Source organism: Stomoxys calcitrans, chromosome 5 (genome assembly GCF_963082655.1).
Source record: "Stomoxys calcitrans chromosome 5, idStoCalc2.1, whole genome shotgun sequence".
Lineage (NCBI taxonomy): Eukaryota > Metazoa > Arthropoda > Insecta > Diptera > Muscidae > Stomoxys > Stomoxys calcitrans.
In genome coordinates this window covers 85393440-85537618 of record NC_081556.1, presented here as the reverse complement: position 1 = coordinate 85537618, position 144179 = coordinate 85393440, and the positions used below count along the sequence as shown (strand labels likewise).

The 144179-nt window shown below is 40.3% G+C and overlaps 3 protein-coding genes across 7 annotated transcripts; 2 read left to right on the top strand and 1 right to left on the bottom strand.

Annotated features, from left to right (window-relative positions):
• The first annotated feature begins 59463 nt into the window (after positions 1 to 59463).
• LOC106087465 (large ribosomal subunit protein bL34m) lies at positions 59464 to 59898 on the top strand. The gene is made up of 2 exons (XM_013252515.2): positions 59464 to 59573; positions 59631 to 59898. The coding sequence occupies exons 1-2, from the start codon at positions 59551 to 59553 to the stop codon at positions 59839 to 59841; spliced, it is 234 nt and encodes a 77-aa protein (XP_013107969.1). The 5' UTR covers positions 59464 to 59550; the 3' UTR covers positions 59842 to 59898.
• Positions 59882 to 76321, bottom strand: LOC106087472 (polynucleotide 5'-hydroxyl-kinase NOL9). The gene is made up of 4 exons (XM_013252524.2): positions 74897 to 76321; positions 63216 to 65385; positions 63009 to 63157; positions 59882 to 60239 (listed from the first exon to the last, which is right to left on the bottom strand). Exons 1-4 carry the CDS (start codon positions 76221 to 76223, stop codon positions 59977 to 59979), a joined length of 3909 nt encoding a protein of 1302 aa, XP_013107978.2. The 5' UTR covers positions 76224 to 76321; the 3' UTR covers positions 59882 to 59976.
• Positions 76322 to 80606: 4285 nt separating this feature from the next.
• Positions 80607 to 120797, top strand: LOC106087470 (ras-like GTP-binding protein Rho1). 5 transcript variants are annotated; one of them, XM_013252519.2, is made up of 6 exons: positions 80634 to 80697; positions 80801 to 80927; positions 86480 to 86640; positions 114052 to 114201; positions 119661 to 119741; positions 119805 to 120797. In XM_013252519.2, the coding sequence occupies exons 3-6, from the start codon at positions 86485 to 86487 to the stop codon at positions 119994 to 119996; spliced, it is 579 nt and encodes a 192-aa protein (XP_013107973.1). In that variant the 5' UTR covers positions 80634 to 80697; positions 80801 to 80927; positions 86480 to 86484; the 3' UTR covers positions 119997 to 120797. The 5 variants fall into 5 exon arrangements, with proteins under 5 accessions (XP_013107975.1, XP_013107973.1, XP_013107971.1 ...); XM_013252521.2 differs by lacking the exon at positions 80801 to 80927 and having other exon boundaries at positions 80607 to 80697; XM_013252517.2 differs by lacking the exon at positions 80634 to 80697 and having other exon boundaries at positions 80704 to 80927.
• Positions 120798 to 144179: the final 23382 nt, after the last annotated feature.

Here is a 144179-nt window from a genome sequence, read left to right as displayed (position 1 = left end):
TGCCATGACATAAATATAAGGGAGAAAGTGGTACAGGTCACTCCACAATGGGACATTTTATCGCCACTTCTATGGGTGACCACCATAAATAACCTATAATGGATGCTGGCTGAGGAGCTATTTGAACCCATCTGCTAAGCAGACGATGTTATAATACTTCTAAGAGGTAAGAATCCGAATCAGCTATGCAGAAGGGCACATACTGGATTGAAAATGACATACAACTGGACCAGACTTAAGGGTGTCAATGTTAAACCAGAGAAGAAATCTGACTGTTCTCGGGGAAAAAGAATTTAGGTAAATTTAACGCACCACGTTTCTCAAAAGAACAATTTCGATATCTGACGTGATCAAATACTAAGGAGTGATCTTAGAGAAAAGATAGCTGAATTGGAAGTGTCACATTCAGGAGCGTACCGAGAAGGCTTACTGATGTTGAGCACTATGAAATGTTTGCATGAAATGGGGCATGAATCCGAGCATAGTCCACGGGCTCTACATGAGAGTGATTAGACCAATACTATCTTACATCTCAGTAGATTGGTGAACTGCGATAAGCATAATACAAGAGGTTCAGAGAAGATGTTGCCTTGGCATAGACGGAACGATGAGGATCACGCCCCCTGGGGCATTGGAGAATATTCTAGATATCCGACCAATAGACATACATATTAATTGTGAGGCATCCACTGCGGCTAAAAGACCTGTCGCGGTATAATCACGGCGGCGATAGGAAACCTGGAAGGAATGGAATAGGTTTTCGATCGCTTTCCTGAGGTAACACTCGAGGTCGCGTGCGAAGCACTGATGCCAGCGGTACAGTCTTGGATTAACGAAACTCTGGAATTGCCATCTTGAAGTTCATGCTACAAAGATAGATCAAAGCTAGAAGTGTATATGGAGAATTCAGGAAAGATCAATTTCCGGCTGGCTGACCACAATACGGTCCTTCAGGCGAAGATCCGGGGGATCACGGAAAACGTGATTTGGTGTGGTGCTAATGTGAGGACGTCGAGGATGAGCATCGTTATGGGCAGTAAACTGGTCATGGAGGCCACCGTAGCGCAGAGGTTAGCATGTCCACCTCTGACGCTGAACGCCTGGATTCGAATCCTGGCGAGACCATCAGAAAAAAATTTCAGCGGCAACATTTGTTAGATACTCTGCCATGTAAAAACTTCTTTTCAAAGAGGTGTCGCACTATGGCAGGCCGTTCGGACTCGGCTTTAAAAAGGAGGCCCCTTATCATTTAGATTAAACTTGAATCGGACTGCACTCTTTGATATGAGAAAAGGATCACTTTAGTGGAATGTTCATGGGCAAACTGAGCAAAGTAGCAAACTGACCATCAGGGCAATAGCAAACAAGCATCACGAACAGACTTGGAGAATAAGAAGGAGATTAACGCCTTCTCTGAGGATGACAAGATTCGCATCGTTTGGGTGCTGGGCCACAGCCAAGTAAGGGCAAATGAAAGATTTGACGATTTGGCAGTGAAGGCCAGAGAAATGCCGTCAATAAATTTGGTTAACCCGAAGAGCGTGGGCGACGAATGCTCTGTAAAATTATGTAACAGCGAAACGATCGGTGGGATGTCGAAAATCCTATGGGAACGTCCGAATCGTGAGAAGACGAAGCTATTACTGAAAGAAAGTAGGAAGAAGGTCAGATAGTTTTCGGTATCATAACGGGACACATAAGACCGCGAGCTCACTTATGCAAAATAGGTGCGTCAAGTGATAGCATGTGTGGGAAAGATGATCAGACGTGACTAACAGACTCCGGCACTTAAGTGGGGACCCAATACCAGACATGAGCGGACGTAGGGGCTCTGTATTGGAAAGAATGAGGGACTTTGTTAATAGCACGGGATTTCTGACTTAGATCTACTTTTTCGATGTTATTTTTTGTAACCAGAGCACTTAAAAAGCCGATTACTGGCTTGAGAGTATATCCAATGGATGTTGCGCATTGTGGCATGAGGCGCATTTATATCCGAACCTCTTTTTAACCTAACCTATAGCTAGAGTTCACATTCTTGGATTTTTGCTGTAAAGGGTTTTAGCCCAAAGTTTACTCTAAAATGGGAAATTACCAATATCTTGATTTCTTTAATACTTAGGAAGGTCTATTTTATATTTCTGGGGACGGTTTGAGCCCACTATTTCCCAGTTGGCCACAATGAGCCATTTACTCTGAAAAATGAGGCATCATAATTACCTAATTTTGCAGTAATTGGCTAATATCTTGGTTTCTTTAATACTTAGGGCTCCAAATTGGATAGAATCTAAAAGAGCATGGAGCATGTTATATTTTATGTAAAGCGAATTAGCCCACTATTTCCACAGTTGGTCATTAACTCTGAAAAATGAGGCATCATAAGGAAACATTAGCAAATTTTACCAACAATGCCCAATATCTTGGTTTCTTTAATACTTAAGGCTCCAAACTGGATAGATTCAGAAAGAGCATGGTACATGATTTTAAATTTGAAATATAGGTGGCGCTCTATCGCGAATTTAGTATTATAATATATTTTCACATACATCATATCGGAGATGGTAGAAGCAGGGTCGCTGTGGTAGCTGAGTGGATAGCGAGCTCGGATTACCAGTGAGGGGTTGAGGTTCAATTCCTACCACAGATATTGGTCTGTCCCTACCGTGGTATCACAATGGACAAAATTGTCTAAGAGAATCTTATTTCAAACTGCCACTATAACCTATGAAGAGAATAGGGGGTTTAACCCCCCTTCTCCTGCAGGTCGCCGCCTAGTTTCAATGTGTTGTGAGCTGTAACAGTCCCAAAAACCCCCAATTTAAAAAATGAAACTTCAGTAATCCTCTTCCGTTCTATTCCCCTTACTTGATTAAAGGATGAATAACGTCCGATCCCAATCGATGAAACATTTCTCTCGCCAAATACGGGCATTGGCAGAGAAGAGATGCAATGTCTTCTTCCTCTCCACATGCCAAGCCCAAAGCTTCGCAATCTATATATAGGTGCGCCTGCAATGTCATATTTTCCGAACAGTTGCTTCGTTTTTCATCGACGTTACGACAACCCTGTCGTTCCACTGTGTAACGGCGCGTCTCTCGCCCATGTCTCCGTACTCATATCGAGTTGTCACACGATACTCATATTGGATATCAAGTCTCTGTTCCAAAGGCCTGCGCAAGACCATTCATTTCTGCTCTCAAGACACACTAACAATCATAGAGTATTTTAAGAACTGAACTCTTCGTTTAAAAACACAACATTGTATGAGACAATAGAGAATTGAGTAAAACTGATAAACAGGACACCAAGTAACAAGATGAATGAATGCATAAAATGAGCCCATCAGCAAAAAGAGAGAATGATTCGGATTTCAGTGAGTGCACGCAGTACAATGCATACAGTGTGCCGTCTGCTTCCGTAAAACGAATTTTGTACCAGCGCAGGGGTCGTGGGTTCGATTCCCACCAGAATCCTTGGTCTGTCGCTACTATGGTATCACAATGGATTTAAAATTGTCTAAGTGAGTCTGTAAAGGACTGCGACTCTTACCTAACCTAACCTTACCTACTCAACAACAACTTGTTCGTTTTGACGCTATCTTCAGTGTCTCGCTCTTCAGCAGTCTTGAAATACAACATCATGTGGGTTCAGTGTTCACGAGTTCAGCAAAAAATGTGCATTTCTCATAAATGCGCATTTCCTTCCATTTCGACGTAACAGTGAGTTGCATGACCAGATCCGCCTATATTTTTATATAGCTGCCATATAGGCCTATTTTCGGAATAAAGGCATTTAACGCACAAAATCCTCATTTCTTACCCAGTATTTTCGGAATTTGGAATACTCATACCAGTTACAGTCAATATCAGAACTTACGCACTACACAGAAAACGAATACACAGAAACGACAGGAAGTGAAATACACTGCCCCTGATACGACATTTCAGTCTCTTTTACCCAACGTAAAAACGTACAGGAAATTAGATTAGATTTGATGACTGAAAGCCGATTTCTGTAGAATCTATGAAGACGCCAATTAGGACTCATATGAATTAGCGGATATGAACACTCGCAAGTAGTTGGGCTTTTTAAAGCGATCTGTCAAGTTCAACGGTTTCGCAGAGGACTAAAATTGAGTCTGGTTGTCACTAAAACCTAACCTTATCTATTGGCTTCCCGTTTCTTTCGAATATCCTTAAACACTAAGGCCTTATGCCCACTAAGCCTCTTGTTGGCATGACAAAATGGACACCAGTGACCGACCTCACCTACGTACATACATGCATGCCTTCAGTATGGCGTCGACGACATATACGCACTCTGAGCATGCTGCCCGTAGCCGCACCATATCACACATTGCACTATAATTTATAATTCTTTTCTAATCGAAATAAACTGCATCTATGCGGTAGTTACGTGGTGATGGTGGTGCTGTTGCTACGTGATGAGCGTACAAATGAAGTCAGCATATGCAACATCAACAACAGCTATGTTAGGAACATGAAACACAAAACAACAATGCAACAGGCCAAAAAAAAATAAGAGATAAAAAATCAAAGAGGAAGTCTAAACTACAGTGGGACGAAATGGGGCAATATATAAAAAAATAGACCACCTTAAACAAACTATCAACAGATGTGGTGCGTGTCGTAGATCAATGAGATGCTAGTTGCCTGTTTGAATAAATGACTAAGTGCTGCAAGACACCAAAAACACCAAATCCCCGAATGGCCAAGTTTACAAAGAGCACAGTGACTTCTTTAGTTAATGACAGTCTAAGTCCGTTACAGACTCATTAAGACAATTTGTAGTTCATTATGATGCAACATTAGCGACATACCAAAGGCTTTAGTGGAAATCGAACTCCTTGACATTAGAAACAAAGTGCTTTGAGAACAATGATTGGGTTATGTGAGGTTTTAATGACAGTCTGCCATTAGATGCACTTAGACGTGATGGAAAAAGTCTTCTACTCCCTACCGTTGAACCAGCCTGATCGTCTTATAAAGCCCAACAACTAATTCAGGCAAGTTCTAAGAGAAATGAGAACCTAAAGTGGAACTCCTTCTGCCTTCCAGTGCGTACACAAACACACAGCAGATGTTCTATAGCCTCCTTTCCCTCGAAATCCTCATAGCTTTAGCAGAAGTCATTACTTGCAATTGAGATGAGCGCGTGAGTGATTTTGAACTCACGAGAAAAAATTATAATAGTGAGTGTCTCGTGAGTGTCTCGAGAGTATGCGTTGAGTCGTAAGTGTCTCGTGAGTCGTGAATGTCTCGTGAGTCGTGATTGTCTCGAGAGTGTGCCTTGAGTCGTGAGTGTCTCGTGAGTCGAGAGTGTCTCATGAGTCGTGAGCATAATTTCACTTACTCACGCTCACGCACAAAGAATTTTATTTCAATCCAGATCAGGCACGACGACGTGATTGGATTTGGATTTTACTCACGAATACGTAACTTACGCTTGACACGACAACTCACATACACACCTCTTACATGCAACCTACGGTCTATCCGATCGTATTGTGACTGAGACGACTGTTCTAGTCAGCGACAGAAAAGCGGTAGACCTCTTCAAGTTTAGACTGGGCCCCATAATTTGGAGTGTTCACAACCCTCACATTGTGACCATCAGTCAATGTTGGTGATATACCTAATTTTCAAATTAGGCCGAAGAGGCCTCCTTTTCGGATCATAGATATATCTACTTCAATCTGTCTTTGTCCACGGACCAATTATCCACCATACAGAAATCCTTGGAGGAGGACAGAGCGAAAATGGTTAGCTATGCAGGTTTGAAAAGCGGTCGGTTTCTCTCTACTATTACGGATATCCTTCAAGGCGCGCTGAGGAATGGAAACAAAGTGGGTGTTGTTCGCAAGAAGTATGAGATATGGCGAGTTTAGGGGACCAGTACTTGATGAAGTGGAGCTGCCGCTCTCTCGAGATGCTAAATAGCTGGGCGTTATTCTTGAAAAGAAATTGAACCGGAGAAGAAATATTGAGGAGAGAGTCAAACAGGGACTGAATCCGCTCTACTCATTGCGTAACTCGATGAGCAGGAGTTGGGGACCCAAAGTATGGTACGCTGAATTTACACTTTTGTGGTTCGGCTGATCCTCGCCTACGGGTACCTGGTGTGGCACCGGGCTCTCTAGAAGGTGTGTCTTCGCGGTGTGATGGAGAAAGTACTGGATATTGCGGCGTTGCAGGCATCGGGGGTGAGAAGAAGTGCTCAGAGAGCAGCGCTGAATCCGATATTCGATCTGAATCCTTCGCACTTGCACGTGGAGTGCGCGGCTTTGAAGATTGCCCTAACACTAAGGGAGTCAGGGACATAGCACTCTATGGATTTCGTTTCTTCAGCGGTAGGCCGCTAGCATGAGATGATTACGGTAGAATCTTCCTTCAATGGAGACATGGAGGTTGTCTTCCCGCGGAAGGAGCTTTTGTCTCACCAATCATGGGTCCCTCTGTCTACACGTAGAGACCAAGCAAGATGAGGGCACCGGGCCAAGGGTTTTTGTTGAAATTTTAGGAATTGGGGAGTCACATAGGATGTGTGCGGTGTCTTTCAGGCATAAGTTTTTGCGATCTTTAGGGCCTTGGATGTGATCCTGATACAGTCCGTCTCAGACTGGCGGCGCTGAAGGACCTGTCTTCGGGTCACGTGATGTAGAGGGATGTCGGGAGATGCAAGGCTAGTCTCGGACGTTTAGGGCTGCTGTCAGATTGTGCTGGGTTTCGGGCCATCAAGATGTGACTGCAGGGTTGCCTGCAGAGAGAACGTGGACGCCATTGTTCTGGAGCTGGGAACACGTTGATGGATGTCCTTACCAACAACTGCAGTAACAAGTTGCTGACATGGGGTTGGACTCGGTAACATGTGGATTTCTGCAGGGTCTGTGGGGGGCTGTCTTGTCGTTGAGACCTCTTTCGGTTTTGTAGTTTTTATTAATATTTTTCTAATAGCTCTCGTCTTTCTCTCTCTTCTCTTTTATATCATATTTTTCTAGAACGAATACAATGAACCAAAGGTCTCCGAGTGACACAGTTGGCAACTGCCAGGCTTCGGAGCCGAGATAGGCGAGTTCTCTTGTCAGGAATGTGCCAAGCCTATTCACACCTGCATCTCGTATAATCTTCTCCAGCAGTATACTAAAGAGATCACACAATAGGGTGTTTCCCTGTGTGAAACCTTCTTTGTTATTGATTTTTAACTGACGAGCGAGAATCAGCAAGCGTCATCCTCCAAAGTTCTATCAGATTTGCAGGGATACAAAACTCAGATGTTGTTTGAAATACCATTGAACGAATAAAGCCTGTTGAACGCGGCTTTTTAGTCAACGGGTGTTTCCAGGATCTGGCGCAGTGTGAATATCTGGTCCAAGGTGGATTTACCAGGTCAAAAGCTACACTGATAAGGCCCAATTATTTCGTTGACTTTAGACTTTAATCTTTCACACAGTACGCTCATAGTATCATGTATACGATGGGGATGAGACTTATTCCTCTATAGTTGGCACATACTTTCTTCTCCCCTTTCTTGTGTATGGGACATAGTATGCTGGGGTTCCAATCATCAGGTATGCGTTATTCCAGACAAATTGCGTAGACGAGCTAATGCATATGCTTTATCAGCGTGTCGCCTTCTGTCTTAAACAATTCAGCTGACAACCCATCGGCTCCTGTTGCTTTATTGTTTTTCAGCCGGGTTACTGCTACGTGGACCTCGTTTTGACTAGAAGGTACACATTCTATAACTTCTTCAGGGGTTGGTTCAGCAGTATACATATGGCTACGATAATCGCATACCACCAGCTGGAAAAAGTGTTCTTTCCAAATCCTCAGCAGACTTTCTGTATCAATTACCAGCTTTGCTTTTTTGTCTCAGGATATTGCAGCAGGATATCCCTGTTCCAAAGCCATAGGTGTTGATGTTTAATTCTTTGGTAGAATTTTCGGACTTAATCTGGCTTCTAAACACCTCAATTCGCTCATAATCACGTCTTTCCATTTCCTTCTTCTTCTTGCGGAAAAGACGTTTTTTTTTTCTCTCCATACCATTGAGTTTAAAACCTGTAATTCGTAGTCCATGCCTGCATTCACCCATAGTTCCGTGATCGCCCGAATCTTCGCCTGCAGGACCGTATTATGGTCAGGCAGTCTAAAACAGATCTCAGTCTCTGGGTTTTCAATGTAAACCCCCCAGGCCCACTCTGTCCTTTAGCTTTGAGCCATCAGTGTAACATGATCTTCCAGATGGCAATACTAGGGTTCCGTCAATCCAAGACTGTGCCGATGGCAGCAGTGCCTCGCACTCGATTTCAAGGTTCTTCTCAGGTATCCGATCGGAAACCTCTTCCCTTCATTTCAGGTTTCCTATCGTCGTCTAGATTATACCGCGATGTATGAGCTGCTACCATCCTCAATCTATTATCCCATCGCCTTAAGTGGCTGCCTCACACTTAATCTGTATGTCAATGGGTCGGATATCTAGAATAGTCTCCAGTGCCCTAGTGGGCGTGGTCCTCATTGCTCCGCCTATGCCAAGACAACATGTTCTCTGAACCTGTTGTTTGGTCCTTATGTTGCACTTTTTCTCCATAGCATTCCACCAAACTACTGAGGCGTAAGTAAATATTGGTCTATTCACGCTCCTGTAGAGCCATTGGACTATCCTAGAATTCAGGCCCCATTTCGAGTCTACGGCCCGTCTACATAGCGCCCAACAACTGTGAGCGTACTGAGAGTACGCTCCTGAATGTGATAAATCCAATTCAGTTTCTTGTCCAAGATCACACCTAAGTATTTGACCTTATTCTTATTCCGTCTTATTGAGGAAGCGTGGTGCGTTAAATTGGCCCACCTTCGTCTTCCTTGTGAACAGGCATATTGCAGTCTTCTCTGGGTTAACATTAAGACCTCAGGGTCTAGCCCAGTCATATGCCATATGAAATACCCTTTCGGCCCTTCTGCATAGCTGGTTCGGATCCATACCCCTTAGAAGTATTATAACATCATCTGCGTAGCAGAGAGGTACAAATCCCTCCTCAGTCAGCATCCGTAATAGGTCATTTATGGTGGTCACCCATAGGAGTGGCGATAAAAATGCCCCCCTTTGACGGTATCAATACATCAATACAAACGGAGCGTAAAGATGTCCCCTCTAAACTCGCAGCTCATCATTTCTATGGGTGGACCCTCTACAGAGTTCCACACATGTTCAAAAATCCGATCGTTATCCAGAACCTCCACTTGGGACCGATGATTTGGTGGAGTCCTACCGGATGCACAGCCGATATTGATGACTGCATAAGTCAGCTCATCTTTGTTGTGCTTCCTTGCCACTCTGGCGTAAGAGGGCGGCTCCTTACCATTCTCAGCGACCATCTTCCCCTTCCGTGATGGCTGTGGCCTCCTTTTGTAAGTCACAGTTTTCCATGAAGACTCAGGGGCCGTGCGCACTTTCTTCGTTCCTGTTCCAACTTTGTCTACCTCCGCAGGACACTGTCTGGAGTCTCCATTGCGGGATGGCTGGCTTGGTTTTCCCAGAGTACTTGAAAGCGGGGAGCTCTTTTTCTTCTTCAGTATTTTAGCAGTGTTATGTATAAGTACAACATTAAATGCCAAATCCTCCTGCCATTAGAAGGACCTTAAGTATCACCGAAGCGGCTTTACAATGATGGAGATTTATCGGTGGAAAACGGACCATAGTTAGGGTTCAATCTGGCTGATAAGATGATGGGAATATTCATTGAAACGAGACCATTTTTCCTTCTACCAACCCACTGTTCTTAGTTATCGGCAAAATGCTCAACTCAAAAAATCACAAAAAACGTCTTAAACCTATAAATCGTTTAAATGACGATGATAGCAAAAACAGAGTCATGCTTAGAATGAGTCATAAAAGCGTCAACAACAAACACCAAGCATGCAAACAAACAAAATAAACCCGAACCGCACTGGAGTCTCTTGGAGATCAATGTTTGCCAGTTATGGATGTGGATTTCTCCAACCAAACACCAAGACCAGTTAACCGACTACCGCAGCCATTGACTTTGTGCAAGCCCAAAAGAGGAGACCAAGTCGCGTGAGCCCATAACATGCGGGTTACCATAATGGGATGGGGGAACTGGTGGCAATGATTAAAGTCATTGTTAGGAGTGCATTTTTTTTTTTTTTGTTTTGCTTGCTTCGATTGCAAGTTTTCCTTTGCCATTTTTATGTGGTTTTGCCCAAAATGATTTAAGACAAGACAATTTTGAAGCTTAGAGTTTAAGGTTAAAGTTCCAAGATTTTCAATTTGTAAGGAAATGTTCGTGAGATTGCAGGCTTAAACTTTATTCCTTGCTTAGTTTTTGGTGTGATATAATAGTTGTTAATTTTCTTCAACATTTCCTTCTATGCCTCCTCAAATTTGTCGATCAAATGCATGCATGCATGCAGTTATGGACCACCCACTCCTTTTTTGGGTCTTTAACGCTTAATTGATGATTATCACTGGAGGGTGGTGAGTGTGATTAATTTGTTCAAGATAGCACTGCAGCAGTTCCCATTATTTTAAGCCCAATAAAAAGAAACAAAAAAGACTTTCCTTGATTCGTAGACAAAACCCACGCATGATACCCTCCGTATGAGTAAATATCTATAATTTGGATCGATTTTTTTAACTCACAAAGTAATTTTGTGTGTAACACCAACTTTGTTGACTGCCAGTTTTTGAAACCAATCGACTGATTGTTGATTTATTTACAAGATTAGAGATTTTTACGAAATTAGGTGGAAAAAATGCCGGTCTAATTTGTCACTGTTTTGAAAATGGGAGGGTCATTTAAGAAAACGTGACCCTTTTTTACCAAAAAAAAAATAGCTTAAATTGTAAGCATAAGCTTCAAGCGGTCTTCGAAATTTCATGCTGATATTAAGGTGAACTTCTTTGGTACAAATGCATTTTTCACGTAGTGGCTTTATGTTCCATGACTAATTTATTGATTTCTAATGAGGTAACGAGTTGAGAGAAATTAAATACTAATTTCCCCAAAGAAGCAATGAAATTTCCATAAAGTTTAACACAATACTTTGAATTTTGGGATAGCTGCTGATTTACGAAATATATGCCAAGTGATTTAAGACATGAATAAATTTATTGACTGTTTATTGAAAGGGCGGTTCAAAATGAAACTAACTTTTCGGCGCTACGAAATAACCTCCAATGAAATGGTCGAAAAAAACACCAGTAAGGAAAGGCAAAAGTCGGCCGACTATAAAAAACTCTACACCAGCTAGTGCATGCAGTACCTTTTATATGTAGAACTTATCTCGAAATCTAGTCAGACTTTAATTTGGATACCAATTGAAATAGCAATTTTGGGGATTATTTCATTAGGAGTTATTTCGCAAGTATTAGTATATGGTACATTCAAGAGTCAAAGAACCTGTTGACAATATCTAGTGGAGAAACACTAGAACTACTCGTGGTTGCACATTTCCCGGGCATCTCTACAACGAACAACTTTGCACCGAAAGAATTTGTCGCTGATATGAGTTCGGTTGTTGTTGAATTAGTGTGTTCTGTTTTATCATTCGTCTGCTTGGTTCTATTGAATATTCAGATCCAGAAACTCTCCGTCTAAGGCATGGTGCGTCCAAAAGGATCTGGGTCTGAGTCGAGTAGGTCTGGCTGGGTAGTTAAACAGGTGTCATGTGTCGTCACAATCAGAACACACTTCCTGCACGTAAGCATCAATCCATGCTCTATAGGAGTTAAGGCGGCTGCATCTGACGGATCGTAATTGTGTCAGAACTACTCTGGTTTGCCGGAGGATTTCAATTTCTTCAGGTGCAGTGAAAAGCGGTTGTTCAGTAAGAACCACATTCACCCGGTAGCTATTCATCGCACCTGCTACCGTATGTGCATGAATGTTGTCTAGACCCGCTTGATATTCCGCTTGATCTAGAGGATCTTTCTTATGTAGAGGTTCTCTCGAAGAGCGGCATTCTGACAGATCTGAATATTATAACACAACACAGACCAGCCAATTACTTTGTATATGGTCAACAAGATTTCTTTGTCAGCACTTGTTTCTACTTTTGCAAATTGCTGTGGCATGTGGGGAGAATGTGAAAGAGCTGTAATGTGACATAACTACATGCTGTCCAAGCAATACCTTTTGGGCTGTTATCGCAGAAACCATCCAAATCATCATCTTGTGAATAGATATCCACCTCCCAGAAGCCTTAAGGTAGATCTACACGATCTAGAGCGTGAAATTCAGCGCTACAAGAGAGAACCTCTAGATCAAGCGGCATATCAAGCGGGTCTAAACAACATTCATGCAGACACGGTACCAGATGCGGTAATTGGCTACCGGGTGAATGTAGTCCTTGGAGAACGACCACCACCCATTGCACCCGAAGAAATCGACCTCCACCAGCAAACCAGAGTGGTTCTGGCTCAATTACGTTCCGGCAGATGCAGCCGCCTTAATTCCCGACGTGCCGACGTGCAAGATGTATGTCCCGATTGTAACCAGGGACCGCACGATACACGTCACCTGTTTAACTGCCCGGCCAGACCCACTCGACTCAGACCCAGATCCCTGTGGACGCACCCCATCTTAGTCGCGGAGTTCCTGGGTCTTGACACTCAACAGAATCAAGCAGACGAAAGATAGAACACAATAAACTGCTACAACAACAACAACAACCAAGTATTTTGGGACACTTGATGGTCGGAATTGTTACTCCATCGACTTTCACATTTAGTTCGTTACGTTACACCTCACGCGTATTTGTAGTGAACAATGTGTCTGAAGATTGGTGGCAGATATCTTCAAATCTCTTGTAGCGAAATGGGCGGCAAGATCATTAAGAAGTTTAACCTATCGCAGATGCCAACAATGAGTGGGGGCCTAATGTCATGATCGTACAATCGTCCGCATATGATACGATCGCAATGCCGTCTGGAAAGGGTGGAGCAGAGGATAGGAGAAGATTGAACAGTGCCGGAGATATCACCCTACCTTGGGTAACTTCCTGTTTCGTCTTTTTGTCTCCAAATTCCACAAATGACTGGCGACCACACAGATAATTCGTGACCCAGCGTTTAAGGCCTGGCTGGGGAGACGTGTTGGCTATGTCCTAAAATAGTTTGGTATGACTGACCGTGTCGATTACTTTCAATAGACCAAGTGCCACCCACGAGTGCGGTGATGGCATGCAAAGCAATTGTAGTGCTGTGGATTCTTCGAAATCCATTTTAATCCTCGGTGAATGGATTCTCCAATAAGGCTGGGGAGGAGTACTCCCTCAAGCGTATTGGCTACTGGTGAGAGAAGGTAGATCGGTCTGTACGACTCCCCCAAACCCGGGTCCTTTCCAGGCTTCAGTAGCGGGATCCCTCTGCCCATCTTTGTAACGACTCACACATCAGACCCTATCCTTCCTTGACCATAGCTACCTTTAAATCCGACTATGCTTAGGGCTTGGGGGTTGCTCTTGTCGGGAAGAATAAGCCTCGGTCGATTACAGAAATGGACGCTAGAAGGCATCTTCCTTTTCCTGTTCCTGTGGCATCACAATAGATTAAAAACTCTAAGTGAGTCTCATTGCAGACTGCCACTTAAACCTAACCTAACCTACTGGTTTTATTATAAATTTTAATTGCCAAATCAGGCTGTTGTGTCAGCATTTCCAATGTAATTTTCCAAATTTTGCTAATCAAAATTCAATATGTAAGTCATATAAACATGAATGTTTATGAAAATACCACATTCATAGACAGGCATATACGAGTATGCCCTACAAACACTTTTCAAACATTTGGAAGAGTGTTCGTCCCAGCGATGAAAAAAACAATCTTCTGGAAGATATTTAAGCAATTGTTCTTCCGTATGGGAGGCCACCGTAGCGCAGAGGTTAGCATGTCCACCTATGACGCTGAACGCCTGGGTTCGAATCCTGGTGAAACCATCAGAAAAAAAATTTCAACGGCGGTTTTACCCTCCTAATGCTGGCAACATTTGTGAGGTACTATGCCATGTAAAACTTCTCTCCAAAAAGGTGTCGCACTGCGGCACGCCGTTCGGACTCGGCTATAAAAAGGAGGCCCCTTATCATTGAGCTTAAAACTTGAATCGGACTGCACTCATTGATAGGTGAGAAGTTTGCCCCTGTTCCTTAATGGAATGTTCATGGGCAAAATTTGCATTTTTGTTCTTCCGTATGGGTCGCGAAACACCCTTTTACGGTATCATTAGGCATTCCAATGGCTGTGCGGATGTTTTCGCAACTCTTCGCGACGATTATCTTACAACTCAAAGCGATTTGAGTCATGAAACACTCTTTGTGGACTATCATTGGAGAATCCATTGCATGTGCGGAGGTTTTATCAACTCTTCGCAACGAATCTCTTACAACCCATTGCGTTATAATCGTCCGTATCAGTCATGAAACACACTTCTGGGCTATCATTGAAGAATCCATTGCGTGTGCGGAAGTTTTATCAAACGAATTCTCCCTTGGTTTATATGACGATTGGTACTTAGTATACCGAATAGTTTTTTCGTAGTTGTTTTCAGATCTTCCAAGCGAATAACGCACAACTCTTTCCAAACAATATTGAATAAATATTCCAAAACACTTATTTGTTACTCGTCCAGGCGACTAATATGCAACTCTTCTAGAAGAGTGTTTTATAAATCTTCCACAACACTAATTTGTTACTCATCCACACTATGCTTGCGCAATTCTAAGATCTTCCAAGACTCCTCTGACTTACTCTTAAGCAACTCATATGGAAGATTCGCGAAACACTCTTCCAGAAGAGTCGTCTTGAGGACACCACTCCTCGTAACTAGGGAATTGTCTTCGTTAACGAGCTCGTCCGGGATCATAACCTTCACCTAGAAGATACGTGGAAGATTGTGGTGGCGATCAAAAATGTTTGCAGGGTGTTCATACATGTGTATGTATGTGTTAATATAAATCATAACTTTTTATTTTGTTTAAAATATGCACATATTTAAAACTTATACGCAGCGCTCCAGCAGCAGTAGCGGCATCATTATCACCACTCTCCTCCTCCCCTCTTTCCGCCTTCCGCTTTCCCATTGCCACAAAATACATAAAATATTCGTATCTATTCTCATTATTTTCGCAAATATTTTCTAAATTTTACACCTCAATGATTGCCGAAAAAAACAGACCCTCCTTAACGCAAAAGGAATGCACTGCTGCTAGTCGATGCGTTGCGTTACGAGTCCAAGCCGCAACCATACCAGCGGGAAAGGAGGAAGTTTTGCATAACAATGTCATAAATTTTGTTTATATAAATTTTACGATCTGAACACAAAATGTTCGTTGTTGCCTCTGTTTATGGCACATTTTTTTTTAGGGGTAGGACCATTTCTGCGTAAATAGAGACGTTTTCGGCGTTCAGCGTTTGTTCATGCCTGCTGTAGATAATGATGTACCATACATTGCACACTCGTAAAAACCAAAACAGAATCGTAGGCGGAATTGTTGATGGCACATCCGAATGAAATTTCCATTTGGAATTGTAAACTTGGTGAATACATGCATATTTCGTTTAAAAGTGACAAATTTATATTTGATTTGGAAACATCATTAAAAATGATACAAATGGTATGTTAAAAATCATTTGAACTTTTTATGTATTTTTCGTACATGGCCTATAAGTCAACATATAAATCGATCAATTACTCATTTCTTAACAATGAATGAAATGAATGTGTGATTTATTTATAACGAAATAGTTTTAAAAAAGCAAACCATTTGGGGTGTGTTCCCAGACTCTCTTTCGCTTTTCCCTTAAAAACAATTTGCTAATATGACGTAAATAAAATTCCAAAATTTTTTCCATGTGGAGTGTTTGTGGCTGGTTTTTATTCATTTTATACATGAAATTCTGACAATTCATTTGCGTGATGGGGTAAGTTAGGTTAGTTTGAAGAGAGGTAGGCCATTTCCGCCACACGCCACTATGGACATACAACTAAACCAGTAATCGGCTTGTTGTGCGCTCCTGATGCTAAAAAAGTAACCTCGAAGGAAAAGGAATCTAGGTCTATACACTAACCAGTAGAAATGTACTTTAGATACCCAACACCTCGGTGAAAGTGCATAATTTATGGACCCACAGCAGCTACATCGAAATACGATCCGATTTGGACCAAATTCGGCACGGACATTGAATGGTCTAATAAGTACAAGTCATTGTTCAAATGTGTAGAACAAAATATTAATCTTTTTGGTAGCCATATCCAAATATAGACCTATCTGAACCATATATGACACGGATGTCGAAAAGCCTAACATAAGTCACTGTAACAAGTTTCAGCGAAATCGTATTATGAATGCGCCTTTTATGGGGCCAAGACTTTAAATGGAGAGATGGGTGTATATGGCACTGATCTGGGCCAAATTAAACAAGTAAAAAGGCGTTAAGTTCGGCCGGGACGATCTTTGGATACCCACCACCTCGGGTATATATGTTCATCAAAATCCGATGAAAATTGCATACTTTATGTCCCATAGCAGTTATATCGAAATATGTTCCGATTTGGACCAAATACTAATAAGTACAAGTCATTGATCAATTGTGGATAACAAAATATTGGTCTTTATAGTAGCTATATCTAAAAATAAACCGATCTTAACCATATTCGACGCAAATGTCGAAAAGCCTAACATAAGTCACTGTGTCAAATTTCAGTGAAATCGGATTATTAATGTTTTAGGGGGCGAGATATTGGTCTACATGGCAGCTATATTCAAATATGGACCGATTTGGGCCAAGGTGCAGAAAAATGTCGAAAAGCCTAACACAACGCACTGTCCCAAATCTCGGCGAAATCGGACAATAAATGCCCCTTTTATGGCCCCAAAACCTAAAACCAAGAGATCGGTCTATATGGCAGCTATATTCAAACCTGGACCGATCTGGGCCTAATTGAAGAAGGACGTCGAAGAGCCTAAAGTAACTCACTGTTTCAAATTTCGGCAAAATCGGACAATAAATGCTCCTTTTATGGCCATAAAACCTAAAACCGAGAGATCGGTCTATATGGCAGCTATATCCAAATCTGGACTGATCTGGGCCAAATTGACGAAGAATGTCGAAGCGCCTAACACAACTCACTGTCCTAAATTTTGGCGGCATCGGACACTAAATGCGCCTTTTATAGCCCATAAGCTTTAAATCGAGAGATCGGTCTATATGGCAGCTATATCCAAATCTGGACCGATCTAGGCCAAATTGACGAAGGATGTCGAAGGGCCTAACACAACTAACTATCCCAAATTTCAGCAAATACGGATAATAAATGTGATTTAAATGGGCCTAAGACCCTCAATCGGAGGATCGGCAGCTATATCCAAACCTGAACCGATCTCGACCAAATTGAAGAAGGATGTCGAAGGGCCTAACACAACTCACTGTCCCAATTTTCAACAAAATCGGATAGTAAATGTGGCTTTTATGGACCTAAGACCTTGAATGGGCTGATCGGTCTATATGGGGGCTATATCAAGATATAGTCCGATATAGCCCATCTTTGAACTATGGACAAAAAAAGAATCTGTGGAAAGTTTCAGCTCAATATCTCTATTTTTAAAGACTGAAGCGTGATTTCAACAGACAGACGGACGGACATGGCTAGATCGTCTTAGATTTTCACGACGATAGGGTCGGAAATAGATATTTCGATGTGTTGCAAACGGAATAATGAATATACCCCCATCTTCGGTAAAGGGTATAAAAAGTAACTTCGAAACAAAAAGAAACGATGTATATATTCTAAAATATAACTTCCAAAAATGTAATTAAGGAATTCCGTGCTATTAACAACCACGCCCCAAGCCGAATCATGCCTGGTATTATCCGCAAAGATCTTCACACTCGACGTCCTCGCGTTAGCACCAAACCACCTCACGCATTCCGTGATCGCCCGGATCTCTGCCTGCAGGATCGTGTTATGGTCAGACAGTCGAAAACAGATCTCAGTCCTGGTTTTCGACTGGCTGAGCAACCTTTCAATGTGTGCAAATTGCAGCATACATATTTTTCGGGGTGCCGTCCGTTGATTCATCTGTTTTTACGCTACTGGAGGGCATTCTATGCTCAAAAGAACTTGGGCGAGCAATAGTAAGATGGGTCCAAAAACCTTTGCTAATGTCGCTAGAGAGGCCATCGTAACGCAGAGGTTAGCATGTCCGCCCATGACGCTGAACGCCTGGGTTTGAATCCGGGCGAGACCATCAGTAAAAATGTTCAACGGTGGTTTTCCCCACCTAATGCTGGCAACATTTGTGAGGTACTATGCCATGTAAAACTTCTCTCCAAAGAGGTGTCGCACTGCGGCACGCCGTTCTGACTCAGCTATAAAAAGGAGGCCACTTATCATTGACCTTAAACTTGAATCGGACTGCACTCATTGATATGTGAGAAGTTTGCTCCTGTTCCTTAGTGGTTAGTCTCAATATTTGCGCAAAATTTCATCAGAATCGGATCAGTTTTATATATAGCTACCATATATATCTTTTATCGGATATGGCCTTTTAAGGCTGTAGAAGGCACAATTTTGGTCTGATCCTAGCAAAATTTTGCACAAAGTGTTTACTTTGACGTCCCAATGTGTGTGGAAAATTTCATTGATATCGGTCAGGATTTTGAGATAGCTCTTTTAAAGCTGTAGGGCCCACAATTTTGATCCGATCTTTACCAATTTAGCATGAGATGTTTCGTTCAATGTCTTAATAGGTGTACAAAATTTCATCGAAATCGGTTCAGACTTAGATATAGCTCCCATATATAACTTTCATCCGATTTGACCTATTAAGGCTGTAGAAGGCACAATTTTGGTCCGATCTTTACCGAAGTTGGCACGAAGTGGTTTTTGTGACGTCCCAATGTGTGTGCAAAATTTCATCAGAATCGGATCAGATTTATATATAGCTCCCATATATATCTTTCATCCGATATGGTCTTTTAAGGCTGTAGAAGGCACAATTTTGGTCCGATCTTTACCAAATTTGGCACGAAGTGCTTTTTATGACGTTCCAATATGTGTGCAAAATTTCATCAGAATCGGATCAGATCTATATAAAGCTCCCTTTTTATACCCTCTACCATAGGATGGGGGTATACTAATTTCGTCATTCTGTTTGTAACTACTCGAAATATTCGTCTGAGACCCCATAAAGTATATATATTCTTGATCGTCGTGACATTTTATGCCGATCTAGCCATGTCCGTCCGTCCGTCTGTCTCTCTGTCGAAAGCACGCTAACTTTCGAAGGAGTAAAGCTAGCCGCTTGAAACTTTGCACAAATACATTTTTATATATATATAATACCAACTGACCTACACTAAGGTCGGTTGGTATTATAAATAGGCCAAATCGGTTCATGTTTTGATATAGCTACCATATAAACCGATCTTGGGTCTTGATTTCTTGAGCCTCAAGAGGGCGCAATTCTTATCCGATTGGAATGAAATTTTGCACGAAGTGTTTTGTTATGATTCCCAAGAACTGTGCTAAATTAGGTTCAAATCGGTCTATAACCTAATATAGCAGTCATATAAACCGATCTTGGGTCTTGACTTCTTCAGCCTCTAGAGGGCGCAATTCTTATCCGATTTGAATGAATTTTTGCATGAGGTGTTTTGTTATGATTTTCAACAACTGTGCCAAGTACAGGTGAAATTGATGCATATCCCGATATAGCTGTCATATAAACCGATCTGGGGTCTTGACTTCTTGAGCCTTTAGAGGGCGCAATTCTTATCCGATTTGAATGAAATTTTGCATGAGGTGTTTTGTTATGATTTTCAACAACTGTGCCAAGTACGAGTATGAACTCGATGCATATCCTGATATATTGTAGCTGTCATATAAACCGATCTGGGGTCTTGACTTCTTGAACCTTTAGAGGACGCAATTATTATCCGATTTGCCTGAAATTACACGTACAACGGATTCTCTCATGACCATCAACATACGTGTTTATTATGGTATGAATCGGTCTATAGCCTGATACAGCTTCCATATAAATCGATCTCTTTATTTTACTTCTTGAGCCCCTAAAGGACGCAATTCTTATTCGAATTGGCTGACATTTTTCACAGGTCTCCAGCATATAATTTAATTGTGGTCCAAGCCGGACCATATCTTGATATCGCTCTAATGGCAGAGCACATTTTTTCTTTTATCCTCTTATTTGGCTAAGAAGGGTTGTTTTTGCCTAAGAAGAGATGCCGGGAAAAAAACTCGACAAAAGGGATCCATGGTGGAGGGTATATAAGATCCGGCCCGGCCGAACTTAGCACGCTTTTACTTGTTTTTGTATAGGGCTTATGTTAAATTCGACAATGCCAAACTTCTAAAACACCTTCTCTATAATAATAATCTACAAATCTTCAAAATGCACGGCTTTCCTTTCTTCCCCAATGTTAAAGATTAGGTTTTCCATAATCTTGGTAATCTAATGAAAACATCGTAACTAACTACTTTCAAACATAAACATTGCACTACATAAACTTCCGGTGAAGTGCTTGTCAAACTTAGGAAATGTTCCATTTAAAATTATGAGAAGAAAAAAAACAAATAGACAAATGTGTTTATGTACAAAACAAATAAGTAAAACTGCTGCACCATAGAGAGGCAGAGAGAGAGAGAGAGAGAGAGAGTGACAATATGTACAAATCTAGAGCTCACATCCAGAATGTTTGATTGCATTATCTGGAACCAAACCAAAAACAAACAAAAAATAACCTTAAGACCTTAACTAAACGAATTTAGTATACTCTGGAAATATTATTAAATAGGTATTACGCAACTATAAAAACATACAGATGTGTATTGTGTTCAGGAGATACATTGTTAAGCTATGGGCTTACATATTTGAAATTTAATTAAATTTTCGATTTCAATTTCAAATAGAACACACACACTCACACACATTTATGCAGCACACACATATTTTAATAAACAAATAAATTTATTCTCTTGGTTGAAATATGCACTGTTCATGCCATAGACAAATATGCCTTGCCATTGTTAGAATGTAATTGATCGCATTTGAGTGCATCGAGCTAAAATAATCATTTTGTTTTGTTGTTTTTTCAATTGTAAAAACAGACATTTGTGGAAGTCAGAGGATTTTAGTCGGTCATGATTAAATCGACCTTATCTGTGGGATTGTCAATGCCGGTTTTGTATTTCGATGGGAAAAAAATATTCATTGAATGCATTGCAATGGAAAAACAGAGGTATAAAAAAACTATATTATTTTCATAGAGATTTCAGTAAAACAAGTAAAAAGGCGTTAGGTTCGGCCGGGCCGAACTTTGGATACCCACCACCTCGGGTATATATGTAAACCACCTTTCGCCAAAATCCGGTAAAAAATGCATACCTTATGCCCCATAACAGCTATATTGAAATATGTTCCGATTTGGACCAAATACTAATAAATACAAGTCATTGTTCAATTGTGTATAACAAAATATTGGTCTTTTTAGTAGCTATTGGGTTGCCCAAAAAGTAATTGCGGATTTTTCATATACTCGGCGTTGACAAATTTTTTCACAGCTTGTGACTCTGTAATTGCATTCTTTCTTCTGTCAGTTATCAGCTATTACTTTTAGCTTGCTTTAAAAAAAAAGTGTAAAAAAAGTATATTTGATTAAAGTTCATTCTAAGTTTTATTAAAAATGCATTTACTTTATTTTAAAAAAATCCGCAATTACTTTTTGGGCAACCCAATATATCCAAAAATACACCGATCTGAAGCATATATGACACGGATGTCGAAAAGCCTAACATCAGTCACTGTGTCATATTTCAGTGAAATCGGATTATAAATGTGCCTTTTATGGGGCCAAGACTTTAAATCGAGATATCGGTCTACATGACAGCTATATCCAAATCTGATCCGATTTGGGCCAAGTTTCAGAAAAATGTTGAAGGGCCTAACACAACTCGCTGTCCTAAATTTTGGCGAAATCGCATTATAAATGCGTCTTTTATGGGCCCAAAACCTTAAATCGAGAGTACGGTCTATATGGCAGATATACCCAAATCTGGACCGATCTGGGCCAAATTGAAGAAGGATGTCGAAAGGAATAACACAACTCACTGTGCTAAATTTCGGCAAAATCGGATAATAAATGCGCGTTTTATGGCCCCAAAACCTTAAATCGTGAGATCAGTGTATATGGCAGATATACCCAAATCTGGACCGATTTGAGCCAAATTGAAGAAGAATGTCGAAAGGCTTAACACAACTCACTGTCCCAAATTTTGGGAAAATAGGACAATAAATGGGCCTTTTATGGGCCCAAGACCTTAAATCGAGAGATCGGTCTATATGACAGCTATATCCAAATCTGAACCGATGTAGGCCAAATTAAAGAAAAATGTCGAAGATCCTAACACAACTCACTGTCCCAAATTTCGGCAAAATCGGATAATAAATGTGGCTTTTATGGGCCTAAGACCCTACGGAGGCCACCGTAGCGCAGATGTTAGCATGTCCGCCTATGATGATGAACGCCTGGGTTCGAATCCTGGCGAGACCATCAGAAAAAATTTTCAGCGGTGGTTTTCTCCTCCTAATGCTGGTAACATTTGTGAGGTACTATGCCATGTAAAACTTCTCTCCAAAGAGGTGTCGCACTGCGGCACGCCGTTCGGACTCGGCCATAAAAAGTAGGCCCCTTATCATTGAGCTTAAACATGAATCGGACTGTACTCATTGATATGTGAGAAGTTTGCCGCTGTTCCTTAGTGGAATGTTCATGGGCAAAATTTGCAATTTGCAAGTCCCTAAATCGGCGGATCGGTCTATTTGGCAGTTATATCCAAATCTCGATCGATATGAACCTAATTGAAGAAGGACGTCGAAGGGCCTAACACAACCCACTGTCCCAAATTTCACCAAAATCGAATAATAAATGTGGCTTTTATGGGCCTAAGACCCTAAATCGGCGGATCGGTCTATATGGGGGTTATATCAAAATATAGTCCGATATAGCCCATCTTCGAACTTAAAAGGGAATCTGTGCAAAATTTCAGACTGTGGACAGTATCCAATGTAGCGAGACAGAGTCGGACCAGGCACGAAGAGAGCGCGACCCCTGAGTCTTCATGGAGGACTTCGCAAAGAAAGCCACAGCCATCTCGGGAAGAAGGTCTTTGAAAGAGGTAAGGAGCCGTACTCTTATTCCAAAGTGGCCAGGAAGCACAACAGAGAGGAGCTGTCGCATCCGGTAGGATTCCACCAGATTAGTAATAGGGCGAACATGCAGTTTGCTCGTAGAGATAAAAATTCAAATTTTAATCACTTCTACAGAAGCTGGAAAAATATCAGGTATCCAGAAGAGCAGAATACTGCGAAACAACTGAAAAAGAGCTCCCGACTTTCAATGTACTCTGGGAAGATCAAGGCAGCCCTCCCTCAATAGAGACTCTAGACAATATTCTACCTTGGGAGAAAGTGTCGGAGGAAGCGTGCCCCTGAGTCTTCATGGATGACTATAACTTCCCAAAAGAAGCCACAGCGATCTCGGAAGGGAAAGAAGGTAAGGAGCTCTACCCCAAAGTGGCCAGGAAGCACAACAGGGATGAGCTTTCACATCCGGTAGGATTCCACCAGATAATCAGTCCCAAGTGGAGTTTCTGGTTTACGAACGGATTAGGGAACATGTGTTGAACTCTGAAGAAGGGCTACCCATACAAATTATGAGCTGCGAGTGTAGAGGGGACGTCTTGATATTTTGCTTTGCTTCAGTAAAATGTATTGATGCCGTAAAAAAGTTCGCTGAAAGTTTCCAGATGGGCATCCCCCAGCTCAAGGCCTTCATCAAGGATGGGGTAGCAAAATTCAAGACAGGAAGCTTGATGAAAGTCTTAAGCAAGCAAAACCAAGGTTTGGTCGCAGAGAAATAGGAGGTCTTCCATAGGTAGAAGAAGGAGGAATGGAACTCCCCTTTTTGTATGCCTAGACCAAGTCCATGACAAGTTTTGTTTCAGGAAGCCTAGGATACGCAAAAGTAACCATATTGAGACATCAATCAGTGCAATGACAGGAGGCTCAATACTGCCAAACGAAAATGGGGTCGGCGACGATATCATCAATATAAGGAAAAATCATAATATTTAAGCATCAGGCAATGCAAGGACAGGAGACTAAATACAGCCCTACGAATAGGGAGTCGACGATGAGACTATAAACTACATTCCCAACGACTATGATAAGAAAAGATCCAAATATTGTAACATCTGGCAGTGGTGTGACAGGAAACTCAATGCAGCCGAACGAATAGAGAGCTCGCGATAAAACCATCACCGTCTTTCTCAAGATTCGGAAGACTAGGATAGACGAAGATCCTGATATTGAAACACCAGGCAGTGCAGTGACAGGGAACTCAACACAGCCTAACGAACAGTGATTCCCGATTCCCAAGAAGCCGATTTACTCAAGATTCGGAACACTACGATGCGCCAAGATCCAAATGTAGACAAAGATCCTAATAGACGACAGAATCTTCCTTAGCCCAGAGGCCTCAGATATAGCCTCCACGGAGCTGCAGAATTCTACCCAGGATTTGTTTTGCGCCTTTCTCAGCTCACCCTTATATTTTCTTAGCTCAGGCCTATAGATGTCCCACTTGAGTGGTGCTCTTGTGGCTTTTGCTCTGTTGAAGAGTTTTTTGCAGTCCTTGCTTAGACCAACCAGCTCTGTTTTGACTTGGCACTAGGACATGCTGACACAAGAGAGTAATTCAGATCCTTCGTGATCCGCTTGACCATTATGTCTATATCCCGTGCAGTTGCCACTTCCTTTTCTGGTCTAGAAGAAATAGACGAAATTTATCCCAATTCGCCTTTCTTCTGTTTAGCCGAGGGACCACTTCTCCAAGGCTGAAACTAATATAATGATGGTCAGAGAAGCTTTGGTCATCCAACACTTCCCAGTCGGATATTCGTGCCCTTATATCTTCCGATACAAAAGGTAATATCTAGTACTTCTTGCCTATTCCTGGTAATAAAGGTCGGTTTATCCCCTCTATTAAAAATCGCCAGATTGCAACTTATAACATATTCGATAAGCAGCTCATCACTTTCTTTGACATTCGAACTTCCCCATATCTGGTGATGTGCATTAGCATCACTTCCTACAATGAGGCTCTTCTTCCCTACACAAGCGGCGTCAACCAGCAACTTAAGGTTTGAAGGCGGCATCTCTGAATCGTGTGCCATATATAGGGAAGCCAGCCAGTAATGAGACATATTTATTTCAAGACTGGCTACTACTAAATCTTCAGTGCTTAGTGACGAAGGTTAGGTTAGGTAAGAGTGGCAGTCCTTTACAGACTCACGTAGACAATTTTAAGTCCATTGTGATACCACAGATCGACAGACCAAGTCTTTTGGTGGGAATCAAACACACGATCTTTGCACTGGTAATCCAAGCACGCTACCAACTCGCCTACCAAGGTGCCCTAGGGGGAGCTTAGTGACGAAAGAAGAAAAACACTTAGACTACTCTTTGCAAGAATACAGGCTCTGTGTCTCCCATTCCCTGTACCCTTGAGTAGTTTAAATCTCGGAATTCTTAGCCCACGAACCATTCCTCCAAACACTCATGGTTCCTCGATGAAAACCACGTCAAATCCCCCTGCCATCAAGAGGACCTTTAGTGACGCCAAAGTGGCCTTACAATGATGGAGATTTATCTGTAGAAACCGGTCCATAGTCAGAATTCAGAACTGCCACCACTGTTGTGATAGCCTCGTCTTCTGATTCCACCAGGAGTCATCCTCACAAGATTCGCTAGATCTTGTCATGATAAGCTTCCGTACGCATCCAGGGGCAGGTGAAAAAGCTGTGTAACCACTCTTCCTCAGGACTCTGGACACTTGGGGTGTACAATTCGTCCTTAGATATTTCACTAGCTACTGCTGTCAGCTCTAACCACTCCAAATTTAAAAGACATATATCTGTCCGTTCTCACACGGCATATTAACGACGTATCGTATATGCGTATAAAACGTATCGTATATGCGTATACGACGTATCGTATATGCGTATACGACGTATCGTATATGCGTATACGACGTATCGTATATGCGTACGGCATTTACGATACGTTTTACTAATTTTTTCGATATCCTCCTAGTGTGCGACGTATCGTTTGATTCACCCCTAAAATATCTCGCATGCGAAATCAGGAAATTTTTGTAATTTGTTTATAATTTGTAGGTGCAAGGTCGAAATTAAAATCTTTATAACTTTTTTGTTCATTTTATGACATAAAAACATATAAAGCCGTACACTAGCAGATTAACATAAATCAAATATGTTTCTCACAGAATTTATTGCTCCATTTTTTCTACTTTAGCACAAATTCTAAAAACTTAAGATTGTGAGCAAGAGTGCGCAGTAGTTTAAAAAGTATAGGCCATTCTTCATTGTATGTTTCCCTCAGTCTTTGGAACTCATTATAGGATCTCTACATCAATATATCACGGCCCAAAATGTGGCAAATATTTCACATTTGAAAATGACCCTTAAACGAATAAAATGTGCGAGATTTCCATCTCCAAATGAGTCGTTGGGCCATTTAAAGCATTCACCAAAAGGGGTGTTCTGGAAAATGCTTTGGTGTTTATTCTGTTGTTGGCCATAAAATTTAATATAACCAAATTTGTAATCTCTGGGCCATAAACCATTACCACGCGCTTCCCATGGCCTTTTACATGCGCTGAGGTGGAAGTAATGAATGAACATAAAGTAGACACAGGCACAAAATCATGCAACACCCAAACATTTAAGCGCACCCACCACCGCAGTCGCCGGAGGCTTTTTGCACAGAGCAAACAAAAATCTGAGCAGTGATAATACCAGAAAATGCGACACCATCGTGTAGCACTGATGTGTGAGAGGTGCAAGGGGCGCGCCATCAAAGGAACAAAATTATCGAGAAATTGCCGCAACACAAAGAGCGAAATAAGGAACAGGATACATGAAAGAGGGAAAGAGCTTAAGACAGACGAAACGACTGGCCGACCGACCGACCGACAGACCGACACATAAGTACATGTATAACCCGTGAACGAAAGAAGGCAAATAAGCCTCCAACAGTGCGCCAACGACCATCATTGTCATCATCGCATTGGCCATTAGGCCACCATCATCATTGCCATCACATTGATGAAATCTCAAACACTCCACCAGTACGCACGATAGACCCAAGAGAGAAAGGATCCACAGCAGCAAAGACCGGCATATATTTCTTCATATAGGCAATAAAAAAGGACTGAATGAGAATTTTAAATAAAATCGCCATAATTGTCATGGTGGCTGGTTGGACTCCACTGGTCTGATATAGCCGCCTGCCTGCCCTGCACTCGAAATGCTACTGCTGCCTGCTGGGATTGTCCCTCAGCTCCTTCTTGTTGTTGCTATTATTGCTGCTGAGACAATGTCAGTAATAATAAGCAAACAACAGAAACCAATTAAGATTTTAAATGCGTTCTGGTCCAAACATTGTCGTATAGTCAGCGAGTGTGTGGATTGCCCTGTTCTCGCCACCACCATAGCGAATCAAACATCACATAAGCGGCGAACAAGCGACAATAAATGGCTAGACCAAAGGATAGAAAGACAGCTAAACAGAAGGACGGCCATATGATATTGCCATAGGTGTAGATGAATGGATGGATGCATGTGAAAGCCATTGAAGACCGACAGACCGACTGGACGTACCATGCGACAGCTACTATTGCGGATTTTAAAAGGGCATTCACAAAAATCCATTACTGGAAAAACCAAGTCTAGAAGCAAAGATTGTACTGGAGAGTACGTACATGCACTCACTGACTATGACCATCAGTCAAAGCCTCAGCCATACAGCAGAGATTTATTGGTTTCTGTTGTAAAAGCAGTATAAAAAAAAACAAGTAAAAGCGCTCTAAGTTCGGCCAGGCCGAATCATTTATACCCTCCACCCTGGATCGCATTTATCAAGTTCATTGCCCGATATCTCTTTTTAGGCAAACAAAGGCTAAGGGATAAGAATTGCTTGCTATTGGAACTATATCAGGTTTTAGACCGATTTGAGCCATATTTGGAAGTAATGCAAATTTGCCATCAAACATTCCACAAGAAACATGGGCAAACTTCTCATATATCAATGAGTTCTGTTCGATTCAAATTTAAGCTCAATGATAAGAGACCTCCTTTTTATAGCCGAGTCCGAACGGCGTGCTGCCATACCAAATGGTACAGTACCCCACAAATATCACGAGCATTAGGAGGGGAAAACCACCGCTTATAATTTTTTTCTGATGTTCTCGCCAGGATTCGAACCCAGGCTTTCAGCGTCATAGGCGTATATGCTAACCTCTGCGGCGACCTCGATATATAGCTCCTAGCTTTACTCCTTCGAAAGTTAGCGTGCTCTCGACTAACAGACAGACGGATAGACCGAGAGACCGACCAACAGATGGACATGGCAAAATCGACTCAGAATGTCAATACGATCCTGAATATATACGCCTTGTTGGGTCTCAAATCAATATTTCGAGATGTTACAAACGTAATGACGAAATAAGTAAACAGCCATCCTATGGTGGAGGGTGTAACAACCATAGTTGCAGCCAGGATACGTATCAAGCCAACCATATGAACAATATCCCTTTAACAATTTCCGAGCTATTCATGCGTCTATTGTGGCCAGTCCAAAGTGCACACAGTGGAAGAAACCCACAAAAAAAATTTTGTGAGTACACTGTGTGAGTTAGGAAGGTGGCATTTCTCATGCCAAAATCTTGTCCTCCTTGCAAGTCACTGCCATACGCCACGATAATAGTATTCATATTTCGGGTTCAAGGGTTTTTAAGGAGTACAACTTACCAAAAGCAACTCAGTTATTTTCTGGTCAACCCTGCATGCACAGATAAGTTTCTGACTAGGTTAGGTTGAAAAGAGGGTGCAGATATTAATCTGCCCTATGCCACTGTAGACATACACCTAAGCCAGTAAATGGCTTAATGTGCGCTCTAAAAACTAAAAAGTAACCTCAAAAAGAAGATCTAAGCCAGGAATTCCGTGCTACTTAAAAAATCGTTAATTGTTTTCCATGCCACGCTCCTAAGTTAGTTCATGTCTGGTATTGTGTACCCGGAAATGGAAATGACATAGGAAATGCACCAACTTCTCATACTCTTCCCCACATGCTATCACTTGCCGCACCGATTTTGCATAAGTGAGCTCGTAGTCCTATTTGTCCTGTTATGACCCCAAAAAGCTATACTGACCTCCTTCTTACTTCCTTTCAGTAACAGCTTCGTACTCTCACGGTCGGGATCTCCCCATAAGATTTTCGCCGTCCTACCCACTGTTTTCGCTGTTCCACAGCGTTACAGCCCAAGCCCTTAAATCGGACTGCGTCGATCCGAAAGGCTTCGGGTTAACCAAGTTTATAGGTGGCAGTTTTCTAGCCTTCACTGCCAAATCGTCTGTCCTTTCATTCCCCCTTACTCCGTTATGGCCCAGCACCCAAACGATGCGGATTTTGCCATTCCCAGAGCAGAAGTTAATCTCCTTCTAACGCTGCAAGACTTCTCGAGATCTTACCGTCCCTTATGGCAATTTTACTGTCCGTAAAGATATTAACACTCGATGTCCTCGCGTTTGCACACTGCTCCACGCATTCCATGATGGTCCGGTCCACTCTGTCCTCTAGCTTTGATCCATCCATGTAACATGATCTTCCAGATGGCAATACTAGGGTTCCGTCAATCCAAGACTGTGCCGATGGCATCAGTGCCTCGCACTCGACCTCAAGATTCATCTCAGGTATCCGACCGGAAACCTCTTCCCTTCCTTCCAGGTTTCCTATCGTTGTCTCGATTATACCGCGATGGTATGAGCTGCTCCCATCCTCAATCCATTCTCCCATTGCCTTAAATCTCATAGCCGCGGTGGCTGCTTCACACTTAATCTGTATGTCAATGGGTCGGAAATCTAGAATAGTTTCAAGTGCCCTTGTGAGAGTGGTCCTCGTCGCTCCGCCTATGCCAAGACAACATGTTCTCTGAACCTGTTTTACGGTCCTCAATGCAACTTTTCTACATAGCAGTCCACCAAACTACTGAGGCGTAATCACGCTCCTGTAGAGCCTCGGATTCAGGCCCATTTCGATCATACGGCCCAACATCTGTGAGCCTTCTCAGTACGCTCCTGCATGTGACACTTCCAATTCAGTTTCCTGTCCAAGATCACACCTTGGTATTTGACCTTGTCAAATATCGAAATCGTCTTATTGAGTAAACGTGGTGCGTTAAATTGGCACACCTTCGTCTTCCTCGTGAACAGGCATATTTCAGTCTTCTCTGAGTTAACATTGAGACCTCTGGGTCTAGCACAGTAATATGCCATAAACAAGACCCTTTTCGCCCTTCTGCATAGCTGGTTCGGATCCTTACCCGTTAGAAGTATTGTTAGTACAATACCATATAGATCGGATCCGTTGCCCTATTTCGCTGAAACTGTGACTTGTATATGAGTTATCGGGACCTGAATCAAATATGATACAAACCAGCCCCCATTTGCATATTAATATGGAATGGATGAGGAGTTATTATAAAAGGGGATGTTTAATTTATTCATGGTGGTGGGTATCCAAAGTTTGGCATGGTTGAACTTAACACGTTTTTACTTGTATAAGTTGGGTTTTTTTTCATTTTTATAGTTGATTAGGACTTATTTTTTTGGGGATTATTGGCCATATCCTAGTAATCATTAGATTACTACTAAATTTCCCATTAACATTCCATTAAGGAACAGGGGATACTTCTCTCATATCAGTGAGTTCAATCAGTTTAACGTTAAAGCTCAATGATAAGGGACCTTTATTTTTTTATGCCGAGTTCGAACGGTGCGCCGCATAGCAACACCACTTGGTAGGGTAGTTTTAACATAACAGAACACGTCCCATAAGAAACCAGCATTAGTTCACGCCTGGATTTGAACCCAGACATTCAGCGTCATAGGCGGACATACTAATCCTGCGCCAAAAATAATCAGAAAATGTCTTTTCTCCACGTGGCCTTCTCTCCCATTGTCTATTTCGTAATACTATTAAAGTTTCCCTCAAAAAGCTGGGGGGAAAAAATGGTATATTAAAAATACCGCCTACAATTCACAAACACAGAGAGTTCTCGAATGGATACTGAAAACAAAGTTTCAATGTTGCCAAAAACAAAAAAACAAAAAAAAAGAACAACATTAACACAAGTTGCCACAGTTGTTCAGAAGGAAGTGAAAGATGGCAATGTTTTAAAAGTGAACACAGTGCCACAAACCATGAGTTGAAAAAAATTATCATCAAATTACCATCATGCCGGCAAACCTTGTCGGCATAGCCATAGAGTAGAGTTTGGTTCGGTGTGCTCGGTGAGTGAATCGTTGTTTTGGGTTTTGCATCAGACATAGACTATGGCACAGGAACTCCCATGTACAGAGAGATGCCATCTAATGCCATGACTGGTTGAGGGTAGACGAATGAATGAATGGATGGATAGATAGATAGATGAAGAACTGACTGGCTGCTGTTTAGCATGTTGTCATTTGGATTGTTGGGAACATTGTTCTTCCCTGCCTAACAGCCAAAACAAGGGCAAGTTTGCACGGTGCTAGGAAAGCAGTGCAAAAGAGCCAAAAGTAGCAAACCACTCTTATCACTTTGGAAACATGGTTAGGGGACACAATATGGAATATACGCTAGCATATACGACCTCCCCAACTTACGCACTGGCTATCACGTGCACCCACTTACAACGCATACACACACACAAGCCCGGAAGCCAGACATTAAGTTATGCAGGTATATAAAAAATATGCGTCCTTTTTCGGAAAGGCTTTCAAAGTTTAAGAATGTTATGTTTAAAAAGAGATGACTGTAATGTCGGAAACCTTAAATTCATGAAGGAAATTCTTAGAAATATTGCAAAAAGAAAACGAAAAACAAGCAGCCCATTTCAGGAATACCAAGAATATGTGTGGGTGTTAAATTGGATTGTTTTTTTTATATATTTTTACTTTCACAAACCTAAAATGAAATAAAGTTTGATTCCATTGATTACGTTTCTAACTCAACGAAGGCAATCCATGCGCCATTCGATTAAAAATAAATAAAAATGTTCAAGTTCAGTCGAGCCGCATCTTGGATGGTATATCCACCATGGATTGCATTTGTCAAGTTCTTTCACTGTATAGGCAGAAACATAAAAGCAATATTGGGGGGGGTAAAAACGGGAAATCGGTTTATATACACAGAAAAAAATAAAAATTGGTTTCAACCACGAAATTAATTGAAGCATTTATTTTTATACCCTCCACCATAGGATGGGGGTATACTAATTTCGTCATTCTGTTTGTAACACCTCGAAATAGGCGTCTAAGACCCCATAAAGTATATATATTATTGATCGTCATGTCATTTTAAGTCGATCTAGCTATGTCCGTCCGTCTTTCTGTCGAAACCACGCTAACTTTCGAAGGAGTAAAGCTAGCCGCTTGAAATTTTCCACAAATACTTTTTTTAGTGTAGGTTGTAAATGGGCCAAATCGATCAATGTTTTGTTATAGCTGCCATATAAACCTATCTGGGGTCTTGACTTATTGAGCCAATAGAGCGCCCAATTTTCATCTGTCTGTTAACAAATTACAAATCAGATCTGTTAACAAATTACTAAGTGATTGAGTATTATCGGACAAAACCATATATCTGAACCAATTTCTATGAAATTTAAAGGCAATACCGGGAGTTATATTTGAATACTTTGTTCCAATTTTCGTGTGAGTCGGTTTGAACCGATTCTAATGGAAGTAACCAATTTCGAAATTTCGTGAGAATCGGTTTACAAATGATCAAATTATTGCAATTATAGTCCAAATCGGACGAACATGTATATGGGAGCTATGTCTAAATCTGGGCCGTTTTCTATGAAAGTAACCAATAATGTCGAGACTTATATGAGAATTACTTGCGCGAAATGTTGTGAGAATCGGTTTACAAATGACGATATTATTGCAATTTTAGTCCAAATCGGACGAATAAATAAATATGAACCGATTTCTATGAAAGTAACCAATAATGTCGAGACTTATAATATTGGGTTGCCCAAAAAGTAATTGCGGATTTTTCATATAGTCGGCGTTGACAAATTTTTTCACAGCTTGTGACTCTGTAATTGCATTCTTTCTTCTGTCAGTTATCAGCTGTTACTTTTAGCTTGCTTTAGAAAAAAAAGTGCAAAAAAAAAGTATATTTGATTAAAGTTCATTCTAAGTTTTATTGAAAATGCATTTACTTTCTTTTAAAAAATCCGCAATTACTTTTTGGGCAACACAATATATATGAGAGCTATATCTAAATCTGAACCAATTTCCATGAATTACGCCAGTAATATTCAGAGTCAAGAGAAAGTCCTTCCTAGCAAATTTCGAGAGAATCGGTTAAAAAATGACTATTTTATTGCAATATGACTGAAAATCGGACGAACATATATATGGGAGCTATATCTAAATCTGAACCAATTTTGACCAAGCTCTATGTGTATTGTGGTAGTCATCGAGGAAAGCGTTGTGCAATATTTTGGCAAGATTGGTCAATAAATGTGTTTGCAGTGGCTCTAGGAGTCAAAATCGGGCGATGTATATATATGAGAGCTATATCTAAATCTGAACCGATTTCCATGAAATTCACCAGTAAAATCGAGAGTCATAAAAAAATCATTCCTGCTAAGATTCAAGAGAATCGGTTAACAAATGACCATTTTATTGCATTATTACTGAAAATCGAACGATACATGGGAGCTGCATCCAGATCAGAATAGATTTTTTCCAATTTCAATAGGCTTCGTCTCTAGGCCGAAAAACATGCCTGTTCCAAATTTGAAGACGATCGGATGAAAACTGCGACCTGTACTTTGTACACAAATTAACATGGACAGACGGACAGACTGACAAACAGACAGACAGACGGACATAGCTAAATCAAATCAGAAAGTGATTCTGAGTCGATCGGTATACTTATCAATGGGTCTATCTGTCTACCCTTTGGGTGTTACAAACAAATTCACTAAGTTATAATACCCTGTACCACAGTAGCGATGTAAGGTATAAAAATTTCATGTTCAATAAAAGTGATTGCTTTTGTAAAGTTCTTTGCCCGGTATCTCTTTATAAGTAAACAAGGTAGAATGGATAAAAATTGCTATTGCCTATAAACCGATTCAAACCATATTTGCTGCAGAACTCCTTGTGCAAATTTTCAGCCAAAACGGATTAGATTGGCACCCTCTGGACGCTCAAGAAGTAAAATCAGGAGATGGGTTTATACGAGAGCTATATTAACATGTGGACCGATTCAGTCCATATTTAGCAAGTATGTTAGGGGTTATATTGTAGAAACAATTACCGTGCAAAGCTTCAGCCAAATATGTTAAGAAATACGCCCTTTAAAGGTTTAAGAAGTAAAATCGGGATATTGGTTTTTATGGGAGGTATGTCAGGTATATTTAAAGTCTGCCACGTATATTTAAAGTCATAGAAAAAGTCATTGTGCAAAATTGCAACCAAAGTCAGACGGTAAAGGCTGAAGAAGTCAAATCGGAAGATCGATATGGACCATACTTCGCACAGATGTTGGAAGTCATAACAAAACGCAACGTGTAATATTTCAGCCAAATCATCCATTATCGGTTTATATGGCAGCTATAACCAAACATGAACCGATTTGGCCCATTTACAATCCCTATGTTTGCCGTCCGTCCATCCGTCTGTCGAAATCACGATAGCGGTCGAACGTGTAAAGCTAGCCGCTTGAAATTTTGCACAGATACTTCTTACTGATGTAGGTCGATTGAGATTGCAATGGGGTTATATCGGTTCAGATTTGGATATAGCCCCCATATAAACCGAACCCCGAATTTGACTTCTTGAGCCCCTGGAAGCTGCAATTTTTTCCGATTTAGCTGAAATTTTGCATGTGGTTATGTTATGACTCCTAACAACTGTGCCAAGTACGTTCTAAATCGGTCTATAACCTGATATAGCTCCCATATAAACCGATCTTCCGATTTGACATCTTGAGCCCCTGGAAGTCGCAATTTTTGCTTGATGTGGCTGAAATTTTGCATGTAGTGTTCTATTATGACTCCTAATTACTGTGTTAAGTACAGTACAAATAGGTATTTAACCTGATATAGCTCCCATATAAACCGATCTCCCGATTTGACGCATGTTCTTGGCTTTTTGTTCTTGCTTTTTCACATATTTATTTGTTTGAACCGTTCGGAATTTTTGTTCAGACAGTCATATGGAATTCGGAACGAATTCTGAATTCTGTGTGGGATTTTGGTTTTTTGTGAATTTTTTTTACCGGTAAAAATTTTTAACAACAGTTCGGGAGGAATTCTGAACTCGTTGTGGATGTTTTTGTCTTTTTTTGTGATTGCTTCTTTGCATTTTTTTTTGGTGAACCATTGGATGCTACCTTAGAACAGAGGTTAGCATGCAACTTAGCGTCTATGCAACTGAGTGCATGGGTTAGAATCCTGGCGAGAACATCACAAAACATTTTTCAGTCGTGGTTATTCCATGCTGGTGACATTTGTGAGAAACTATGCCATGTAAAAACGTCTCTCGTTCGAACGTGCAACAGCAAAGTGGTCTACCGAAAGTGTTCTGGGTATAAATCCGTGCAAGACAGAAGTAGTTCTTTTCAGTGGAGAGAATGCTCCATCTACAGAAAGCACAAAATACCTAGGTGTTTTGCTGGACAGGAAACTGAACTTCAAATCCAACATTTTGGAAAGGGCAAGAAAGGCCACAGGCAAGAGAGCCATTGGCAAAAGTTGGGTATTTAGACCGCGTGTCATGCATTGGGTATATACTGCAGTTGTCAGACCTATTATTCTGTATGGTGTTGTGGTCTGGTGGATGGCGCCTCAAAAATCCACCTACTGCTCAATACTTAACCGGATCCAAAGGATGGCTTGTTTTGTACATCACAGGCGCACTGATGATGACAGCATCTGTGCACTGAATTTAATGCTTCATCTTATGCCTCTGGACATTGTGGCTACCCAAATTGCTGCAACCACTGCCGTGAGGTTAAGGGAGCTTCCTCATTGGTCATGTGGCGGCTACGGACACTGTGTCATCCTTGATACAATATCCGATGTTCCAGGCAGTGTAGATTACACGATGCCTAAGCAGCTTTTTGATAAAAATTACTGTACCACTATTCCTGATAGAACCGATTGGAACTACGATATCCCTGGTAACAGAAGTTACATAGACTTCTATACGCATGGTTCCAAACTAAACGACCAGGTGGGCTTTGGGGTGTACTCTAAAGATCTAGATCTGGTCATATCGAAGAGGTTACCCGACCACTGCAGTGTGTATCAAGCGGAGATCCTTGCAATTAAGGAAGTGGCTAAGATATAATGACATTACGACGATTGGCATAAATATCTTCTCAGACAGCCATTAAATCCCTGGAGAACGTATTTGTGAACACTAAAGCCGTTCTCGACTGTCGCAGATCTCTCAACGAGATGGCTTAACAGTTCAAAATTCACCTGTTCTGGGTGCCGAGCCACAGAGATATCCTAAAGCAGACGAGCTTGCGAGACTAGGAACTACCCTACACATTCCAGGGATACTGGAATCTGTGGGTATGCCTCTAGCGATATGTAAGCTAAGTTTTCAGGACCAGGTCCGAAGGGCAACGAATGATGGAGGGTCACAAGAGGAGGCCAAAACTATGTGGCCTTATCTAGACATGAAGAGGTCTACTGCTTTGCTGTTATTGACTAGAACATATGTTTTAATCATTGTGTCCGTCATGACAGGTCACTGTCTAATCGGAAAACATTCTGACAGACAGAAGGTTGCCAGCAAGAAGAGACTATAAAACACCTTCTGTGTGTGTGTCCCGCACTAGCAGTTAGAAGGAGTTCTACTTTAGGTTCTCATTTCTTTGAGAACCTGTCTGATTTAGCGGATGTGAACATTCGCAAGTTACTGGGCTTTTTAAAGCGATCTGGATGGTCCAACAGTAGGAACTAGAAGGCATCTTTCTTCTTCTGTTCCTGTGGTATCACAATGGACTTAAACCTAATACTGTCACACAGATTCATAATGCTGGCTACGGGTATGACTTTGAAGAGTTCTCTAAAATGAAGAAAACAGATTAAAACCAATGCAATCCAATCTACTCTATAGAATTCCCGTTAAACCTACCCCTACATTAGATACTAATATAACTGGCCTACAGACTAACTCAGAGTAAGATGTAGACATTTGAATTTGATTTCACCTTATCTCTACGAATGAGAAACGGTTGCAAAAACTTTCAAACTATAGCTATAGTTCTTGTATGTAGAATTAGTGTTCATTTACTATTGGGTTGCCCAAAAAGTAATTGCGGATTTTTTAAAAGAAAGTAAATGCATTTTTAATAAACCTTAGAATGAACTTTAATCAAATATACTTTTTTACACTTTTTTCTAAAGCTAGCTAAAAGTAACAGCTGATAACTGACAGAAGAAAGAATGCAATTACAAAGTCACAAACTGTGAAAAAATTTGTCAACGCCGACCATATGAGAAATCCGCAATTACTTTTTGGGCAACCCAATAAATACTTTCGACGTCCTATCATTGTATAAGCCAGTTCACATGTGTACGATATATGGTAACAATCTTTCTTATTGAACTTTTACACATTTGGAAAACTTTGGCCCTTCATCGATGAGGCAGAGCAACACTAAATTAAACCTAACATATGGAGCTGTCTGGATTATATGTTGTGCTTAGTAATAATGATTCTCAATCCATATGTAATCCACCACATAGGAAACATCATTTGGAAATATAAGATCCCATAATGGCACACTATCATATTCAGCATAAGTGACACACAACTACAATAGTTGAAGAGTGTGTTGTATTTATTTGAATGTCATTTCATGTGTATATAAAACCACACATGCAAAGGCCCCACAAATAGACACACATACCATGTACACAAATGAATGTTGGTATTAACAGAGATTATTATGCATTTATATGCGAACATGAATTAACACTTAGAAAAACAGATGTATTTGTCACAACTACAGCCCAAAGGCCTGTATAAACCTTTGCGAGACTGACTTATAGGATTCTAGGGGCTCAAGAGGTCGTCTTCGGCGATAAGTTCATATGGAACTGTGCCTATTTATTGGCCTATCGAAACCATAACCGGTATGGGAGGTTATAAACCTAGTTCACATACAAAATTTCAGCTAAATCGACCCAAAAATCAAGTCGGTGAGGGTATTGAAGGACATATATCATATATAATAAGTTTCTGCACCTGGCATTGTCAAATTGGCCTCAAATTGCTTCATAAAAGTTGTTCAATGCACAGATAAATCACAAATGCCAGTGGTGAGCAACGCACAAATTGGAACTCTGAGCTCCGATTTGTAAGGTGTTCATCTTTATTATGAGAAGCTCAGCTTAGTGGAATGTTTTGTCTACGGAGTAGCTGCAATTGCAGTCGCGGACAATCAGCGATATCTTAATTGAATACTGAGGTTCTATGATACTCCATATGACAAGGCGAGTTATTGGAGAAGGGCAACGAATTTTTTAAAGATTACCGAACGTTTTTCTGTTTTGCTGAGAATCCAAACTGTTTTCCATTCATCCCAAGATTGTGTGTTTACAAACGCCTTACCACAATGCACAACAGACTATCTATATAAGAGTGGATCAACCTTTTGATCGACAAAGCACTTATCAAAATAGGAATCTATGGCGAGTTCTAAGAAACTTCGCCCAAGAAGCCATGGCTCTAAAATAAAAAAATCAAGCTTTCGGTTTTTAACAACAAAGTCCGTTCGGTAGGTATTTTATATGAGAGTTATATTCGAATTTGAAACGATTTTGATGAAATTTAGAGGGGCTTTAAGACAATTTGATAACAAATGCGATCTCCGCACTGATGATGGGATACGAGAAATGGGTTCAGGACTAATCTAAGGTGGACAGAGTAGATACTCTTCACTTAAAGATATTAGAAACTGGATTTTAGACTCCCGTCTTTTAATGGAACCAATCTGCAGCTGTCGAAGGAGGCGAAATTCCTAGGCCTGTTCCTCGATTCGAAACTGTCCTGGAACAAAAATTCGGAGGAAACAGTCGGAAGACACGGTGCACCTTCTACTCCTGCAAAGGGTTATTTGGTATGAAATGTGGAAGACGTGGTTGGGATACTACGAAACACTCGAAATTGGTATGATACTGAGGCAGTCGGAAACGGGTGCCGTCTTTCACGCACTCTATACTCATGATTTATGTAGGTAGCGTTTTAGGCATCAATACTACCGTAAGAAAATGTATCGCATAGAAACACAAGAACCTCTGTCCTAACGCCGACCAAAAAAGAAAGAAAGAGTTGCGGGCTTTTGGTTAAGTTAGGTTAGGTTAAAAAGAGGATCCAGATATTAATCTGCCCCATGCCACTATGGACATACACCTAAGCCAGTAATCGGCTTGTTGTGCGCTCTAAAAACTATAAAGTAACCTCTAAAAAGAAAATTTTAAATTAGGAATTCCGTGCTACTTACAAAATCCTTAATTGTTTTCAATACCACTCCCCTAAGTTGGTTCATGTCTGGTATTGTGTCTCCACCTAACAAAGGTAATGCTCCAACGTCTCATCGTCTGCCCCGCATGCCCTACACATGCTATCATCGATTTTACATAAGTGAGCTCGTAGTCCTTTCAGTAATAACCTCGTCCTCACACGATCTGGTTCTCCCGTTTCGCTGTTCCACAATGTTGCATGCGCATTCGACGCCCACTCCCTTAATTCGGACTGCGTCGACCCGAAAGGCTTCGGGTTTACCAAGTTTATTGACGCCAGTCCTCTGGCCTTCACCGCCAAATCGTCTGCCCTTTCATTTCCCCTTACTCCGTTATGGCCCGGCACCCAAACGATGCGGATTTTGCCATCCTCAGAGAAGGCGTTAATCTCCTTCTTACACTGCAAGACTGTTCGTGATCTTACCGTCCTGGTTGTTATTGCCCTTATGGCAATTTTACTGTCGGTAAAGAAGTTCACACTCGACGTCCTCCCGTTAGCACCACACCACATCACGCATTCCGTGATCGCCCCAATCTCCGCCTGCAGGACCGTATTATGGTCAGGCAGTCTAAAACAGATCTCAGTCCCTGAGTTCTCAATGTAGACCCCCAGGCCCACTTTGTCCTCTAGCTTTGATCCATACGTGTAACATGATCTTCCAGATGGCAATACGGACGGAACCCTACGTCAATCCAAGATTGTGCCGATGGCAGCAGTGCCTTGCACTCGAGGCATCTCAAGTATCCGATCGGAAACCTCCATTAAGGAACAGGGGCAAACTTCTCACATATCAATGAGCGCTATCCGGTTCAAGTTTAAGCTCAATGATAAAGGGCCTCTTTTTATAGCGGAGTCCGAACGGCGTGCCGCAGTGAGACAGTACAGTACCTTACAAATGTTGCAGCATTAGGAGGGGATAACCACTGCTGAAGAGTTTTTCCGATGTTCTCCCTAGGACTCGAACTAAGGCGTTCAGCGTCATAGGCGGACAAGCTAACCTCTGCGGTACGGTGGTCTTCAATAATAGGTCATTGGTTGCAAATGCAAATTTTTTCAAATGTTTTTTTCCCGTTCGGGTCTACATGACATAGGCATTTCATCTGGGAAGACGATTTTGCTCCGATCTGGGTAATTTTGCAGGCGTAGCTCTAGGAGGTCTCCTTACACACTTAAACAAGACGGAAGGTTTTGACAGAAGATGAAATCCTACATGAGCAGTTATGTGGACCCTGGTGACTACACACTTAATCAGAAGCGAAATAGAGCTCCTCCAGGGTTGCATATACATGTGGGAGTTTTGGATATGTTGTTACCTACCTTGTTCTTAAATCTCCCTATCTCGTCTCTAGGTCCGCTCTGCAAATCTGCCTATAAATGTTCCATTAAGTCCTGACCGATTCAAGTTTAAGCTCAATACCAAGCTAGGTCTGATGGGGACACTCACATATTTTACCTTCTCACCTACATTACTTTTTCGCTAGAATGTCACAACTGGACAATACTTGCCTCCGAGTGATCTGCAGGTTATCTCAAACTTATGAACGATAAGCTGCTTTGAAGCTTCGATGGAAAGATCGTGTGGGGAAGACATCCCAAAGCTTGGTGTAAGATAAGATAAGAAGCCGGAAGAGCGAAATACATATTCCGTAACAGCCATCTTAGAAGGTAAGGTTAGGTTGAGGATAGGTAAGCTCACGAAAAATTTGAGTTCATACCGTACCCTATCTTGAGGGATGAAAATAAAGTTGAAAAGGGTGTGGTGCGTAGTTGAATAACCAAGAGACGAGAAGAGAGGGCAGGTGTGCAAATTTGCGCATCTATACGTAAACGTTAACCCCCTTTTTATACCCTCCACCAGGATGGGGGTATACTAATTTCGTCATTCTGTTTGTAACACCTCGAAATATTCGTCTAAGACCCCATAAAATATATATATTCTTGATCGTCATGGTATTTTAAGTCGATCTAGCCATGTCCGTCCGTCTGCCCGTCCGTCTGTCTGTCGAAAGCACGCTAACTTTCGAAGGAGTAAAGCTATCCGCTTGAAATTTTGCACAAATACTTTTTGTTAGTGTAGGTCGGTTGGGATTGTAAATGGGCCAAATCGGTCCATTTTTTGATATAGCTGCCATATAAACCGATCTTGGGTCTTGACTTCTTGAGCCTCTAGAGGGCGCAATTCTTATCCGATTTGGCTGAAATTTTGCATGAGATGTTTTGTTATATTTTCTAACAACCAATTATGTGCCAATTACTGTTCCATAACTTGACATAGCTGTCATATAAACCGATCTGGGGTCTTGACTTCTTGAGCCTCTAGAGGGCGCAATATCTTTCCGATTTGACTGAAATTTTGCATGCGGTGTTTCGTTATGACATCCAATAACTGTGCTAAGTACGGTGTAAATCGGTCCATAACCTGACATAGCTGTCATATAAACTGATCTTGGATCTTGACTTCTTGAGTCACTAGAGGGCACAATTCTTATCCGATTTGTCTCATATTTTGCACGCGGTCTTTTATTATGACTTCCAACAACTGTGTTGAGTATGGTTGAAATCGGTCTATAACCTGATATAGCTGCCATATAAACCGATCTCGGTTCTTGACTTCTTGAGTCACTAGAGAGCAGAATTCGTATCCGATTTGGCTCAAATTTTGCATGAGGTCTTTTATTATGACTTCCAACAACTATGCGGAGTATGGTTGAAATCGGTCCATAACCTGACATAGCTGCCATATAAACCGATCTCCGGTCTTGACTTCTTAAGTCACTAGAGGGCACAAATCTCTTTCAGATTTGGCTGAAATTTAGCACGATGTGTTTTATTATGACTTCCAACAACTGTGTTGAGTATAGTTGACATCGGTCCATAACCTGATATAGCTGCCATTTAAACCGATCTCGGGTCTTGACTTCTTTACCCATTAGAGGGCGTAATTCCTATCCGATTTGGCTGAAATTTTGCATGAGGTGTTTTGTTATGACTTCCAACAACTGTGCCATATATGGTTCAAATCGGTCCATAAACTGATATAGTTGTCATATAAATCGATCTGGGATCTTGACTTCTTGAGCATCAAGAGGGCGAAATTATTATCCGATTTGGCTGAAATTTTGTACAACGGCTTCTCCCATGACCTTCAATATACGTGTCAAATATGGTCTGAATCGGTCTTCAGCCTGATACAGCACCCCTATAAACCTATCTTCCTATTTTACATTTTGAGCCTCTAAAAGGCCCAATTCTTATTCGATTTCGTTGAAATTTTACACAAAGACTTCTACTGTGGTCTCCAACGCTCAATTCAATTAGCATAGCAATTATTTCCTTGTATCCATTGTTTGTCTAAAATGAGATACCGGGAAAGAACTCGACTAATGTGATCAATGGTGAAGGGTATATAAGATTCCGCCCGGCCGAACTTAGCACGCATTTATTTGTTCCAAATACAGTAGGATACTGATTATGGTTTTGTTGCAATGCAAAATATACAATATTCGGGTTTTAACCGCACCCATACATATTTTTGTACCGACCTGGCCGATTTTCACTCTCGTGTTAACCGGTTTGTAATGGATTTTTTTTACCTTCGAAAATGAAACCAAAATCGGGATTAAAGAGAACTTTTTTCACAGTGTATCTGAATGAACATACACATATATATGTGCAGAATCGTATATGTATATACATGTGTATTTTATTGCAAAAACATTAAAAGCTTATAATATTACATAGAAGTCCACACACACACTTTGGCATTTGCAGTACATGCCACTGTAATATGGCAAAATGTTTGAAAGGATAAATGATAGAATGAATGGTTGGTTGGCTGCTAAGTTTCTATACTACCTTCCATCGATCCATCCAACCATCCACCCATGATGGGATTCTTTGATAACATTATTTCGAAATTTTCCCATTTAGACAATTCGTGGTTGTGTGTTGCTCGTCAAAGACCTTCATAGTATTGTACAGACTGTGGGTAAGCAGAAATAAACCTAAAACCATGTGAGAAGGTACCGGTGTTTGTATGTGCCTAGATTTGTACAAATGTTTCATGTACTATGTGTAGTTTTTTTTTACTACTACGAAAAAAGAGTTGATCGGAGTGCTTTAAATCCAAATTCAATTTCGCTAAAATCTATTTGCTGAAATGAAATGCGAAAAAGGACTAGAGTGCCAATAACAAAAAAAAACTCTCTCAAAGAGGAAGAAAAGCTAATGAACGTAGCAGCTGGAGTGGTAGTTCGATTTAAGGTAACCATATAAATAAAATTGTAATTCAATGTAAGTAGTAAGCAAATTCCTGTTAGTAGTACCACAAGTCCTTACAATAAATACCTTAAATACCTCTCACCTATATTGTCATTACTAGCCGAACCGGGCCCGCTCCGCTGCGCCTTCTTTAACTCTCTAATTTCTTTTTAGGGTGGGGACACTTCGCCCAGAATGCGGATATCGAATTCGTGCCATTGTAGCCTATGACGCTAAACGCGTTCGAATTCTAGTGAGAACATCAAACAAAGCGGTGTTTATCCCCTCTTAATGTTGGCGACATCTGCGAGGTACAATGCCATGCATGGTCATTTAAAAAATGTTCCCAAAAGAAGTGTCGCACTGCGGGACGCCGTTCGGACTTGGCTATAAAAAAAGGTCCCTTATCATTAAGATTAAACCTGAATCGTGTGATAATTTGCCCCTTCCCTGGTGTTAAAGTTCTTTCTTAGGGTAATGATCTCATTAGGGGAGGGATGGCAACTCATCCGCAATTTGCCCCTTCCCTGGTGTTAAAGTTCTTCCTTAGGGTAATGATCTCATTAGGGGAGGGATGGCAACTCAGATATTTCGACTCAAATATGGATATCAATATCGTGTTGCACTTCCAAATCCCTTTAATTAAAGCCCCATATTGCCATTGCCGGTAAATATGAACCGTTTGGAGGGTGTTTTGCGGCTGGGAAGGCCACCGGTACTTTGCACTGGAAATAGATATCAAATTCGTTCTTTATTCCCAACGGAAACGAAGTTCAGTTTAGGGGGTGCTTTAGGACGTATCCCAAAACAGTTGGCTCCAAAATTGGATATCAAATTCGTCCCATATTGTCATAATGGGTTCGTCCCATATTGTCTTATTGGGTCAAATAACCCATCTGACGTATCTTTAGAAGGAAAAGCGCCACCTAAATTTGAACGCAAATGTTAATGACATATTCGTAATCTTCTCCCTTTCATTTGAATCCAATATAACCATGGTCGGCTAATATGGCCATTTGGTGGCGTTTGGGGGTTGGTGACCTCGCAGGCAAATGCAAATTTTGCCCATGAACATTCCACTAAGGAATGTTCCACTTCTCACATATCAATGAGTGCAGTCCGATTCAAGTTGAAGCTCAATGATAAGGGCCCTCCTTTTTATAGCCGAGTCCGAACGGCGTGCCACAGTGCGACACCTCTTTGAAGAGAAGTTTTACATGGCATAGTACCTCACAAATGTTGCCAGCATTAGGAGGGGAAAACCACCGCTGAAAATTTTTTTTCTGATGGTCTCGCCAAGATTCGAACCCAGGCGTTCAGCGTCATAGGCGGACATGCTAATCTCTGCGCTACGGTGGCCTCCAACGACCTCGCATTACTTGGACCTAATGTTATATGCCATATTTGTAATCTACTGCCTAATACTTTTTATTTGAGTCCCATATTGACATGAACTTCGAATATATCTGTTTAGAGGAGTTTTGGGGTTGAGGGGGGGCGGCCCGCTGCGTACTTGAACCCAAATTTTGAATACCATATTCGTGTTCTGGTCTCAAATACCTTTCATTTGATACCTTTATTGTGCCCATCAGAACACTTTAGGATATAGGTGGCATTTTTGCGGTAAAGTGGAGGTATCTAAATATTATATAGCCTATGTTTCCTTCCAGACAAACGTACAAAATCTATGAAAATATTAAGAAAATCGTTTCAGCCAAGTATCATATAGTCATAATGGGTTTAATGGCGTTTTTGAGGGGTGGCCCCCTATACTTCGATCTGATTCGATCTGATGAAATCTACTCCCGAATACCTTTCATTTGAGCCCCATATTGAAATGAACGTCCAATATGTCTATTTGGGGCAGTTTTGGGGTTAGAGCGGCCCGATGGGTACTTAGACTCAAATTTTAATACCATATTCGTATTCTACACTCCAATACCTTTCATTTGATACCTATATTGTCCCGATCGGTCGACTTTTGATTTTGGTTATATAACATTTCCGATACTGAAATGTTATATAACCTTTGTTTCTTTCCAGACCAACCTGCACAATATGCGAACATTACGAGAAAATCGGTTTTTCAGTCTATACGGAACGAACAAACCGAGTCCCATATACCCGTGATTGGCTAATGTGACCATTTTGGGCGTTTTTGTGGGGGTGGGGTGACCCCCTTTACTTCGACATGAATTTGTATGCCAGATTCGTTATCTACTCCCGCATACTTTTCATTTGATACCCATATTGTACTTATAGGCCCACTTTTAATTTTGGGTGGTGTTTTTGCGGTAACGGTGGAGGTTCCGCCCCTTCCGTTATCAATAAATTATAAAGCCTATTTCTACTTCCTGACCATATTTGTAATCTACTCTCGAATACCTTTCATTAGAGTCCCACATTGTCATTAATTTCATATTATCCCGATTGAACTACACGCCTTATTGAAACGAATAGGGTGGGTTGGCTGGTCCCAGACTCTGTCCCAAATGAGTATAACAGATTCGTAGTCAACTCTCAAAGACCTTTCATTTGATACCCATTTTGTGACGTTGGATATTCATGCCCGTTTTGGGGGTTTTCGGGGTTGGACACCTTAGACCAAATTCTTATAACAGATGTGTGCCCAACTTCCAAACACTTTCCCTTTGATATCTATATTGCTCCAATCGGAATCCATTTTACTATACTTTGGAATACCTTTCATTTGATATCCATATTGGCCTAATCGGTAAATATGTCCTGCTGGGGGGTTTTTGGAGGGGGTGGCCCCTCAGGCATCAAGGAATTAATGTTCATGTTTGATTTGTACTCTACTTTAAAATACTCTTCATTTGATACCCATATTGCCCAAAGCGGTAAAAGTCTCCTTGTTGGGTGGTGTTTTTGGGGGTGGGGAGCCCCCCGACTCTAAAGGTGACATTTATATGTTAAGTTCGTACTCTACTCTTAAATATCTCTCTTTTTTATACCCATATTGTCTAAAGCGGTAAAAATATCCTATTGGGTGCTGGGGTTGGTGTACTCCTCCGACACTAAGGGTGCCATTTTTACGCCAAGTTCGTACTTTACTCATAAATACCTTTCATTTGGTACCCATGTTGCCCAAAGCAGTGGAAGAGTCCTGTTGGGGGGTTTTTGGGGCTGGGGGACCCCCCGGACACTTAGGGTGAAATTTGTATACCATGTTCGTACTCTACTCTCAAATACCTTTCGTTTGATACCCATATTATCCCAATCGGTAAACATGTCCATTCGGGTGGGTTTTAGGATGGGGCGTCTCCCCAGATTATTTGACCCCAAAATTGTATACCAATTTCGTGTTTTTGGGTACCATAAGGTGGCATACAAAATTTCGCTTGAATCGGTGCGGCCATCTGCCAGATTTGGAGTTTTTCCAAATTGGGTTAAGGGGGAGGGTCATTTGTTGCCCGATTCTCTTGAAATTTGGTAGGAAGGATTTTCTTTTGATATAGCTGCCTTATATGTACATTGCCCGATGGCATCTTCCAATACAAACGCATTTATTGACCAATTTTCCGAAAATTTTGCTCAACGCTTTCCTCGACGGCTACCATACTATCTGAGTTTGCTCGAAATCCATTCAGATTTAGATATAGCTACCACATATAAGTTCGTCCAATTTTGAGATATATTGCAATAAAGTACTCATATGTTAACCGATTCTCTCGAAATTTAGCAGAGAGGATTTTCTTATGACTCTCCACATTACTGACGAATTCATAAAAATCAGTCCAGATTTAGATATAACTGCCATATATGTACATCGACCGATGTAATCGCCCAGTGCAAGCGCATTTATTGACCAATCATGTAAAAATTTTGCACAACGCTTTCCTCGACGACTACCACAATATCTGAGTTTTGCTCAAAATCTGTTCAGATTGAGATATAGCTCACATATATATGTTCGTCGGTTCGTCGGTAATTTCCAATAATGATGTCATTTGTCGACTGTAGTTATTAAAAATTTAACATATTTGCTCCAAATTTGATACGGACTGTTGTCCGTCCGTCCGTCTGTCCGTCTGTCTGTTGAAATCACGCTACAGTCTTTAAAAATTGAGATATTGAGCTGAAATTTTGCACAGATTCTTTTTTTGTCCATAAGCAGGTTAAGTTCGAAGATGGGCTATATCGGACTATATCTTCATATAGCCCCCATATAGACCGATCCGCCGATTTAGGGTCTTAGGCCCATAAAAGCCACATTTATTATCCGATTTTGCTGAAATTCGGGACAGTGAGTTTTGTTAGGTCCTTCGACATCCTTCGTCAATTTGGCTCAGATCGGTCCAGATTTGGATATAGCTGCCATATAGACCGACCCTCCGATTTAGGGTCTAAGGGCCATAAAAGCCACATCTTTTATCCGATTCCACTGAAATTCGGGACAGTAAGTTGTGTTAGGCCCTTCGACATCCTTTGTAAATTTGGCCCAGATCGGTTCAGATTTGGATATAGCTGCCATATAGACCGATCCTCCGATTTATGGTGTTAGGCCCATAAAAGCCACATTTATTACCCGATTTTGCTGAAATTTGGGACAGTGAGTTGCGTTAGGCCCCTCGACATCCTTCGTCAATTTGGCTCAGATCGGTTCAGATTTGGATATAGCTGCCATATAGACCAACCCTCCGATTTAGGGTCTAAGGGCCATAAAAGCCACATCTTGCATCCGATTCCACTGAAATTCGGGACAGTGAGTTGTGTTAGGCCCTTCGACATCCTTTGTCAATTTGGCCCAGATCGGTTCAGATTTGGATATAGCTGCCATATAGACCGATCCTCCGATTTATGGTGTTAGGCCCATAAAAGCCACATTTATTACCCGATTTTGCTGAAATTTGGGACAGTGAGTTGCGTTAGGCCCCTCGACATCTTTCTTCAATTTGGCCCAGATCGGTTCAGATTTGGATATAGCTGCTATATAGACCGATTTCTTGATTTAAGGTTTTGGGCCCATAAAATGCTCATTTATTGTCCATGTCGCCGAAATTTGGGACAGTGAGTTAAGTTAAGCTCCTTGACATACATCTGCAATATCGCACAGATCGGTCCAAATTTAGATATAGCTGCCATATAGACCGATATCTAGGTTTTAGGTTTTGGGGCCATAAAGACGCGTTTATTGTCCGATGTCGCTGAAATTTGAGACAGTGAGTTTAGTTAGGCTCTTCGACGTCCTTCTTCAATTTTGCCCAGATCGATCCAGATTTGAATATAGCTGCCATGTAGAACGATCTCTCGATTTAAAGTCTTTGCCCCATAAAAAGCGCATTTATAATCCAATTTCACCGAAATTTTACATAGTAACTTAGTTAGTCGTATATGGTTCAGATCCGTGTCGTATATGGTTCAGATCGGTTAAATTTTAGATATAACTACTGTACTTATTAGTATTTGGTCCAAATCGGAACATGTTTTGATATAACTGATATGGGTCATAAGGTATGAAATTTTCACCGAATTTTGATGAAATGTGGTTTACATATATACCCGAGGTGGTGGGTATCCAAAGTTCGGCCCGGCCGAACTTAACGCCTTTTTACTTGTTTTCATTTGTTTTTTTTTTTTTTTTACGCGGCGAAATCTTCTAACCCCAACCCATTATCAGACGTTATCTCGTGAAGGCTAAACTCTCCACTAGTTAAATTCGGAATTAAACTTCACTGACACTTCAATTTCCCATTTTGCGGAAGTTTGGAAAATTACACATCCCAATCCATATTTTGATTGGGAGGCCACAGTAGCGCAGTGGTTAGCATGTCCGCTTATGACCCAGAATGCCTGGGTTCGAATCCTGGCAAGAACATCAGTTTTCAGCGGTGGTTTTCCCCTCCTAATGCTGGCAACATTTATGAGGTACTTTGCCACATAAAAACTTCCCTTCAAAGAGGTGTTTCTTGTCCGGCACGCCGTTCGGGCTCGGCTATAAAAATGAGGCCCCTTACCATTGAGCTTAAACTTGAATCGGACTGCGCTCATTGATATGTGCGAAGTTTGCCCTGTTCCTTAGCGGAATGTTCATGGGCAAAATTTGCAATTTTACATTTAGATTGATCTCCAGATTAAGCATCCTAATCCTATAAAATGTGAATATATCGAAATGGTTCATATCGGTCCAACTTTAGGTGTGGTTTCCATACTAACGTAGGCCCATTTTCGGTAGATTTGCTTTGAAGCCCACATTTGTGTTCCAATTTGTCTGAAATTTGGCAAGCGACATTTTCTCGGCATGGTTAAAGCTAGCATAGCTACGATATAAAGGTATATTTTGCAAAAGGAGACTTAAGCGAAGACTGGGTGGAATTTAGAACAGATAGACTCCGATTTGGTGAAGATGTTGTGTTTTACTGTGACGACAATAACACAATTCATATAGGATTAAACGTGGTGGATAAGAATGTGCAGGAAGGGTTCCCATGGTTTTCTGTGTCGATTATGGATGTGTATCCTGCCCCCTAGGAAATTTTTCATAGGCTTAAAGAGCAAAGCAAACCTAAACGCGGTCACCTGGTAACTCTTACAAAAAATCGCAATGTCAAACTAACCTAAAATAGCGGGTTTTTTATTTCCATTTCCCTTCGAGATAATATTTGCACATGCACACACATACATATTTCCATGCATGCACAGATATATATACGTTTCAAAGCAACAACAACAATAACATAAAATTCGGCAACTCACAAAAACACTACTCTCCCTGATGAGCTAAAAACATTTTTGAACTTCCGTGTTGCTGAAATTGAATTTGCACACCACATAAAACGGTGGAAAAAAACAAATCAGCGACGCTGACTATTGCCGCACATGTTACTACTCTCTCACCAAACACATGCATGCAACTCCAACTCGAACCAGAATTAAATAAGAAAGCAAAAACAAAGCATAGCGGCAAACCCATAAGCTAAAGTACTCACTATGAGGGAGTGTGTGTGTGTGTGTGTGTTTGGTAAAACGAGCCTCCTCTCACGCACGCATACTCATACTACGGCAAAACATTTTATAAACCCGAATACCGGGTATAATAAGAAAATCAAACAACAAAGTAGAAAAGAAGGAAACAAAACAAAAAACAACAACGAAATGTTTGCAAAAGGGAAGTGAGAAAAGCATGCCGCACACACAAATAATCAATATATAAAAGCAGCTACAATACACGCACATATGCACAGGCAAACAAAGGCTGTGCAACGAGAAAAAAATATTTTTCTGTTGGCTGTAATTTAATAAGCATCGCTTAACCCCCATATCCATGTCAAATATTTAACTGAAATGCTACTGTAATATTTTGCCTTTCCTTTGACAGAAAATGTGATTTAAGGTAACATGGTAAGAGTATGAGTCTCGGTACTATTTTTTCAACACTTAACAACACTGCCATTTTTGGTTATACACCTTGATTTTGTTGTCATTGTTGTGGTTGTTTTTGTTGTTATATCCATGCTGTCTCGTACTCGAATCTTGTGTACTCTCGATCTGTCATTGGTTTTTTTTCTAAAATAAGGGTTGCCAGATCTATCTTTTACAAATTACCCAAAATTAACACAAAATTCCAAGTTAACGCCAAGGAATCCCATTTCTGAATTATTTTATTAATTTTTTATTGCAAATGCTAATTGCATAGTAAGTTCTGATAGCACGGTCTGCATTTGAAAATATGTAGGTATTTGTTTTATATTAGAGGTGTTTTATTTAAACATTAAGCGGATTTTCTCGCTTAGTTTATATGACGAAAAATGCTTACTTAAGCCGCTGTTACACGATATGTAATTTTTTATGACATGCCACTTTTTGTATTCCCATGTAATTTTAAATACGTGTTAAAATTACCAATTTACATACGATTCATCATTTTTCCTATCACACCATATTTTCGTATGACATAACCTAAAAATGTAAGCAAATCTGATTTTTATGCGTAAATATTGTTAAAGTTTTGAGAAAGCTGGTTAAATATATAATAACAGCCTTTTTCAAAAAACTTAATGAAGCCTTAAAATAGGTTAATTTGACAGCTCTATAAAGGAAATTTGTTAAATAAACCTATTTTGAATGAAAACAATTTAAATAGGGGTTGTTTCATTCGACTGTTTATTTATCCATAAACTAGCGAAACCACTACATGGATAAATAAAACAACCCAATAACCAATTTGCTTGTTTTGTTTGTCTGTTTAGTATAGACTCAAAAACAGCTAAGACAATTTCGATATAAAGGGAGAGCGGTTTCTCCCCATTCAGTAAGCATGGTTATACCACAGCAGAAACAGATCATAGCGTCAGGCGGGAATCTACGTCCCACGCATTCAAACTCGAACACGCTACTAAACCAGCTACCAAGGTGATCACCTTAATGGCAACCCAAAACGAAAAAATATGATACAAATTCAGCAACTTGGGAAAGCCTTATTCCAAAAATTACCCAAACGGACATGCCAGCATATTGAGACAATATGGGTATCTAATCAAAGGTATTTGAGAATGCGAATGTGATATAAAATTTGGAGCCAAGTGTTTAGTGGCCACCAAGCCCAAAAAACCCAAGGGGGATACGTGGAGCTATCGGAACAATATGAGATATGATCGGAACCATATAAGGCTGAATTCATAGGCTCGATTCGGTTAAAAAGAAGCTGTGAATATTAATGCACCTCATGTGACTATGAACATACACCTAAGCAGGCTTCGTCAGAAATTTCGTGCGACTCACAAAATCCCTTTTTGTTCTCCATTCCACACCTTTAAGTTGATTCAAGTCTGGTATTGTGTCCCCACCTAAGTGCCTTTGTCTTTTATCCGCAAAAGCCGAGCAAATGCACAGGAAATCATGACCTACATATGCCATCACTTGCCGCATCTATTCTACATAAGTGCGCTCGTAGTCGTATGTGTTACGTTATGATACCGAAAGCTATACTGATCACCTTCTCACGTCCTTTCAGTAATAGCCTCGTCTTCTCATGATCAGGATTTCCTTATACAGATATCATCGTCCTACCGACCGTATCACTGTCCTAGACTTTTAGAAATATTCCATCTTAAATCACGATACCGGTCGATGGAATAAAGGTATCCGCTTAAAAACTAACATATACTTGTTATGGATGAACGTCGTTAGGGATTGGAAATATTTCATTTCTTTTCATATTTGTATAAAATTGTCCCTTGATTTAAATTTTTAGCCACTACAGTCTAAGTTTGGAAACCACTGTGTCGCAGAGGCTAGCATGTCGGCCTTTGACGCCGAACGCCTGAGTTCAATTCCTGGCGCGAAAATCTGAAAAAATTTGAGCGGTGGTAATGCTTTGCCATGTTATAACTTCTCTACCAAGTGGTGTCGCTATGCGTCGTTCGACGAATGTTCATAGGAAATTTAGAAGCAGTCTTACAGCCGTATTCGGAGGGATTATAACCCGTCTGCTACACAGACGATGTTATAATACTTCTAAGAGGTAAGGATCCGAACCAGCTATGCAGAAGGACCGAAATGGTCTTGCGTATGGCATATGACTGGGCTATACCTAGGGGTTTCAATGTTAAGGCTGAAATATGCCTGTTTACAAGGAAGATCAAAGTTGGCCAATTTGACGTACAACGTTTCCTCAATAAAGCGATTTCGATATCTGACAAGGTCAAATACTTAGGTGTGATCTTATACAGAAAACTAAATTGGAAGTGTCACGTTTAGGAGTGTACAGCGAAAGCTCACAGATGTTGAGCACTATGTAGGCTGGCCGTAGGCTCGAAATGGGGCCTGAACCGAGGATAGTCCACTGGCACTACAGGACCGTGATTAGACCAATACTTACATGTTTTGTAAGTAGCACGGAATTCCTAAATTCCTAAAATTTTCTTCTTCGAGGTTACTTTTTTGTTTTTAGAGCGCACAACATTAGGTGTATGTCCATAATGACTTGGACATACACCTAACCTAGCAAATGTGACAAAACCAATTTATTTCTGTGTATACAAGAGAATCGAAAGAATTTTGAGCGGACGCATATACGTATTTTAAAACATAGCCTGAAAGTCCCAAATACTCAAAAGCACAAATAAACATATTTTTATTGGTGTCTCCCATTTTTTGTGCGGTGTGGGTCAGCTGATTGCAAATCAATTGCAATAAATTAAATTCATTAAAAATCTGGAACCGATTGTCACAAAACCGAAGCAATAAATATTTTTTCGTTCTCGCCAGGATTCGAACCTGGGCGTTCAGCGTCATAGGCGGACATCCAACCCCTGCGCTACGGTGTGGGTTTATTGTACAATAATCGTTTACTAGCTTTTGTGCACTTTAATGCTTCATTAGTAAATTTTTATGAATTTGGCTGTAAGTTTATTTGTACTTGGGCCCGGGACCCTCAAAACGCCTTTTCGTCCAACAAAATGAAATTGTGTAGTCTACACAATTTCATTTGGGTAATTTTGTTCTCAAATTAAGACAAATTTGGGTAGAACACGAATATGGTGAAAAAAAAGAGGGCCTTTAAGTTGAGAACTATATTGCCCAAATTGGAGTCATTTCATGTGGGTGGGCGAAAGAGGAACTTAGGCTTTCAGACCCGAACCCAAAAAATCTGTCGTCATACTTCTGTTCCTGGGGCCATTTTAGGTTAGGTTAGGTTGAAAAGAGGGTGCTGATATAAATCCGCCCTCCCATATCTTATGAAGCAATTTAAATAAAAATATTATGTTATCATAGAAATCATGAAAATAAATGTTTTTCCCAGTTACTTTTTTTTAAACACTACAAAAAGTGTTTAAAAAAAGTAATGGCAAAAACATGTATTTTCAACGAACTTAGTATCAGCCATTAGCTATAAATATAAGCGATTAACGTACTAAAAATACAAAGGAGCAAATTTTATTAACCCGGGTTCCTACCACGAACCCCTTCCCATTCCGATTAAAAATCAAACGGCAACCCTGTTTCAAAACAAAGCCAAAGATGAGAGTGGTTTCTACTTCTTCTGTGTTTTTTATTTATTTTTTGCGGTCTTTTCCATCTACTGATGCCTGAGATTTGTCTGTATGTCACTGTATATACTACACACATGGCTGTTACATAGTACTACAGCAGCAGCCATTGTTGTTGTAGGTGTTCTTTTTGTTGTTGTTGTTTATGGTGAACTTACCTTTTTTTCTTCCTTCAATATGGCTAAATTTGTAGCTGCTGCAGTTGCCGGATAGCGAAGAATATCAACAATGAAAGGGAGGGGGAGTTTGAGTTTGATATGAATTTAAGAGTAACTGAATAAGAAGTCGTCGAAGTGAAGCAAGCCAAGAAGGAAACTGAAACTGCGGTGTATGTCTGAATATATCTTTTCCTTTTCTCGTCAAATGTCTGCCTCCCGATTTTGCACTAACCTTTTCCCCCGGAAACAATGTAACAGAACTCTGCATAAATTAAAAACTTTGTAAAAAAAGTTTTTAGTTTTATTTTGGTTTTGTTTGTTTTATTTATTGGATATTGTACTTGTTTTTGGTGTTTTGCACTAACTTTGCGTTGATATTTTTAAGAAGCCGAAAATTGTCTAGCATATGTGTTTAAATTTGGTGAGAAAACAAATTTTCTTAGCATTTGTATTTTTTGCAAATTCAAGAACCTTTTGGAAAACACTTTGCTCTTTATTTATTATGTATGCATAAAAAATATATCACTTCTAACAACACTAAATGACGGCAACTTAATTTCGTTGGCTTTATTAACAAAAATATAATGGCAACAGAAATGGTTAGTATTCTAAAAGGAAATTACAATAGCAGAACAATTCGAACGTAGTTCTTCAAGCACGACGAAAACTCGCAATTGAATGGGGTTCGGTAATCGAGTTGGAAAGTTAATGCAAGCAGACATTACATACATCTTTTACAAGCAGTGTACTATGTTGGTGGCGTTTGCTTTTTTTCCTCTAAGTGGTGTACTAAAGGAAGGGAGCTGACATTTGCGGAGAGAGTAAAAGCGCACGATTTTCCTCTCTCTCTTTTTTCTCCATCTTTGCCAATAAAATAAGCAGATTTGAGCCCCCACACAAGAGCTAAGCATCCCCACACCACATTGCAAATGACAGCTGTCATTTGTTTTTGTGTTTTCCTCCTTCCACCATTCTGGCTATATTGGTTGTGAGAATACCGAGTACTCGGGAAGGAATTTGTTTGTTGTTTGTTTCGCAATTTCTTAATGGTATGTTCACACTTTCGAATTTGGTGTGGATATATATTTTTTTGCTTTTGGAAAAGTCGTAAAAATAAACATTTAATTACAACATATTATTTATAACAATATAATTCTTACTTTGTATTATATTAGTTTGAGTGGTTTTCTTAAATTAGGGTAGGTTTTAATATTAGTCTGCAATCCGACTCCCTTTAACCACAATTACTCTGATCAGTAAACAAAGTTTTAACCGCTCAACCATCTGTCTCAGAGAATTAGCTTTCAGCTCAGAGAATTAGCTTTTAGCTTTCGTTAGAAATATTCCCACAGACTCCAGTTCACCTGATATGCTTTTGCAAGTTCATCTGTTCTACATATTGTGTGTTTCTGCGCCCAGATCAGATACATTTAGGAACTGTTCAGCCATCTCATTAAAAGTTTTGCGGGTCAGTTTACTGAACCTGAATAGGGTGGTCAACGAACTTAAGCGGAATTTATGGATTGGGCGCCAGCTGTGATCTACTGTTAAGTCACTTCCGAAGCCCTGCAAGAAGAATGACAGGACCTCAGTATCTTTTGAAGGCCTGCACCGAATAAAAAAATTGAAAAATGATACCAACGACATTAATAATAAAATAGTATCAAAACAATATTGTATGCCAGGATTCACTAATAGAAGGTTAGGTCACATGCAAAAACACAAAGTGGATAGGCCCCATAAACATCATTAAGGATGTCAAATCTGACGATTGAAAATGTCATCATATAGGAGAAAACGTAAACAAAGAATGAATGTAAAAAGAGAACAAGTTGACATCCTCAATGCCAAGTACTGCCAAATATAAAAAAAAAGTATATCGGCTGATCGCTTGGCTTAACCTTATTCATTGAATCCTGATTGTATGCTTTGGATGATAAAAGCATTTTAAATATCATACGGTATTGTTTCGGTATTAATTCATGGTATTGCTTCATCATTGATATGATATGGTATCAATTTTACGTTTGGCGCAACACTAGCTGATCCGAAGAGAGCATACCGAGAATGACAAGGCAAGGACGAGAGCCATTTGTCGTATTTGTCAAAGAGGATGAGAAATAGAAGAGATGGTTTCTGCTTAATCTTCCCAATACCGTAAAAAAATCGCGTTAAAGACACAACATTTTCGGGTTTTTCTGTTTTGATTCGGACATTTGTTCGAAATTTTTTTCATATTTTGCTGTTCCAAAAGTTGGAATAAAAGGAAAAACGACATTCTGTAAGCAATTCAAACATGTTGCGACTCTAACTTTTGTCACTGGTTTCGCCCTCTTTGGTAATTGTGTGTCTATAGCACAGACTCCCTTTAACCACAATTACTCTGATCAGTAAACAAAGTTTTAACCGGTCAACCATCTGTCTCAGAGAATTAGCTTTCAGCTCAGAGAATTAGCTTTTAGCTTTCGTTAGAAATATTCCCACAGACTCCAGTTCACCTGATATGCTTTTGCAAGTTCGTCTGTTGTACATATTGTGTGTTTCGGCGTCCATATCAATAGGGTGGTCAACAAACTTTAGCGGAATTTATGGATTGGGCGCCAACTGTGGTCTACTGTTAAGTCACTTCCGAAACCCTGCAAAAAGAATGACAGGACCTCAATATCTTTGGAAGACCTGCACCGAATAAAAAAATTGAAAAATGATACCAACGACATTAATAGTCAAATAGTATCAAAACAATATTGTATGCTTTGGATGATAGCAGGATTCACTGAATAAGGTTAAGCCAAGCGATCAGCCGATATACTTTTTTTTTAATATTTGGCAGTACTTGGCATTGAGGATGTCAACTTGTTCTCTTTTTACATTCATTCTTTGTTTACGTTTTCTCCTATATGATGACATTTTCAATCGTCAGATTTGACATCCTTAATGATGTTTATGGGGCCTATCCACTTTGTGTTTTTGCATGTGACCTAACCTTCTATTAGTGAATCCTGGGATGATAGAAGCATTTTAAATACCATACGGTATTGTTTTGGTATTAATTCATGGTATTGCTTCATCATTGATATGATACGGCATCAATTTTACTTTTGGTGCAACAGTGGCTGATCCGAAGAGAGCATACCGAAAGTGACAAGGCAAGGAAGAGCGCAATTCGTCGTATTTGTCAATGAGGATGATAAATAGAAGAGAGAGTTTCTGCTTAGTCTTCCCAATACCGTAAAAAATCGCGTTAAAGACACAATATGTTCCAAATATTCCAATTGGATTCACATTGAGGGTTGCAACATTTTCGGCTTTTTCTGTTTTGATTCGGGCATTTATTCGAAAATTTTTTCGTATTTTGCTGTTCCGAAAGTTGGAATAAAAGGAAAAACGAAATTCTGTAAGCAATTCAAACATGTTGTGACTCTAACTTTTGTCACTGGTTTCGCCCTCTATATTTGTGTGTCTTTAGTACAAATGTTCTCATGGCGAAACAATTAAAGGTGGTCTCATTTGTACAACAACCACAAATCATATAGTGCAATCCGCCATTTTGTCATCAAGCTGATCGTAGTTTTGCCAACACACACAAAGAAATTTGTGTGCGTGTGTGTATACGTGTGCGTACATGAGCAGTGAATATGCGAGAGAGAAGATAACAACAAAGAGAATGCAAACAAAAATCTGTCATTTTAATATCAAAGAGGGTAAAAGAAGAAGAGTGGTTTTCTGCTTTGTCTTTTCCATATCGTAAAATAACTCGCGTTAAAGACACAACATGTTCCAAGTAGTCCAATTGGATTCACATTGAGAGTTGCAACATTTTCGGGGTTTTCTATTTTGATTCGGGCATTTGTTTGAACATATTTTGTTATTTTACTTTGTTTCTTTGCAACCAAAAGTTGGAATAAAAGTAAACGAAATATCGTAAGCAATTCAAACATGTTGTGTCTTTAACTTTTGTCACTCCTCATCCCGAATTGGGCTCTAATGCCAACTTTTCTTCTCTTGCCCTCTTTGATTTTGGTTGTGTGTCAGTGTTACCAACGTTTAGAGTACAAGGCATTTAAGGGGAATAGAGTTTTATTTATCGATGAGCTAGCGAATCCGATAGACTGGTATTTGTCATCGCTGAAAATAATGAAATTTCATCAGCTGTACCTTCCTTATATTAGTTTAACTGGGACAAATAGGTCCAACCTTTGCCTATACGTTTAAGTAATTGCATGCTTAGTGTCGGTAACAGTGTCTCTGCTGAACCACACTGAACATACCATTAAAAATCAGCTGTTTTTGAAGCGATTATTGTAGACTACCTATAGTCTATTACTTCACCAAGTTCTTAGGAGAAAAGAAAAATTAAAAATTGTTAAACAAAATGTTCACCAATTTACTACAAAGGTATGCTGCAAACCCATTTTATATATAACAAATTAATGCAACTATTTATTAAAATAGAACTTGGACAGTCGGTCAAATTATCATTGCAAGACAGGCTCATGCGTTCAACAGGGATATTCTGAAAACCAAAGTGCGCTGCCACTTTCCAAAGCCGCGTGAAGTGAAACGTATAAACGTGCACGGGTGGGAAGCTCGTATGGCCACCGAAGGTGGCAGGAGAACTTTAATGAGACGCATATTAAAGGGTCGTTATGTGTTGTCGCATTAATCGAATAATATGGAATAAAACACATTTTGTTAAATAAATTAAAAGGTATATATTTCAGTTTCTTTTTTTTCCTCTCAGTGCTAACAAAACATAGAAAAACAAAAAATCCATACAAAATTGTACGTTACATACATCTTAATTTAAAGGCTTACGTTTGCCCGATAAAAAAGCTTTAGGTCTGTGGTAAATCTGTTTAATGGCCTTGGAGGCGTTATCTTCAATGGTGTTGTACACAAATGGTGCTGTATTTTTGACACGAGACCCTTGATTGGTGAGCATGGCATTGGGTAGAGGCATATCCCCCAAAGCAAGACAATTAACATGTTTCAGCAAAGAAATGTGCATTGCTGGTACGAGATACACTTGTCGCACATGATAGTCAATGGCCCGTACCACACCTGAAACAAGAAGGTAATAGTGAAATAGTTTTCTAAGAGATATTTAAAGTACTTTATTGTTACAGTAGTTAAAAAATGTTTAACATAAGAATCGGTTCTATTTCAAGTTGGCTACCATAAAACATTTCCTGATTTATCTAAAAAAAATCAAATTGGAATATAAAATCATTAACAAAAAGGCTATCAAATTGGCCAGAGTAAACGCAAATATGCCTACTACCCTGATAAATATGCCAAGCTTATCCGTTGTTGTTGTAGCAGTGTGTTGTGTTCTATCTTTCGTCCGCTTGATTCTGTTGAGTGTCCAGATCCAGGAACTCTGCGACTAAGGTGGGGTGTGTCCAGAGGGATCTGGGTCTGAGTTGAGCGTGTCTGGCTCGCCAGTTAAATAGAAGACGTGTGTCGTGTGGTCCCTGGTAACAATCGGGACATACATCCTGCACGTTGACATCAATCCTTGCTCTGTAGGAATTAAGGCAGCTGCATCTGCAGGATCGTAGTTAAGCTAGAACTAATCTGCTTTGCCCGCGGAGATCAATTACTTTAGGTGCAATGGGAGGAGGTCGTACTTCAAGGACTACATTCACCCGGTTGCTATTCACCGCATATGCTACCGTGTCTGCATGATTGATGTCTAGGCCCGCTTGATATAGAGGTTCTCTCTTAAAGCGCTGGACCTCACGCTCTAGATCATGTAGATCTAACTTAAGGCTTCTGAGCGGTGAATACCTATCCCCAAGATGATGATTTGGATGGTCTCTGCGATAACACCCCAAAAGGTATTTGCTTAGACAGCAAGTAGTTATGTCTTCGCACTGGTAATCTTTGTCTCCTGATGGAGGTGGTTCACATGAGAACTGTGCAGACAGCCCGTCGCAGTTCCAAAGACGGTATTCTGACAGTTCTGAATATTATTCCACTGCCTGTCTCAGAGCTGACGAGACAACACAGGTGCTGCATAACCGACTGCAGACCGGCCAATCGCTTTGTACGTGGTCAACAAGGTTTCTCTGTCTGCACCCTAAGTGCTGCCGGCAAGTGACTAAAGAACCTTGTGTCTACTTTGACTTTATCGCAAACTGCTGCGGCATGTGAGGAGAATTTGTAAGAGCTATCAAATGTGACACCAAGTATTTTGGCACACTTGATGGTCGGAATTGTTACTCCGTCGACCATCAATTTCAGCTCGCTATGCACCTCATGCGTGTATATAGTGAATAATGTGGTGGCAGACATCTTCAAATTTCTAGCAGTAAAATATGAGGCAAGTTCGTTGTTTAACCTATCGCAAATATCATCAATGGGTGGGGAGGCCTGATGCCATGTTCGTACAATCGTCCGCATATGATACGATCTCTATGCCATCTGAAGGCGGGGAAAGGAGGATAGGTTGAGGATAAACAGTGACGGAGATATCACCCCTCCTTGAGGAACTCCCTGTTTGACTCTACGGCGTTTCGGTTTCCTATCCCTAAATTCCACCAATACAATTGGCGAACCAGCGTTTCAGTCCTGGCCGGCGTATTGGCATTGTCCTCAAAGAGTTTGGCATGGCTGACCATGTCGAAAGCCTTCACTGAAGCGGCGATTGGTGTACTCTTTGAAGCCGACCCAATCGGCCTTCTTTTGATTGATAAACGTTCGGCGCTCAGAGGTTATGAAGTCAGGTGGTCGGCCGATTGTAAAAATTATGGGGAGCTGGTCTGATTCCAAAGAAATGACGGCTTGCCAGGTTACGTCACTCAGGAGATCAGGGGATGCAATCGAAATGTCTGGCGAGCTGCTAGATCTCCCCGTAATCTAAGAGGAGGCATCCTCATTCTGCTCAGCCTTCAATCTGCTCAGACAAAGATACACCCCGCTGGTCGTTACCTAGAGGAGAATGCCATGAAACGTGATGCGCATTAAAGTCCCCTAGAACCAGACGATTATGGCCAGATAGTAGTCCACTTATGTCGGACTTGTAAGCCTGGCCATTGATTGGGACACAACCATCAACTGGCGGAATGTACACTTTGTATAGCTCTTACTCAAGAGTACCGGACTTGTGTGCTATCCCCATGCACTCTATGTAGGGGTCACTAGCGCCAGGCGCAGGCGAGACGGGTCTTGCAACATGACTAAACTCCTGTAGTAGAGTAAGGCCAGAGCAAAATCGAAAATGTACCCACTCCATGCACCGGTTACACTTCACCGACACCGACCAATGATGGAGGCGGTTCTGGCAAACCAAACAGAACCAAGTTCCGGGGTTCTTTTCAATCCCGGCACGGACCAGAAGCGTGCAGAGAAGGCACTCCGGGATATGCCTCTCCCATGATGAAAAAGGGTCAAACACGTACACTGAGGCGGCAGCCCTTGACAATGAAAATTCCATCGGGTAAATCCGGATACCATCTTTTAGATGTTAGGAGGCCATCGTAGCGCAGAGGTTAGCATGTCCGCCTATGACGCTGAACGCTTAGTTCGAATCCTGGCGAGACCATCAGAAAAATTTATAGCTGTGGTTTTCCCCTCCTAATGCTGGCAACATTTGTGAGGTACTATGCCATGTAAAACTTCTTTCCAAAGAGGTGTCGCACAGCAGCCCGCCGTTCGGACTCGGCTATAAAAAGGATGTCCCTCATCATTGAGCTTAAACTTAAATCGGACTGCACTCATTGGTATGTGATCGCAGTATTGGCACATGGTTTAAACCTTTTTTTTTGCTAAACCAGTTTCTAAATAAGTAACCAAAGAATCTTATGCCACATCGGACATGATACTCACCAATTCCTAAACACTCTAAGGCGTCCGGGTCATCTCCAATATGACACAAAAACACCACATTGGCTTCCATTGATTTGGCCAATTCATCTTTTGAACTTGGGGGTATGTTGTCCATTAAGTTAACCAATTTAAGCTGGTCCAGGGGAGCGCTATAAAATATGTTTTCCCATTAGTAACAATTCTAAAAGCCTTTTTTCTCAAAACTACCTTAAAGGCTTACAATCTGTGAGCCATTCAGCATGACCGCAAAGAGCTATACTCAGGCGTGTCAATAGCATGGAATATCTTATATCCTTGGGACTCATGTCCCATTCCTTTTGATAGCGCGATTCCTGCAAGACTGCCGATTGCCATATGTGGGTTCTATATTGTAGTTTGGGAGCACTCATTTCATTGCTGTCCTCACCAGCAAACATATTGCGGGGCATTTGTTCAACCACATTTGCATAGAGTAAACTATCAAAATTATTAATATCCTTGCCACTTTGTAATTGTATGACGTCGGTTAAATCGAGAGATCGAATGATTAGACTTATAAGCTCCAAACCAAAACCTTTATTATAACCCATTGTGTTAACCAACCAAGGAATGTCTTCGAAGTCTTGCTGCAATCGACAGTAGTTGATTAGCTGGCGTACTGCTGCCACATAATTGTGGGCACATAGTGCAATATTTGTGTGACCCACAGCATATGCCTTCTCTGGCTGCATATTTAGAAAGAAGCCAGGACCCAACAGGGGCTTTCTCACCAGCGAACATGAAACTGTTTGGGGAACAAATATCTCTGGCTGTCCTATATCCAAATCGATTAGCAGCACTCTATCTGTTTTTTGCAGATGTCTGTTAATCAGGTAACGTAAGAGAGTGGACTTGCCAACACCTTTTCCGCCGGCCAATAAGATTCTCGATTGTTTTGCAACCTCAAATTGTTGCCATTGCTCTGGCAAATGCAGACTTTTCTGCTCTGTGGAAGAAGTATTTATCATACAACGAAGCAGATATTCCGAGTTATACAACGGTCGATCCACATTGATATTTTGTAAATTGGGGAAAACATTTTCATTCATAAATTTCTTAAATTGATGCACAATTTTTTTGCGTTCCTCATTGCGTTTCATCAGCACTATGGCATCCTTGCCATTTTCGTATGATTTTAAAATGTTTTCAAGATCTGCTTTTAAAAAGTTGGCCTCATAGCCTTTTAACGTAGCATGGATTATTTCCTTGGATTCATTGGCATCTTCTGTGAGCGTTAAGGGGGAGATTTCAATAACGCTGCATCCACGTGGAGAAAATATCTCCACTTCTTTGTTGCGTACTAATGAATGGCCATAGACCTCGATTTTGCCAGCTAACAGCGTTATGCGTACAGTGCCATAAATATAGAAAGCATTCTTGACGAGTACTAAGACTAAGTTTGCATTGATGGCATTACAAAACTTGGTATTGTAGTTGGCTAGACTTTGTTTGGCAGTCGGTGGTTTAGATGGTAGAAGGGGTTGGATCTGCAGTTGAGTACTTGGTTCATCACATTTCAAAGGTGATATATGCTTTTCCTCAGCTTGTGCTGTAACTAGTGCCGATTTATGTTCAATTTTGGGAGATGTACTTTCTTCCCTGATTATCTCCTTCAAACTTTTATTCTCTTCGTGGACTTGATTATGGTCAGGTTTTGGTTTTTGTTTGTCTTTGGCAACCACATCAGTTGTGAAAACTTTACCCCTACTGCCAACTTTAATGAGTTTACTTAAAAATTGTGATGGCAATTCATTCCCACCAACATCTTCATCCTTGGCATGCAAATGTTGATCTCGCCTTTCTGCAACATAATGACACTTGGTTGCATCTATAACATCAACCGTCAAAGTTTCTTTCTTATCACCATCATCATCACTGCTATCGGTCTCTGTGTTATCTCTGTTTAAGTATTTCTCATTAATATCCTCTGACATCAGGGAATCAGCATCTTCGGAATTTATTTCAGAATATTCACTGCCTAAACTAACATTGTCCATTGAGCTGTCATGTGAATATTCATAGGAGCATTCTTCATCATCTTTTTCTTCTTCAGTCTCTTCATTAGGGTTATATAGTTGAAAGCCATCGTGGTCTACAATTGGCACAAGTTTGGGACAATCACTAGTATCAGATTGTTGAGAGGGTTGAGAAAGTTGACTATCACCATTTGGGGGATTGAAAATGTTAACTGTATGGTTTTCACGGTAATTCAATTTCAGTAATTCCTCTTTTTTATATGCGCTGGGTTGTTGAATAGCCTTCACGGTTCTTGCATTTTTTATCTCGATAATTTGACAATGTTTTCTATCCTTAAATGTAATATTGTCTTCTGGTAGAAGGTCACGTTTTGTTGCTGTTCCTGGAAAATAAAAATGACGTGTGAGGAAATATAGTTTTGTGCTTAATTTTAGGAATTCAGAATTTGGATAGTAATGGATAAAGGATTTTTAAATCGCCTCGTAACACTGAGACTTGCTGTTCAGGGAAATATTCGGGCCCATGCCAACCTGTAAACCAGGGCATCAGCCAACCCCTTATTCGCGCGGTCAACGTAGAAAGGGTCTACTGTACCAAGAAGATCGCACGGCGCGAGTAACTTGATTCCATAGCATGATCCACGATAATCAGCGGCCCATACCTTGCCAGCTCTTTGATGGTCCGGCCTGAGAGAACTTTTAACACCACATAGGTTGGAACTTTGAGCTACGATTTGTGTGGGGTTTATCGTCGTCATGGGAAGCTCAGCTGAGAGTTGTCACTTATGTTGTTGTGGTAGCCACATTTTTATGTGGAGGTGGCGATCCTTGTCGAGCTCCTGTAGGCAAGTAAGCTCGTTCCGGTCCAAAGGACCGATCGCCGCGGGAACAAGGTGGCCATTGGTTATTTAAAGGCACCAATAACTCGCCTTGTCATATCGAGCATCATAGGCACTCAGTATTTGTGCAAGAGCCGGTGCCGCCCGGCCTCTCACTGAGACTCTACGCTCGATACCGCTGAGTATCCGCGACTGCCGTTGCAGTTACTCCGTATGGAACATTCCACTATCCGGACGCCCGGTAGCTCGCAGTTAAGCTTCTTGTGACACCAATGAACACCACACAGATCGGACCTCAAAGATCCAGCCTGTGTGGTGCTCACAGCTATCCCGTGCCCTGCTGATTCCATAGGGCGATTCGCGAAAATCAGCGGCCTATTCCTTGCCAGCTCGTCGAACAACTTGTTCTCCGCCATACTTTGATGCCCCGGACTGACAGAAGTTTTAGCGCCACATAGGTTGGAACTTTGAGCTCCGATTTGTGTGGGGTTTATCGTTGTCATGGGAAGCATGCAATCCCATGGCAGTCGGTTGTATGCACCGGATTGACCCGATGGAATCCTCATCGGCAAGGGCTGCCGCCTCAGTGTACGTGTTCGTCTTTTTTCGTCATGGGAGAGGCACATCCCGGAGTGACTTCTCCGCACGCTTTTGGTCCGTGCCGGGATAGAAAAGAACCCCGGACCCTGGTTCTGTTCGGTTTGCCAAAACCGCCTTCATCATCGGTCGGTGCGGTGAGGTGTAACCATGGAGTGGGTACATTTCCGATCTTGCTCTTGCTCACTTCACTAAGGGAGTATAGTCATACTGGCTATGTCGCAAGGTGCTGTGCGAACATAGCCAGCACTGGGTCACAAGCGTCGTCGTCGTCGCCTTCTGCGTCCTCGTCGTCGGACTATGTGACCCCCCGACCTCTCCCGTACGGGAATTTACGCAACGGCAGCATCCTAGTCCAGATATTGCCAGGCCAGTGCCGGGAAGTGTATAGTTCTTGCAGTTAAACTGCAACGGACTTCGTGGCAAGATCGACGAGATTGTGGATTTTATGAGTCAGAAGAATATATTGGTCGCAGCGATCCAGGAGTCAAAGCTGACCAACACCTGCGGCTTGCACAGTTGTCATGATTACAATGCTAAGTAAGAAACGCTCAAGGAATGGAGGTGGGGGATTGGTCTTCGTTATACACCATTCCATAGAATATAGACCCATCTCGTCTTCGCCTGGCGCTGGTGACCCCTACATGGAGCATATGGGAATAGCAGTCAGGTCCGGTACTGCTGAGATAGAGCTATACAACGTGTAGATACCGCCATTTAGTAGCTGTGTCCCAATTAATGGCCAAGCTTACAACCCCGATATAAGTGGATTACTATCTAGACATAATCGTCTGGATCTAGGGGACTTTAAAGCGCATTACATTCCATGGCATTCTCACCTAGGTAACGACCAGAGTGGCATAGCTATGGCAGAGCAAATTGAAGGCTCCACGTTTTTCACGGTGAATAAGGATGCCCCCACTAGGATTACGAGGAGGCGCAGCAGCTCGCCAGACATCTCCATTGCATCCCCTGATCTCCTGAGTGACGTATCCTGGCAAGCCGTCATCTCTTTGGGGTCAGAACAATCTCCCCATAATTCTCACCATCAACAGACACCCGACTTCTGTTAACTGCAAGTCCGGCCCTGTTAGTTTGGCTGTTGCTCATGCCCAAAAATTGTTTGCAAGTTATTGTTGCTGTTTTGTGCATCATCTCAATTTTACTACCTGCCTAAGAATCTAAGTTCGCATGCACTTTCACACACACGCCTACGCATGTCTGTCTGGTCGCTGTCTAGCCGCTGTCTGTTCCATTAGATTGGGGATGCACGTTAATGTATGTGTGCGTGTGTGTACATAAACCTTTTTTGTACATGAAGCCTTTTTTTATACATAAAAGCAGTTGCATTTTTGGTTGCAATTGCATTTTTAGCTTTGCATATAATTACTAGTCTTTCTCGTTAGCAACAAGCAAGTCAATAAAGTGGTTCAATTCGGAACTTAAATTAGTTTGAAAGTTTGTTGTTGTGTTTTATTTTTTCGGATCAAAAAGTCTGTAAAAACTATTACAGATTCAAACATTGGTGACCCCGACGTGATCTACTTGGTGATCACTAGAAAAATATTATCAACTCGGATAATATTTGTTTTATATTCAAAAGTTGTTTGTGAAAAAGTTTTAAATTGCCACGAAAAAATATGCCAGACACAGAGCCTACCAACAATACAAGTGATGGCGGAAATTCAAAAAATTTATTGCCCTACATGACAAAAATTGCATCAATGCTGAAACAGTTGGGAATGTTGAAAAAATCCCTTACAACGGCGCAGCTTAGTGAATATGATGAGGCAGATTTGTCCGTCCGTCTTGACTATGTAGAGCAGATAGGCGCCTCATTCGAGGAGGCTCAGTCAGCATTGGAAGAGATGGTAACGGCCGAAATGGAAAGTGAAGAAAGGATGAAATTTACCGCCTTGTATTTGGATGTCAAGGCCAAATTGACTCGACAGATGAATTCCATCCGTAGATTGGAATCAAATCCCCGGTCTTCGACTGTGCGCCAATTTTCTGTTGATGGAGGTCCATTTTCTGAAAATTCATCCTCGACACGCAAAACACGCCTACCAGAGATCCAGTTGCCAAAGTTTGGTGGAGCTTATGCTGATTGGCCGAATTTCTTTTCACTGTTCTCAACAATTGTCGACAGCAGCGCAGAACTAAGTGACCTGGAAAAATTCCATCATCTGCGCTCAAGCTTAACAGGTGCCGCCTTGGACACAATTTCATCGTTGGAGCTAAACGAAAGAAATTATATAGAAGCGGTAAAATTGTTGAAGAATCGTTTTGATAATAAATTGTTAAATTTTCAGACCCATATAAAGGCCATTTTTTCGCTGAAAGCTGTGGAAGTTTCCCCAGCCATTGGTTTGCGCCAGCTTAGTGACAAATTTAATTCGCACCTGCGAGCCATGCAGACGATTGCCAGTAGAGACCAAATTGCAGATGGGCTCTTAGTATATTTAGCTGCCACTAAAATGGATAGAGATTCCCAAATTAAGTGGGAGGAGAGTCTGGCTGTGAATGAATTGCCGTCGTGGCAGTCCATGTCAAGTTTTTTAGAGCAAAGATGTCGTATGCTGGAGAACTTGGAGAATTCCGTGGTTTGTGCCGGCTCTATTCAGCAAAACAACAAAAAGCAATCATTTAAAAATCGCCACGTACATGTGGCCTCTGGAAGCTCTTCTCCTTTGTGTGCTTTTTGTGATTCAATGGACCACTACATTGTCAATTGTCCACCTTTCAGCAATCTCTCCCCATCTCTTCGTTTCAAAGAGGCAAAGCGTTTGAAATTGTGCCTCAATTGTCTTCGGAAGGGCCATGTGTTAAAAAAGTGCAATTCGGGCTCTTGCAGGCAATGCTCTTCAAAACACCACACAATGTTGCATATGGACCAAACGCCGTCAGCCCAGCCATCTGTTGTAGTGGAACCATCTATATCCCAATCAGTTCTTGTTTCGTCAGCTGATTCATCTGGAAGGTCAGCAACCACGGGTGGAACCGTCCTGTTGGCAACAGCTATTGTCCTCGCCAAAAACAAGTTTGGGAATTTTGTGCCGTGTCGAGCAATTTTGGATTCTGCATCCCAGTTGAACATGATTGCAAATCGTTTTGCAAAGACTCTTGGCTTAAATTGTAATCGAGTCTCAGCCACAGTTTACGGCATAGGTGATGGAAGTATGCTGGTTGAAAAATCTGTTGATTTGGTTGTGAAATCATGCCATAGTGATTTCACCACTTCGTTCGCTGCCATGGTGGTACCAAGCATCACTGACTACAAGCCAAAAATAAATCTCGATGCCTCCAACTGGAATATGCCCAAGAACATTCAATTAGCAGACCCTGCATTTAACAAGCCGGATCATATCGACATGTTAATTGGTGCCGAATTGTTTTTCAATCTGATGTCAGTGGGGCAAATAAAAATTGGTGTCAACCTCCCTGTTTTACAAAAAACATTATTCGGCTGGGTCGTAGCAGGTGGTAGTTTTCAGCCATGTAAATCCTGGTCACTTGCTGTGTCGTATTCCGAGCTTGAGGAAGAAGAAGAGAAGCTTTCAACCGTCGTCAAATCCTTTTGGGAAATCGAGACCAACTTTGTTTATGATGAATCCAGATCTGACAATGAACTCTACTGCGAAAATCATTTTCTAACCAACTTCGTTCGTTTGCCTTCTGGGTCATATTCTGTTCGGCTGCCGCAAATCGAAAGCAGGGGTGTCTCATCACTTGGTGGTTCATATCAGCGTGCATTACAACGTCTAATGTCTTTGGAAAGAAAGTTTCGTCGGAGTCCAGAAATAAAGGCTCAATATACAACTTTTATGCGTGAGTATGCCACATTAAGCCATATGTCGTTAATCTCGCCACAGGTACCCGAATCGAAGTACTACTTGCCACACCACTGTGTCCACAAGTTGGACAGCACATCGACCAAACTTAGAGTGGTTTTTGATGGATCGGCAAAAACCGCAACTGGGCTATCATTAAACGATATTTTGCATTCCGGCCCTACCATACAACCAAAGCTGTTCAATACCTTGGTGAGGTACAGGTTCTTTAAGGTGGCCCTTAGTGGAGACATTTGTAAAATGTACAGGTGCGTTCGAGTGTCACACCCTGACGATTACCTCCAATGCATTCTGTGGCGAGAGAACGAGGCGGATGATATCAAAACCTATAAACTGAACACAGTCACCTATGGTACAAAACCCGCTGCATTCCTGGCTATCCGTGCAATGCATCAACTTGCAATCGATGAAGAAGAGAACATTCCACTGGGTTCCAAAGTGGTTCGACGTGACTTCTACGTAGATGACATGCTTTCTGGTGGCAATACCATAGCAGAGGTCGAAGAGATAAGGCATCAAGTAACAGCTTTGCTTAAAAAGGGCGAATTCTTGATTCGCAAGTGGTGCTCCAATGATCCAGATGCCCTACGGGATGTTCCTGCAGAAGACTGTGAAACATTGTTAAAATTTCATGACGGTACAGATGTCACCAAAACTCTTGGGCTCACTTGGGATCCCCAGAGTGATAATTTCATTTTCTCTTTTACCCCCATTGATGACTGGAAGGTGGTGACAAAGCGGTCCATTTTATCTTCGATTGCCCGCCTTTACGATCCATTGGGTTTGATTGGTCCAGTCATTACAAAGGCAAAAATGTTTATGCAGCATCTGTGGAAACTCAATCTTCAATGGGATGAAAGCTTGCCTCAATCACTACATTCATTGTGGATTGAATATATTTCGAAATTCGATCTGATGCACCGTTTCACATTTCCACGGCATGTTTCAATGGCGTCGGCATCATTGCAGATTCATGGTTTCTGCGATGCCAGCTTGGCTGCTTACGGCGCATGTGTCTATGTGAGGTCCCAATTCAACAGCGTCATTAAATCTGAACTTCTGTGCTCTAAATCGAGAGTTGCCCCATTGAAGACGCTCACTGTACCAAAACTCGAACTTTCAGCTGCATGCCTTCTAGCTGAGCTGATTGATACTGTGGTGAAATCTCTAGATTTTCACTGTGAAATCCATTGTTGGTCCGATTCGATGGTGGTGTTGTCCTGGCTTCGAGAGCTGCCATCCAACTTCAACGTTTTCGTTGCCAATCGAATTTCTCGAATTCAGTCATATGGGACTCGAATTACCTGGCACTACGTTCCAACAAAACTCAATCCAGCAGACATCTTGTCGAGAGGTGCGACACCTGGGGAGCTACTCCATTCATCACTGTGGAAAGGTGGTCCAAACTTCCTGCTGAATGAAGCATCAAACTGGCCTGATACTGCAAGTTATGTGGATGACTTACCTGAGCGTAGAAGACATGTATTGTTGACGACCTCTCTTACTGATTTGTCGATACAGTGTAAGTATCGCAATTCTTTTTTGAAAATGCAACGAATTTTTGCGTATGTTTCTAAATTTGTATATTCCAAATTGAGTGCCCATACCGAAGTATTAACCCCTGACGACATTAGAGCTGGTACTCGCCTCCTGGTTAAAAACATTCAGCTTGTACATTTTTCTGAGGAATACAAGGCGTTGAAATCAGATAAGGAAATTGCATCGTCTAGCAAGTTGTATTCGTTGGCACCTATTATTGATGAGTTTGGGTTAATTCGAGTTGGTGGGCGTCTCCAAAACTCAACCCTGGACTTTGATGCTCGTCACCCCATTATTCTGCCCAAAAAGCATCCGTTTACTGCATCAATGGTGATGCATTTTCATCACAAGCTACTTCATGCCGGAGCTCAGTGTTTGCTGGCTGCAATTCGACAGCAATTTTGGCCAATTGGAGGACGAAAGCTGATAGCTTCCATTATTTCGAAGTGTGTCCGATGTTTTAGAATGAAGCCGAAATTGCTCCAAAACGTCATGGGAAATTTGCCTTCAGACCGAGTAAGGCCAAATAGAGCCTTTCATACAACTGGAATCGATTTTTGTGGGCCATTCTTTTACAAGTCGGAGGTGAAGAGCCGCCCTCCTGTGAAATGCTATATTTGCATATTTATTTGCTTTTCAACAAAGGCAACCCATCTCGAGGTTGTCCAGGATTTATCAACACCTTCATTTTTGTGCTCGCTTCGACGCTTCGTTGCCACGAGAGGCAAACCCAAAACGATTTGGTCAGACAATGCATCAAATTTTGTGGGCGCAAAAAATGAGTTGGATGAATTAAAGCAGATGTTTTCGAGGCAATCACATCTAAATGCCATTCATGATCAATGTCTTGATGATGGCATTGATTGGAAATTTATTCCACCCAGATCCCCACATTTTGGTGGCCTCTGGGAAGCGGCTGTAAAGTCTGCTAAATTCCATTTTTATCGAGCAGTTGGCCTAAACAAACTTACTTTCGACGAGCTACGCACACTAGTCTGCCAAATTTCTGCAATCTTAAACTCTCGTCCATTGTGCCCGCTCTCCGAGGACCCTGAGGACCTAGATGTATTGACGCCTGGCCATTTTTTAGTGGGTGGTCCACTTATTTCAATACCCGAGCCGAATATGTCATGGATAAATTTCGGTCGTCTCAACAGTTGGCAAAAGGTATCGGAATTGCAACAGATTTTTTGGAGAAAGTGGAGTACGTCCTACCTAACGCTGCTACAAGAGAGATCCAAATGGCAGGCTCAAAGTGACAATATATCTGTTGGTGCCATGGTCGTAATAAAAGATGAAAATTTGCCCCCACTAAAGTGGCAAATGGGACGAGTGGAGGAAACTATAAAGGGCGAAGACGGAATAGTTCGAGTGGTGAATGTTCGAACAAGTAGCGGAATCTTTAAGCGAGCCATAACCAAACTAGCCGTACTGCCGATAAGTGAATCAGTTGAAGCCCCAAGACCTTCAACGGGGGGAGGATGTTAACTGCAAGTCCGGCCCTGTTAGTTTGGCTGTTGCTCATGCCCAAAAATTGTTTGCAAGTTATTGTTGCTGTTTTGTGCATCATCTCAATTTTACTACCTGCCTAAGAATCTAAGTTCGCATGCACTTTCACACACACGCCTACGCATGTCTGTCTGGTCGCTGTCTAGCCGCTGTCTGTTCCATTAGATTGGGGATGCACGTTAATGTATGTGTGCGTGTGTGTACATAAACCTTTTTTGTACATGAAGCCTTTTTTTATACATAAAAGCAGTTGCATTTTTGGTTGCAATTGCATTTTTAGCTTTGCATATAATTACTAGTCTTTCTCGTTAGCAACAAGCAAGTCAATAAAGTGGTTCAATTCGGAACTTAAATTAGTTTGAAAGTTTGTTGTTGTGTTTTATTTTTTCGGATCAAAAAGTCTGTAAAAACTATTACAGATTCAAACAACTTCATAACCTCCGAGCGCCGGACGTTTATCAGAAGAAGGCCGATTGGGCTGGCTTCAGAGAGTACACCAATCGCCGCTTCAGTGAACTGCCACCCCCCTCTTATGTGCTTGTGGCCGAAAGGAAATTCCGAGACATCATTAACGCAGCAGCCGCTCGCTTTATACCAGCCGGTCGAATACCCCAATTGCGGCCCAATTTCCCGGTGCAGGCAATGCTACTCGCAGACGAGCGTGATGGGATTCGTTGTACGGACCCCACAACCGTCAATTTATTGTGCATCCCGAGAGTGACATAGCAAGGAGGAGAGCCATTCGCCGTATCCGTGGTCTCCGGAATGGCTAGAAAATGGACAAAGTGATCCCGCTACTGAAACCAGGAAAGAACCAAATGTGGGGGAATCGTAAAGACAGATCTCCCTTCTCTCATCAGTAGCCTCGTAGGAGAATTTCCATTCGTTTGTTCACTACATACGCGCATGAGGTGCGTTAGAAGCTGAAAGTGATGGTCGTTGGAGTGACAATTCCGACTATCAAGTGTAAATACTTTGATAGTCGGAAAATATAAATACTCTGAGACACGCAGTGGAATATTATTCAGAACTGTCAGAATGTCGCTCTTCGGATTGCGGCGGGCTGTCTCCCTAGTTCTCACATTGATCACCTCAATCAGGAGACAAAGATCCTACCCGTGCAAAGACATAACAACATGCTGTATAAGCAATACTTTCTGGGCTGTTCTTGCAGAGACCATCCAAATCATCATCTATCTACATGATCTAGAGCGTGAGGTCCAGCGCTATAAGAGAGAACCTCTAGATCAAGCGGTATATCAAGCGGGTTTAGACAACATCCATGTAGACACGGTAGCAGATGCGGGATGGGGCGCACCCCATCCTAGTCGCAGAGTTCCTGAATCTAGATACACACAACACACTGCTACAACAACAACCGATGCGACTGTTGACTGGCTTTTTTTTGTGTAGTCCGTAGCGATTTTCGTTTTTATGATCATATAACTCTCCTCTATCCTTTCTTAGTAGATAATTAGTGCCAAGATATATATAAAATCAAAGGCCAGTCGTAATACTCAAACATGATACAAAGCAAATTATATTTTTCTTTAAATTACCTGAGTGTATTATGAGATCTTCGGGCACATCATCTGGTAGCTTGTAATCCTCATCGTTTTCATCCTCATTAAAATCATATCGCTTTTCGCCGGCGATCCCCTCTTCATCGCTTTCATCAAAGTCCGTTGAAAACTCGCTGTCCATAGAATAGTCGTAGCTATCTTCATCTTCTTCGTAATCGTCTTCGTCAAAGTCAGAATAATGTTCTTCATCCTCCTCTCCTTCGGTTACGTCACTGTAATCATACGGGTCAAAGTCAGATTCATTATCTTCGGTGTCGCTGTAATTATAAGGATCATCTTCTGGTATATTCTCGTTCGTGTTATCCATAGGTAATTGATGTTCCTTATATTCCGGATTGAAGTCAAAGTAACCGTAGTCATCATCGCCAGAGCCTTCGGAGCCATTAAAATTTTTGGCATATTGCTGTTGCCAATAGGCATCGCCAGCATAATCCGAGTCTGGGTCACAATCAAAGTCGCCTCCCTTTACAAATCCTGGCACATGGTTCATATTGACCTCGCCAGTACCTGGTTTATTGGGATACTGAGGTGCATTCTTCTTATTTTTCTTGAATTTCTTCTTCTTTCCTTTTTTGGGAGCTGCATTTTGTTCTAGTTTTGGCTTTTTCCCAACAGTTGCTTGGCCAGTGTTTGAGTCAGTATTTGGTGCACGACGTTTCTTTGCCGCTTTCCCCTTGTTTATTTTATTGTGCTCTCCCAAGGGATGGGTTTGAACTTTATTACTTGAGGACATTTCTTCACCTTTTTGTTTTGCATTAAAACTTTTCGTAGGTTTACTTTTTGCATTATGCTTTCCATTTTGCATATTATTCTTAAGATTGTAATCCTTAAGTGAGTCCTTCGTTGTGGTCGCTTTTCCCTCATTGTTGTTCTGGGAATTATTCTCTCGGCGTCCCTTATGTTTCTTCTTATTGTTTTTAACAAATGATTGAGAGCCTTCCGTGTTTAAATAAGAATGGTTATGTTTTGATTTTGCATCCGATTTGGTTCTTAATGAGCTTTCCTTCCTCTTATCGGCGGCATTTTGGGAGGAACTTGGTTTTCCACATTCTTCAAACGCTGCATTCTGTTTGCCGTGTGGTGACTTTGTTTTAGGCTTCACTCCACTCTTATGTTCTTGGTTATTAACTTGCGGTTTGTGAGCTTGTTGTTTTCCTCCTGCTTTGCTGCTGTTCCCTTTCTGTTCACCGCTGGCATGTTTTTTATCCTCGTCACTATTTTTAAACAGCGTCTGAAGTCTCTGCTTAAGTTTTTCTTTCTCTTTTGATGATAGGGTTGTTTCTTTGCTAAGTTTTTTATACATGTCTGAATAAATTTATGATGAGAATTTAACGAAAGTTCTACAAAACTCCAGCAAACGTCTAAAATCATAGAACGTGCCAAATTTAAAATGGTAAACAAACCAGCACATGTTCCAGGGACGATTAATTACGTATTATACTTCTACCATTTTTTACAACGCTGATGTTTATAAGTAGGTTCACAATGAGTAAATTGTTTTGGTGCAATGTTGTCAGTTCAGGGTTCCCCAAAGGCTCTATCACACTACATGTTCTTGCCTTATGATATGTCACTTTTTATGTATCATTGGCATTTCATTAAGTGTGTAAAAATTTTCTATTCATATACGATTCATCACACTAGTATGTTATTTTTGTATGATAACCTAAAAATGTGAGCAAAGGCTGATTTTTTGTATCTACAAATTTAAATCATAAAGTTGTGAAAACAATTTAATTTTGTGTTGCTTTCATTTAACTGACAACAAAAAAGCTGTTTTCTTTATGTTTTTGTCAGAAGGAATAGAGCACCGCTCTAATTTGTTGGTGGAAAAGTGATTTTCATGTGTTATTTTCATTTGTATCACACTATGTGTGCAACCAAGGCGGATTTAAAAAGGTGGTCTCACGCGAACAGCTGTTAACAGCCGGCCATATCATGACATAATTACCAGGAAGTTTACCGTAAACAGCTCGGTACAATTTTTTCTCGTGAGTGCACTAGTGTTTTGGTTGTGTGTGTATTTTAATTAAGAACCATAACACACACGTTGCGTGTTGTTGTTTGACTTTTTTTGTGTTCTGACAAAAAAAAGGCGTAAAATTTGGCCGGACCGAACTTTGGATACCCACCACCTCGGGTATATATGTAACCACCTTTCGTCAAAATCCGGTGAAAAATGCATACCTTATGCCCCATAGCAGCAATATCCAAATATGTTCCGATGCAATTTGTTCAATTGTGTATAACAAAATATTGATCTTTTTTGTAGCTATATCTAAAAATAAACCGATGTGAACCATATACGACACGGATGTCGAAAAGCCTAACATAAGTCACTGTGTCAAATTTTCAGTGAAATCGTATTGTAAATGCGTCTTATATGGGGCCAGGTCTTTAAATTGAGATATCGTTCTATATGGCAGCTATATCCAAATCTGGACCAACTTGGGTCAAGTTGCAGAAAAATGTCTAAGAGCCTAACACAACTCACTGTCCCAAATGTCGGCGAAATCGGACAATAAGTGCGCTATATCGAAATCCGAACCGATCTGTGCCATATTGCAGAAGTATGTCGAAGGGGATTAACTTAACTCACTGTACCAAATTTATGGGCCTAAGACCCTAAATCGGCGGATCGGTCTATAAGACAGCTATATCTAAATATGGACCAAATGGAAGAAGGATGTTTAAGGGGCTAAAATAACTCACTGTTCCAAATGTCAGCAGCGAATCAGTCTATATGAGGGCTATATCAAGATATAGCCCATCTTCGAACTTAACCTGTTTATGGACAAAAAAAGAACCCGTGCAAAGTTTCAGCTCAATATCTCCATTTCTAAAGACTGTAGCGTGATTTCAACAGACAGACGGCCGGACATACTAGCTAGATCGTCTTAGATTTTTACGTTGATCAAGAATATATAAAGTTTATAGGGTCAGAAATGGATATATCGATGTGTTGCAAACGGAATGACAAAATGAATATACCCCCATCCTTCGGTGGTGGGTATAAAAAAAAAAGTTAATACCCACATTAAATAGGCACACTATTCTGCTTTCGGAATAGTTGTAGAAAACCTAAACAAAATACATATGTTTATAGCACGTTAACATTGAATTTTTTATGATCTCAATTTAACTAAATCCAAAGACAAATTCTGTCCGTTTGCACTGCGTTTTTGGAAATTAAAGTGACATACACAACCGTACAGCCTATATATGAATGTATATATAACCCCGTTTACACTGCTCATTAAATCCGGTTTTAAGGCTCTTGTCAGCTGATTTTATAAAGAGAAAGCAGATGATCGAGACATTAAATCCGGATTTAAAGAACATCGTAAATGGGGTTTATCACACACATCCATACACAATTCTTGAAAACAACTGCATATTTTGCTATTTTTATTGATTATTCAGCCATGAAATCGGGCAAGGCGGATTTAATAACGTGGTCTCACGGGAGCAGCTGTTAACAGCCGGCCAGGTTTGGGGTTTAAGTGACATACACAAGCGTACATGCGTATACATGAATGTGCATATCACACAACCATGTAATTCTTGCAAACAGTTACATATCAATTAGTGACCAGTTCTTAGTGACAGTTCTATAAAGGAAATCTGTCAAATAACGCCACTTTAACGCTACTCTAAGTTTTGTGCATTAGTTTTTAATATATTGGGTTGCCCAAAAAGTAATTGCGGATTTTTCATATAGTCGGCGTTGACAAATTTTTTCACAGCTTGTGACTCTGTAATTGCATTCTTTCTTCTGTCAGTTATCAGCTGTTACTTTTAGCTTGCTTTAGAAAAAAAAGTGTAAAAAAGTATATTTGATTAAAGTTCATTCTAAGTTTTATTAAAAATGCATTTACTTTCTTTTAAAAAACCCACAATTACTTTTTGGGCAACCCAATAATTACAGCAAATTTTTATACCAAGTCATCATTTCACCTGAATGTATCGTGTCAGGATTCACTAATAGAAGGTTAGGTCACATGCAAAAACACAAAGTGGATAGGCCCCATAAACATCATTAAGGATGTCAAATCTGACGATTGAAAATGTCATCATATAGGAGAAAACGTAAACAAAGAATGAATGTAAAAAGAGAACAGGTTGACATCCTCAATGCCAAGTACTGCCAAATATTAAAAAAAAGTATATCGGCTGATCGCTTGGCTTAACCTTATTCAGTGAATCCTGGTATCGTGTAAATGTTCCATAAAATTCTGATTTTAGCCAGATTGTCAAGTATGCAATGTGTGGAACTGACAGAATTTTTATTATTCTATGGCAGCACTAGCCTAATTGTATCGTTAACTCAAAATTATCGACTACCTCCGTATCGTCAGTGATGGTAAAAAATAGGTCTACAGAGATGACTATATGTGTATTTATGCACCTTCTTAAGCCAATTGTCCATGGCAGAATTATTTAAAGGTTGTCTCCTAGACGGATTCCAAGGCGGATTTAAAAAAGGTGGACTCACGCGACCAACCGACAACCAAATTTGTGTGCGTGTGTGTGTGCAGAAAGTGTGCGTAAATTGACAGAGAATATGTGAGAAAGAAGATAACAACGAAGAGATCACAACAAAATCTGACATCTTAATACCGTCAAATTTGGCAGCCAAAGACCCTGCATGACCAATATGTACAGATTGGTTGTTCTTCTTTTCTAGTAAACCCCGCAGCATGGTTGAAATTCCACATTAACTGTGCCACTTTTACGATATTATGGTTGGCGCCATGGTTGAATTAAGAAGGTTGGCTCACTTGCCTAGCTGATGGAATTGCCCAACTTCAGAGTTGTATCCAAATCCTACTATAACGTCAAATGATTAGTTTTTTCACATTTTCTTCTCTCTCACATTTTAATTTTTTTAATTTATAATGCAAATAAAATTAGAATATCAATTAGGAAGTTTCCAGCAATTTGACAACCTAGTGGGAATTCAGCCAACCTTCTTAATTCAACCATGCCTGTAGCGATGGTGGTGCAAATTCCCACTAGGCTGCCAAAATTCTGAACACTTCCTAATTGACATTTTACTTTTTATTTGCATTATCAGTTGCAGCAGACACAAGATCAAAACATTTGTGATTATAAACGTGTAAATTATAAATGAATGCAATTAAAATGTGAAAAAAGGAACAAAATTTGAAAAAAATTTAAAGTCCAAACCAAGCATTTGACGTTCTAGTCGGATTTGGATACAACTCTGGAGTTGGACAATTTCATCAACTTCTTAATTCAACCATGACCCAGCTGATAAATATTGCAATTTCAGAGTTGTATCCAAATACACTCTTTTGCCAATGGTTAATTTATAATTTATTCGTTTGTAATCACAAATCTTTTAATTTTTTTTGGCTGCTGCACGTGGCAATGGAAATAATTGTACAATGGTCAGTGGCTGAATTTGAATTTGTCGAAATTGCTCATTTATTTCGCACATACTGTTTAGTCATGAACAATGAAAATGTTTGAGAAATCAAAACAGAACCACATATATTTGAATGTTTTATAAAAAATTTGCTAATAATATACATAATGCCATATATTTTCAAAAAATATTTTTCAAATTATATATTGGTATTAAATGAATGAATAAGAAAATCGATAACTCTTAAATCTGCTTTCTAACTAGTTATGTATGATCCCATTTTATCTAAAACAACAGTAGTCCGGCAACACCGTTTAATGAAAAACGATTTGCCGTACTCTTCGTACAACATCGGACGTCAAGGCGTTGTCATCATAATTTTCAAGTAGGCTGCTGCATGAGAAGAAATTTTATTTAGAGTCAAGTGAAATAAATATTTTTTACAACAAATTTAACGAACAACTTTTACTTTTTTAAACAATTCCAAGTGTCTACAAGTCGAAACATAGCGAAAAGATAATTAGATAAAAGCAAATAAGTGTAAAAACAAGTGATTTGGTGAAATACAAGAAATACATTCACTTCTGAGGAGGAAATTAAAACAAATTAAAAAATGTATGTACGACAAAGATACGACGATGGGTAACACGGGAAAAACGATATTTTTATTGTGCCAAAAGGCAAAATAATGCATTTAATACTAGCAACAAGAATTCGAGAAAGGAATTTTTAATTTTTTCGCGGATGGAAATTTTGACGAAAATTAATTTCATAAAAAAAAATGAATTATGATCATGACGATGATGAATGTATATGTGTATAAATTTCATATATAAGTGTTAGTGTGTGCGTGTTGTGTTAATAAGAAAATGAAATAAAGCAAGAAATGAACGAACGACGATGTACGATTGTGTTGTGTGTGATGATTAAGGTGGAATGTATACGGTTTTACACAATAAGGGTTGTGTGGTGTGGGGAGTGTAAAAGGAAGGGCAAATCTGGGTTGATTAATTTAGTACTTTTTTGTTTGAACTTTGTTAACATTTAAAGTCCCGTGGTGCCAGCCCACTTGTTGGTAACCAACCATATTGGTTAAAATATATATAAATTTTTTAATTGTGTTTGCTTAATGTACCAACAGTTCACAAACTTAAAAATAAATGTTTTTAACACGATTTTGGAATAGATCACAGAAATAATAACAAGAAATTTGTTAAATGTTGAATAAAGTTTAACGGCTTTATTCACAAAACTTTTTATATAGGAACAAGGGCAAATTTCCCACATATCAGTAAAGCACAGTGACAAGGGACCTCCTTTTTATAGTCGAATCCGAACAGCGTGCAGCAGTGCAAAACCTCTTTGGGGAGTAGTTAACGAACTCGTTAAGTTAGGCGCTCGAAATTTTCCAGAGATACTTCCTATTGGTGTATGTCGTTGGGGATTGCAAATGGGCCATATTGATTCAGATTTGTATATAGCTCCCATATATATAGGGGTCCTTTGATTGGTTTCCAGAGTCCCTAGAAGAAGAGAAGGTGCCGCCTGACCCCTCACTGAGACTCTCCGCTCGATACCGCTGATTTTCTGCGACTGTCGTTGGAGCGTTCCACTATCCCCAACCTGTTGTTGTTGTTGTTGTAGCAGTGTGTTGTACACTGAGTCTGCAGCCCTTGCCGATGAAGGACTAAATCGGATCAATCCGGTACGTACAACCGGCTGCCTTTGGGTTGATCCGCAACCTGTGGACGCGCCCGTTAGCTCGCAGCTAAGCTTCTCATGACAGCAATGAACACACAGATCGGACCTCAATGTCTCAGCCTGTGCGGTGCTCGCAGCTATCCCGTGGCGGAGGTGGCGATCCTCGTCAAGCTCCTGCAGGTGAGCAAGCTCATTAAGGTCCAAAGTACCGATCGCCGCAGAACAGGTTGCCCATTGATTATTTAAAGACGCCAATTACTCGAATTATCATATCGAGCATCATAGGCCCTCAGTATTTGTACAAGAGCATGTGCCACCCGACCTCTCACTAAGACTTTCCACTCGATAGCGCTGATTGCCCACGACTGCAGTTACAGCTACTCCGTATGAAGCATTTCACTATCTGCAACCTGTGGAAGCGCCCGGTACTTGGAGCTAAGCTTCTCGTGATAACAATGATAACCACACAGATCGTATTAGCCTTTGTGGTGCTCACAGTTTTCCCGTGTTGGTTTTAACTGTTTGTTGTTGACGAAGGACTTCATCGGGTCAATCTCTCTCACTGAGACTCTCCACTGGATATCACTGATTGTCGATGAACCAAATTCTATTACAAGAGTACTCACGTTTTAAAATTTCAGGAAAAAGGTCTTCTCAACGACTTCTCTGATTATGTCACTATCTGCATAGCTTCCGGGCCTTTGTTGAGTAAGGGGAATGAGATGGCACGACTTAGCTGCAAGGGCCAGAGGAATGTTCTTGTTCTAGCCACATATTTGCATGTGTAGGTAGGAACCCACCTCAAGCTCAATAGGCTAGCAAGCTTGTTTCGAAGACTGCTGTCGACTAACTCGGTGAATGCAAAGCCTTTTTCAGCCTCTTAGTTCGGATTAATGGCGTGCACAAAAAGCTGAAGAACATTGAGACGTTTAAAATGACGATGAAAATCCTCTAGGGAGATCCTGCTCGTAAAAAACGAGGGTAATTCAGAAGGGTATTAGGGAAAAAGGGAAATTACGGATGCATTCATGACGACCAGATGAGGGATGCGGCAAGGCTTAGGAGCAGTCCGTATTCCAATAACCGGTTTTCGCGGTTCTGGTTTGCCGAGGGAAATGTACTTCTTCAGGTGCTATATAATAGCAATTGATCTCTAAGAACGCTATTCTCTCGGTAGCAGGTCAATGCTTCCGCTATTGTACACTGTTTGGTCTAGAGGTTGTCTCTAGTAGCGCTGAACCTCTGGTTTAAGATCATGTGGAGCCAAGCGGACGTTTCTGGCAGATAGATGCCTATGCACAAGATAGTGATTTGATGGCTGCTGCGACAACAGGCCAGTAAATAGACTGCTGTCTTACATGGTTAGAAGCTTTCTTTGCTGATGGAGATGGTACACATGAGAACTGAGGATACATCCCTTTAAGTTCGTAAAAAAAGGCATTCTGGCCGTTCTGGACACTAGGTCCACTTCGTGTAGCTCAACTGGCAAGTCCACATAGTAGACACTGCATAGTTTATACTGACTGGCCAATTTTTTTTATATGTAGTCATCATGGTTTACCTTGAAATTATTTCTACTTCTGACTTTGTCATAAATTCCTGTAGTTTGCGCGTATGGCCTTTAATGTTGTTGTTGTTGTAGCAGTGTGTTGTACACTGAGGCGACAGCCCTTGCCGATGGATAACTCCATCGGGTCAATCCGGTACGTACAACCGGCTGCCATGGGATTGTATGTATCGTATGGCCTTTAATGGCAATCAAATGTGATATCATGCATTTTGACCGCCTATTTCCGCTTTTTATATAGTAACCCCGTTGGAGATATCTTTAAAAGTTCTTGCAGTTAAAAAATCGTCATCGTCGTGGGACCCTAACCTATCGTAGATATCATCGTGGTAGTCTGAAGCCATGATCGTCCGCATAAGATACGATCTCCATGACGTCCGCAGTTTGAGGAATAGAGGGAGGTAGTGGGTTGGATTTCCAATAAAGGATTCGTTGTGACGCTACTGTAGTAGCACAATGGACAGAATATGTAGGATTTTAATGATTAGATTATATTTATTTATTTAAAAATGTAGTCGAATCTTCGGCCCATTAAAGAATTACAGTTTTAAGGTACAGTGAGATTTTTACTTTTCCCAAATATTAATAAATATGGATGAGGAATTTGAAATCTACTATTCAATACCTTTAATTTGAGACTTATAAGCCATTATCAGTTTACATGCCATTGGATGGCTTTTTGTGGGGACCTCCTTTTACTTAGTTCTAAGTTATACTATTCTAGCAAATATAATTTATTTGAGTTCCATTTCATTCCGACTGATCTACATAGTGATGGCCTAGTTAAGCATTTAACGGGACTGAGATCGGATTTGCAAATATTGGACTGATCCCAAAAGGTCTTATATAAGTCTCCCTCCAATCTTTAGTCCAATCGCATGCAAGTCGGTCGATGTGACACCTATATCCAAATATGGTCCGATTTGGAAACGGTTTTTTTGGTCTAAATATTTATAACTTTAGGGAAATTAGATGATCAAGGTGATCTGTACCAAGAGGGAACAGAACAAATAGACGGTCAAGACATTCCAAATTTGTTAAATTCTTGCAGGAGGTCAGTTTATACGGGAGCAGTATACAGTGTGCGATAAGAGTCTAGGTGCGACATCATTTTTTGGCAATTGTTGTGACATATTTTGCTTTAAATTTACTTTAAATCTAAAAATTATAAACCTTTAAATCTAAAAATTATAAATTATAAAATACGCTATAAACTGAACTGTATGCCTATATTCCCTTATAATCATACAGAAGTAAATATCTACCATACTTTAAAGACGTACATACCCTTTTTCGCCCATTGTATTCGAATTGTATATCTAATTGGCCTATTTGGGGATAATTAGTGTGATCTTAGGGTAAAGGTGTACTTGGCATAAAATTGAGTCATTTAGGTATTCAAGATGTCGACCGGGGAAGGGTTTTAAGGGAGGAATATACATACATGTTTACAGATCCATAAGATAATATTTGGAGTAGGTGTTAAAGCGCATACATGTTACGCGACAAAGCTACATCGAATTAGAATATCGATCAATATCACGTGATTTTATGCAAAGAGAAAACTTATTTTTGCAAATTCGCCTATTTTAGTTGTTATTTTTCTCCAAAAGCTTGTTTTCTCTTTATAGAAAAAAAGTAACTATAATAACAAGACTAATTTAAGTTCTTTTTTGAAAGTGTCTATGTAGTTTGTAGAAATACCATCGAAAAAAATGCCTTCCATCTCTGAAAAGTACTTTTTTGTACCTTATTACAATCGTATGTTTCATCTTCGGAGCAAACATAAGGTATGACTTATGTTTCGTCTTCTTCTTCTTTTTCTTCGCTTTATTCCAGCTCTTCTTCTTCTTCGCCAGTGATGATGATGATGAAGAAAAAAAAAAAAATTCAATTGTACGAACGAACAAGTAGAAGACTGAAAAAGCTCCATTCAACAACAGAGAAACAGCAGCGGTAGCAGCAGCAACAAATAATAAAAACTTTACAAAAGACGAAAATACCGAACAATTTGTGAATACTTGTTGATAATTAAGGGACAAAAGTGATACATACAAGTTTTAATTATTTATTTCCAACATCCGTCCGTCCGTCTGTCTGTTTTTCGTCTGGTTGCTGCTGCTTGGCTGGCTGGGCTGACTTTTTGGCGTAGTCATTTTATTTGTTTGGCGAGAAAGAAAAAACGAAATGTGAGCAAAAAATAAAAAATATCGTGTATAAGCGCGTAACGCTTGTACTCTTGTTTATCTGTTCTCTAAAATCCGTTTAAACGCAGGGAAAACTTCAACTCGAAAAACGTGTGGTCATCGATGGCACCGGCTGTCGTTGCGTTTGACCTACGAAGAAATTCTTATAGGAAATTAAAAACATTTTAATTTTAAGAAAAAAAATTAAAATCGCACAACTGTTTTGTGGTTTTCTTTGTGAACTACGTCAACCCAAGGAGCCAACTAAAGAGAAAAGAACAAACGTGGGGACCGATAATGATCATCAAAACTAACATCCCCACTCGCACAACCCATCAGCAGCAGCCGCCGAAGAAGATCTGTTAAAATCACAAGAACAACGATTGCTATTAGCAAAATAGTTTGTGTGTCATAAATTCGTTATTGTAACATTGAATATTGTAGATAGTAGCGACTTTGTTCAGTTGGTCTCCTTAGGAACTTGCAAATACGTGTTTTCTGTGTTTCCTAAAGGCAAAAAAAGTTATTTAATCATTTTCCGCGAACTAATAAAGAGCAAAAGTTTCACCTATTCGTTTAGATATGGGTCTTCGTTCTAGCAGTGGGTGCATTTATATCCTTCATATTTTTTGTGTGAACTTATCTTCGTATGTATTTTGTTGTTGTAAACCATCTAAATTTGTTTTGTTTTTTTTTCTGTTCTTCTCATTTAGAACCAATGACGACGATTCGTAAAAAATTGGTTATTGTCGGCGATGGTGCCTGCGGTAAGACATGTCTGCTGATTGTCTTCAGCAAAGATCAGTTCCCTGAAGTATATGTGCCCACTGTTTTTGAGAACTATGTGGCTGACATTGAAGTAGATGGCAAACAGGTAAGTCTTAAGTAAAAACAAAACGAAGCAGTTAAACTAAAAATTTAAACATAACCTCAATTTCTCTATATGGAATTTTTGTCATATTCTGACAATTAATTTTTCACCTCTGTTAAATTTGGCTATATGTTTGTATTCCCTCAAATTATATAGCTACGTGCCGTGCCTTACCTTTGTTTTGATTTCCACTTTTATTTTCTTTCTTTGTTTTACGTGGTGTGTATTGTTGTTTTCGTTGTGCAGTCTTCGTTCTATTTTTCTTTTGACTTTTTTCTACAACATCATATGATGGGTGTTTGAGTGTTTGTTTCTCTAGGTTTATGTATATTTGCTCAAAAATTTCTCTGGGCCCGAAAGAATATGATGTGAATATTTTATGAACTCTTTGTGACGTTTGCCATTAGTTGGCGGCCCTCCCCCCTTTAGATGTTCCTGTTGTTGTGATCCAACAGACAGTGTTGCAATTAAAATGCATTCCTTTGATTATTGTCTATGACAGTGGTGCCAGAAATTCTATAGAATTCTATAGTGCAAAGACATATAATTTATAGAGATTTGGCAAAATGTGCTTTGAAAACCTACCCAAAAAGTAAAAAAGTATGCAAATTTAAGCAAGAACATTCTATTAAGGAATAGCGGGTTTAATTCTCTCATATCAAATACTCCCAAGCTGTCGTAAATAATTATCTTTATTTTTTTCGTTTAGTTGACGATTTTCTATTTGTTGACGAAAACAGCTGATTTTAATGAAGTCGTCGATTATAGCTCAAGTTGGCTACTGAATGCCACTATCGTTAACTTTCTGCAACGCTCTTTAACTAAACGATTTTCATTAATACCGAGAATTCCGGTGCAGGCGTACTTCCGCTGTCCATGTAGTAAACAATAGTTCTTGCGGCGAAAAGCCGGCAAGATCGACGTAGAGATATAACCTATCGCATGTGTGAAGAACAATTCGGGCTGAATCCATAATCGTGCAATCATTCGCATGTGATATGGTTTCGATGACGTCTTGAGGGTTTGTAATGCAGGATAGATTGTAGATATATTCCGCTTCTATTCTATTATCTCTAAATTCCACATGTGAGTGACGATCACAGTTGGAATTTTCAGTCTACGGTTTCAGTTAACGTGTTGGCGATGTCCTCAAAATGTGTGCATTGGTGACCGTATCGAAAGTCAGCAACGAGGCCACGATATCAAACTAGAGCTGGCAAAATATCGATGACACTATCGATATTAAATTGTTTGACTGAATATCGAATGACCTTTTTCAGATGGATACTATCGCAAATGTTAATTTTTTTTCCAAAACTAAACAAAAATTAGCAAACCGGGCGCAACTTTCATCCGATTAGATAAACTTTTTGTACAATGATTTCTCTCATGACTTCCAATTGATTTTATTAACCTTGGTTTTATTTGGTCTGTGCATTGATATTACTTCTATATAAATTGATTGCCTTGATTTTTACTTCTCATTTTCGTTTGAGATATAGTTGATGGGAAATTAACGATAGTACCGATATTTATTATTAAAACTATCGAAAATATCGAATGTTGCGATTATCGATAGTTTGCCAGCTCTATATCAAACCATTAAAGAAGACAGAAAATATAGGCAAAATATTTTATTCGATTTGCGAATTTGAAAACCGGAAATCTTGAGTCCCATATTCTAATGTACCCGGAACGGTACATTGTATGTTTGCGGTGGTGCGAGTGTGGCGTTGGCTGAATATTGCACGGTGGCCAAGTATTTCCGTTACAGGCCGTCACTAATACTTGAGCTGAGGAAGCAAGATCTTGGAGTGCTGATAGGAATTTTTGTAGGTCATTGCAGTGTCTGGTCTTGGATGTTCCGCTGAACAAATGTAGAGGAGGAATTCTGCAGGGCTTGTTATGAGCATTGGCGATTTCTCCCCAAATTGGGGATTTATTTTCGGAAATTGGAAATTTATGACTTATGGACTTGGGTTTTGATGGGCATTCGGGGCAAAAATTGGGGACTTGGGGTGAAATTTTCAGTTCAATATGTTGTTGTTACCACATTTGTTGTTGTTGTAGCAGAGCTTTGTGTTCTATCTATCGTCTGCTTCGTTCTGTTGAGTATCCAGATCCAGGAAATCTGCGACTAAGATGGGTGCGTCCAGAGGGATCTGGGCCTGAGTGGAGTGAGCCTGGCTGGACAGTTAAACTGGTGACGTGTGTTGTGTGGTCCCTGGTCACAATCGGGACATGTATTCTGCACGTCGTAGGAGTTGAGGCGACTGCATTTGCCGGATGGTATTTGAGCTAGAACTACTCTGGTTTGCCCCGGGAGTTAAATTTCTTCAGGTGCAATGGAAGGCGGTCGTTCTCCAAGGACCACATTCACCCGGTAGCAATTCACCGCATTTGCTACCGTGTCTGCATGAATGTTGTTTAGACCCGCTTAATATGCCGCTTGATATAGAGGTTTTCTCTTGTAGCGCTGAACCTCACGCTCTACACAATGTTTATCTACCTTAAGGCTTCCCGGCACGGAATTGCTGTGAGCACTACACAAGCTGGAACATTGAGGTGCGATCTGTGTGGTGTTCATTGTTGGCTCGGGAATCATAGCTGCAAGCTACTGGGCGCGTCCACAGGTTGCGGATAGTGGAATGCTCGATTCGGAGTAGCTGTAACTGCAGTCGCGGACTATCAGCGGTATTGAGTGGAGAGTCTCAGTGAGAGGTCGGGTGGCACCGGCTCTTGCACAAATACTGGGTGCCTACGATGCTCGATATGACAAGGCGAGTTATTGACGCCTTTAAATAACCAATGGTCACCCTGTTCCCGCGCGAAACGAGTTTGCTCACTTAAAAGAGCTTGAAGAGGATCGCCACGCCCGCATGAAAATGTGGTTAAAACAACAACAACAACCTTCAGGCTTCTGGGCGGTGGATACCTATACACAAGATGATGATTTGATTGGTCTCTGCGATAACAACCCAGAAGATATGGCTTAGACAGCATTTCATTATGTCTTCGCACGGGTAGGATCTCTCACTGAGACTCCAAGCGAAACCTCTGATTGTCCCCGACCGCAGTTGCAGCTACTCCGTGTATCCCCACAGCATCCCACTATCCGCAACCTATGGATGCGCCGGTGTCTCTAAACTGAGTTTCTCGTAATGACGATAAAAAAGCACACAAATCGGAACTGAGAGTTTTAAACCCGCACGGTGCTTATTGGTATTTTAACTTTACTTTTTTTTGTAAGTTTTGATAAACATGTAGATACGAGGGCTGCTATATAAACTCCTCGCCTAGGAATGAAAATGTACATTTTTATCAACAAAAATAATTTTATTGCTTTAAAAATTATTTGCCACCATGATTTATTTACTTTTGCATGCGCTAAAATTAATGGTTGAAGCAGTTTTTCCACCCTGACTGAGAGACCGCCAAAACATGGTTATTGAGCGCTTCAACAGTATTTTCTGGCGAAGAAAATCATTGACCCCGCATCTTAATGTGCGACAATAAAAATAAGTCATTGGGTGCCAAGTCAGAACTGTACGAATGTGATCCATAAATGCGGAGCTGTATGAGAGCTCGCATTTTCATGGCGAACAATAATCCGTCTTCTCTTGTTCGTTTTTCGAATTTCAATCAGAATTCACCTTCACGTTCCGCAAGGAGAACATTCGCCAAATGACCAGTTTTGCCAAAGAAACAGGCGACCATATGCTGCCAAGTGCATCTTTCGTTGGATTTTGCTCAATTTCAAAGGCCCACACGGGCGGGCGATTGTTGTTTTGTTCCGGTCTCATACACATAGATCCAAGATTCCGTTGAACTAATCGTCAGGATCTTTTTTTGAGTGATTGTTCGATTGTGCTGAATCCAACGGGAACAAACCTTTCTTATGGCAAGGTGGAATTCATGGAATATAGAAGGCATGATGACATCAATGTTCTCTGGTACAACGGAACTCGAATTTGAGCGAGCGTTGGCCACAGTGCTATAGAATGGTGCTTCATCCCCATACAAAGATTGAAGTTCATAATGATCGTACGTCAAAACGTTCTGAGTACGATTGTGCTAAAAAATGTCAAACTTTTCAAGGAAAATTTCGCCTAGATCCGAAACTTATATAGCAGACCTTGTAAAAATATTTGGTTGTACTTTTATAAAAGCCATTCAAAATAGTTGGCGAAATTTTCTGGGGAAATTAACTTGTAATTGGGGATTTTTGGGCGGAAAAAATTCGATATTTGGGTACAAGGGACGAAAATACTGGCAACATTGCCTCTATTTGCTTCTCATGTCTTTTTTCTCTATTAACTTTCTTTAGGGCGAACGCAATAGACCAAATGTATCAGAGTGAAGCGACTAGAAACTGAGGTTATTAGTCGCGTGCCATTCAACCTACCCTAACCATTGAAGCTATATACATTAATACTTCGATTTACGTCGTCAAAAATGTTCTTCCTAATAATTTCGATTTACGTCGTCTCAGTAGTTTCAGAGAAAAAATAAGTTGATGTAGTGTTTTGGTTGTACTCGTTGGTCAATGTGCGTATTAGTTCAATATTTGATTTGTAAATTTCGGGAATCCCAATTTTGGGCGATGGGCTTGTGTGCCAACACATTAGGCACAGACCACAATTCTATTAATACTAAAAAATAGATCAAAGGTGAAGATTACAGGAAAAAGGGGAAAAAAAATGTTTGCAGTGCTCTTTCTAAATTGACACCAGGAACACGAATTCCTTCTCCACTCAAGTGAAATGACGACGAATATATTGCCTATAATCGATATAGGGTGAATAAGACAAAAGACACTAGCGCCGCATTAAAAAAAAATTAAAAATGATCCTTGAGGGTCAGAATTTTCTCTTAGAACTTTTTTTTCGTCATATTCGTGTTCTACGTAAAATCTTCTTGATCAAGTACCATATTGCGACATATTGCATGGATGTGGAGGGGGTCATTTGTTGTTCCCAAGCCTGAGCTCAAAAAAGCCCTTCATATTCCTGTTCCTGGGGTCATTTTACTGATACTAAATTTCCATGAATATTCCATTAAGGAACAGGGAAAACTTCTCTCTCATATCAATGATTAAGATCAATGATAAGAGGCCTACTTTTTTATTCCGAGTCCGAACGGTGCGCCGCATAGCGATACCACTTGGTAGAGAAGTTTTAACATGGCAGTATAGTAAGGGGATAACCACCGCTAAAAATTGTTTGATGTTTACGCCGGGTTTAGAACACAGTCGTTCGGCATCATAGGCGGACATGCTAACCTCTGCGCCACGGAGGCCTCCCGTGGTAATATTAATGGGGGAATTTTTGGCTTTTTTCCGAGGACTGAACTTTTGCTAAGCTAGTTAAAATCAATAAATAAAATTGGTGTTTTGACGTATGACTTATTTGAAGTATGACTTATTTACGTCGCAATCAAGGCGTATTTATCAGGTGGCCGCATCAAAACTATAGCAGTCAAGCATTCCGCGAAAAGACTTTTGCATCAAGATAATTTAAACTGGAAAATAGATTTTATGTAGCCATAATCCTGCACATACTCTCGAAATTTCGGGGCAGTCTTACAACAGGTGATCAACCGTCTATGACTCCTCTTCCTCATCCCCACAAATCAAGCTTAAGTCCGTTATACAGCTCATACAGCTAGTGGTTCTTACGTCGCCTATATTCTCCATTATCGCAAACTGGTCCATATATTTTACGAAGAATTTTTCTCCCAAATACTCCAAGCACTGCCTCATCTGCTTTCACAAGTACCCATGCTTCAGAACCAAATAAAGTAGCATCTGTTTCCCAGTATTATTCTTCGCTTAATCTCAAAACTGGTGTCATTCTGCTCGGTGATGCAAAGCTTTCTGAGAGCTGAAGCCATCCATTTCGTCTTATCTCCATTTACTGCCAGACCCATTTTCACTGACTCTCTTTCGATTCTTTCAAAGGCTGCAGTTAGTACTTCCGGTGACCGACCTATGATATCGATGTCGTCGGCATAGGCGAGTAGCATGTGTTCTCTTGTGATTAGTGTGCCATATCTATTTACATCTGCATCTCGTATAATCTTCTCCAACAGGATATTAAAGAGATCACACGATAGCCTGTCTCCTTGTCTGAAATTTTGTTTGGTACGTAATGGTTCGGAGAGATTCTTTCCTATTCTTACTGAGGAACGCGTATTAGCAAGTATCATCCTGCAGAGTCTTATCAATTTTGCAGGGATACCAAACTCAGACATGGCTTGAAATACCTTTGAACGTAAAGGAGTATCGTAGGCGCCTTTGTAGTCAACAAAGAGATGGTAGGTGTTGAATTGTTTTTCTCGGGTCTTTTCCAGGATTTGGCGCAGTGTGAATATCTGGTCCAGGGTGGATTTACCAGGTCTAAAGCCGCATTGATAGGGCCCAATTATCTCATTGACTTTAGGTTTTAATCTTTCACACAGTACGCTCGAGAGTATCTTGTATGCGATGGGGAGGGGACTTATTCCTCTATAGTTGGCACATTCCGTCTTGTCTCCTTTCTTGTGTACGGGACATAGTGTGCGGAGGTTCCAATCATTGGGTATGCGTTCTAACCAGATTGCGCAGATAAGCTGATGCATACGTCTTATCAGCGTGTCGCCTCCGCTCTTAAATAGTTCAGCGGGTAACCCGTCGGCTCCTGCTGCCTTGTTGTTCTTTAGTCGGGTCACTGCTACTTGGACCTCATTCTCACTAGGAGGTAAACATTCTATAACATCATCAGGGATTGGTTCTGCGGTATCCTCTTTACCGCCAACGTCGGACACTAGCAGTTGGGTAAAATGTTATTTCCATATCCTCAGCATGTTGTCTGTGTCAGTTAGCAGATTTCCTTCCTTCTTTGTCTCTGCAGGAGGATGTGCCTGCACCAAAGCGATCGGTTTGTGTCAAATTCACAAAGTTAATATATCGATGGCCTAATATAAAAAGGGTCTAACTCAATGTTTTCAAAATGGCGTTTTTGTTTATTCTGGAAGAGAAATATCAGATGCACCTTCACTCAAAATTTCAGGGGCAGAAAATTGCATATAAAAAAAAGTTTCTTTGCTCTGTAAAGCTTTTGCCTACTCCATCGATGTGCCCTGTAGTATATAGGGTGGTGTTTGGTATAATTTTTTGCATTGTGTTAAAAATCAGGCGATACGCGTTTTTCTTCGATAACATGACACTGATATGCGGCAATTCTAATAAATCTCTGCCCAAAGTTTCCAGGTATGCTACTTATTCTATTGCGCTGCACTATTCACCAAATAGGCAAAGTATCCAAACAATGCAATATTTTAAAATTTTCAATTGGTAATAAATCAAAGTGTGTTCCCTACGTCCAACCAAACAAAAATATGAAAATTATATGTAGAGAGATGGAAAAAACCTAAAAAAATATCTTCTTCAGAGATGATGATGATGATGATGAAAACAAATTGAAATTAAAAAGCAAAATGATACAGCCACACACGGGCGCACACACGTATAGGCTGATGGACATTAACACAGTCAGTCAGAGCCAACAGCCAAACAGCAGCAAATGTACAACCATAGCCGCCATAGTCATAGCCACAATCGTCAGAGCCAGTCAAAAAGTCATATGAAAGCACTTTTAATACAAATAAACATACAAAGAAGAAGAAATAATAATAATAACAACCTCTGCGACGGTGATGCCAGCACCAGTGGCAGGACGGACGCACGGCCGGCCATAGGGAGAATGGAAAATATGCCCAGACAACTTTATATTCAAATGCGGTTTTTAACGAGACATTTGGAAAGCAGCAGCAGCAGCATCATCGGGAGAAAAGGCGACAAGGCAAAGAGATCGCAGTGCTACTTCTCTAAACATTGCCGTCTGACTGCAAGTGCTGTGGAGGATCGGGATGATAGCATTAATGTTGCAACTGCTGGTTCTGTGATGCTGCTTGTGGAGGTGGATATGGCCCACCAGCCCGATCTTTATGTTTTACGCAGGCTGTTTGCCGGTTGGGCGCTGCATAAAAATGCATGCTATACACCGTCACACACATTCATCGCAAAGATGTTGAGAGATGTGTTATGTCTGGCGATAAGTTTGTTTCTTTAGTTTTGGTGCACTTGAAACTTAAGTGAAATACAAATGGAAATTCTTGCAAAGTGAAAATCAACATTTGCTTCTTTGTGTTGTCTATGAATGAAATAATTTACACTCGTATTTGTGAATATTTCATAGAGGCAACCAACGTGGGTTTTGTATTTTTTATTATCAATCTCGCATACAAACAGTATGGGAAATCGAAAAGTTGGTTGTAATTGCGAAGTGATGAGCAAGCTCCTGCCAGTAGACACCAGGCATTTATTGCAGCTAAATCAGCATTCAGATTCATGGATATTGGACAAAACAACATACATACATACAAAACAGCATACGACAGAAATCGAATCCCATGTATTGGTTTGACCCGATGAAACCCTTCATTGGCCAGGGGCTGCCGCCTCAGTGTACGTGTTCGCCCTTTTTTCGTTGTGGGAGAGGCACTTCCCGGAATGCCACACGAATCTGATTCGTGCCGGAATTGAAAAGAACCCTGGATCCTGGTTCTGTCTGGTTTGTCAGTGCATGAAGTGGGTTTATTTTGGATCTTGTTGTTTTGTTGTTGTAGCCATATTTTCATGTGGAGGTGGCGATCCTCGTCAAGTTCCTGTAGATGAGCAAGCTCATTCCGGTTCAAAGGACCGATCGCCGCGGGAACAGGTTGGCCATTGGTTATTTAAAAGCACCAATAAACCGCCTTATCATATCGAGGATCATAGGCACTCAGTATTTGTGCAAGAGCCGGTGCCGCCCGACCTCTCACTGAGACTCTGCTCGATACCGCAGATTGTCCTACTCCGTATGGAGCATTCCACTTTCCGCAACCTGTGGACGCGCCCGGTAGCTCGCAGCTAAGCTTCTCGTGACAGCAGTGTTTGGTGCTCACAGCTATCTCCTGCCGTGATTTCTGATCTTGCTCTGGGCTTACGTCAATACGGGAGTATTGTCCCACTGAATATGTTGTGCGAACATAGACAGTAGTGGGTCGCAAGCGTTGTCGCACTATGTGATCCGTCCGACCTCTTCCGTGCGGCAATATACGTAACGTCAATACCCCAGCCCCAGTATTGTCGAGCCAGTACCGGGAAGTGTATCTTTCTTGCAATTGAATTGCAATAATCTCCGAGGCAAGATCGATGAAATAGTTGATTTTATGCGTCAGAATAACATATAGATTGCAGCGATCCAGGAGACAAAGCTGACCAACACCTACAGACTAGGGGACAGTTCTAGGGGATTTTAGTGCGGATCACGTTTCATGGCATTCTACTGTAAGTAGCGACCAGCGGTTTGCAGATTGAAGGCTCCACGTTCTGCACAGTGAATGAGGATGCCCCCACTAGGATTACGAAGATATGCAGCAGCTCGCCATGCATTTCCATTGCATCTAGGCTTGTGTCTAGTCTTGCCGACTTTCAGTGGCTATTCCGACTCCTGATTATTCGATAAAAAAATATGGGTAAATTCCGACTTTTGGAATCACATTTGTTTGCCCCTGCGTGTATTTGTCTGTTTGCTCTAATTACACTACTGTTTTCACAAATACTGCTATCGGATTGGAACTTGGTGCAGTTATGTTTTTGGCCCCATTTTATTTTATTTATAGTCGTCGTATTGTTCGTCAGTATTCTTATAAGTCTAGACCGGGCCAGATAGGTCCAATTTTCGTTATGGCCACCATATAGACCATTGTCCCGATTTTACCTCTTGAAGGCACAAAGAGTGAATTATTTATCCGCTTATCCGCCTTTCTATAGAAATCACGATAGCGTTTATACGAGCAAAGCTATGCGCTTGAAAGTTTGAATAGTTACTTCTCATTGATATGGGTCGCTGGGATTGCAAAAGGATCACATGGGTTCAGATATATACAAAAAGTAGGTCCCATATAAAATTAACTTGACTTTATGAGTCCTTTGAAGCCTTAATTTTCATCCGATTTGGTTGATTTTTTGTATGTAAAGTATTTTTACGCCCTCCAATACCATTGATAGATCCATAAATGAATAACTGAGCCTATAGGCGTCTCACACCAAATCTCATCCACATAGTTTCATAAATTGATATAGCCCCCTTCAGGTACGTAGCCAGGGTGTGGGTTATCAAGTCCGAGCGTCCTATCAAATTCCTATTTTTCGATTGTCAGGGCGTATACATACATATTATTGTTTTGTAGTTTTTTTACCCAAAAAAAAAAAAATAATATACTGACAACGTCCCTGGCCCTCTTATAAACGGATCCCCAGAATTGACCTCTTGAGCCCCAATTTTCATCCGATCTGGCTGAAATTTGGTACATAAAGTATACGTAAACCTTCCAATAAACACATCTCATGTAGCAGATCTCTCGATATGACTTCTTGAGATGCCAGCGATCTTAAACAATATCCTACTTTATTTCTTCAAAATAAATCAAATATAAACTGATTTAAGTATCACACATTATTAGACAAATCCATGGTGGTGGGGGTCCAATATTCGACACGACCGAAATTAGTCAGTTTTTAGTTGTTTTTTTTTTTTGTAAATAACAATTGAATTTTGACTTAGGTCTTGCGTTTCTGGTGAATCAAGACCAATGTATAGAGATTCCCGATTTCATGCTTGGAGGACCTGGCAAGCCCTTAATGAATCCCCTGATCTCCTAAGCAACATATCGTCGTAATTTCTTTGGGATCGGACCACCTTCCCATAATACTCACCATCGACCGTACACCCGATTTCATAACCTCTTAGCGCCTGGAGTTTGTCAATTAGAAGAAGACCGGTGGGGTCGGCTTCAGAGAGTACACCAATCACCGCTTCAGTGAACTGACACCCCTCGTTTTATACCATCCGGTCAAATATCCAAGTGCGGCCCAATTTCCCCACGCAGGCAGTGGGACTCGCAGACGATCCTGGTGGGTCAAAAGCCACACTTTTAAAGCCGCCCAAGCAGAACCCCAAAAGGGAGAGTTGTGCAACTTACTCGGAAAGTCTTTTTGAGATGAAAAAATTGCAAATTTTGCCTATGAACATTCCGCAAAGGAGATGAAGCTTAGAGATTTTCTTAAATTAAAAACCTTGTCCCTACAGAATATCTGTTTCATAAACTACAATATTGAAGAAAAACCAGAAAAATCTAGTGGTTGTTGTTGTTGTAGCAGTGTGTAAAACACTGAGGCGGCAGCCCTTGCCAATGTAGAAATCCATCGGGTCAATCCGGTACGTACAACCAGCTGCCATGGGATTGAGAGAAATCTAGTATTCCAGGCTCGCTATCGTCTGCTAATATCACAATGGCAATACTCCGTAAATGCGATCCGATTATGGAACTCTATTCAATCCGCCGGTAACAGAAACACTTCAAAAAATCTTTAACAGGCCTTTTTCAAACAAATAATTAAACTCTTTCTTTGGTATCAATTTTAACTTTCATTTTATCCCTTTCTAAACATGCGATTTCAATGTTTACTCATATTGTGATAATCGGCAGCCAACCCTGCATCGACATCGTTTTCAGTGTTATTGGGTCGCGAAGGCCTTCGCTTGAAAGACGCTACACCTGTGCAGAAACCTAATTCCTAATTTCAAAGAACTCAAAGTACCCTCCTGCCAAAGTGCCGCAATCCAATTTTCAACCCATCTGTGTATACAGGAATGACATGAAAAAGCCGGAATACTCCCAGTCCAGAGATCTCTTTTTTTGAAAACGACATTTAGCCCGCCAATAAGATTGTAATCCACTGCATCGCGCATAGAATGATCCCACGCAGCCACGAGCACCAGCAGCCACAAGCACTAGCAGCACCTGGCCATAAACCCCAAGTAGAACCAAAGAATGGCCAAAGTTTTAGTAACACCAGGTTCCCGACTACCTCAGTTGAAGGGCAACTTCGTTGCGTCACACATACATTTGCAAAGACATAAGATTGGCAATGGCATTCTGCGACTATCTCAAAGCAATCATCCTTGTTCTAAAGATCAGAAACGGCGCGGCACTGCTGGCCAGAGCCTGATGCTAGAACAGACTTTCATAGGTTAGAATCACCTGAATCGCTGCCGTATCCTGTATATCTTGGCCGATTTAAGTTCCATTTGATATCATTTGAGTTAAGCGCATTCAGTTCCCTTCTGACCCTTTCATCAACATTCCTTGCCTAATTGAGTTTCGCCCTACCATGTACATTGTCTCCGTAGAAAGCGGCAGCTTTGGAACAGATCCTCTGCTTTCATTTTCTGGGAAAAGGCAGGTCCCCTGCAGTGATGGCCACTCATCATGTTGATGAAGAAGTTGTTGTTGTTGTGGTAACCACATTGCATGTGGAGGTAGCGATCCTCGTCAAGCTCCTGCAGGTGAACAAATTCGTTGCGGTCCAAAGGACCGATCGCCGCGGGAGCCGGGTGGCCATTGGTTATTTAAAGGCGCCAATAACTCGCCTTGTCACATCGAGCATCATAGGCACTCAGTATTTGTGCAAGAGCCGGTGCCGCCCGACCTCTTACTGAGACTCTGCTCGATTGTTCGCGACTGTTGTTGCAGCTACTCCGTATGGAACATTCCACTATACGCAACCTGAAAATCTCATGGATAACCCTTCATTACGGAGTTTTTCAAGTCATAACCTTTCTAATCCTGCCTTCCATCATCGTATCAACCCAATTCACAAACATTTAGTGGGTCAACAATTCAAAACTAATGATCAGTTCATATAGGAGGATTATACCAATTTTCAATCCTATCCAAGTGGTGTTAAGAGGCAGCAAAAATTTCATAAATGTAAGGTCTTAGGTATTGCAAAGTGGGAGTTGGGATTATATAAGATATATATCTGCACGGTATATTTATTTGAGAAGATTTATTGATCAACTTAAAAAATCCGTACAGACCCACAAATCAATAATTCTAGATGCCATTCCCCAAATGAACCTCCTAATTGATTAAGAGCTAAATCAAATTAGATCTTTTCATTTTATTTCAAAAAATTCCAAAAGAAACCCTCAAATATTCATGCTACTTGGCCTTGTGACCAACCAACAAATCTCGAACCCCATTTCATTATCTTTTCATTTTAGTTTGCTGAACTTCACATCTACTCTCCCGTTTCCCATATGCTGATATTTTATGTCATTATTTACACTTGAGTCATAATGAAATTCCACAAATTTTATCTCTAAAACGAACGTTGACAGTATGGTGGGGCTTAATGAAATCACGTCGCCTTTCCCCCTTCTGTAGCCCTATCAGCGCCAAGTATAGGTGATCAGTTTTCACGTTTATTGTTCAATGAGGAAGAAGAAGCAGAAGGGGGGATCGCAGCAGATAGTTATTGTATGTTGATAGAAACACGGAGGAGGAGAGGAGGTATTGATTGGATTGAAGAGATGGGTTGTTGTATTTGTTTATTGGCCTCACACATCACACACTAAGTGTGGTCATTCGCGGCGTACAACAATATGATGAAGTTGCTATAATCAATAGCGGTTATTATTGATTTAATTTTTTCTTTTTAACTTATAATTAATAAAACATCATATCGAAATAGAATTTGTTTTCACTGGCCGTGCTGCTATGGCTTGTGACGAATATAGTCATTTAAATGCATTAATCACATTTTTAAAAATAGTTATTGGTTAAGCTCCACAAAAAGCACGCGGATGATTTCATACGTCGAAGTCTGAAATGCAATTGTTGTTTTGAGTAGTTGGCCTCTTATATTGAACAGTTGCAGTGGGGATAAAATATTCATGCACCCATAATGGGGATGGTACGACCTCGGAAGCAATTAGTTGCAAAATAAAATAGGGATGCCAAATGCGATAGCAATCGACGCCAGACAACTAACAGTACCACCGTTTTTATGGTAGATTATGCAATAGTAGCCACGAAATCATTATTTTCGTTACTGAATGCATTATGCACAACGGCACAACAGTTGAGACCAGCTTTGATAGCCTTTTGGATCCTGTTCCCATTCCACGTTACCCGGACAAAAAAAACAAAAAACCGTTTCTAGACATGAAATTAATTGATCTAATTAATGTTTTAATTGAAACTGCTTCAATCACGAAGATGATAATACCAGTCACAGTTTTTGAAAAAGGTGATAGAAAAAATTTCCATTTAAATAAAATGCATGTTCATTTAAAAAAATATTGAAAATTTTTTAAATTTCCAATCAAGTTTTCCATTAATCCAATTAAAAAGATAATTGATATTTTTTACATTTTCAATTAATTTTTTAATTGGATCAATTTAAATGATATTCGATTTCAATGCAGCATGGTTCACATATGTAAAACTCCTGAAACACGAATATGAGGGGTATGTTTGGGTCCATGATCACTCCTTAAAATGCAATGGAAAATATTGTTTCCTAAACTATAAAGAATAGCGAGGCGGGCTTAGTTCTAGCGATCGACATTAATTAATTTATTTAACTGCGAATTGCATGCATTGAGGAAGTAAACCCAACAAGAAACAATTTATCTAGAATATGTTAATGGGTTGCCCAAAAAGTAATTGCGGATTTTTTAAAAGAAAGTAAATGCATTTTTAATAAAACTTAGAATGAACTTTAATTAAATATACTTTTTTACACTTTTTTCTAAAGCAAGCTAAAAGTAACAGCTGATAACTGACAGAAGAAAGAATGCAATTACAGAGTCACAAGCTGTGAAAAAATTTGTCAACGCCGACTATATGAAAAATTCGTAATTACTTTTTGGGCAACCCAATATAATTAGATCGATCGGAGGCCATCGTGGCGCGGAGGTTTGCATGTCGGCCAATGATGCCGAACGTCTGGGTACAAATCCCGGCGAGAATATGAGAAAATTTTTGATCGGTGGTTATCCCCTAACTAATGCTGACTACATTTGTGAGGTATGCTGCCATGTCAAAACTTCTCTGCCAAGTGGCGTTGCTATTCGGCGCGCCGCTCGGACTGGGCATAAAAAAGGAGTTTCCTTGTTATTAAGCTTAAATTTAATCGGACTGCACTCATTGGTATGAAAAAAGTATCCTCTGTTACTAAGTCGAATAATTATGGGAAATTTAAAATTTTGTAGATTGATGCTAAAGAAGCCCCTTGCCATCAATATGCATATTTCGATCATAAATAAGATTATAATTGCGTCTAGAAATTTAAAAATGTAGCCGAAAGACTGACTTTCTTCTATATATAGAAAGTGTTTATCAAAATTTCTAGAAGCAGCTAGCAAGTATCAGTCTTAAAAACTTTCCGATTCAATTACTTACTATCTGGACCACTAACCATGTTTTCTTTTTGTCAATCGATTCGCCATTTTTGCTTAATTGAAAAAGATAAAATTTTCAATCACATATCATATATAAAACAAGTAAAAAGGCATTCGGCCGGGCCGAACTTTAGATTACCATCACCTCGGGTATATATGTAAACCCCTTCACAATCCGGTAAAAATTGGATAACTTTAGCACCCAAATTCGGCACGGACTTTGAGTGGTCTAATATATAATTCAGCGAAATCGGCTAATAAATAAAGCTTTTGTGGGCTCCAGTCCCCTTATCGGCAGATCGGTCTATATGGTAGCTATATCTAAATGTAGTCCGATGTGAAATATATTTACGTTAGATGTCGGGAGGCTTAATATAACCCACCGTTATAAATTTTAGCGAAATCGGGTAATAAATAAAGCTTTTTTGGACTTCAGACCAAATATGGACCGATTTGGCCCGTTCGAGAACTTAACCGCGTGCATTAAAAAGACGCATCTGTGCCAAATTTCAACTCAATATATTTTGAAGGCTCTAGAGTGATTACAACAGACAGACGGACAGACACACGGGCATTGTTAAATCGTCTTAGAATTTTACGACGATCCGAAATATATATATATATATATATATATATATATATATATATATATATATATATATATATATATATATATATATATATATATATATATATATATATATATATATATATATATATATATATATATATATATATATATATATATATATATATATATATATATATATATATATATATATATATATATATATATATATATATACTTTGTTGTTGTTGTTGTTGTTGTTGTTGTTGTTGTAGCAGTTTATTGTGTTCTATCTTTCGTCTGCTTGACTCTGTTGAGTGTCAAGACCCAGGAACTCTGCGACTAAGATGGGGTGGGTCCACAGGGATCTGGGTCTGAGTCGAGTGGGTCTGGCCGGGCAGTTAAACAGGTGACGTGTATCGTGCTGTCCCTGGTTACAATCGGGACATACATCTTGCACGTCGGCATCAATCCTATCTCTGTGGGAATTGAGGCGGCTGCATCTGTCGGAACGTAATTGAGCCTGAACCACTCAGGTTTGCCGGGGGAGGTCGATTTCTTCGGGTGCAATGTGAGGTGGTCGTTCTCCAAGGACTACATTCACCCGGTAGCCAATTACCGCATCTGCTACCGTGTCTGCATGAATGTTGTTTAGACCCGCTTGATATGCCGCTTGATATAGAGGTTCTCTCTTGTAGCGCTGAACCTCACGCTCTAGATCGTGAGGGCGATCTTAAGGCTTCTGGGCGGTGGGTATCTATCCACAAGATGTTGATTTGGTTGGTTTCTGCGATACCAGCCCAAAAGGTATTGCTTAGACAGCATGTAGTTATGTCTTCGCACTAGTAGGATCTTTTTCTCCTGATGGAGGTGGTCCACATGAGAACTGAGGAGAAAGCCCGTCGCAGTTCGGAGGGCGGCATTCTGACAGATCTGAATATTATTCCACTGCATGTCACAAAGTTGACGAGACCACACTGGCGCTGCATAACTTACCACAAACCGGCCAATTGCTTTGTACGTGATCAACAAGGTTTCTTTGTCTGCACCCCAAGTGCTGCCAGCATGTGACTTGAGGACCTTGTTTCTACTTTTGACTTTATTGCAGATTCCTGTGGCATGTGAGGAAAATGTGTCAGAGCTGTCAAATGTGACGCCAAGTATTTTGAGACACTTGATGATCGGAATCATTTCTCCATCGACCATCACAGTCAGCTCAGTATTCACCTCACGCGTACTTGTAGTGAACAGTGTGGCTGAAGATTTGGTGCCGGATATCTTCAGATTTCTTGCAGCGAAATATGAGGCAAGCTCATTGAGGTAGACGTTCAACCTATCGCAGATGTCATCAATGGGTGGGGGGCCTGATGCCATGATCGTACAGTCGTCCGCATACGATACGATCTCTATGCCGTCTGGAGGGGGTGGAATGGAGGATATCTAGAGGTTAAACAGTGCCGGAGATATCACACCACCTTGGTGAACTCCCTGTGTCACTTTACGGTGTTTCGGCTTCTTATCCCTAAATTCCACAAATGACTGGCGACCACACAGATAATTCGCGAACCATCGTTTCAGGCCTGGCTGGAGGGACGTGTTGGCGATGTCCTCAAATAATTTGGCATGGCCACGAGGACCCTCCTAACACATAGCCTGGGCTGATTGAAGCCACGGCAAATGTGTGCGGTGATGGCATGCAAAGCTGTTGTTGTGCTGTGCAGTCTCCGAAATCCATGTTGATGCTCGGCGAATGGAAATTCTCCTCTGAGGCTCGGGAGGAGTAATGCCTCAAGCGTCTTTGCCACTGGTGAGAGAAGGGAGATCGGTCTGTACGACTCCCCCAAACTCGGTAAGGTACTCAACTCCAGGTGAATCCAGAATAGAGATTCCGTCGGGGCCCAACGCCTTAGAAGATTTGGCGCCACGGATGACATTCGTAACTTCGTCGACGGTAAATTGTAATGGCTGTCCATCGGAGACCAATGATACGACGAATATCTCTCCTTCTAGCCTTGTCACTGACAGGATGCTAAATTAATTGACGGTTAGAAAACCTGCCGCATCTCTTCGGATCAGTCAAATTTACGTCGCCAAAAGTGACTGAGGTCCTGTCATCCCTTCTACTGGGGTACGAGAGTGACTTAACAGTAGACCACAGCTTGCCTAAACCGGTATCTCGACAACTAGCATATTTGAAGCGGCCATTGGTGTATTCTCTGAAGCCGACCCAATCGGCCTACTTCTGACTGATAAAGTCCGGCGCTCAGAGGTTATGAAGTCGGGTGGATGGTTAGTATTATGGGGAGGTGGTCTGATCAAAATGAAATGACATTTTGCCTGGATACGTCGCTCAGAAGACCAGGGATACAATGGAAATGTCTGAAGAGCTGGTGTATTTCTTTGTAATTCTAGGGCGGGGCATCCTCATTCATCGTTCAGAACATGGAGCCTTCAATCTGCTCTGCCAACTCTATGCACCGCTGGTTGTTTCCTAGGGGAGGATGCCATTAAACGTGATGCGCATTAAAGTTCCCTAGAAACAGGCGATTATGGCCGGACAGTAGGCCATTAGTGACGGGCCTGTAAACTTGGTCGTTAACTGGGTCACAACAATCAGCCGGTGGTATGTACACGTTGTTTAGCTTTATCGGCAGTACCGGACGTGACTTCTAACCCCTTAAATTGCATTTAGGAGTCACTAGGTGTATCACGGTAAGTGCCTATGATGCTTGATATGACAAGGCGAGTTATTAGCGCCTTTAAATAACCCATGGCCACACTGTTTCTGCGGCGATCGGTCCTTCGGACCGGAATGAGCTTGTTCACCTACAGGAGCTTGAGGAGGATCGCCATCTTCACATGAAAATGTGCCTACAATTACAACGAAGGCCAACCCCCCACCTTCGTATGCGATCCTTACGTACCACATTGTATGCGTGACAACTGTGCAGACTGTAGGTGTTGGTCAGCTTTGTCTCCTGGATTGCTGCAATCAATATTTTATTCAATTGCAAGAAAAATACACCTCCCGGCACTGGCCTGGCGATATTAGGGCTGGGGTGTTGCTGTTGCGTATATTGCCGCACGGAAGTAGTCAGAGGAGTCACATGTCCGATGACGAGGACACCAAAGACGCTTGTGATCCAATGCTGTCTATGTTCGCACAATACCTTGCAACATATTCAGTGCGACTACATTACCGTAGTGACGTAAGCCTAGAGCAAGACATCACCGATACCGACCGATGATGAAGGCGGTTCTGGCAAACCGAACATAAACCAGAGACCGGGATTCTCCTCAATTCCGGCACGGACCAGAATTGTGAGGATAAGGCACTCCGGGATGTGCCGCTCCCATGACGAAAAAAAAAGGACGAACACGTACACTGAGGCGGCGGCCCCTGGCCGAGTAAGGGTTCCATCGCTTCAATCGGATACACAGTAACGGCTGCCAGGGGATTATCGGGCTAGTGATGGGGACTAATACGACTTAACCTATCCCACCTACCTTATATTTCGGTTTCTTTAGATATCAATGGCAACCACAAATCTACGTTCCCAATTTAATTTAAAATCTTTAATTTTATTTTCTTAAGCTTGCGTTTGAGATATTTATTTGTACATGTGTGTGGTTGTTTTTTCTGCAAATTGTTCTTAATACCACTGAGTGTATATTGGTTATAAACGTGATAAGAGTGTTCTTAAATTCCAAGAATTACAGTGAACTGTTTAATGAAATCAGCGATGTAGGCAATTGTAGAATTCCCCCCCTACTCGCACAATAGGCTGATTTCAATTGCCGCTGCAAGTTCATGGCTATTTTTAGCAACACAACTAAAGCCCGCCCAAATCTCATAGCCTCGCATTCATGTCATTGTCATTGCATTAGCATCTGTTTTTTGGACTATAATTAAAACTCTCCACGCTTTGTGGACAAATTTTGCATTTCATTAGAATTTAGCTTTAGATAAGATTGCCATTATTGATGACGTTTATTGCTATAATGCATCTCTTTTTTTGTTCTCTCTTCGCTTGAAGAGACATGGATTCGTGTTTTTTGTGATCAGGGTAAACAAGTCTAGAGATATCACTTCTTCATATGTATGTGTGTGTGTCTAATTTGCTTTATTATATTTTGTTGATTCGTTTTTATAACTCGTGTGCTTTTTTCATTCTCTTCTTCAACCTTTGGAAGAATCTATGTTTGTATGTATTGTACTTCCTTCCTTTCGCATTGCTGTAAGGTAGGTTAGGATGGGCTATATTTGGGCCTTTTTATAAGGCGTTCAAAAGAGGTGTGTTTGAGGTAGCTTCACATTTGCATGTGGAGGAAACGATCCTTGTCAAGCTCCTATAGGTGAACAAGGTTGTTCCGGTTCATAGGAACGATCGCCGAGGGAACTTAATAGTAGAAATGTGCAAATGCAAATTTTACCCATGAACATTCCACTAAGGATCAGGGGCAAACTTCTCACATATCAATGGGTGCAGTCCGATTCAAGTTTAAGCTTAATGATAAGGGGCCTGCTTTTAATAGCCGATTCCAAACGGCGTAACGTCTCTTTGGAGAGAAGTTTTAATGGCATAGTACCTCACAAATTTTGCCAGCATTAAGAGGGGAAATCCATCGCTGAAAAATGTTTCTTTCTGATGGTCTCGCCAGGATTCGAACCCAGGGGTTCAGCGTCCATATATGCACGAGAGTGAATTTTCACTCACGCCCACGAGAAAAAAATGTTACTCACGCACGACTTTTTATGTTGACAAAAATTTGACTTGCGCACAACTCACGGGACAATCACGAAAAAATCACAACTCAAGAAACACTCACGAGATACTCAGAAGTCACGAGACACTCACGACTCACGAGACATTCACCGCTCACGAGATACTCAAAAGTCACCAGCCACTCTTAACTCACGGTTGAAAATATATTTTTCCATGAAACGAATAATATTCTTCCATACTTTTCCAATAGTGACAGCGTGCCTGAATTCTTACGTTAAAATACCGTACGATTTGGGACGCAGGCAAAAAAATTTTTTTTCCATATATTTTAAGGGTTAGTCGTGATTTTCTCGTTGTTGCCTATGTAGCCGCATTCTCATGTGGAGGTGGCGACCCTCGTCAAGCTCATGTAGGTGAGCAAGCTCGTTTCGGTCCAAAGGACTGGTCGTCGAGGGAACAGGGTGGCGATTGATTATTTAAAGCCGATAATAACACGCCTTGTCATATCGAGCATAATAGGCACTCAGTATTTGTACAAGAGCCGGTGCCGCCCGACCTCTCACTGAAACTTTCCGCTCGATACCGCTGGTTGTCCGTGACGGCCGTTGCAGCTACTCCGTATGGAGAATTCCACTATCTGCAACCTGTGGTGACAGCAATGAACACCACACAGATCTGACCTCAATGTTCCAGCCTGTGTGATGCTTACAGCTATCCCTTACCGGGGTGATTTTCTCGTGAGTGTCTCATGAGTCGTGATTTTCCCGTGAGTCTTGATTAGTGTCGTGAGCAGGATTTCGCGCACAAAGAATTTTAATTCAATCACGGTTACGCACGATCACGTGATTGGATTTAGGTCTCACTCACGAATCCTGTGACCCACGTGTGATTCATGCGTGACACGACAACGTGCACACCTCTACTCCAAACAATAACTCGCCTTGTCATATCGAGCATTACAGGCACTCAGTATTTAAGCAAGAGCCGGTAGGAAGCTAGTGCCTCAAATGTGTTTGCTTTTGGTGCAACTCCCGAACTGTAAATTGCGGATGTAACGCTTTTTTTTAGCTTTTTTCTAGCGCATGTTTAACCTTTTCTGCTTCTACGTACCAGCCACTTTTACGTTTACAAATTCTATCAAACTCCTTATTTCCCTTTTGTCAGAAATTTGACGAAGATTTTACTGATCACGTAACTTGGGTTACAAAGCTTCTTCGATACCATTTCTTTCCTTATGTACTGATAAACTAAGCAGCGGCAGTGTGTTCATCGAATGTGAGCATGATAACTGCAATATTACGGATAGAAGGTATCACTGTCCCTCAATATTACGGGTAGAAGGCATAGCATCATGGGTGAACTATTTTTTTGCGCTTGGATTCTCTTCAGGTCAGGTCTTTACTCATTTTGAACTACTAAAGCGGCCTGAAATGGTTTATGCAAAAACTTTCACCGATGAGGGCTCCTCTTCTGTTTGCTTGGCTAACGTTATTGTCATGTGTTTGGTTTCCTTTCCCTTTTCTTCATTCTGCTGCCTCGCCCCACATTGTGGTGGAACTATGTATTCTTTTTCTCTTCTAGCGCCAACACAATGGTTGCCAAGTGAAGCAGCTAGCTATCGAGTTTGGAAGGCCCGAGTTACCACATAACCTAACCTATTTTACAGGCTAGCTGACACGAAGTGTCACTTACTCAACCTACAGTTTTTATGATGATATTTTTATACCCTTCACCATAGGATGGGGTATACTAATTTCGTCATTCTGTTCTGTAATCGTTCCATGTTTTGATATAGCTGCCATATAAACCGGTTTTGGGTCTTGACTTCTTGAGCCTCTAAAGGGCGCAATTCTCGTCCGATTTGATTAAAATCTTGCACGTGCTGTTTTTTATCACTTTCAACAACTGCGCTAAGTGAAGTTCAAATTGGTTAATGTTTTGATATAGCTGCCATATAAACTGATCTTCTGTCTTGACTTCTTGAGCCTCTAGAGTGTGCAATTCTCGTCTGAATTGACTGAAATTTTGCACTTGGTGGTTTTGTATCACTTCCAACAACTGTTTTAAGTATGATTCAAATAGGTTCATAATCTGGTATATCTATCATATAAACTGATCTTGGATCTTGACTTCTTGAGCCAATAGAGTGCGTAATTCTCATCCGATTTGGCTGAAATTTTGCATGAAGTGTTTGGTTATGACTTCCAATAACTTTGCTTAGTATGCCGCAATTCAGTTCATAACCTGATATAGCTGCCATATGAACCCATCTTAGATCTTGACTTCTTGAGCCTCTAGAGGACGCAATTGTCATCCGATTTGGCAGAAATTTTGTACAATGTGGTCTCTTACAACCTTCAACATGCGTGTTCAATATGGTCTGTATCGATCAATAGCTTGATACAGCTCCCATATAAACCGATCTCCGGATTTTGCTTCTTGAGCCCCTACAAGGCGCAATTCTTATTCGAATGAACTGAAATATAATACAACGACTTCTACAATGTTCATCATTCATTTATGGTTCGAATCGGACTATAACTTGATATAGCTCCAATAGTATAACAGTTCTTATGCAATATTCTTTGTTTGCCTACAAATTGATACCGCGCATAGAACTCGACAAATGCGATCCATGGTGGAGGGTATAAAAAATTCGGTCCGGCCGAACTTAGCACGCCTTTACATGTTTGTTGATTTAAATGACAAAAATCTTTGGAAGTAGTTTACATTTCAGAATCCAAGGCTTTACCTTGGGCTCGTTTTTCAATATATGGTACATCCTTTCAGATCTTTATCCGTTTTGTCGGCGTGGATTTCGTTGGATTCACGCCTTTACTCGTCAAACCATGACGTTTGGCAATGCTGCCATTATCATTATAACGATTAATGGTGCTATACTCGAATATTTTAAGAATGTATGAACACTTCGTGGCGTCTACCCTTTTGAAAATAATGTAAAATAGTATTGGTTTTGCTGTCAGGATACTGCACCAAACAGGACCAATCCCATGGCAGCCGGTTGTAGGTACCGGATTGACCCGATGAAGTCCTTCATCGGCAAGGGCTGCCGCTTCACAAGATTTGGCCTCAACGGTATGTTCGAGCCAGGAGGCTGAAAGGCCTCGAGTTGGAAGGCCTCATATATTCCGTCCTAGGTCCTAACTACTAACTCGTGGAAAAATACTATGTGCTCTTTTTTTTTTGTTCTTCCTCTTGTGTGTTTTTGTGACTTTGTTTTTGTTGTGTTTGTAGATTTGCCATAATATTAACAGTCCTCCCTACCATCGACCAAACCACAACACCATATTTACGATGATGACGATGACGGCCACCACCACCACCACAAACAACGGTGATGATTAATAATTATGGTATTTCCTCTTTTAATTGTCATTATTCCAGAAATATAACACTAAAAGGCAAGGGGATTTTGCGTGTTCAACAATTTGTTCTATTTCGCTTTCATATACGAGTACCTATATCATACGTATACGTACATGCATACATACATACGCCTTTTCTTATAGTTTTGTTGTTGGTGTTGGTGTTGGTGTTGTCGTTGTTTTGTATTGTTTACACTTTGGCAAAACAAAGTAATGATTTGTTGTCTGTGCCTTATCGACACGAAGGTTTTGTCGTTCCTATTGTCGCAGCAGACAAAATGACTAAAAATCAATCAGCCGATGATGTCGTCATGCCTGCTGTAGAAACAAATCCCATTTCTTTCGCAGATTGTTATCTTCTCTTTAGACCAAACGGCGGTAGTGGCTTGGAAAAGCTAACATTATTTTATGCGATGTATTGTGTAGAAGTATTTTATTTTTGGTTAAACGAGATTTTGCAAAGTGACTTTATCTTAAGGATAAAGACCAAAAACTTAACTGGGTTTTACAGATAAAGTATCGTGTGATAGAACACTCTACAGTGAGATAGAACATATTTCATCTCTGGGGTGTCTTCTCTCAGATCAATGAGTGTTGTTCAATTCAAGTTTAAATGACGTGAGGTGGTAAGAAGAAGCACTTCTTTGAGGTTCTCAAAAGGATTCGAAACCAGACTTTCGGTGTCAAAGGCAAAATCTTAGTATTATCCGATGAAAATTGCGCCCTCTATAGGCGCAATGTATCTTAACGGATACATTCAGTGTCGGTTTGCTTATTTTTGTTTTGTTTTGCAAAAAATTTAACTTTTGCGATAGTATTCATCAGAAAGATATCAATCGATATTCAATCAAAAAATTAAATAACGATAGTATCAATAGCGCTATCAATATTTTGCCAGCTCCACTAACCCTTCTTGTAGTGTAATCACATTGAAACCTTATATTGTATGTAAGAAGCTTTCGGTTCCTTGATAAATAAAAGGCACACTTGGTGTTTTTATGTAGTATAGTTTCCGAGAAATCGGAGTTGGGGAAAAAAATGGGACAGATACTATATTTAATATCAAAAATAAAATTGAAAAGATATGTATACATATTTTGTTAAACTTTTCTATCTTCTAGTGGGCTTTGGATTGTACTCTTTTTTTATACCCACCACCGAAGGATGGGCGTATATTCATTCTGTCATTTCGTTTGCAACACATCGAATATCAAATTTCCGACCCTATAGAGTATTTATATTCTTGATCAGCGTAAAAATCTAAGACGATCTAGCCATGTCCGTCCGTCTGTCTGTTGAAATCACGCTACAGACTTTAAAAATCGAGGAATTGGGCTGAAACTTTGCACAGATTCTTTTTTTGTCCATAAGCAGGTTAAATTCGAAGATGGGCTATATCGGACTATATCTTGATATAGTCTCCATATAGACCGATCCGCCGATTTAGGGTCTTAGGCCCATAAAAGCCACATTTATTGTCCGATTTTACTGAAATTTGGGACAGTGAGTTCTGTTAGGCACCTCGACATACTTCCAGATTTCCGTCCAGATTTGGATATAGCCGATCTCACGATTTAAGGTTTTGGGTCCATAAAAGTCGCATTTATTGTCCGATTTCGCCGAAATTTGGGACTGCGAGTTGTGTTAGGATCTTCGAGATTTTTCTGAAACTTGGCCCAAATCGGTCTAGATTTGGATATGGTTGCCATATATCTCGATTTAAAGTCTTGGCCCCATAAAAGGCGCAATTATAATACGATTTCTTTGAAATTTGACACAGTGGCTTATGTTAGGATTTTTGACATCCCTGTAGTATATGGTTCAGATGGGCTTACTTTTAGATAAAAGACCAGTATTTTGTTATACACAATTGAACAATGACTAGTACTTATTAGTATTTGGTCCAAATTGGAACATATTTAGATAAAGCTGCTATGGGCACAAGGTATAGATTATTCACCGGATTTTGACGAAAGGTGGTTTACATATATCTCCGAGGTGGTGGGTATCCAAGGTTCGGCCCGGCCGAACTTAACGCATTTTTTACTTGTTAATTAGAAAATATGAATTCTAATGGTAGCATTGTAAGAGCTTTGACATTTCGTATTTCCTAAGGCCGTAGACATATCTTTTGATGGTATTATATGCTGGTTAAAATATTTGCCTGCTTCTTGAATTTATTTTTACGAACAATTCGGAACCATATATCAGCGTTTTGGTAGTTAGTATGATTTGGCCAGACTAGTTCGAATATGTTGCGGTGTAAGTAGATGAGTTTTGTATAGGGTTCTGAGCATGCCAAATATTTCTCCCGTCGCTGCTATGACATGCTGTTAATTATTACACCCACATTCTTCGCCTTGCAAACTTGGTCAATCTCAATCTGGTCATCAATGAGAACTTGTAGTTCACATGTTATATTTTACCTTCAGTCAGCAATGAGCATGAATTTAGACTTAAAGAAGTTTGTTCGCTGTGGCCCATGTAAGCACCTTGCAGAGATCGCTGTTTAGTTTCATTATACTACTTAATAATGCCGATTTGAGGTAATGAAGATAAATTTCACATCATCTGCATATATATGCAGATGTTTCAATATACAAGTTGATGTGATAAATCATTGAGAATAGAAGTGGCCCCAAGATAGAACCTTGAGGGACACCACTATTCATTGCATAGTATTCTATTTCGAAGTTAGTTTAATAACAGCGTAATAGCAGTGTTGGAAAAATTGAAGAAGTGCTTAGGAATGGTCTTTCAGTACCAGAAAGGCTGTAAGTCCATTGTCAATTCCAGATCTTAAGTCATCCGTTACATCTAACAATGCTGTTGTCACACAACTATGATTTGCTCTAAATCCTTACTGTTTTCCGATAACAGGCAATGCTCATTCAAACTAGAAAACTTTTGGGAGATATGGCAATATTGATGGGTTAACCTATGCGCTACTAGACCCTAAACGTATAGGATCCAACAAGCGCTTCCATCACTTCTTGTGGGCACAGATAAGTGTAAGTTTGGTGAGGTCTCAGAACCTTCTCGTTGTTGTGTTTTATGGATGCTTAGCAAAAGTTTACCAGAATTTGATCACTAATATAAGAGGAAGTATATGTGACCTATCTTGCGGTTAGGAAACTGTTTCTCGAGTTGTCTTACATATATATCGGACGATTTACAAAAATGTGGTTTTTACATAAAAAGCAAAGTAAAATTTACGATTATAATATCGGTATCAGTGAAGTGAAAAGTCAAGTAGCACTTCTGTTATATACTCCCAATGAGTTTTCTCATAGTTTTTATTCCTTTACTGGTTTTGTTTCATAAATATCCGCTAATAAAATTATAATTTACTTCCCTTACTAATACTTTACATATATTTTCTGTCTTTTTTTTAGGTTGAATTGGCCTTATGGGATACAGCTGGTCAAGAAGATTACGACAGACTTCGACCACTCAGTTATCCAGATACAGATGTTATATTAATGTGTTTCTCAGTGGATTCACCGGATTCATTAGAGAATATTCCTGAAAAATGGACCCCAGAGGTAAGTAGCAATAGTAATTGTAGCTGTTTGGTGGCTAACGTTCTTTCGGTAGCCATAAATTTTATTATATTCGGCAGAATCAGGATATGAACAAAAATGAGATATACAGGCCTGTTCCGGTTTTCGAAAACGCAAAACGAAATATATGGTATATGCGGTATATGGGCTCGGTAAAATTAGTTTGCAGACGAATTAAGGCGTTCCGCTTTCATTAGGCAATTGCTGAAGAAACGAAATAAAATGTTAAACAAGTTATATGTAAGATTTTTACGGGGTACCTTGGACCAAAAAAGGCATTGGATATCGAATGATGTGTGGCTAGGGTAGCCCCTATGTTGAATGATGTTGGGAAGGGTCTATCACCTAAAAACTATAATCCTATGGCGACTGGTTCTGTTTACCGGATTTACTCTATGAAATCCTTCCTTGGCCAGGGAAGGCCGACTCAATGTCCTTTTTTCGTCATGGGAGAGGCACATCCCGAAGTGCCTTCTTCGCAAGCTACTGGTCCGTGCCGGGATTGAGGAGAATCCCGGACCATGGTCCTGTTCGGTTTTCCAGAATCGTCTCCACTATCGGACAATATCGGTGAGGTATTACCGGTGCATGGAGTGGGTGCATTTCCGATCTTGCTCTGGCCTTACGTCACTATGGGAGTATAGTCGCCCTAAATAAATTGCAAGGTCTTGTGCTAACATAGGTAGCAGTGGGCCACAAGTGAAGTTGGCAAACTAGCGATAATTGCAACATTCGATATTTCTGAATAATAAATATCGATAGTGCCGATACTATCGTTAATTTTCCATCAGCTTTATTTTAAACGAAAATGAGAAGTTTAAAATCAGGATTTCGATGTATGAAAAGCAACATCAATGCACAGATCGAATAAAACAAAATTTAACAAATGTCAATTGGAAGTCATAAGAAAAATCATTGTACAAAATATTAGCACAATCGGATGAAAAATGCGCCCTCTATAGGCGCATATACCTTACAGGATACATTCAGTGTCGTATGAAAATTGAACCGTCTATAGGCTCAACGTATCTTATAGGATGCATTCAGTTTCGGATCCATTATTTTTGTAAAATTTTGCAAAAAAATTAACTTTGCCGATACTATCGATAGGAAAAACAACAATCAATATTCGGACAAAAAATAAAATGTCGATATTGCCATCGATATTTCGTCACCTATAGTCACAAGCGTCGCCGTCGTCTTCTACGGCTCTGGTCTATGTGGCTACTTCGACCTCTTTCGTGCGGCAATATACTCAACAGCAACTCTCCAGAAACAATATTGTCGGGCCAGTGTAGGAAGTGCATCTATCTTGCTTCCGAAGCAAGATCGACAAGACAATAGATTTTATGAGTCGGAACAACATATTGGTTGCAGCGATCCAGGAGACATTGCTGACCAACACCTGCAGCCTGCACAGTTGTCACGGATACAATGTGTTACGTAAGGATCGCGTAAACAGTGAATGTGAAGGATTGGCCTCCGTGATACACTATTCCGTGCAGTAAAGACCCATCTCGCCTGCGCCTGGCGGTAGTGACATCTACATGGTATATATGGGGATAGCGGCCAAGTCAGGTACTGCCGAAATGGAGCTATACAACGTGTACATATCAGAAAACATCAGCAAGCCACACTAAAAATGAGTACACACCATAGACATGCAGAGAGCTCACACCTTATATTAGCAATCGTTGTTGACGCTTACGTCTCCAAATGACCAAAACATAAAACACCTCTTTAAATTCGTTAAGCTATTGTAAGGGTTTTTGCTGATGAGCATAAAATGATTGCTGACCGTATTTTGCATTTTGAGCAATACTCACTAGGGCTCACAGAGCTGAAATTAATTGGGATAAAAGCAATACCCATCGAAAAATAAAAAAAAAACAACAGAGTATATCTATGCCGCTTAATAAAATTTGATGTCTTATTTCTCTGCTTCCTTCTTCTTCATATTGCACTCATTTGAGTGGTGTTCATTTGCAAACAACATACGATGTCCGTAGACCAAATTGAAAATCACATCCACTGAACGATTATGCGCATCTCTCACTCTAATATATATGTGTGTGTGTGTTTGTAGCTAACTTTGTTTTTATGTGGCATGCGATACACACAATTGCTTAGGCCAAACTGGCTATTGAGTGCCAAATTTAGCGTCTCATGTAGTTCTCTGGCAAATACCGCCGGTTGGTGGTTGTTACCCAGTTCTGGCCAGCGACTGGCCAGGCATTTCCAATGCATCTTATGCGTTTCTTAGAACACTCTTATATTAACCTATGTCTGGAAGAATGACAGAGTGATACCGGTACTGAAGCCTGGAAAGTGGTCGTACAGACCGATCTACGCTTGAGGGACTACTCCCTCGAGCTTCATTGGAGAATTTCCATTCGATGAAAATCAGCATGGATTTCGAAGACTCCACATCACAACAACTGATTTGCATGCCGCACACATTTGCCGTGGCTTCAATCATGTAATAGGACGGTTTTCGTGGCACTGGACCTATCAAAAGCATTCGACACTTGTCCCTACAGCCGGGCTTGAAACTGTGGATCGCGATTTATGTGTGTGGTCGCCAGTGATTTGTGGAATTTGGGGATACGAAGTCGAAACACAGCAGAGTGAAAGAGGCGGAGTGAAATCTTTGGCACTGTTTAACATCTACCAATACATCATTCCATCTTCTCTATACGGCATTGAGATGGAATCAATGCGGATGATTGTACGTTCATGGTATCAGCCCCCAACCCCCCTCATCTGCGATAGGTTAAACATTTACCATAAAGATCTTGACGCTTATTTCGCTGAAAGAGATTTCAATATATCTACCACCAAATCTTCAGCTACATTGTTCACTACAATGAATTATGAGCTGAATGTGATAGTCGATGGAGAACCGATTCCGACCATCAAGTGTCCCAAAATACTTGGTGTCTCATTCGACATCTCTTACACATTCTCCTCACATGCCACTGCAGTTTGGGTTAAGGCCAGAAGTAAAAACAAAGTCCTCAAGTCACTTTTCGGCAGCACTTAGGGTGCTGACAAAGAAACCTCAATCCCATGGCAGCCGGTTGTAAGTACCGGATTGACCCGATTGAGTGTGCAACACACTGCTACAACAACAACAATAAAGAATCCTTGTTGACCAGGTACATAGCAATTGCTCGGTCTGTGGTAAGTTATGCAGCGTCATTATCGTCTCGTGGAATAATATTCAGATGTCAGAATGCCGCTCCTTGAACTGTAGGGGCTGTCTCGTTAGGAGACAACGATCCTACTGGTGTGAAGGCAAAACAACATGCAATCCAAGCAATACCTTCTGGGCTATTATCGCAGGGACCATCCAAATTTTTATCTTGTGGATAGGTATCCCCATCGCCCAGAAGCCTTAAGGTGGATCTACATGATCTAGAGCGAGAGGCTTAGCGCTACCATAGAGAATCTCTAGATCAAGAGGCACATCAAGCGCATCTGGTGAATAGCTACCGGGTGGTATTTGGAGAACGACCGCCTCCCATTACACCTGAGCAAATTCACCATCTCCGGTAAACCAGAGTAGTTCTCAAAAACGATCCTGCAGATGCAGCCTCAACTTCTACATTTATGAAAAAAAAACTCAAGAGACACATATGCTTGGTTTCGCATATATAGCTTAATTTTAAAGTTACAACTTAAAATAGTATGCCACCTAAAAATTTAATTATAACTGAATTTTTAAGTTATATGTAGCTAATTTTTTGTGGTGGCATACGAAACAAATATAAGCGTCTATTTAGTTGTTGTAACCACATTTAGGTGGAGGTGGCGATCCTCTTCAAGCTCCTGTAGGTGAGCAAGCTCGTTTCGGCACAAAGGAGCGATCGCCGCGGTCTATTTAGTGTTTTTCATAAGTATCTATTGAGTGCCAAATATTGGGTCTTATACAGTTCAGGATGTGTGTCCCAATTGTGCTCTGGAACTACACCACACACGTCACCGGTTTAATTGCCCAGCCCGACCCACTCTTCTCAGGCCGAAATCCCTCTGGACCCCACCTTGGTGGCAGAGTTTCTTGGATTTGGGTTTTTTAACAGAACCAAGCATACAAAAGATAAAACACAACTACAACAACACATTTAAGCGGTGGTGGGGCAAGTGATAGCGTGTGTAAGGCAAGGATGTATGACGGCGAAACGTTGGAGCATTTCCATTGCCTGGCATTCGCGACATGGCATACTCTTTCCAACATTTCGGCCGGTATCTTACGAATAAATGCTACAATGTTGTCTTCCAATGCGTCAATTGAAGCGGGCTTGTCTATATAGAAATGAGCTTAACATAGCGCTACAATAAATAGTCTAAAGGTATTAAGTCGCACGATCTAGGAGTCGGCCAATTGACCGGAACGTGAAATGAAAAGTTCACTGAACTCGCCTCTCAATAAGTCCAATGTGCTGTGTGGCATGTGGCATAGTCTTGTTGAAACCACATGTCATGCAAGTCAAGCTCTTGGATTTTGGGCAAAAAAAGTTTGATAATCTCACGATAGCGCTCACCGTTCACAGTTACGTTACTATTCGCATCATCTTTGAAGAAGTACGGTCCAATGGTGCCACCAGCCCGTAAACCGCACCAATGAGCCAAAAATTAGTTTTGTCGCTTATAGACCAATCTGAAGATGTTTCACAGTGAAACAAACGTGCGTGAGCTGTTTAAACCAGTGATGCCAAAAATATAATAGCTAAAAAATCACCCTTTATTTGTTCGATTTGGACTTATACTACAATAATTTGGCCATTTTTTGACAGATCTTCACGAAATTTGGCACGAAGGTTTCTTTTATGACTCTTCAGATCACTTGGTTCCGATTTAGATATAGCTCCCATATATATGTATTGCCCGACTCACTTCTAGAGGCTCTGCAAGCGTTTTTACCAAACACTATGGTTTGCTTTAGACTTCTCATCGTTCATTTCATTCAACCTCCTTCAGTGCATATTTTAAACAAATTTTAATTTTAAAAGGTCGGCTTTGCCAAACTTTAGGTCATCCTTACTTGTTTGCTTTATCTAAAGATGAAAAATCAAAATTTTAATTATTGGGTTGCCCAAAAAGTAATTGCGGATTTTTCATATAGTCGGCGTTGACAAATTTTTTCACAGCTTGTGACTCTGTAATTGCATCCTTTCTTCTGTCAGTTATCAGCTTTTATTTTTAGCTTGCTTTAGAAAAACAGTGTAACAAAAGTATATTTGATTAAAGTTCATTCTAAGTTTTATTAAAAATGCATTTACTTTCTTTTAAAAAATCCGCAATTACTTTTTGGACAACCCAATATATGCATACACCATATAAAGGTTGTGTGTTTATTTTGAAATCTTGCCAATGTCGTACCTAAGTAAAAAAATGTGATTTTAAAAATATATTTTTATTTCTTTTTTAATGTGTTTCAGGTCAAGCATTTTTGTCCAAATGTCCCCATCATTTTGGTGGGTAACAAAAAAGATTTGCGAAATGATCCCAATACAATTCGGGTAAGTTTTATATTTGATGACTTAAAGCTATACAAAATAATCCCATGTTTATTTTCTTTGCAGGATCTTTCAAAAATGAAGCAGGAACCAGTCAAGCCACAAGAGGGCCGTGCTATGGCTGAAAAAATTAATGCCTTTGCTTATTTGGAATGCTCGGCCAAGTCCAAGGAGGGTGTACGAGAGGTCTTCGAAACAGCCACTAGAGCTGCATTGCAAGTTAAAAAGAGGAAGAGGACCAAATGCCATTTGCTCTAAAAGAGTTCAGCTAATCTACAACAACAACAACAACAGCAAGCAAACCACAAAAACAAAACAAAACAAAACTACAACAGCAACCATATTTTTAAAGCAAAAAATCAGCAACAACAACAAAAACATACAATTTTACTTCTACAACCAAACAGCAACAACAATAAAAATTATACACACAAAACTACAAGAAAACAGCACATTTTTACTACAACAACAACTACAAAACTGAAGAAAGCAACAAATTGATTGAACAAAAACAAAAAGTTATCCAAAAACACACCCACACACACACACACACACACACACACACACACACACACAAGGTTTTATACGTTCCACCCCAAGAAAATAAAAACAAAACAAACAACATCAACAATTCGCGCTAAAAAGGAAGTAATCTTATTTTTTCTCTCCCAAAAATTTTTAAAACAACAAAAAAAAAAACACAAAATCAACTAAAAAAGAAGAGGAAGAAACAAAAAAAAAACGTTAATTTTTTTTTTGTTTTTTTTTTACGTTAATGTTTTCGTAAATATTTTATATATAGTACATATAATAATTTTTGGAATTTACCTTTACCATGTGGTTTATATACTTTTGCTTTTATTTAAACACAAGAAATGTTTTCAAATTTTAATTTTAAGATTTAACAACAAAAAAGGGGGTTATACATATACATACAATATATAAATATTCAGCAACAAATAGAATTTATACATTTATTTAAAACAAAACAAAGAAACAATAAACATTATTTCTCTCTCTCTCTCTCGAGAACCCATATGCAACCAGTCCAACAACCAACCAACCAACCAACCTACTTTAGGATACAACAAGGCCCCACCACAAGAGCCACAGACCACAGAACACAAACTCAAGACGTTTATTCAATACCGTATACAAATTTTTTTCCACCGCAGTATAAGAACATAAATAATTTGATTGCCCATATTTAAAAGAAATTGTGGATACACACAATAATGTTCGCAACAAAGACTTTGGGGAGGGGAAAAAATCAATTCTGCTACGTTTTGTGAATTAAAATTAAATTTTATAAAATGTTGCTGATTTTTTTACACAGCAGCGACGGATACCTTAAGGCGAACGAAGCGGCCGGGCATGTCATAGCTGTGTTTGATAGGTTTTTTACGTGGGTAACATGCCTTAGTGGGTCGATTATAGTTTGCAACTCAACTTTGAACCAAAACCGCTTAGGTTAGGGGAGAGGATAAAAACAAGACCTAAGTCGCCTTGACATCCATGTAGTAGGCCAGTGATAGGCCAATAGTGTTTCCTAGCACAAAAAATGGGACAATCCCATGGCAGCCGGTTGTACGTACCGGATTGACCCGATGAAGTTCTTCATAGGCAAGAGCTGCCGCTTCAGTGTACAACACACTGCTGCAACAACAACAAAAATGGGAGCATAAACACCTTAACATCTTTTTTGCTTAACGCCAACAATTCCCTCCGTGTTTTCAAGAAAAAACAATCCAGTATCACATTTCCATCTTAAAAAAACTGGGAATTGACAAAGAAAATGAAAACAAGTTTTCTAGGCTTCGATCTCATGACACCACCTTCAGACACATATCATAATTTCTTATGCTAATACGAGATATGTGTTTACCCAACCTATTATATCCATTGATATGCTTTCATTAACAGTGCTTCTCGAATGAGAACATTATAGTATCTCTCATAGTAGCTTTGTCTATGTCTGCTCTCCCAGCGATATTTCAAGAATAATGTACCAATCATAGGAAAATAGAAGGTATACCAAACATTGCTAAAGAAAGGTATACCAACGATATTGTTGTTGTAGTACTGGGTTGGCAGCCCTTGCCGTTGAAGAATTTCCATCAGGTCATTCCAGTATGTACAACCGGCTGCTATGGGATTGCGATGTTGTTGTTGTTGTTGCAGCAGTGTGTTTTGCACTGAGGCAGCAGCCTTTGCCGATGAAGGAATCCATTGGGTCAATCCGGTACATACAACCGGCTGCCATGGGATTAGGATTGGGATTGCGATAATCTTCATTAGCAATCTTGTTGTTGTAGCCATGTTTGTATGCGGAAGTAGCGATCCTTGTCCAGCTCCTATAAGTGAGCAAGTTCATTCCAGTCCATAGGACCGATCGCCGCGACATCTAAATGGCCATTGGTTATTTAAAGGCGCCAGTGGCTTGCATTGTCATAACGAGCATCATAGGCACTCAGTATTTAAGAGCCTGTGCCGCCCGGCCTCTCTGAGACTCTACTCGATACTGCTGATTGTCCGCGACTGCAATTAGAGTTACTTCGTATGGAGCATTCCACTATCCGCAACCTGTGCATGCACCTAGTAGCCCCCAGCTAATCTTTTCGTTATAACGATGAGCGCAACACAGATTGAAGCTCAAAGTTCCAGCCTGTGTGGTGCTCATAGTTATCAATGCAAACATTTGGTAGTGAATTTCTCACTTCATCGCTGAATTGTCACTTTTTAGTTACGTCTGGAAGACAATTGGTAGACATTTTATGATTTGAAACAACAAACTACGTTTTTATCATCAGTTTTATAGTCATGCTACACGAATTTTATTGTCATCCTTGTCTATTGCGATTACAAATCTTAAAATAGAATTTTAATTGTGGCATGTGACTGTAACTAAAAAGACTAGACCCTAGCGAATTTAGACTTTAGACTTATTTAACTAGGCAGAGTGTGTAGTACACAACAAGAGCATTGGCATTGCAATCAAAAGGTTGCCTGTTCGAATTTCCTTTGAGGAGAGTCGGATTTCAAACATCTGTTAGTCTCCATTAAGTATTCGTAGAGATACATCACCAGTTGACACATTTTCTCCTTAACGCATCACTAATGAGACTTGAAAGCAATTTCGACGCACCCCATCTTAGTCGCAGAGTTCCTGGGTCTTGACACTCAACAGAATCAAGCAGACGAAAGATAGAACACAATAAACTGCTACAACAACAACAACAAAAGCAATTTCGCCTTGGATTGATAGTTTTCTACTTCTTTGTTAGGCGATTAAGTGTTACCCTAGGTAGAAAATGCTTGCAGAAATGATTCTTTACCAGTCCCCCAAACTTGAGAGACAGCGATGGTCAGATATGAGCTTTTGTCATTTAAAATCCGCACAGACTTAGGACTAAAGAATTTCAAAATTATATAAAAAAAATCGGTTAAACAAGACAACTGCAATGTTTTACCTTACAGTGTGAGTAGCTAAACCTGTGTATGTTCCTTCCCTTAAACAGATCATAGATCTAAAAGCGTGGTCCAACATGCCTTGCTTCTTGAAGTACCATCATTACCATTAAGAATCTTCCATATAGCCTTTTGCCATTGATCCTCTCTTGATAATGACGTTGTACGCACCCGCCGCCCTGGCTCCTGTCTCTTCCAATCTGAGTAGAATTCTTTTAACCACAAGAGTAATGAGTTCGCTACCGCACACATACACTATTTGACCATTTTCATTCCAATTTGCACAGAACTTCAACAACCACAAGAATCCGGAAAAGGTATATACCAAGACGGGGTGGCTATGAGAACAAAATGCTACTTGTGCTTGTAATCGACCTCGACGAGTTAAGGGCGTACAACAAGCCGTTTACTGGTTTGGGATGGTATAGAGTAGATTAACATCCCCCCCCCCCCCATTTCCATTCTTTGTCCATAAGACGGTTAAACAGATCATAGATCTCTTGATAATGCCATTGTACGCACCCGCCGCCCTGGCTCCTGTCTCTTCCAATCTGAGTAGAATTCTTTTAACCACAAGAGTAATGAGTTCGCTACCGCACACATACACTATTTGACCATTTTCATTCCAATTTGCACAGAACTTCAACAACCACAAGAATCCGGAAAAGGTATATACCAAGACGGGGTGGCTATGAGAACAAAATGCTACTTGTGCTTGTAATCGACCTCGACGAGTTAAGGGCGTACAACAAGCCGTTTACTGGTTTGGGATGGTATAGAGTAGATTAACATCCCCCCCCCCATTTCCATTCTTTGTCCATAAGACGGTTGAAGTCTGATATCGTATTAACACGTAAGCGTTGGTACCTTTCTGCCGTGCTACTGGATAGAAAATGCACCAACGTCTTCTAATCCTCTCCGCATACCTTGCACAAACTTTCACTTGCCACACCTTTTCTACATAATGCTCTCGTTTTTAATCGTTTTCCAACTTTGTCCATAAGACGGTTGAAGGGTTGGTACCTATAAGTCGCTAAAGCCGTGCTACTGGATATAAAATGCTTCAACGTCTTGTAATCTTCTCCACATGCCATGTACAAGCTTTCACTTCCACAATTATATTGCATAATGCTCTCGCCCTTAATCGTTTTCCATTCTTTGTCCATAAGACGGAAGAAATCTGGCATCATACCAACGTCCAAGTGTTGCTACCTTTCAGCCGCTAAAGATTTGCTACTGGATAGAAAATGCTCCAAGGTCTGGTAATCCTTTTCACATGCCATACACAAACTTTCACTTGCCACGTCTTTTCTGCATAATACTCTCGTCCTTAATCGTTTTCCATCCTTTGTCCGTTAGAAGGTTCAAGCCTGGTATCGCATCAACACCTAATTGTCAATACCTTTCAGCCGCGAAAGCCATGCTACTGCATAGAAAATGCTCCAACGTCTTGTCATCCTTTCCGCATGCCCTGCACACTCTATCACTTGGCATCTATTCTGCATAAATGTTCCTGTGTCCTAAGAGTCCCGTAATAAGAGGAACCCCTACTGATCTCCTTCTTACTACCCCTCAGTATTATCCTTGAATCTCCCATAGAATTTTCTTCGTCCTTCCGACCATTTTACTGTTAGTCCAAGTGATTATAATGGTTTGCTTAAAGGCACTTAGAAGGCAAGGACTTAAATCTCACTGAGAGTATTAAAATATTTTAGAAATTCTCTGCACTAGGTGTAGAGGTAAGTTTAGATCAGTGATGGGCAAATAAACTAACACAAGTGCATATTATTTCCATTTAACCATGCATTAATCGCCCATGGGCTTTAATGCGTGTTTAAGCTCCTTGGTGCTTATAAACATTTTTTAAAACCTCTAAAGTCCTTTCCTACCTAAGCTTGGTGGCAATTATATCAATCTCTGTCATTCATTGGCAATCTATTTTTTAGAAAAAAATAGAAATATGGTCTTTATCTTGGCCTTAAACAACATACAATACATTGTTCAATGTACATACCATGAAGGCCTGCTGAGTTCCTTAATGTAGGTCTCTGTTGCTCGGCTATGAATTTTGGAGGTGGCGATCCCGGTCAAGCTCCTGTAGGCGAGCAAGCTCATTCTTTTTCTTTCCTTTGTGTCTGTCGAGTGAAGCATGACCTTGTTTGCTGTTGTGTCTACAACTTTCCCATGTTGTTGTAACCACATTTTCACGTGGAGGTGGCGAGATTCGCCAAGCTCATGTAGGCGAGCAAACTCGTTCTTTTTCTATCCTTTGAGTCTGTCGAGTGTAGCATGACCTTGTATGCTGTTTTTGTAACCACATTTTCACGTGGAGGTGGCGAACCTCGTCAAGCTCCTGTAGACGAGCAAGATCGCCGCGGGAACAGTTTGGCCATTGGTTATTTAAAGGCGCCAATAACTCGCCTTTTCATATCGAGCATCATAGGAACTCGGTATTTGTGCAAGAGCCGGTGCCATCCGACCTCACAATGAGACTCTCCGCTCGAGACCGCTGATTGTCCGCGATTGCAAATACAGCTACTCCGTATGGAGCATTCCACTATCCGCAACTTGTGGACGCGCCTGGTAGCTTGCAGCTAAGCTTCTCGTGCCAGCAATGGACATCACACAGATGCGAACTCAATGTTCCAGCTTGTGTGGTGCTCTCCGTGCCGGGACAACTTACCCATGTTTAGTTTCTGTGCTGTATCAGTATGGCCGTCTATTTCTACACTAAGACTGATGTGCATCTTTGTTGCCACACCTTTTGGGTACCTGGCAACATTTGTGAGGTACTTTGCCATGTAAAACTTCTTTTCAAAGAGGTGTCGGCACGCCGTTCGGACTGGGCTATAAAAAGGAGCTTAAACTTGAATCAGAGTGCACTCATTGATATGTGAGAAGTTTGTTGCTCCTGTTCCTTAGTGGAATGTTCATGGGCAAAATTTTGCAAAAATATGCTCATATCAGGTACGCCTTTTCTAAGCGCTGGTGTATGTCGAATCAAGTTTTTCTTTCCCCAAAAATATTTTTTTGCTTGTTTAAAGATTTTGCATGCCACCATTTTCTTGCCTGTTGGTGTTGGAAGATAAAATAAAATTTTTGTTTTTAAAAATATATTCCTATATGAATATCTTTGCTTTGAGTTAAGACTGCATCATACTGGCTTTTCTTAGCTCAAGTCATAAATTTTTTTTTTTCTTTTTGAAATTTATCTGATTTTTTTCTCTTTAAGCGCCTAAGCGTTGAAATTTGCCATTTTGAAAACCCAGTCTGCCAGTTCTTCATACAAAACAACTTGGTCATTAATTTATTTCTGAATAAAACTTATAATAATAGGCAGTTGGTTTCACTGACCTCAAGATTTGCCACAATTAAACTTAAGATTATGTTTCTATGACCCCCTGCTAAGATCCATTTATTATTTGTTCTGTGGTTTTTGTGAGCTTATGAGCCATCATGATGGCTTGGTGGCACATATTCACCTATAAAGCAATGGTTTGGGTTCGAATTCTAACGATAATTTTTTAGCCCCTCACAAAAGTTGGCTGGTGATATGATGTGAGGCCCTCTCATACTTGTTAAAGTTCTGTATGAGGAATTATCTGTAGAAGGAGGTCCCTTGCCGTTGGTGGTAATATTTTCACTTTCTTTATGGCCATACATTGCCATGTGATTTCAATGTCTTTGAGATTTGTGATTTTTGATAAAAAAATTATAAAATAACTTCAACACATTTAAGCCCCCCCTCCTTCTAAGTTCGCTTCTTTGTTTATAGGGTTTATATGCATTTTTTTTTATTTAAATTATAGCCCAAAAAAGGAAATCTACTAAATACACACACACATACACATACACACAACTATTGTCATGCAGAATTGCGCAAAATTTAAAAAAGGAAAAAAAAAAATATTTTAAATATTTTTCTAAATGATGAGTGTGGTACTACTAAATACTTTCTCCTAACTACATCAAAACAAACAAACAGATACCATTAAAACAAAGAAAACAAAATATTAAACGTATACAAAACTGATATTTTACTATAAAAACTCTTACTATATGAAACAAGAAGAAGAAAAAACAAAAAAACAGAAGAAAGAGAGAAAAAACCAAAATAAAAACATAAAAACAAAAATAAACCGCCAATTTAAAGTGTAAAAATGAACTTAACAATTACCACAAACTAAATGCATTCATATATTAATATATATTTTTTCTTAATAAAAACAATTTAAAACAAGAACAACAAACAAACAAATCTCCTCAATCGAAAGAGGCAGTGAGAAAAAAAAATAAAAACCAAACAAACACAACTTGAGAGATTGCAAAACAAAATTTTTTCTTAAAAGAAATCCTTTGTAAAGAAAATAAAAACAAAAATATTAAGGAAACCCCCATCTTCATTCAAAAACAAAAAAAAAAAACAAAAACCTCAAAATTTATATGAAAACAGAAAACAAACAAAAAAAAACAAAAAAACATATTTTATATATATAAACAAAAAAAAAAATTATATCGCTTTTTTATAAAAAAACAAACAAAAAAGAAAACAAAAAGTCGAAAAAGATATTTCTCGTTTTTTATTACAACAACAACAACAACAACAAGAAACTAAAAAGATACTGTCATCATTTGTCTCCTCCTTTTTTAATGTCGTTTTTTGTGCGCTGTTCCATTTGAGAGCTAAAGCTAAGCCGAAGAAGAATAAGAGAAAAGTAATGAGAAACTCTATATTTTTTAATCACTTGTCAAAAACAAAAAAAAAACATTAAAACAATTTCTGTTTTAGCATATATGTATTTATTATTTTCCTTTGTTTTTACATTGAAACCTTTGTGTGTATATTTATTTTGTTTGCCTATCTACCTACCACCCAACAGCTACATATTAAGCATAAACTCTCTCCCGTTTTGCTTTTGTTCTCTTCCGTTTCCGTTGATGCTTCTTCCCAGCTCACATCCATATTTACGTTTTGTTTTTTTTTTTGTATTTATCCTTAGTTTCTTTTTTCGCATTTCCTATTTTTTTTCTTTTTTGATTTCTGTGTAATAAGGTTGGTGTTCGTTTTATTCTTTAATTTAAAACAACTACAAAATAAAAAATCATTTGAAAATTATTGAAAAAAAAGAAAAACTTTTTTGTGTGTATTATGCAATTTGCATAATATTCCTTACAATAAAAAAAAATTATTTTACTAATACATACATACATTATACATACATATAATAAAAAAAGAAAAACAAACTGCAAAAAAAAAACATAAAAAGCAAACAAAAAAATAAATAAAAAATTAAAAAAATATTTTGTGATTTCCTTATTCTTGCATTGGTGGTTGGGAGATGAACTTAGAGTTTAGTAATGCTGGGGGTTTGACCATCCATCACACCATAAAATGTTGATAAACATTGATCATTATAGTGCAGTATTCGATAGACACTAAAGGCCTGGAAATGATACATTTTTCTCTTTTAATGCCATCTGTCGGAAATAAATGCGTTGTTACGATATCATTCCCTTACCGCCAAAAAGTTGAAAGTGCCAAATTTTGGAATTTTCAGTTTTTAATAGAAATCGTCAACTGACTGACGACTGTTTCCACCTTCTGTTAAAATTTTATGTCGATAATTCAAGCCGTTAGGATTTTACAACAAAAACAATTTTAATGTAAGTGTCATTTTACTTTTTGGTAGTCTGTGACAGCGAAGGGCACTTACATTATTTTCGCCAGTCACATGTATCTCAAACGAAATTAGCAATAATTGCAAAAAATATGTAAGTTATCATAATGAAACGTTTTATACTGGGAAGTAGAGTACACATCGGTTTAAAAGTAGGGCTAAGAAACTGAGGGGCGCCCCATCCTCGAGCAAACCGCCAAAGGGATATTTTGGTTGACCCGGCAATATTGGACTCAAATTTAAAGTCTTTTGAAGTACAGTGCACCCAGAGAAAAGTTAATACCAAACGTGCTCATTTCAGTACCATACGGTATTGATAGTAAAGCAGCACCGTAGGGTAAGAAATCAATACCGCATGGTATGGATGAAAAATAAAATGATTAGTACCATTTGGTACTAGCCTTATTAACAAACTGGTATTGATTTCAATGCCAAACTGTTATTGGTTTTAGTACCACACCAGTATCGGTTTTATAACAAATCGTTATAGAATACTAGCTGACCCGGGCCCGCTCCGCTGCGCCTTCTTTTACTTTATACGGAACAAAAGTTTTTAGTGAAATACCATGTTACGAAAGTAGTATATCGCTAGACTAACAATTTAACAATATAAGTGCCTTTGTCCGAATCCCATATGATCTTTATTGGTCTACGAATTTAAGTTTGGATGTAAGGTGTACTCCATTCTTCAAATACTTTATTTCAGCCCGCTACTCTCATGATATATGATTTAGAGGTGTTTTCGGGGGTGAGGTGGTCCTCCAGGCACTTGGGGCTGAAAAAATATCAGCATCGTGATCTTCTTTCAAAAACCATTTATTTAAACCCCATATTGCCATTGGTTTAGGGGAGTTTACACGATGAGGCGTCCCCAAACACATGGCCCAAAATAGGTTATCAAATTCGTTTTCTAATCTTTTAAACCACATATTGGCATGGTCGAAAAATTTTTACCCTTTGGGGGGTATTTCGTGGAAGGGGTGATGCCCTAAATACATGGTCCTACATTTGGATATTAAATTCGTATTCTACTCCCAAATACCTTTATTTGAGCCCCATATTGCGATGGTCACTAAAAAATTGCTGTTTGTTGGGTATTTTGGGAAAGGCGTAGACGCCCAGAAAATTGGTCCCGAAAGTGGGTATCAATTTTTGCTCTACCCCCCAATACCTTTCATTTAAGCTTCACATTGACATGGTTGGTAAATATGCCCGATTTAGGAGTGTTTTGGGGGCCCCCAAACACAGCCCGGAAAATATTACATCAACTTGCTCTATTTTCATACATCTATATATCATTTATTTGAGACCCATATTGCCATCGGCATCAAAATTGGATATCAAATACGTTTTCTAATCTCATTTTAACTCCTTATTGGTATTAGTCCTAAAAACTATAAATATTTAGTTCCACTCTCTTTAAAGACCCAAATTGTCTTGGTGAGCAAATGAGTCCTATTTGGGGTTGTTATGGTGGTGGGACGTCCCCTAGACAGTTGGTCCCTAATGTTGACATCAGATTCATGGTCTTCTCCCATATATCTTTAATTTGAGCCCCATATTTCCATAGTCGGCAAACATGACCGGCTTGGGCGGTGTTTTGGGGGATGGGCGGCCACTCAGTGAGATGGCCTTAAAAATATATATCGGATTCGTGTTCCACCCTAAAAACCCTCTTATTTGAGCCTCATATTGTAATAGTCAGCAAATACTTATTATTTGGGTGGTGTTGTGGGGTTGATATCAAATTCGTGCTTTACTCCCAAAGACCTCTCATTTGAGCCCCATATTGTTATGGTCGTAAATTTGTCCCCTGTGGGGGATGGTTTTGATGAGAGGCGCCCCCCCCCCCCCCCCCCCCCCCCAAACACTTGGTCCCATATTTGGATATCAGATTCTAATTCTACATTCAAATACCTTTTATTTAAGCCCCATATTCCCATTGTCAGTAAATAAGTCCTGTTTGGGGGGTGTTTTGGGGAAGGGGTAGACCCCCAGAAACGTGGTCCCACATTTTGATATCAGATTCGTATTCTACTCGCAGCAAACACCTTTCGTTTGAGTCCCATATTGCCATGCTTGGTAAATAAGTCCGATTTAGGGGTGTTTTGGGGGTTGGGGTGGTCCCCCTAACACTTGGTCCGACAATTGGATATCAGATACGTTTTCTTATCCTAAATACCTTTCATTTGAGTCCCATATTGTCGTGATTGGTCTAAATATATGTTTGGTGGGTTTTAGGGTGGGGCGGTCCCCCTAGGTACCCCATGCAAGATTTGGATACCAAATTTTTATTTTTAGGGTACTTTAAATCGAGATATTGGTCTACAAGGCAGCTTTATCCAAATCTGGACCGATTTGGGCCAAGTTGCAGAAAAACGTCGAAGAGCCTAACACAACACACTGTCAGAAATTTCGGAGACATCGGACAATAAATGCACCTTTTTATGTGCCCAAAACCTTAAATCGAGAGATCGGTCTATATGGCAGCTATATTCAAATCTGGACCGATCTAGGCCAAATTGAAGAAGAACGTCGAAGAGTCTAACACGACTAACTGTCTCAAATTATGGCGATATCGGTCAATAAATGCGCATTTTATGGCCCCAAAACCCATAACCGAGAGATCGGTCTATATGACAGCTATATCCAAATCTGGACCGATCTGGGCCAAATTGACGAAGGATGTCGAAGTGCCTAACACAACTCACGGTCTCAAATTTCGACAAAATCGGATAATAAATGTGGCTTTTATGGGCCTTATTTCAGCAAAATCGGCAGCTATATCCAAATGTAGACCAATCTGAGCCTAATTCACGAAGGATGTCGAAGAGCCTTATGCAACTCACGGTCCCAAATTTCTTCAAAATCGGATAATAAATGTGGCTTTTATGGGCCTAAGACCCTAAATCGTGGGATCGGTGTATATGGCAGCTATAACCAAATCTGGACCGATCTCGGCCAAATTGACGAAGGATGTCGAAGGGCCTAGCACAACCAACTGTCCCAAATTTCAGCAAAATCGGATAATAAATGTGGCTTTTGTGGGCCTAAGACCCTAACTCGTAGGATCGGTCTATATGGCAGCTATAACCAAATCTGGACCGATCTCGGCCAAATTGATGAATGATGTCGAAGGGTCTAACGCAACTCACTGTCCTAAATTTCAGTATAATCGGATAATAAATGTGGCTTTTATGGGCCTAAGACCCTAAATCGGCCGATCGGTCTATATGGGGGCTATATCAAGATATAGTCCGATATAGCCCATCTACGAACTTAACCTGCTTATGGGCAAAAAAAGAATCTGTGCAAAGTTTTAGCTCAATATCTCTATTTTTTAAGACTGTAGCGTGATTTCAACAGACAGACGGACGGACTTGGCTAGATCGTCTTAGATTTTTACGCAGATCAAGAATATATATACTTTATAAGGTCGGAAATGGATATTTCGACGTGTTGCAATCGGAATGACAAAATGACTATACCCCCATCCTTTGGCGGTGGGTATAACAAACACCTCGATTTTGCACATAATACCAATGATATATGATCTTTAATTTTCGATAGTCAAAGTCGAAAATACGACTACGACATACATAATAAGGGTGATTGTTAGGTGCAAAAAAAATTTTGCATGGATTACGGGGCATGTGGAGTGAAAGAACATGTGCCCAATTGGGGGATCTGGGCTTTGAAATTTTTAAACTCGAGGGGTTTTACTAATTTTTTAAAAAGAAAATGCTATTTGGAAGTGAATATAGCACCTGTTTGTGTTGACATATCTTGTTGAAATTTCACTTGGAAAGCATCTACAAAATGTCTTCTTTACAAACAACGAATAAAAGTTCGGCCGGGCCGAATCTTTGGAACCCCCCACCATGGATTCCGCTAAAAATGTATACAAACTAAATTTAGATGAAGGGCATAATTTGATTCTACATACCAAACTTCTGCCAAACCAACAAAAATTAAAGCTTCTAGGAACCGAACAAGGATAATCGAGAGACCGGTTTACAGGGGAACTATATCAGGCTATAGACTAATTTGGACCGTATTTGGCAGAGTTGTTGGAAAAACTGCGGCTTGTAAGGACTCAAGAAGTCAAATCGGGAGATCGGTTTATATGAGAGCTATATCAGGTATATCAGATGCAATTTGTGGCTTCCAGGGGCTCAAGAAGTAAAATCGGGAGATCGGTTTATATGGGAGCTATATCAGGTTATAGACCGATTTGGACCATACTTGGTACAGTTGTTGAAAGTTATAACGGAACACCCTATACAAAATCGGATGAAATTTGCGGCTTTCAGCGGCTCAAGTCAAATCGGGAGTTTGGTTTATAGGGGAGCTATATCAAGTTCTTGACCGATTTCGACCTTACTTGATACAGATATTGGAAGTCATAACAAAAGACTATGTGCAAAATTTTAGCCAAATCGGACAAAAATTGCGGCTTCCAGGGGCTCAAGAAGTCCAATCGGGAGATGGGTTTATATGGGAGCTATATCCAAATCTGCACCGATATGGCCCATTTGTATTCCCCAACGACCAACGACCAACATCAATATAACGTATTTATGCAAAATTTCAAGCGGCTAACTTTACGCGTTCGACCGTCATCGTGACTTCGATAGACGGACGGACGGACATGGCTAGATTGAATCAGAATGTCTAGACGATCCTGAATATATATACTTTATGCGGTCCCAGATCATTATTTGGAGGTGTTACAAACGAAATGACTAGATTAGTATACCCCCATACTATGGTGGCGGGTATAAAAAAGAAATATTAAGGTATTTAAGCAAGTTTTTTTAATAACGACTAATCAATGAAAATACCTTTTTGACCAAAAAAATATTAAAATTCACGTTTTTCACATTTATTTATTCTATGCTGTATAACTATTAACTGAATAAACAGATTTGTACACTTTTTGTGGCAAAGTAGTTGTAAATTTTGTCACGAATCTAAATCATCAACAACAACAATCAACATCATACAAATAAAAATAGGGCCTCAAAGGCATTCGTAAATTGTAAAATTCATGGCCAATCTCGGCCAAAATTTCAACAAATAAAAACTAAAACTCGTATATCCCCAAAACCAGCGAATATACTGTACACCTCAGGCGGACTGTTTTTTTTTGTAAGCACTATCCAGCAAAAAAAAAAAGAATTTTGAAAATCGGACCACAAATCAAAATTTGAAAGCCCTAACAATTGTTCGAAATACTAAGGTGACCAACCTAGGGGCCTACCAAAAGGCCCGCGGTCAACCATGAAATCTCGCTAACACTTCAGCTCTTACCATTTCAAATTTCAAAGAGATATCTCCACTCGATCTCACACGGCATATTTTTTTACTAGTTTTGTTCGATTTTCTCCTACTGTACGTCGCTAATTGTGTGCTATTTAAGTCCCGATTGTCTGAAGCTGCAATTTTTTACAACTAGGATGGGGGTAAACTAATCTAGTCATTCCGTTTTTAACTTCTCGAAATATGCGACCCCATAAAGGATACATATTCCGGATCGTCTCGACATTCTGAGTCGATCTACCCATGTCCGTCCGTCTGTGGAAATCACGAAAGCGGTCGCATGCTCAAAGCTAGCCGCATGAAATTTTGCATAGATACTTCTTATTGATGTAAGTCGTTGGGGATTGCAAATGGGTAATATCGGTTCAGATTTGGATATAACCTCCATATAAACGGATCCCCCGATTTGACTTCTTAAGCCCCTAGGAGCCTCAATTTTCATCCGAACAAGGACTTGTGTTATGATTTCCAATATCCATGCCAAGTACCATTCTAGTCGGCCTATAAATTGATATAGCGACCATATAAATCGATCCCCGGATTTGACTCTTGGAGCCCCTAGAAGCCTTTTTTCATTTTTACCTGATTTGGTTAAAATTTGAGCCAAAAACCTATCTTATGACTTACAACATAGCGCAGAGTTTTATTCGAATCGTTCAATATGGTTATACCATTTGGACAGGGCTCGCTCCGCTGCTTCTTCTTTAACTCTCTTGTTTCATCTGAGCCCTATACTGGCACGGTCAGGAAATATGTTCCGTTTTGGGGTGCTGGTACAGCCTTTCAGTTATTTCGCCCCAATGTGGATATTATTTTAGTGTTCTATTCCCAAATACCTTTCATTTTAGCCTTATATTGCCATGGTCGGTAAATATATTCGGTATGGGGGTATTTTTTGGGGTGAGGTGGACGCCCACATATCTCTCATTTGAGCCTCATATTTTGATTAGTGATTTATATTTCCATTTGGCGGGCTTTGGATGTGGTGCAGCCCCCTTCCTGTTTTAAATTAATTTCGCTTAAATCGCCCAACCCACCTCCGAGATCTGTAGGTGGGTCATTCAGGGTCTTTGTGATCCGCTTCACCGCAAAGCCTCCGTAGTTTCCACTTCCTTTTCTAGTCTAGAAGGGATAGATGTACAGTATTTGTGCCGAATTTGTAGCCGAGGGACCACTACTTTAGTATTTTCTCCAAGGCTGAAATAAGTGATGGTCATCCAACACTTCCCAGTCGCATATTCTTCCACTTATATCTTCCGATACCAAGGTAATATCTAGTACCTCCTGTCTATTCCTGGTAATAAAGGTTGGTTCATCTCCTTTATTACAAATCGCCAGATTGCAAGTTATATTATATTCAATAAGCAGCTCACACCTTTCGTTGACATCCGAACTTCCCCATATCTGGTGATGTGCATCAGCATCACTTCCGACAATGAGGCTTTTCTTCCTTGCAAAAGCAGCTTCAACCAGCGATTTAAGGTTTGAAGACGGCATCTCTGAATCGTGTGCCTTATATAGGTAACCCAGCCAGTAATAAGCCTCGTTTATTTCAAGGCTGGCTACTACTAAATCTTTAGTGCTTAGTGACGGAAGAATAAAAACATTGGGACTACTCTTTGCGAGAATACAGGCTCTGTGTCTCCCATTCCTCGTACCCTTGAGAAGTTTAAATCCCGGAATTAGTCCTCCACACACCCATGGTTTCTGGATAAGAACCAAGTCAAATCCCCCTGCCATCAGGAGGACCTTTTTGAAATGATGAAGATTTATCTATAGAAAACAGGACCATAGTCAGGATTCAGAACTTCCACCAGTGTTGTGTCCTCACAAGATTCGTTAGAACTTGTCATGATGAGTTTCCGTACGCATCCAGGTGAGAAAGCTGCGGAACCACTCTTTCTCAGGACACTGGGCACTTGCGGTGTGTACGATTTCTCCTTAGATGTTTCACTAACTGCTGCTGTCGAAGTACTTTCAGAGTTCTGTGCTTCCCCACTGGCGCAAACTTTGAGCCCAGTCCAGCTTTGTGACCCACCCACACAGGGCTTGTCGGCTCCCATTTCGATGCCATTCCCTCCTGTCTCGATTGTGGCAGAGGGATTTTTAGTCTCCTGCAATTCGCCGGATTTTAGGTATATGATCGATAGTTCCTCAGGCAAGTGTTCAGCCACAACTGCTGAGTAGTCTCCTGATTCCTCAACCCCACTGCTTTTATAGACCTTCAGTTTCAACTCGTTGAATCCATGGGATACAACCCCTTCAGACTTGTTGAGGTCTGCGAGACAGCCGGAGTTTAGTACGAATACTGCATGTCTCCGGTTACCATCAGATAAGGAATATCTTCCTTCTTGACTAAATCTAGTGCTGCACCTGGCCAGATCACATCAAACTTGTCTAGCGCACAACAATAGATTTCAATTGAGCGTTGATCGCCGAAGGCAATAATTTCCTGGGTAAGTGGAGGAGACCCCAGGAAATTCCGCAAGGACATCGGAGTATACTGATGACAGTCCATTGACTATCCCACTCCAATTATTCCTAGGTATGCAGCCCTGTTCTTCTGCCTTGTCGACAACTGCCATCACCAAACTGTCCCTAGCGACATTAGCAAAGGTTCTTGGACTCATCTTACTGTTTTTCGCCCTAGTTCTATTAGGCATGGAATGCCCTCCAGGTGACCGCAGCCTTTTGGCTGACTGCGGTGCAGTTTCCGAATCTAGATGTGTAGTCTTTGGGGTAGCCTGTGCAGCGAATTCCCGAGCCCAATTTAGGGAGTCTCTCTCCCTATTAGTGAGAGTTTTAGGATCATTCGCACCAAGCCTCTCAATAAAGGTTGAGAGCGATGCGTCTTCGATTATTCCAACCTCTTAAAGAGCGTGTTGGTTTGCCGGGGAATAGGCATGCGAAGAAAGAATAGGTTCGGCCTTTTCCTTGGGACTCGAACCAGGTGTCTTCTTCAAAAGCCCCTGCTGACCAGTCGTCTGTCGGCTAGTGGAGCCAGTTCAGTAGCAGACAACATGCTACGGCCTGATAACGCTGGTGGTATCAGGCCGCTGTTGGGTCTTTGGGTCCATTCTAAGCCTATTCCCGGGCTCTAGACCTGCCGCTCCACTGGAAACAAACGAAGATCATCAATCACCCTAATGGATACCTCTATCTCTCTGAGTGACCTATTACGAGTTACAGGAAAATTCTTGCGGAGTGAAATAACAATACGTCCGTTCACTCAACGGTTCAAACAAGATTTCTACATCAATAGTAAGTATCTGTGGCAAACTTCAAGCGGCCAACTTTACGCGTTCGACGTGATTTCTACAGACGGGTGCATTTGGCTAGATCGACTCAGAATGACGAGAGGGGGTCTTAGATCAATATTTCGAGGTGTTACAAACGGATTAGTATGTCCCCATTCTAGTATGACCCCATTCTATGGTGGTGATTACAAAAATAAATAAAAACGCAGATTCTCTGTTGTTGTTGTCTTTATGGGAATTTTCTGTTTTATTTGATCAATATTCTTAACATTTTACATTCATATAATTGTGTTGTGAAATTTTTTATACATCCTTCTTAGTTGGTTGTCTTGGGGGATTTCTAACACAAACACTTTTACTTGAGTATGGTATTCCTTTGAGATGATCAGTTTGTGTTGTGTGTGAGTGGTATTGTATTCAGTTTTATTATCTCTTAATGATTATGTTTAATTAACAATTTATACTATGCGCATTTTTTGTCTTACATATATATATTTTTTTGGAAAGTTTCTTTTCTTTCATTAGGGGGATTTTTGTTTTTGTTTTAATGTTGTTTTACATAGTTTCAATTCTTTGTTTAATTAATAAATTCTGATAATTATTGTGTTTCATTAATGTTTTGTTGGTTTGCTTGTTTTTCTTATTTATTTTTATTTTAAATATTATAGATATATATATGTGTATGTATACATACTGAATCAGACATTATCATTATTTAAATGCTGCTTCTGCATCTGAATGATCGATATACACAATCGTCGTACATTTACATGCTTGGGATTATATTGAACATATTGACATTGTCATTTGATTTTCTAACATAAAATGTTTTTATTTTTTTGTTTTTTTTCTGTTTGTTTTTAGTTGATTTATTTTAACAATTATAACAAATATCGATAACAACAATTAATTCATTAATTAATTAATCAATAGTAAGTACAATACATAGTAATGTAAATAAATGATGGTGTAGAAAAAATAAAAGTTTTTGTTTTTATTTATGTCATTTTCTAAGTTGAGTAATTTAAATAAGGAACTTTCTTTGGTAATAACTATTATAGTCTGAGGTACAAAAACAACATAAGGTTACATAAGGAACTAAACTATAAAACTAAGAAAATGATATGAAATACTTAAAGCATATAATTGCCTTGGAGAAATTGGGGGGAAATTTGAATACATGATGCAGTAAGACAATCAAGACAATATATGTCGTGTTTTATTCTAGCTTTAATCAGTGTATCAGTTAGATGTACTGGATAGAAATCAAGTGCGAAATTGTACAGCCGGAAATAAGTGATTTGCAGTTTATGTATAGCCCACGCCGTATAAGTTATGTTAATTCGATTTTAATATCACTCATACGCTACGATGGCTGCATGAAATAGTTACCAGGGAACTGTTAGGTTAGGTTAGGTAAGAGTGGCAGTCTTTAACAGACTCAATTAGACAATTTTAGGTCCATTGTGATAGCACAGGAGCTAGCAGCAGTCCAAGTCCTCTGGCGGGAATCGATCCCACGACCCCTGCACTGGCAACACAGGTACGCTACCAACTTGGCTACCGGGGCGCCTATTACTAACAGGGCACTGTTAGTAATAGCGCATTTCTGCTCTCAAATCCTTAAAGGGAAAGATAGTTTTATTCAAATTCGGCGCGGTTGTTCATTGAAATCAGGGCAAAAATACAACTTTTATGAAGGATGCTATATCAAGATATAGGTCATCTTTGAACTTAAAGAGAGAGTTGAACTGCAGAGTGATTTCAACAAACAGCCGTCCGCCCTTTATGTCTATGAATATAACGATGATCTCGTATAAACGCTATGTAGGGCTGAAAATGGTTTAGGGTATAAAAAATATACCACATTTTGGCTTATAGAACATTTGCTAGGTTTTGGTCGCGTTTGATAGGATTTTCTTCTTAAATTTTTAGTAGAAAATTATTTTCATGAGTAGCGACACTGATAGTAACCCCCATTCCGGTTGTACAAAATGGTATTAGGGCGCGGCACGGTTGTTCATTGAAATCAGGGCAAAAATACAACTTTTATGAACTCAAGATTTCTATTTCGGGGGATCGGTATAAAGGGTGCTATATCAAGATATAGGTCATATTTAAACCTAAAGTTGCAGAGTGATTTCAGCAAACAGCCGTCCATCCTTTATGTCCATGTTGTATATATGCCTTTTAGGGCTAAATATGGCAAACTCTTCAGTGGTGGGTATAAAAACATATACCGCATTTGGGCTTGTAGAACATTTGCTAGGTTTTGGTAGGATTTTTCTTAAATTTTTAGTAGAAAATTATTTTCTCGAGTAGCGACACTGATTGTTACCCTTATTCCGGTTGTACAAAATGTTATTATGGCGCGGCACGGTTGTTCATTGAAATCAGGGCAAAAATGCAAATTTTATGAATTTAAGATATCTTATCTGAAGATCGGTATAAAGGATGCTAGGATCAAGATATAGGTCATCTTTGAATTTAAAGATGCAGAGTGATTTCAGCAAACAGCCGTCCATCCTTTATGTCCATGTTGTCTATAAATATAACGATGATCTCGTAAATATGCTTTTTAGGGCTAAATATAGCAAACTCTTCAGTGGTGGGTAAAAAAACATATACCGCATTTGGGCTTGTAGAACATTTGTTAGTTTTTGGTCGGGTTTGATAGGATTTTTCTTAAATTTTTAGTAGAAAATTATTTTCTTGAGTAGCAACACTGATAGTAACCCTCATGCCGGTTGTACAAAATGGTATTATGGTTGTCGAAAACGAAAAATTATGCAATCTTTTATATCCACCACCAGAGGACGGGCGTATCTTCATTTTGCCACGCCGCACAGTGGGAGAAAATCGAAAAAAAACTAGTAAAAAATTTTCCGTGTGAGAACAGGTGGAGATATTTTTTTGAAATTTTAAATGTTTAGAGCTGAGGTGTTAGCGAGATAGTGTGCAAAATTTCAAGGCCTTAGGTTGTCTGGGCGTCTTTTGGTAGGATTTTTCTTAAATTTTTAGTAGAAAATTATTTTCTTGAGTAGCGACGCTGATAGTAGCCCTCATGCCGGCTGTACAAAATGGTATTATGGTTGTCGAAAACGAAAAATTATGCCTTTTGGTAGGTTAGATTAGGTTGAAAAGAGAGTGCGGATATTTATCCGCCCCATGCCACTATGGACATACATCTAGGCCAGACTGAATAGATTTTCTCTTAGTAAATAAACATATGCCCAGGCCCCAGCCTCAGCCCCCAGAGGAACAAAAGTATGCCCAAAATTTGAGGAATGTCAACTTCCAGGGATCTTAGCACAGATTGGACAAGTAATGGAGTGGAAACCACCTCAAGCATTCTGTGGTCGCTCTTATCTCTGTCTGCAGAACCGTGTTATGGTTAGGCAGTGGGTAACTGATGTCAGTTCTTGAGCCTTCAATGTGAACACTCAGACCCACTCTGGCCACTAGCTTTGAGTCATCCGAGTAGCATGAACTAGCAGGTGCCAATGCCAGACTTCCGTCAAACCACAGCCTTGGAGCTGGTGTTAATGCCTCGCACTCGACCACATGTGCAGTCTCAGTTATCGGACCCCAAAACCTACTTCAATCCTGTCAGGATTCCTATCATCGCCTTGATAACCCAACGATGGAAAATTGCATGGCAACATGTTAACCTCGGCCCCTCGATGAATTGTCTGAGTTGGCGAATGAATCATTTGCAAGTTTTTGGATCAAACAGCACGAACTAGAAAAAATTCTTACTTGAATTATCAATGAAGGTCTGATGGGACACAGTCAGTGTAACATAGTGTAATGAAACCTTTTAGGTTCGGCTACTAACTTATTAAGATGGAATAGCAGAAAAAAAGGCCAAAATGGGAGAATGGGTTGAGGATGGGAGTAGCTCATACCATCGCGTTATAATCGAGGCGACGATAGGAAACCTGGAAGGAAGGGAAGAGGATTCCGATCGGATATCAGAGATGAACCTTGAAGGCGAGTGCAAGGCACTGCTGCCATCGGCACAGTCTTGGATTGACGGAACCCTAGTATTGCCATCTGGAAGATCATGTTACAAGGATGGATCAAAGCTAGAGGACAGAGTGGGCCTGGTCGATCTTCTGCGCTCAATCTAAAATCTCTGACACCAAGTTTCGAGGTGTCTCCCACAACTTGATCTTTCCATCGGACTTTTGGTTTTCGCGTTTGCCTTCAAAAGACTTCTTTGCTGGAGTTTCTTCATCCATTCTGACAACATGATCTAGCCAACGCAGCCGTTGTATTTTGATGCGTGTAACTCGTCATACAGCTCGTGGTTCATACGTCGCCTATATTCTCCGTTAACGCAAACTGGTCCATATATTTTACGAAGAATTTTTCTCTCAAATACTCCAAGCACTGCACACTCCAACACTGAGGATGGGAAAATGCGCATCGTTTGGGTGCCGGGCCATAACGGAGTAAGGGGAAATGAAAGGGCAGACGATTTGGCGGTGAAGGCCAGAGGACTGCCGTCAATAAACTTGGTTAACCCGAAGTCTTTCGGAAATGAAAGGGCAGACGATTTGGCGGTGAAGGCCAGAGGACTGCAGTCAATAAACTTGGTTAACCCGAAGCCTTTCGGGTCGACTCAGTCTTAGTTAAGGGAGTGGGCGACGAATGTGCATGCAACATTGTGGAACAGCGAAACGACCGGTAGGACGGCGATCTACAGATCGTTAGAAGACGAGGCTATTACTGAAAGGAAGCAAGAAGGAGTTCAGTATAGCTATTGGTATCATAACGAGACACATAGGACTACGAGCTCATTTATGTAAAATGGGTGCGGCAAGTAATAGCATGTGTAGGGCATGGGGGGAAGATCATGAGACGTTGGAGCATTTTCTTTGTCATTGCCCGGCTTTCGCGTACAACAGATACCGGTTCTTAGGTGGAGACACAATATCAGACATAAACCAACTTTGGGGAGTGGTATTGAAAACAATTACAGATTCCCTTTTTCAACCTAACCTAACCTAACCACGGCGCAAATCGGTACATAATCTGATACGGATGCCATATAAACCGATTTGGGATCTTGACTTCTTGAGCCTCTAGAGAGAGCAATTATAATCCGATTTGGCTGAAACTTTGTACAACGGCTTCTTCCATGGCCTTCAACATACGTGTGCAATATGGTCTGACTCGATCTATAGCTTGATACAGCTCCAGTATAAGCCGATCTCCCGGTTAGTGGCATGGGGCGGATTAATATCTGCACTCTTTTCAACCTAACCTAACCATGGCGCAAATCGTTGCATAACCTAATATAGCTGCCATATTAACCGATCTGTGATCTTGACTTCTTGAGCCTCTAGAGAGAGCAATTATAATCCGATTTGGCTGAAACGTGTGCAATATGGTCTGAATCGATCTTTAGCTTGATACAGCTCCCATATAAACCGATCTCCCGATTTTGCTTCTTGGGCCGCGAATCGGACTATAACTTGATATAGCTCCTCCTCCTCCTCCTCGTCCTCCTCCTCGTCCTCCTCCTCGTCCTCCTCCTCGTCCTCCTGCTGCGGCCTTATTCATTATTTTTTGTTTGTCTTAAAAGAGATACTGCGCAACGGATTCGACAGATGCGATCCATGGTGGAGGGTGTATAAGATTCGGCCCGGCCGAATTTAGCACGCTCTTACTTTTTGTTTCCAGCTTGGAAATGGATAAACTTCCCTTGGAAATAATTCTTTAAGGCAATTTTAACTAAATGTTTATGTTTCTTAATACAATTTTAAATAGGCAATAAATAGGAAATACAAAATAAGTACACAGGCACATAATAACAAAAATAAAATAAATAAATAAATAATTGCAATACTCTTTAAACTAAATCCATGAAAGTTTGAAACTTTGGACCTTGTTGTTGGTATTTTGTCATTATCGTATTGAATAGGATTTGATTTGTTACTTTTCCTCTACATCTTCTTCATGTTTTGGTTTTTTTGTAAATTAACTTAGCACTACATTATATTTAATAACTCAGTGATTTTCAATTCAACTTAATTTTCATTGGTTTTTGTTTTTTCTTCAATATCAACTATTAATAAATTCTTTATTGGTTGTGGTTTGTGGCTATTTTTGGTTTGCCGTTTTGGTTTTTTTGTTCTTTTTTAAATTTAACAGAGACTTTTTATTTTTATTATTCTTTGTCATTCATTATGGTTTTCATTATTAATAACTACAAACATTTCTCCTTTGTTTGTATTCGATACGTTTCATTATTTTTATAATGTTTGATTTTTTGTTATATTATTTTTGGTAATTTTTCAACATGATGAGACAAAAAAATGTTATAACTATTTAGAGGTGTTAGAGTCGTAGTTAGTAGTAGTAGTTGTGGTTGTAGTAGTAGTAGTAGCTATAGTATGTATGGAACATATGTTGAATGTTATTATTATTATTTTTCGTTTTGTTTGTGTAAGTGTAAGTGTGCGTGTGTGTGCATATGTGTGTGTTTACTTCCTATTTTTTTTATGGTTAAAAATTTTTCAAAAAATTGATATCATACAAATTGTATTGTCAATGGTGGTTTTTGAAGAAGTGGCATTCCCCTATATTTAAATACAAATTTGCCATATGGTTTGGCCCAAAAATCGTCTATAGTGGTTCATATAGCGGGAAGGAAACCTTTCCAATTGGGTATATATTGGATAGATGTCCATTGAGTTTTCACTCAG

What these genes read in the sequence shown, in the direction of transcription:
- LOC106087465 (XM_013252515.2), top strand. Translation starts at nt 59,551, where the DNA reads ATGTTCACCAATTTACTACAAAG. An exon ending in TTCACCAATTTACTACAAAG is followed by an intron (nt 59,574 to 59,630) that starts GTATGCTGCAAA and finishes TTATTAAAATAG; the next exon opens with AACTTGGACAGTCGGTCAAA.
- LOC106087470 (XM_013252516.2), top strand. An exon ending in CTGAAAAATGGACCCCAGAG is followed by an intron (nt 114,202 to 119,660) that starts GTAAGTAGCAAT and finishes AATGTGTTTCAG; the next exon opens with GTCAAGCATTTTTGTCCAAA. An exon ending in ATGATCCCAATACAATTCGG is followed by an intron (nt 119,742 to 119,804) that starts GTAAGTTTTATA and finishes TTTTCTTTGCAG; the next exon opens with GATCTTTCAAAAATGAAGCA.
- LOC106087472 (XM_013252524.2), bottom strand. Translation starts at nt 76,223, where the DNA reads ATGTATAAAAAACTTAGCAAAGAAACAACCCTATCATCAAAAGAGAAA. An exon ending in AGATCTCATAATACACTCAG is followed by an intron (nt 65,386 to 74,896) that starts GTAATTTAAAGA and finishes TTTATTTTCCAG; the next exon opens with GAACAGCAACAAAACGTGAC. An exon ending in ACAGATTGTAAGCCTTTAAG is followed by an intron (nt 63,158 to 63,215) that starts GTAGTTTTGAGA and finishes CATATTTTATAG; the next exon opens with CGCTCCCCTGGACCAGCTTA.